The sequence below is a fragment of the Lathamus discolor genome, chromosome 6 (genome assembly GCF_037157495.1).
Source record: "Lathamus discolor isolate bLatDis1 chromosome 6, bLatDis1.hap1, whole genome shotgun sequence".
NCBI classification, from domain to species: domain Eukaryota; kingdom Metazoa; phylum Chordata; class Aves; order Psittaciformes; family Psittacidae; genus Lathamus; species Lathamus discolor.
The window spans coordinates 84,711,787-84,855,965 of record NC_088889.1 but is presented as its reverse complement, the minus strand read 5'-3'; the positions used below and the strand labels follow the sequence as shown (position 1 = coordinate 84,855,965).

At 40.1% G+C, this 144,179-nt stretch overlaps 5 protein-coding genes and 2 long non-coding RNA genes across 18 annotated transcripts in view; 2 read left to right on the top strand and 5 right to left on the bottom strand.

Moving 5' to 3' along the window:
* The window catches only part of BAIAP2L1 (BAR/IMD domain containing adaptor protein 2 like 1), a 39,271-nt gene extending 2,606 nt beyond the window's left edge, over positions 1-36,665 (top strand). Inside the window, exons 2-14 of the mRNA XM_065684391.1 lie at positions 6,768-6,843; positions 10,414-10,500; positions 26,638-26,699; positions 26,795-26,866; positions 27,199-27,336; positions 28,636-28,788; positions 29,238-29,405; positions 30,182-30,332; positions 31,436-31,643; positions 31,951-32,028; positions 32,316-32,481; positions 35,328-35,368; positions 35,881-36,665. Coding sequence (XP_065540463.1) covers positions 6,768-6,843; positions 10,414-10,500; positions 26,638-26,699; positions 26,795-26,866; positions 27,199-27,336; positions 28,636-28,788; positions 29,238-29,405; positions 30,182-30,332; positions 31,436-31,643; positions 31,951-32,028; positions 32,316-32,481; positions 35,328-35,368; positions 35,881-35,956 — 1,476 coding nt within the window. The 3' untranslated portion in view covers positions 35,957-36,665. The remainder of the gene's footprint in view (positions 1-6,767; positions 6,844-10,413; positions 10,501-26,637; positions 26,700-26,794; positions 26,867-27,198; positions 27,337-28,635; positions 28,789-29,237; positions 29,406-30,181; positions 30,333-31,435; positions 31,644-31,950; positions 32,029-32,315; positions 32,482-35,327; positions 35,369-35,880) is intronic.
* On the bottom strand, positions 1,660-6,060 carry LOC136016747 (uncharacterized). Its single transcript, XR_010613682.1, has 2 exons — positions 4,105-6,060; positions 1,660-3,068 (listed from the first exon to the last, which is right to left on the bottom strand). It is a non-coding gene; the product is annotated as an uncharacterized LOC136016747 (long non-coding RNA).
* Positions 17,742-27,293, bottom strand: LOC136016748 (uncharacterized). Of its 2 annotated transcripts, none has more exons than XR_010613683.1 (3): positions 27,149-27,293; positions 24,013-24,087; positions 17,742-18,104 (listed from the first exon to the last, which is right to left on the bottom strand). It is a non-coding gene; the product is annotated as an uncharacterized LOC136016748 (long non-coding RNA). The 2 variants fall into 2 exon arrangements; XR_010613684.1 differs by having other exon boundaries at positions 17,742-18,076.
* Positions 36,666-37,833: 1,168 nt separating the features above from the next.
* On the bottom strand, positions 37,834-51,445 carry BRI3 (brain protein I3). Its single transcript, XM_065684387.1, has 3 exons — positions 51,157-51,445; positions 49,384-49,498; positions 37,834-38,215 (listed from the first exon to the last, which is right to left on the bottom strand). Exons 1-3 carry the CDS (start codon positions 51,320-51,322, stop codon positions 38,083-38,085), a joined length of 414 nt encoding a protein of 137 aa, XP_065540459.1. The 5' UTR covers positions 51,323-51,445; the 3' UTR covers positions 37,834-38,082.
* Positions 51,446-55,654: 4,209 nt separating this feature from the next.
* Positions 55,655-80,666, top strand: TECPR1 (tectonin beta-propeller repeat containing 1). 6 transcript variants are annotated; one of them, XM_065684382.1, is made up of 25 exons: positions 55,655-55,773; positions 58,366-58,598; positions 60,199-60,381; positions 60,877-60,999; positions 61,612-61,737; positions 63,325-63,499; positions 63,596-63,696; positions 64,643-64,744; positions 65,132-65,277; positions 66,149-66,672; positions 67,506-67,651; positions 68,598-68,753; positions 69,274-69,423; positions 70,043-70,200; positions 71,514-71,641; positions 71,971-72,073; positions 72,752-72,848; positions 73,249-73,328; positions 73,655-73,711; positions 74,887-75,061; positions 76,215-76,350; positions 76,691-76,783; positions 77,521-77,627; positions 78,095-78,214; positions 78,894-80,666. In XM_065684382.1, the coding sequence occupies exons 2-25, from the start codon at positions 58,368-58,370 to the stop codon at positions 79,089-79,091; spliced, it is 3,615 nt and encodes a 1,204-aa protein (XP_065540454.1). In that variant the 5' UTR covers positions 55,655-55,773; positions 58,366-58,367; the 3' UTR covers positions 79,092-80,666. The 6 variants fall into 6 exon arrangements, with proteins under 6 accessions (XP_065540454.1, XP_065540457.1, XP_065540453.1 ...); XM_065684381.1 differs by lacking the exon at positions 55,655-55,773 and having other exon boundaries at positions 57,935-58,598; XM_065684383.1 differs by lacking the exons at positions 55,655-55,773; positions 68,598-68,753 and having other exon boundaries at positions 57,935-58,598.
* A 2,706-nt stretch (positions 80,667-83,372) lies between these two features.
* Positions 83,373-87,077, bottom strand: BHLHA15 (basic helix-loop-helix family member a15). Of its 6 annotated transcripts, none has more exons than XM_065686498.1 (4): positions 86,845-87,077; positions 85,326-86,268; positions 85,093-85,167; positions 83,373-84,734 (listed from the first exon to the last, which is right to left on the bottom strand). In XM_065686498.1, exon 4 carries the CDS (start codon positions 84,696-84,698, stop codon positions 84,210-84,212), a length of 489 nt encoding a protein of 162 aa, XP_065542570.1. In that variant the 5' UTR covers positions 84,699-84,734; positions 85,093-85,167; positions 85,326-86,268; positions 86,845-87,077; the 3' UTR covers positions 83,373-84,209. The 6 variants fall into 6 exon arrangements, with proteins under 6 accessions (XP_065542570.1, XP_065542573.1, XP_065542571.1 ...); XM_065686501.1 differs by having other exon boundaries at positions 85,099-85,167; XM_065686499.1 differs by lacking the exon at positions 85,326-86,268.
* Positions 87,078-88,605: 1,528 nt separating this feature from the next.
* On the bottom strand, positions 88,606-131,872 carry LMTK2 (lemur tyrosine kinase 2). The gene is made up of 14 exons (XM_065684373.1): positions 131,524-131,872; positions 116,575-116,699; positions 115,563-115,707; positions 113,720-113,793; positions 113,110-113,228; positions 111,661-111,748; positions 104,461-104,594; positions 101,166-101,250; positions 100,489-100,610; positions 99,227-99,376; positions 96,048-98,964; positions 94,493-94,628; positions 93,840-94,088; positions 88,606-92,752 (listed from the first exon to the last, which is right to left on the bottom strand). Exons 1-14 carry the CDS (start codon positions 131,672-131,674, stop codon positions 92,724-92,726), a joined length of 4,524 nt encoding a protein of 1,507 aa, XP_065540445.1. The 5' UTR covers positions 131,675-131,872; the 3' UTR covers positions 88,606-92,723.
* Positions 131,873-144,179: the final 12,307 nt, after the last annotated feature.

The following is a 144,179-nucleotide window of genomic DNA, read 5'->3' as shown; positions in this document are numbered from 1 at the left end:
TTTTTTACTTTCTTACAGTGTTAATCCATTGGATTTATTCAATACATAGTAACCCATGTTATGCAAAGCTTCAAAATGTACTTACAGAAGTCATCGGGCAGCTAAGTAATGACCTTGTGTTTTTACCTTGTTCATCCTTTTCATTGGCAACAACATCAGAAAGTGAATACCTCAACACTTTATTATTATTTTTTTATAGTTAACCTGACTAAATAAACAACATAATCCACAAATATATGTGTGTGCACACAAAAATCAAGGCTGAAATTTACTCTTTATGTAATATCTGAAGAATCACTTTAATGCATGATAGGAATGGCACGTGCAAAATGAAGCCGAAGGGTGTGGAGGCCTATGACTAAAGAGGGCCACAGCCTCCCTTTTACCAAGGAACTGCTGAGGGGTTCGCTGGTATGACACTGCCCTGCCCTTGAACTCACTGCAGCCATGTGGTGTGCCCTGGAGGGAGGTTGTATGACCCCCTCATACAATTGGTAACCCCAGGAAAGATGTTACATGTTGGTGTGTCATTGCAGCTCATACAGCTCTTTTTGTCTGCTGTATGTGGGGGAAAACTATTTGGCATCCAACTGTGATACACATAGTGCAGGGGAAAGGGGACAAAACAGGAAAGTACTGAGTTACAGACCTGTCATTCTGTCTCTGCGGTCAAAGGGCTGGGCAGGCAGCTCCCTTATTGCTCCGGTGGTTTGAGGTTTCCGGAGCACTTGATAATAGCGTGATAGCTGTAATTCACTGGTGTTGGTAATCTTGGATTTTAAAGATTTATTTAACTCAGGTAAATCTTACCCTTTTGACAATTTTGATTGTCAACCAAAGTGTAATTAGAAAAAAAACCGGGGTGCATCAAAACAACCTTTATTCGGTGGAATGCAGTGTTCTCCTGAGGGGTACGTGTGATTATTTTGGTAGGCTGTATTGTTTTATCATGAAAATATATCTGATAAATTCATTTTAAAGTCCCAAATTCCATGTCCCAAATCCATGTCCCTGTGTTTTTAAAAAGACTTGAAATGAGATTAAACTACCAGACTTATTTACCAAAATTAAAATTCACTTGTGGTCCTAGCACCTGCTGCAGTAAGACTGTTATTTTGCATCACTGAAATTTAAACCTGACCTTGGGGAAGTGGAGCCTTTGGGAGTTCATGTGTGTATAAAGTCCAGTTCTATCTTAGTGCAAATTATCTCTTGACCTTAGAGTTATTCCTATTTAGACTCTATCCTGGGCTGCGTGTTCATAACCTGAAAAAGTTTGTATTTGAAATGCACTGATGGATGATTAATTGCTGTATTAAGCAAGAAATGTTCTGTCAAGGTGACTAATAATTAGTCATAAGAATCAGTCTTTTTGAATAAACACTGGCATCCTGATCTTTTTTTTTTTTTTCATTCTGTTAAACCTGTTCTAAAACAATATTAAGCTAACTTACAGCTGATATAGCTTAACATGAGGTGTGTTGAGAGCTTAATCGCACCCTTCTGAAAACTGTATTGTGGATTTCAAAAGCTAAAGGAGGAAATGAAATGCAATGATGTATAAAACGCTCCAAGTACAGTACAGCGCAATATGATTTACCTTCTGTATGGCTCTTCAGATCTTCTCAAGTGGGTCTTCAGACATAGACACTGAAGACATTTTCCAAAAACTTAATTTTACTGTTTTCCAAGTTGAGGGATAACAAATTATTAGTAGCTATACAAAAGTTAGCTATAAATATATAAATTGATGATAATATGAGTAATGTTAGACATCAAGATCTACTTTTTCGGTGCCAGTTCTATAGTTTCAGATTTCCACCCAAATACATTGTTATCCACTCTTGCAAAAGTGCCTGCAGGATGTAAACTTGAAGCTACAGGGAGTCTATGCATTGTTTAGTTGTACTCATACCTGCTGAGCTATTGTTCTGTGAGGTGTGTCTTTAAGTAAAAAGCAAAGCTGAGCATTTACAGGAAGGGGCTTTTACAATGGATGTCATTTGTTTTGAAGATTAATGTTGTTTATATCACTATCAGGAACTGCTGAAGATATAATACCTACACACAAGTGGAAATACAAGGCTTCAGTCAGCTCCTTTCTACCATGCTGGTTAACTCACATTGGCTTCATGAGGTGAAAGGCATATAGCAACTGTTATACCGGAATATATTGGGATTTAATGACTCAAATGACCAGAGCAGGTTTATCTTATGAGTTTTCTTGGAAGGTCACTTTTGCCAACTCTGAAATTCTCTACATAAAAAGATGTTTCCTGTTGCCTGTTTTGAAAGTGTTTCCCTTTATTTCCATTCATCCTGAATAATAGAAAGCTGTAGGAGCTGATCATGTGCCTCCTCTTCTCTTCTGGTAAATTATTCTGTTCATGCGAGGTAGTGTGTCACTAGAATATAGGACACTTCATTGACAATTAGGAAGCCGAGTGTGTGTCCCTCACTGAACAGACAAATGATGTCTTGTGAACCATTGTCTCTCCTAGGTTTGTGTTTTTTTTTTGCTTTGTGATGTCTATTTGGATTAAGATAAAAGTTTTATTCCCATGTCCTTGTACAGCGTGGCACATAACAAGACGGTGATATTTTATGAGACTTTTGATAATTTTATATTAGTGGTTGTCTTGATCAGAAGTTCTTTGTTCCTCTGTCTCTGCTTTTTTTGAGATCTGGCTGGAGTGTCTGACTTGCAGTTTTGCACTGGTGTTCAGTCCCACTCATTTTCATTACCTTTTCCTTAGACTGCAAGTAAGAGAAGCTATACTGTAAGATATCATATGAAAAAATAGCTGTACAGATGGATTTGAGTGGCTCTTTTCCCCTATAACTTCTGAAGCTGAACAAATATCACAATCACTTTAATTGATTCGGAATGTCTTGGCAATTATAAAATTTATACCTAGTCCTGAAGAGAGTGTTGCCAGTGACAGTTTTCCTTTTGAAAATGTGCTCTAGATACATGTTCCTGGGCAGTACTTCAAAGGCAGCAGCAATGGTTAACTATATAAAAAGAGCACTAGAAGCACAGCCAGGTTTTTCTTTGCTTTGAGAATCTAGAAAGAAAAAACATATATTATGCTTCTCTATATTGCTGAAGAGAGGAAAATCATCTAAGAATTATTTCATTACACCATCTTGGAGACCCAGCAGGGGTGGGAGTGGGGCAGCTAAGTCTATCAACACAAACTCTTAGTAGGAAAGTAGATGAGCCTTGCACAGTGCTGCGAGGATGAGCTAACCATACACTGCATTAAACCAGGCAAATTCCAAAGGGGAATTTCCATTGCAAAGGTTTTTACTGCTTCTCGGGCGTTCACTGGTGCAGACGCTTCTGCTAACAATCAACCACTGTGGCAGTAATAAAGGCTGAAAACCTTCCAGAGGCTGCTTGGTCTGATGGAGAAAAGATCCGTTAGTTGTGTGCCTTTCAGCTACCAAAGGCAGTGGCCTATAAATTGTTTCTTCAACTTCTGCGCAGTTTTATGTATATGTTGAGCAGATGTGATGACTGGAGCTCTTCATCAGAGTTTGGTGTGTTTCAGTGGACCTGTTGTGTTTCCACAGTGTGATCTATAGCTGCTATACATGAATGCTCAGTAAGTATCAAATCAGCTAGTGAAAGTAAGGAGCTATGTGATCTGGCTTCAGAGAGGGAAGTTTTTTGAAGGCATTTTTGTTGGGTTTTGTTCACTTCCTCGTAAATTAAAACAACTAATGATGGAGATGCAATCCCTGCATTCTGTTTGAAATCTGAATTAGATGGCAAGTAAACTGGAATGTTAACCCCTGAATCCTTAAGACAGTCATTCCAAAATCAGTATTTTGAGACCAATAATTGCCATGTTACCATTAGAATTTTTGGGTAGGAAGCAGGTTTTTAGTCTAAGTCCTTGTTGTGAGGAGCAGGGTAAGTAGGGACAGGAGCTGTCTTTCAAGACAATTATTTTCAGTGTCACCAGGCAATTCAAGGTGACATTGGGATTCTTACCTGCCATGGATACACATGGCTTCTACATCATATACACATTTCTCCCCCTCCATATCCTTGGAACACAGGACTCTATATTCTAACACAATACCCTCATTCACCTTTTTTTCTTTTTTTCTTGATTCACTGGCTCCATGTATGCCAAGAGACATCATCTTTAGTACGCTGCTGGGAAGGAATGGCAAGAAGTTGGAGTAGGAAGAAACACCCCTTGGAACAAAAGCCTCACAGTCGCACTGTCTCAGCTGCAGGGAGAGCAAAAGAGGCACAGCAGCAACATTTACAGTAGTAAATTAAAGAGTTGTGGCAGGAGGAGGGATGTTCCCAGACACCAGAGCTTGAAATTCCATACTGTTGTTAGAATAGCCTTTGGCATTGTTGGCCCAACCTGAAACACACTTTCCCAAATGATTTCTGGATGTGGTTTGTGAGTTAACACAAATCAACGGCCTGGGGACACTAGGTAGTTTGTTTGCAGTGATCGTGTTTGGGTAGGTAAGAGTTTAATGGTAAGACCAGAAATAAATCCCAGTTGCATTTAATTTGTACAAATAAAGAGAGTGGGGCTAGGTATTCTCTTTCTGTGTCTGCTTTTGATGTCATATATATTACACCACCATCAGAACCTAACAGAGTTTTTTGGGGGGGTTTAATAGCTATATTATTTTTACTCAATATGACTGCTAAAGTAGAGTTGGTGAAATCTGGAGCTAATTCTTTTCTTTTTAAATTGACTGGAGTTCAGGTATAGCACTATATTTGAATAATAATAATAAAGTTCTGTCTGAATGACCTTGTCTGAAAATAAGACAAATGTGATGATGATATTTCTGTTCTTTCTGGATCCATGTACATACTAAATAGAAATATTTTCATTCTGTTAGTAGTATAACAGACAAAAACTGGAGACTATTTCACTTGTCTGTGCTTTGTATTTCTTGTAAACAGAAAGCATCTGTTTTGAATTCCTGGAACTTGAAAGTTCTGCTGTGTGAACAGTATCTAGAAACATGTGAGTTGTGTCATAAAAATACTGTCATAAAAATACTGTCATAAAATAGAGTAGCAGAATGGTGTCTTCAGGTATCTCATGACGATAAAATTTTACAGCGTAATGTCACAGGTATAGTTTTGTTAGGAAGATCCTGGAAAAGCAAGGTCTAGAAGCTGCAAAAACATTGAAGTTTTTCCTCTGTGGAAATATAGAGCTTCTGTGAAAAATAAATGTAATTAATACAGAATACTAGTTACCAAATTGTTCCTGAGACTCAGTAGTTGCTGTTAAGTGAAACTGTAGTTTGTATGGAAGAGAGAAAAGAAAGGTTTAGAACATTGCAGTTACTTGACTATTAAATGACCAGGCACACATGGCAAATTCTAGAATATTTGTTCAAGGTAGTTATTTACATACATGCAAAAGGAGGTTTTGTTAAACAAACGTGCTGCGTCTTCAGATAGCAATTCTACCTGAAGAAACCAAGAAACCACCAAGTAAGTGAAGCTCAGAGGGCTCTCCTTCAAACTTACTTAGCGTCGTTCAGAAGTTAATTGCAACATCCAGTACCTTGGAATACCGCTATTTATGCTACATGTGTTTGAAACATCTTGAACAGCGTGATTCCAAGGATTGAATAACTACTGCATTTATATCAGCATGTCAGCTTTTCTCTTTTTCAGTGCTAATAACAAGATAAAAGTAATTCTGGAATATTGATCTGGGGGAGAGTTTCTGTCTCTGACCAGAAGGAAGAAAACTGAACCTTTCCTATGAGTAGGGACAACTCAGACTTTGTGAGTGGTTTTCTTTTTTGAGTGAGCAAAAGCTGCTGCTTCTCTTCATCACCCCCCCCGACTCTGGGCAAGTTCAAATTTGAATTCATGTGTCGTGACTTAACTTATTTTCTACTTTTTGCAAAGATTTGAAATGTTTCTATTTAATGGTGTAGCTATTTTCTTGCACTGTGAAACTGCCAGTCACAATTGCTACCACTTCATCAGTTCACAGAATTTGCTAGGTATGAGGGTAGGCATGCTTGGAGCTGCTGGATTTCAGATTCTGGCTGTTTCAGCCAATAATTGTATTTAACAGCCAAAGCAGCTGCAGTGGACTTTTTTTCTCCTTCTATTTAAATAAGGTCATAATTTTCTTGCTAAAAGGACCACAGCTTTGCACAAGGAAATGCAGCATTTTCAAACAAACAAAAAACCCCAACTGATTTCCCTTAATGCTCTCTGTAACTTAGAAAACATAAATAAAGTACTTGTCTCCCCTCATCAGTTACCTGGTGAATTTCATTTCTTTTTTTTCCTTTTCCCAGCATTATAGGTTTTTTTCAGCTCAGAGCAGGGGCACAAAAAGAACTCAAATCAAGGTTCTTGTTACTGTCTGACTTCATAAAACAGTTAGTGGGTAGAAGTTTTTCTCTCACTGTTATTTCACCATCACCTACCACAAGAGAAGGATCTGTGCAAGCTTTGATCACATACTTGACATCTCTTTGTATTATAAACAGCCAGATTCTTTTTACCCTAGTGGAAAGTTTACCTTTTCTTTTTCCCCTGTTGATCTTAACTGCTCTTCTCCCTTCCATCCTTTGCTCTCCTCTTCTTCCCAAGTCTTCTATTTTTCACCCATCCACAGACCTTTCAGATGTATGCTGTACATACGAAACCTAAAACAGACCTAAGTGACACTGAGATAAATACTTCCATCCACTGTTGAACTGCCTTGGTTATAACACAAATCTTCTTTTCTATTCCCTAGAATGTTATGGAACAGTTCAATCCAGGACTGAGGAATTTAATAAATCTGGGAAAGAACTATGAAAAAGCTGTTAATGGTAAGTCTTCTAGGTGCTAACTTTAAAATTATATTTATTTCATTTAAATATGCATATTGGATATGAGGGTTGCGTATAAGCTTAATTTCTAAGTTGAACTTTGGATGTGTTTAATTAGGAAACCCCCCCAAAAAGCACAAATACACATGTACCCGCTCTACATAGGGCTTTTTAACCATCCTGCAGCAGTTGGATCCCAAACACTTAAGCACAGACCTACTGCAAAATAAACTGGACATCAAGTGTAAATAACACACATCAGAATAATAATATAAAAGGGGAAAAAAAACCCAAATTATGTAAATTAGTAGTTTTCTTTTTTTTCTCTGGAAATACCTTTCACAGCTATTTCACATTCTGAGAGCTCTTTCTGCTCTCCTATACACATCACTACCTAAGAAATCCTGTGAACAGAACAACTTGAATGAGTAAGAGTTGCAGGAGTGGGTTAATTTTTTTTTTTCCTTGTCCATACTAAATCTGATTGTATCTTTTTAATTGAGTCAAAATCAGAATGAATAAATTTGAATCCAAGGACCCAGACTCTCAAGCTTCTTGTAACATGGATGTTTACTTCTATTACTGACTTCACAGAAGTTGTTCCCTTAAGAATGGGTTTCAAGGACTGGGCCCTGGATTCCCAAAGCTCATATTGTAGGACCTGTTAGAGCTTGCTCCATTTCACCTCTGCAGACCTGTTGAACTGCTTGATACCATATTAAAGTGATGTAAAATCTTTCTAATTTTGCACCATTCAAGTCTGTGGCATACCTTTTCCCTATGTGTAATCTAGTACTCTGAGGAATGTGATACAGCAGAAGTAGTGCATAGCCAAATAGACATTGAAATCTCTCTTCATGCAAATTTTAGACCAGGCTTGAGAACAAGATGAAACTAAAACCTGATGAAGATGAAAATAGGGAAATGCTGACTTACATGCAGTAATGCCTAACCTGATGGATTAACATTGTGGTTACCTAATACCTAACCTTAGGGATTATACGTAGTACTAGAAGTTACAAGTATTTCCATGATTGACTGAAAAATGTTTATACCAGTTTCTGAGGGTTCTGCTTTTCACATACTTTACTGTTGATACGTTACATTGTGCTGCTTCTCTTTTAATTCAGCTTGTCATCCATAAGTCACAACATAACTGCACAGCAGCACTGGAGAAGCTGATGGAAATTGTGGTGTAGCAAGTTTGTCTTTTAAGACTGGCTGATAAAGCATATCTAGCATGAACGCTTATTCACTTATTTCAAGTGAATAAATGTTTACAATGTTGCAACAACTGTTGAGAAACAACATTAAAGTCATCTTTGGACTCATAAATTGTTAATCTTTTCTCCATCAGTTCTGAGTGGTATAAATAGGTCTATAACAAGGAGTAAATACTCTGTTGCTAAACAAATACTATGCGGATTTCCAAACAAGTCAGAGTAGGCTGACAACATTACAAGACCTTCTTATAGATTTATAATGTATTTTTATACATCTTGAACATAAACGGTCAAAACTTCTTTTCTGCCGAAATTGTTTGCTAGCCATAGAGCTGGTGAAGAAACTATCCAAGTGGAGTTCTTGATTTAGCTTGATTAGCACAGGAGAAATCATACATTCTTGTTCCTGGTTTAGTGCTGTATTGAGACAAAAGATTGACTTAGGGCTACCTTCAGAAAACGTTAGGTAGAAGAGCTGGAATGGCATAAAATCTTTGCATATGGGTGGCATACTGCTCATTCTGTCAGTGGCACCAGTACTATTTTTCTGTTGAGAAAGTTTGAATATAGAGCACCTGCGAGACACAGCTTAGAAATTACTCTTGACTAATTCAATAAAGCCTGAAAAACAATCATTGTTTCATCTGGAAGACTTTCATGTTTCTCAGTGAATATAGTCAGTAACCAAAGTTGTCACCTTTGCTAGTAAAAATCACAAAACACAAACCTAAAATACTCTAGTTGGCAATTGCCAAGTATGTGCCTCTCAGAAAAAAAGTATTCTAAAGTCAGCAGTGAGAGTCTCCTTGGCTTCTACTTTAGGTTGAAAAGGTACTTGCTAGTTTGTCTTTGCTACTTCTTTGTGCAGATCAGCTCTAAATACTGTGCAGATGCAAGGGGACAACTGTAGATCTACATATATAAAATGTTTCTCACTACTGGCCTCCTTGCAGTTTGAGTGCTGATGTTTCCCTGTTCATTCTAGCACAACTGGCTTTGCTGCTAAAATAGCTATAACCAGGAAATGATTAACTGAGAATAACTGAAACCTTAGTGATACATAAGAAGAGCTTATTAGTTCCTGTAAAACTGGAATTGTTAAACCCCAACTATAAAGCATAAAAGGGGGAACTGTCCTGGAGGGATAAAAAGAGGAGCATCCAACAGTTAACTAGGGTCTGTCCTTTTGGTTGGGAATGTTAAACTGTCAGATTTCTACTTAAACTATATATATACCTGTTGCCTGAGGTTGATATTGCATAAAGTACTTGGAATACTGATTTTCTCTGCCATCCAGAGTTCAGTAATGAAAACAAAAGTAGGCACTTTCCTGGACTGTCAAAATAACTCTGCAGAAACTGTATGTATCAGTGCTAGTTTTTCATGTCTGTCCAAGAAACCAGAGATCTTCCACCATTTTAGCTTATTACGTTACTGAACAATGTAATTTATAATGACTTTAGGTATTAATGGTACATTGAAAATTGAGAAAAGAATACCAAATGGATTATGTCCATAACCTGAACATCACCTTTCAGAGACTTAGTTTTTGAAGTTTTAACTTTTAAGACCTAAAATTTCTGGAAAGTGGAAAAGTTAGTGCCTATATATAGACTCCTCTTATTGCAATTTATTGTTCTGACAAGAACTTGTAATTGATGACAGATGATGACTGTATAGTGTTATCCAAAATGGTACTTTTTAGGAGTGACTTTATCCAGCCTTTCACATTTCACCATTATTTTAAATCTGTCACACCTAGCAACTGCATTCCGTCATAGCTTTTTTGAAGCAAGTTCCTCTTTCATCTAACTTAAACAGTAAATGATGGTTTGCTTTTGAAGGGCTCCCTGTCTCCTTCTGGCAACTGTAGGTCCCTTGTCTCATGGACACTAGCCATTTCTCAGATATGTGACTTGGCTGCTCAGTACAGGGCAGAGAACTTGGCATTTCTAGGATGTTTGGGACTGCATTTCTGGTTTTTCCAGCAGTTTTATCTGTACCAAGGAACTTTGTTATATCCTGACCAATGGCTTATGGCTAAACCTACCCACTGGGTGCTCAGTTCTTCTGGATATGAGTGAAAGTTGGAACTAAATAACAGGTGGAAACTTCATTCATGTAGTCTGGTCTTCTGTCTTTGTCACCTGGTTTCACAAATTAGCATGTAGCTCAGCCACTCATGGACCTTTTTGTGGTAGCAGAATTTCCTTATTGCTATATACCCCTCTCTTACTATGTGCCCTGGATTACAAGATTTTGTAGGAGCATAAAGTAAGGATTATGGAAAATATTTTGACTTTGACTTTTAACACTCTTTTGTGGTTTTTTTCCCTCCACCCCCAAGCTATGGTAGTGGCTGGAAGAGCGTATTATGATAGCCTTGCAAAGATTGGGGATATATCAGCTGATTCTCCAGTTTCTAAAGAATTAGGTAAGTGAAATTGCATTTTTTTAAAATCACTTTAAAGTGTTTAAAATATAACCATTACTTTTGTTTTCCTGTTGGTACTTCACAGCACTGATGTGAAGTAGAGAAGGGTCAGAAACAATGTCTCTCTCTTATGTGACACATAGATGGAAGGGATTAGGTTCCTCAGTTATATTATTTCTCAAGACACTTATGTTGTGACAAAAATGACTTTTTTTTTTTCTCTACATTTGTGCCTATGTATTTAAAAGCATCTATTTTTGAAGTTCACATAATTTTATAATAAATGAATACATATGGGAAAATGTGTAGTTTGATTTGTAGTATAAAGATGAATGTTAAAATACTTCAGCAACAGAATACTGGTATGAGGAGTCCTACTGTATGACAGCAGTTCCAAACTAAAACAATTTTCTGGATGAGTTTAGTTCTACTTCACTGGTTTTCATCAAATATATCACTGAAAGTTCTCAGATGCATTATATTTATTTTCTAGTTGAGCTGTTGAAAGAGAAACTGTAAAGTCAAAGATGTACATTTACAGTAATGTAAAATTAATCCAAGTTCTCTACTTTCCTGAAAACAACTTCTGGATTTTTGGAAGATGGTCATTAGCGCTTCATGTTGTACTCCTCTGGCTAGTGTTGATATGATACTGCTCAATCTAGGAAGGTGAAATTGTCATCAAAGTATAATGTTTCTGACAAAAGATTCTCTAACATCACTACAAAAAAAAGAAGCAAGAACTATGCTGTAATGAGGAAACATTTGTTTAAAGCCTTCGGTTGCTCTTTGACAAAAATACCTTGATAAAGTGTCTTGTGTCTGAGCTTTTGATTATGGGCGACACAGGAGTGCTAGTGATGTCAAACGCATCTGCTCCTGTAACTCACACAGGCAGGTTAATTCAGCTGATTAAAAAGGATGTTTTTACTAAATGTTTTCTTCCAATGACTCTGCTGAAGTGGAACTGAGGGATGACTCTTCTTGAGCAGTGGTTTCTCTGTGCCTGCACACATTTTTATCATCTGTGCTGAAACCACTTTTGTGTGAGTGTTAACATTGTGTGTTCAAAGTTGGGAGCGGCAGAACAGCAAACAGTACAAAGCAAACAGTCCTAACGCAGTCACTTGCTGTATTTGCTTTGCAGGCTGTTTACAGAAAGCAGAGCTGCTGGTTTCAAACTATAGAACAGCATAAGTATGAGCAAGTGAAAAGTAATAACAATGCAGAGTATTATAAAAATATAAACAAACGCATAATAACAATTTTTGCCATCAAGCAGTTGGTCAAATGAATCTATTTATGGAGCTTCATGTGACTATGGGATATTGCCTGCTTCTTTGCAAATATTATCATTGGGTTATTTTGAGCTGAATTCTGAAAATAACCAGGTTTCCTTATTAGTGGGGACCATAGAGAATTGTGATTGAAAAGATACCTCTTGTTTGCTTGTTTAGCTAGGAATTCTTCCCTGCAATTATAAAACCTTTTTTAGGTACACTGTATTGAGAAGTGCGGCCTTCTTCAGGGTCAGGCCTCTACCACTGCTTTCTGTCCATCTTAAACTGATACTGCAAAAAAATATTTTCTTCTTAAGGAAAACAGCAGCTCTGGATTTCTTCCAGCATATACTCTGACAGAATACTTAAATTAGAGATAAGGAAAGGCAATGAGCATTGGAAAAGGCAGGATAAGGTGGTTAGGAGTCTGTGAGAGATCATTTGCAGTTTCCTGAAAAAGTCTCCATAGTTCTGAAGCTGCACTACAATACTGAACTATTTAGCAAAGAAAAGTGATACACCCCAGATGGCTCTAAAATATCTCTGCTTAAAAGGAAAAGATAATTTACTGCACATTGTAGTATTTAAAAATACTTGGATCAATGCTAAGCAGTGTCACATGTGTAAAGACTAGATCAAACCTTACTGTGATTTTGCTTATTTGTGGACCCTGTTAACCCCAGTGGAGTTACTGTAGGTGCAGCCCTCTGTGGGGTGATCTCTTCTGTGAGTTTCTTTAGACTTGCCATAAGACATGTTATTGAGCACTAGCAGCTCCATCATGCATAATACTTACACTACCTTTGCCAAAAAAGAGATCAGTAGCCATTAGTTAAGCTTTGTGATATGCCTGTGAACTGCTTTTCTGTACTGTGTTCTCCCGAGCATCAAGTGAGCTGACACAGTAGCTTGTTCTAGAAGAGCTGCAGACTAAAGGTGACTGGCAAGGAAGCAGAGGAGGAATTTCAGTATCTTTATGTATGCATGTTATCTGGAACATTTCTGTAACTTTTTACTTTTCCCTTGCTTAAAATTATAAGGCCTTGTCCTGCATCCCATATTAACTGAAACCAATAGCAACATTCCTGCAGATGTCAGTAGGAGATCATTATAGGGTTTTTTGGTACTTAAGGCATTATCTGGGCTCTTCCCAATGAATTAGATAAACCCAACAGTGTCAAAGTTTAAGCCATTTGAGAACGCTTTAATATTTGAGGACAAATTGAGGTACTGTGATCCGATGTGGACTTCCAGCGTTTATGCCTTTGGATGACCTGAAAATGTAAATGTTTTCATTTGAGTAACAAAAAATTTCAACATTCAAACTAATGCTTAAAACAAATCTGTTTAAAAAGCAAGCCCCTCCCCTCCATGGCTTACCAATGTAACCGCCATCAAGACAATTTGGCTTATGGATGGTTAAAACTTCATGGTAGTCTGAAATCCACAGTGCTGTATTATCTACAGCAGAAATGGTGGCAAAGCATAGCTGCCAAGTAATTTTCTTTGACTTATTTTAAATGTACATGGCTCCTCTATTAGCTCTGTGGTTTGCCCATTAGGTACTTTTTGACTGGAAAAAGGTGTTAGAACAAGATTCCCCCCTTTCCCTTTTCTCTGATAGCTAGTGTATCAAGCTGTAACTTTGCTCATAGTAAAATTAGTGTTCTGAATAATGAACAGGGGAATTAGGCTGGAACAAGGTTTCAGATCTTTCCTGTAGCAACTTCGCCTTTAGCAATGACAAATGAAAAATAATATATTATTCTAAATTCAGTTGTGTTGAATTAAGGTCCTTACACTTCATTACAAAAAGACTACAAGGCTCAGATGGCTATACCCAACGTTCTTTAGAATTTATGGAGGATCTTTACAGGCACATTGCACTGTCACCTTACAGTTCAAACCCAAACCTGCTGGGTGACCTGGAGTGCATTTACTGCCAAGTGTGATGTAAAGATTTGTATCAAAAACACAGTCAATCCTTCCTTCTCATAAGGAAATGCATAACATGGTCTTCCGGTAATGAGACAGTAAAATGGATACCAACTCCCATAGCAGGACAGAAACAGAAATGGAAAAGAAATGGGAGAAAATAGAGGGTAAAATGCATAAAGGGAAAAGAAGTAGTGGGGCAAAAAATCAAACAGAAGTACCAGGAAGTGCTTTTCTTCTGTGGTATGAGATTGGAGCAGAAGAAGGAAATGAGAATTTAATGGAAATCTGGATATTCCAGCTGATTTGGAGCTCTTGTACTAAGTATCTGTACCTTTCAAGTCTCGTTGAAGCTCTCTGAATCATCTTAATACAGAATAACTTAGTGTAAGTTGAGGAAGTATATATATATATAAGAATATACTGCATTCATAATCTAATCCTTATGAATAAGGGATAAGTTGATTTAGGTCAACATTCCTTATAATTTTTTGTATTGCCTTAAATTTATGAGCTTGTAGTCCCTCAGACTTGGCTATGAGCATTGAAAAACATAACCTGAATTCATGTGGTTCAGGTCATTCTGCAATATGGAATTTGCATATCTTTCTTTCCTAGACACCTTTTGTAAATCCCACTAGGAAGAAAGGACAGGAAACAAGAAACTATGTATAAAAATGATAACACTTAATACTATTCAGATTTCAGCATACCACATCAGCATAGTAAAATTTGGGGGTTCAGTAATTTCATGTATACATGAACCACTGATACAGTGTTAAAATAGTAACTTCCATTTTGTGTTGCTAATCTATTTTTCTCTTGCCCAAACTATGGGTCTATGAGGCTTTGTTGTACTGATTTTTAGTAGTTACAATTGTAATAAAGTCTCTTCTAGTAACACTGGCTTTGCCACCTTCACTTAATCAAGGAATCAGGAAGTTATTTCTTGCTCACTCAATGAATACTACTTCTTGTATCCTCCCAACTATCCCCTTTAACACCTGCCAGTTATTGTAGTTACAGCTCATTATATTGTGGGTGTAAAGTCCCACTTTATTTTTTGGCAACTGTATCTATAGCAGTCACCACAGTTATATTGTAGGCCTGTACGTAGAGCTTATTGCCCAAGAACTACTCAGTGTATATTCATTGCTTGTCAAAATACAAAGTCAAATTGTAAGAAAAATATCACATTGGGTGGTCTTGCCAAATGGAACTGAAGTGCAAGTTCAGCATGTTCAAAGGAAAACCAGAGAAGACAGAATCTCTTCCCTAATCTAACCAAGACTGGTAATTTGTTTAAAGGTTACTCTGATCTAGGCTTAATGTTTTTTCATAGTCTCATTCTGTTCAAACTTACCTGGAAACAGGTATGCAAAAGCTTATGCTCATCTGCAGTCTGGAATTTAAGAATGTGGGAAAAATTTGTGTTCTTTTCTGGAGAAATTTTCCGTTTAAAAACCACTAGAAGTAACCTAAAGAAGTATATATCGGACTAAAAGATTACTCTCTCTTATGGTAGTCACAAGATAGGGAGAGGTGGGTAGAAAAAAACCCAGAAACTTCTAGCAGTGCACAGAGTAAGTGTAACTTGCTGCTGGGGATGAGCCCTGAACTGGATGTTCCTCTCCTGCGCAGAAGAAAGGACTGTTCTTCAGGTACAAAAGACATCTTTGACCAGGTTGTGAAATGCAGGTTTGCTAACAAAGTGGTGTAATTGTAAAGGTCGCCACAGTTTTGTCATGCTTTGTCAAATACACAAATCTCTACTGTGAAGTGACAACCCATAGTGATCCTGTAACTGTAGTAATACTAAAGTATGGATAACCAGGAGTAGAGGTTCTCTATATGCACATTCTTTTCAGAGATCCCTTATACTTCCCTGCAGTCAGCCAAATGTCTGTAGTTCCTGGGATAACTGCATAGTAGTTTGAGAATCCAGGCTGATAAACCATCAGTGAGGCAAGAGAATAAGCTAAGGATTAGTGACTAGGCCTGCAAAGTGAGCATTTCTTATGAATCCGTGTGACTAAGCTGGTAAGTTAGAACTTTTGCATAACTTCTAACAGGATCATGGAGACACTTTCTAACTGTTTTCTAGCTTTTTTTTTTTTTTTTTTTTTTAAGCAAACTAACAATCAGCAATTTGATAATAATGTAAATTTAATGCTAATGTAATCAGTTGGGTGAAGTTCAATCTATAGAGTTCTATCTGTTTGGGTTCTTTTTTCAAGCGATAACCAGTTCATTTTACATTTGCAGCTAAGAGAAGCCCTGTGGACTGTTCTCTCTCCTCATCTCTATTTGCAGAAATGAGAGGTTTTCTGTCAGAAACTGATCTTTTAAGTGGCCAACTCAGAAAAATTTTTGCAACTGAATTGGAAAATTCTTTTGCTACAAAGAACACATCTCCTGCAAGTATTTGTCATTCAAAACTATTTCCTTCCTGACTGATAAGGAAAATTGTTACCTGAGCAGGTGCTTTCCAAAGCTATAGCACTCTCTTGCTACTTCTGGTACAGTACTTGTCACTCTCACTATTGACAAAGCCAAGCAGAAAAAGAGAAAAGTCCATTGTTTAAGGTGAATGTAGCTAGTTGCACTTCAATTAAAAGATAAAGGGGAGGCAGGGGGGAGGTGGAGTTGTTGGCTTACTTTAGCATATAAATTGACCCTTTCAGGTGGAATCCTATCTCACTTGTGTTAGAAAGATGACACCTCGCACCCTTCCCTTCACAGGCTCATTTAAACTAAAGAAAAGAGAACTGACATCTTGTCTCCTGGTGCTTACTGCAGCACTGCCGTCTCTTCTACAGTATAAATGTTCTGCTTTTGGAATAGATTCCGTTGGCTAGAAGGAGAAGTGAAGTATGCCAGCAACTACAGAACCCCTTTAGCACTTCATCTGATGGAAATTTCTGGGAAACCAGCTTAGAGGCTGCAGTTTAAGTAGCTAGAATCAGGCCAGCTTTTCCTTGGAAGGAGATGAGCCAGCCTTCATAGATACATTTTTACTGGTGAAAACAGTAACTGGATTAGTGGAAACTTCCTGCTATTTATAGATCTACTTTTCAAGGTCATTTATAAGGTTAAAGCAAGCCAAAAAAACATACTGAATTTTTTTCTCTCTCGAGTCACAGTTGTGGGGTATGATGTTTGGTATTCTGCATGTAAACTTCTGATAAAAGTCTGCTGGCAGAAACTTCAGTCTTAGATTCTTAAATATGAACAACTTAACTCCACATCTAATAATTTTCCTGAGCATCTATTGCAGAGCTGTTGGAAGCTGTATATATTTGCTGATTTACAGATCAATTTAACTATGCAGATATTCATAAGCATGTGCCCTGCCAACGGCCTGGTGAAAGCTCCTGCAAGCCAGTGTTGTGAATGATGAGGAATACTTGGCACTGTGCTATTAACAGACCAAAAAGAAAGGCAAGAGAAACCCATTACCACATTGATATACAGAACTATAATTTAAAAAGAAACAGAAATCATGAAGCAATAAATTAGCGAGAAAGTTTGCTGCAAAACATGTCTGTGACAGTGAGTGTGGTCAGGCAGCATCACACAATGAAGCTGAACAAACAGTTGTTAGCTTAAGGGCTTCTGGTTGTTGTTAAGTTCTATAATCTTTCCCTGCTAAAATATAAAATGGGAATGATCCTACCAAAACATGGAGTAAACAAGAGGTGGGCTTGTTGCTAAACAGAAAGTATGTAAATGCTTAAAAATGGATATTGCAGCTTGTTCTGATAAGACTACCCCAAACAAAAGTTTGTTCTGGAAACAGTAATGTTGTTGTAACTCCTATTATGAAGACTTACAGATAAGCTGCAAATTTTCTGGTTCTAGAAATGGCCGAAGGGGGGAATAGAATATGCAAATAGGCAAGGCTCTTTTTTAGGAACATCAGTGCTGCAGTAGCACCAGGGAAAGAAAAGACAACAGATATTCATAGGACTTCAGTAATATTTTTCCAGTTATTTTTTCAGATCAAATTCTAGATAATTGGTCATATTTCAATCGCACGAGTCTCATACATCGTGAAGACATCTGTCATCTTGCAATGGAAACCCTGGAAAGGATGCCCTGACCTTCCCTGAGGTGTACATACAATGTCTTCTAGATTGTGGGTAGTGTATGTCTAGAAAAGAGTAATTTGGAAGTGTGAGCACTGGCATTCTGTGTGCACGGGGTGTGTGTGTTTGCCATAGCTCTTCAAACTCATCCAGAGGTAGCACAGGCCTAAGGTGGTGGGGGCACTACAGGAGGTAGTTCTGCAGGCAGGAGGCCCCTCTCTCCGCTCATGCTTAGCAATCATAGTTTTTCTCTACCTCCACTCCCAGGTATGTCTGTTGGGAAAGAAACAGGCCTGAGAGCCTGTGTGGAAAAAGTACACTGAGTTGTCTTTATCAGTGAGAGAAACAGATGGAAAATGGGAAGTAAATTATAACATTGCAAAGCAAATGACATCCTATCTGTAAGTAGCTTGTAGGTCCTTGAACTCAAGGTCTAACTATATTTTGTATACACAGTCAGCACTTCCTCAGGAGTTACTTCTCAACAACAAAAATCCAGTATCAGTTGTAGATGTCATGAATGCAAGGGGGGGAACCAAACCCACTTGTCTTGGACTGCTGAGACGGACTTTTATCAAAACTTCTGGCTTGATTTGAGTGTGGATATTTTTTTCCTTTTGGACACTGTTCAGACTATTCTACTCAGTGGCAGTTCCAAAATGCTGTAATAAAAGTTGCAGTGATTCCTTGCACTTTATTGAGTTTCATGTAGTACTTATAAAGGTAACTTAAATATTTCTCCTCTCCAATACTGGAAACCCATTGCCAACTTCAGGTTTTGCTGTTTAGTGTGATTTGTTTGTTCCAGTCCTGCTGAAAAACAGAGATTAGCTCTGTTGTATGATCTTCCTGAACTAATCTGCCTAAAGCCAGCAGGGCTTCATACAGGCAAGCTCAGGCTTGTGGTTGTATTGTAACTTACTTTCTTGCACCTGACTTGTCTAAGAATTACAAGTCACTTGTTTAACACTCTTGCAGCTGAAGTATGAAAAGCTATGGTATATAAGCCTTACAAGGCCCTATGAAAGATCAGTCGCAGACACACATACCTTAATATATTGTGTTTTTATATGTTTGGGTTAAAAAAAAAAAAAAATGCCTGCAGCAGTCTTTTTATGTATTAGTAGCAGAGTAACAGGTGGAAAAACAAGTTTGCCATTTTTCATGCATTATTTATGTGGCATATGCTTTTCCTTTCCTCTTTTTAACATTAAAATTTAGTTACTCTGCTTACCCATCATCTGAAACAAGCTGAATATTTCATGTTAATTAACATCTGTTCAGTGATATGGTAGATTTAAAAAAATCTAATCTGAATCTTTTTGACTAAGAGATCAAAACAGCTTGGGAAAGAGGGAATTAGGCTAAAACTGTCATGAAGTCACATTCCTCTTTAAAATATAATGTAAGGTAATGTTTCTGTTCTGTTTAAAATTGTGAAATAGGAGCATCACACCAAGAACAGACTCGGAGTAACTGGAAATTGTAATGGTCTTGATAGTCTCTTAAATATTCACTCTTGTAAAGTCTGATGTGGGAACAGCTAATTGATGAACAGTTCACTGCCCACTTAAGAGCATGTAGTGCGCAGTGTGAATTTTGTAATACCTTTTAAAATCACTTGTGTCAAACTGAAAGAATATGGCATTAATTTTAGGCTAAGTAAAGTATATTTAAAAAGCAAGTTGATCCTTGGGTTTAACTCAATATGGCTTTTTTTTTTTTTTATAAACAGTCCTAGACTTTCTGAGGAGCTCTTTGTATCTTTTAATACTTAAATATTCCAAAGCTTTAAAAAACAAACAGAATTTTAATTGTTTCATGTATTGGGCAAGTACTTTGTTTTACTGTCTTATACTATTTTCTTCCACATGATCATCAACAAAGACAAGGAAATAATTACTACAGAATTTTCATCCTGAACTACAAAAAAAATGCTATCATAAATAAGAGGTGCCGGGCTACTGCAGTGGAAGTGAACTGTGATGTGTCCCTTCACTGTTTGTCTGATAGTGAAATGGAGAAAGGATTTTAGAATAGCAGGATTCTTTGATTCTGTTCCTCGCAGTGAGAGCAACGTGTAACCTTAACAACAAGGGAAGTGTTAAAGAGAGTATTGCCAAGTATGTGTTCTAGCAAATTTCATTCCAAATAGCATACAGCTAAGCTCCTGAGAATTGGTAGTTAGGCCTTTTGGTTTACCCTTTAGAGATAGAAATTCATTTGGGGTAAAATCCTAGCCATCATCTTATAGCTGGTTCTAAATACATTTTTCAAGCTGGTTCCACAACGTGATAAGCCTGTGACTAGAAGACAGAGGTCCTTGAGGAGATGGAGGCCACGGCTGAGCTGTCACCAGCAGTGCAATTTACCCAGTTGGCTGTATGCTTCTGCCTGGGTGTGAGAAACTTGCTGGGAGGGAGAGGAACCAGGAGAAAATAGCAATAGTAGCAGCCTACTACTAGCCACCTTTATTTTCTGATTTTTCACTTGCTGCTGTTTGGCTCTGGTGCAGAGCAAACAGGCTGTCAGTGAGATACAGACAGGTGTCCGTATGCATATGCTATATAAGTACATGCAAATATATACATATCAAAATAAAGCAAATATTTTGGGAAGGACAGAATTTAATGTACAGCACTTGCTGTAAAATGGTAAAAGGTTGTTTTCTTCCAGTACAAGTATGTTGTACCTAGAAAGTAGTGTCTGCTGATTAAACCAGCTGTGGACTCAAAGTATGTTGGCTGTGGCTGGAAAGACATTATTTGGCTGGATAAAAACAGAAGCCATAGTACTTCTTCCCCACCCTTGATTTTCAGCTTCAAGCAGATGAAGTCTTGATTGTGGTCAAACATAGGTAAGAACACTGGGCTGGAATATGTTTTTTCACTAGGGAGCCGTATGAGGCACACAGGCAGTGAAGCCCTATGTGAAGGAGGGAATAGAGCACTGAGTTCATCACCACCTAACACCATAGGTGCCTAACTCACAAAATTAGCAACAATATCTTCTACAGTCCTATTTGTTACTTACTTGTTTTGTCTGGACACCAAGGCAGGATACATAGACTTGGGCATCTTCCAAGGTCTTAGAAACTTTGGAAGACTTGGTTATCTCTTTTATATCAATGAGACTGTGAAATATCTGAAAAGATTTTACGTATTTAGAAGTAAGGGAACTTGTGGAAAAAGTTGTGATAAAATTGAGCTCTGAAGAAATTGAAACTCCTGAACTCTGAAATAACTTTAAATGAGAAATGATGCTTTTTTACATGTCCAATAATGTCATGATGTTCAGTTTCATTTCTCGTGGCTCATAATCAGTATCACTTTGCGATTTTATTTTACTGGACTAGTACATTAATACATTGTGTCAGGTTTTATTTCCTTTAACCCATGTTTAATCTGTTTTAAGTTAACTTATTTGCTTGTTGTATTGCAGAACCATCTCTGTTCACAGCCTTAGTGAGAACTCTGCATATTTTAAAGTAAAAATTGATCTGAGAACGCCATTTAGAATGTGAAGTTCTATTTGCTTCTGATTTTTTTTGTTTACAGATTTGATTATTTATTTGCTGTTCTAGCAAAACTGTCTATGTGGAGCTGCTGCTTCAGGGCACTACATCTAGCATGTATAACAGACTTAAAATACATTGTTATACTCTGAAATCTCTTCCCCTTTTCTCTTTTGCTATTCTTCCCCTTCACCTTCTGCAGTCACCTTCAGAAAATGGCATTGAATGGTCATGTGTCAATGCCATTTTATAAAATGAACTATAGGGAGATTTACTCCTTGCTTCCTATTTCATGTTCATTCATGTGGTAAGGAAAGGGAGACTTGACCTCGTCCTGCTGATTTATGTGCACATCAGTATTAATTCTACAGATTGTGGGGGTTTTGGGTTAGGTTTTTTTAAGCTTTCTGGACAAATTGTATTAGAAGCAAAGTACAGACAGAGCTTGCAAAGTTTTACATTACTTTGTCCTTCTTTATGATTTTCTTTCCCATTAAATACTATTGAAGCTTTTCACTTTCTTTAAAACATCTGTTGCACAATTAAATCCTTCCTATGACAAAATGATAAATTTAACACACTTGAGGCTTAACAGATGTTTTGTTCAGTCATTTATTTGTTATACTGTATTCCTTTGCAACTTTCTATTTTACTGCCTTTCATGTACTCCTGGCTTCAAAGGACTTTGTTTCAAACATTCCCTTGCCATCAATGCCTTTCTTTTGGGCAAAGGGTAACTTGGAAAATAGCATCTTGACAGAAACAGCACCTAGTAATATACTTGAACTACATTGTCTATGTATGGAGCTTTGACTCAGCCTTTCATTCTCCTGTTTAATGTAAATAATTTTTGGTTTCTTCTCTAAGACGTGAAGTTACTCGACCTGCCCTGAATGCAAAACAGGACAACAGGAGATAAATGAGTGATATAATTAAGCACTCTGTCTGTTCCCATACATCTAAGAAAGTCTCTGTCAAGAGACTTGAAATCTTTCAAGCGCAACCCTCTCTAACTAAAACCAAACTGAAGTATATTTCAAGTAAGGTGATGCAGTTAATACTTGAATTGATTCTAATATAGCTATTCAGCAGTTTTCAAGTTTCAGTGATTTTGCTGGTAGCTGTTAGTATGTTTCTTGATTGAGTTCAGGTTTTTTTACTAACTTGAACTAATTCTTCTAGTCTTCTGTTTGTAAGAACAGTCAAAATAAGATAAAAGGGTAAATAAGCAGTACAATTACCCAGTGCAAACAGTGAGGCTAAAGTGCAACTACTGCAGGAGTTCTGCATTCTGGTCTTACAATGAGTATTTGTATTAGAAATTGCTTTCCCTGTTTTTCATCAACTGCAAAGATGGTCTTTTAAGGATGTCTACTTGCTCGTGGGATGCTGTGTATGGATAAATAACTGTTACACATTTGGGGTTAGTAATTTTTATTTTTTTGTAACAAACTCAACAGCATTCGTGGAATTCTAGTCTTGTCTTATTTTCTCAATAGAAAATATAGGCACAACCAGCAGTCTTGGTTAAGCCTAAAAATATTCCAGAGACTCCTGAAGTTTCAGCTTAAAAGATCTTTGTACCTGTGCACTGAACCTATTTGAAACCAAAATAGATTTACCATGGGACTTGGCATTACTGTTCATGGTCATAGTTCAGATTATAGCTGTGTTATGCAGCATGCTTTCAAGAACCATATAAAAGAAATGTTTGGGGTTTTTTTCAAGTTATTTAAGATACTTGAGATGTTCTCCCATAATCCCTGTCTGAAAGAGATTTTCTTCTCTTCCCTGTAGTGCACTTGAGGTAATAGCAAAATAACAAAGCAAGTATCTATAAACCTTACAACTGTTTTTGTTTTCCTAATCAAATGTGGGAATAGTTAATGTGCCTCTGCTCTTCTAGTCACAAAGACTTCATGATCAGGAATGGAGTGGGGGAATGGAAAGCAGAAAAAAACATCTTTGAAAGGCCGGTATTTTAATAGTTCTGTTTGTCATCAAGACCAGTGGTTTTGGATTATTAATTTGCTGCATAATATAATGCCAAAGATCTGGTTCAAGTTTACAGCATGTCTGCCACAAACTGGACTGAAGTGGCCATCATGCAGTCTGGTTGTGTTACTCTGTTAGATAGGTTTGGGGGTTGCCAGTTAACGATGACAAGGTTAATACCTAGTTATTGCATAGCATGAGCTCTCATGTATAAAACCTCATCATGAGCAGCTTGAATACAGAGCAAAGTGATTTTAGTTGATGTGAGAAATGGATATTTGTCTTTACCTGAAGTAGTTTCCTTCACCTTTTTACAAGATTAATAATTAGCGAACACTAGAGTCTGACCTTAGGTTATGCTGTTAATAATCCAGAGTAACCCACTGTCTTTATTAGAGCTATTCTGTTACATGTAGGCTAGGGGTTGTTTTGCCTTTCCTGAATTAGTCTTCTACAAAAACTTGTCTCCTTGTATAAATCTTACTTGGGAGGGTACAAAATGTGGCTAACGTGTTGTCTTAAACTAGCAATAAAAACCATACTTTATATTCACTGTAAAAAGGTGCTCTATTTATTCGAAGTGCAGGATCTGACCTGTAATTTAAATCTTAATAGGTCAAAGTGTGCTTACTATGGGTTCTTTTTAAAATGTTGATTTGAAACATGAAAGAGGAAATTAAATGGGTGAGCCAGTACATACAGTGCCTGTCGATTACCAGTGGCAATAGGAGATCCAGCATAAAAGGGCTTTTGCCTGATGCACAGCATACAGAGTCTTTGGTTGAAAGAAAAAGAAAATGCAATTAGAGATACAGTCACTAGTATATAAAAAATACTATTCAAAAGTGTTCTAGAACACTCTAAAATAAACTTGTAAAATAACCCAGCCCAAACCATTTAGAAGGAAGTGTAGTTTTTAAAGTTCTCTTCATTTCAGGACATGTTTTGGCAGCATTCTTTGTAATAAAGATGAAAAAACCCTCTTTCTAACCAAGCATTCAAAGCTGAAAGACTTGAAGGCTGCAGTCAGTTCAAGTGCTGTGTGAGACAGAAATAACAACCTCCCAGAGTCAGGTTTTCCATTCTTGCCGCACCAGGTGAATGGGTGTTTTATTGAGCGTCTGCTCTGTGGTGGCAGCGCAGGCCAGAGGAAGGGAGGGTGAGAGCTGAGTCAATACCCGACCTTGTTGGGTGTCTGTCAGTGCTCCGACGCTGGGGCTGGCTGCATTAGCAGTGCCAAGGGTTAGCCGAGAGTGCTGCTGTGGCAGCAGATGCTCAAGAGTGGGCTTTATACAAACAGGGAGAGTAAGCTTGCTTTTAAAAGGGCAAAAAGTCTGTCAAGGCAGTTATTTTGAAGGGCACTTCAACACACACCCTGAATTTCTAGAACTTCCCCAGTCACTTTCTAGTCTGCATATTTAAAACCAAGCAAACTTTGTAATTTTGTTTGTGCTTCTTGGCTATTTTATTCCTGGTTTCTTTTCATACTGTTTTCCTTTTAAAGTTGCAGATAAGCGTTTACAAAAGTCTTTTAAAAACCTGATAGAGTCTAAAATGCATCTTTCAGTTGAGTTCAGTGAAACAGAAATGCAGTGGACTGAAGTGCATTCACTACTACAGCCTTAAAATAACAAGGTGGCTTACTCATGTCTGTTACTTCAAGTGTTTATGTAACCACATTGTATTTACTTTTCTATTGCATATGAGCAACTAATTACTAGAGCACCTCTCTCTCTCATAGTATTTCTTTTTTAGTAGTCACCAGCAACTTTAAACACAAACAAAAAGAGGTACTCAGAAAAAACAAGATACCTATATAAAAATAATACAGGACCCTCTCTCTCTTTCACCTACCATCCTGAGTATGAATTCCCTTTTTCTTGCTAATCAAGAAGTTAACTGTTCTCACTGTATTCTGATTCCTCTTCCAAATTTCATGTAGTCTGTTGTGCAAAGAGACAGAGAAGTGGGGATTGGGGCATGAAATGGGAGATGCTGTAAGGAAAGGCACATTTTTCTTCCTGAAATGCCTCATGTTCTCTCATAAACAATAATGCAGACCCATGTTTTTTGCTATTTGGCTAGATCTGTCTGTACATTAGGAAAGTGCTATTGGAGGTTTAATACTGGCAGCACCCAGTATTTGCAGTGGGTAACTGTAAGGTTGACTATTAAGATTCCTGAGGGAGGCATGCCAGAGAACCAGCTGTGGAACAGAGCCTGCTGTTCTTGCCATGACAGTAAAACACACCTCTAGTCACGGCTCTCAGATGTGACATAGTCTGAGAATCTGCTCATGGCCCCAGCACTTCTAGTTTTTTGCAGCAGCTCCTGGCTGAGACCTGGTAACTGTGTGTGCACGTCTAACGTGGGTGAAGTCAGACTGGGTGCTTCAGGACACTTCCAGCTGCTCTTCCCAGCAGTGTGTTGCAATCCCCAGACAAGACTGGCACGCACTCAGCGTGTCAGTGCCAGGACAAAGAAGGGAGTGGGGATGATGTGGCCATCTGCTTCCAGACCTGGATGATGTGGCTGCCTGCACACAGGGCAGGACCACAGCAGGCAGAGTTTACCTTGGTTTGCACACAGAACCACACCCAAAGATTGAGGTATTTTCCCTCTTATATCCTCCTAAAGCAAAATTAAACAGTTCAGCTTTTAACTGCTCAGGGCTAAAAGCAAGCTGTGTAACTCTCTGCTGGAGGGCAGCAGAGCCTAAGAGGGATATTTAGGATCTGTTCAGAGGATGCTGAAAAATGTGCTGCTTCTTGGCTGTTAGTTAATGCTGCTCATCAGCCATAATCCCTGATAAAACAGCATAGGAAATTAATCAGCATATGAATTAGCAGGTGTGCTGTGAATGAATGTGAGAGGCTACTTTGTTAATTCTGAAGGTGCAGTTAGTTAATAAACATTAAAGTTTAATTTTCAGACTGAAAATGGATAGCACCTATTCGGATAGTAACAACTATCTCTAGTTCTGTGCTGTTCTCTGACTTGGCAAGAAAAGAGGCTGTTACTAAATCAGTGTGAGCGATTCTGGAGAGAAGGAAGTATTTATTTTGTCTGGCACTCCATGTCCCTTTTGCATAATAATGAGTGATTAATTATTTTTTCTATCCCTTATGTGCTTCTTGGTTTGTCTGTGGCCAGATCTGGTTACTTATTTAAACTACTGGGATGAGCAACAGCAAGAAATTTCCCATTCTCCTAAATATATTCCAGTTAATATTAATGTTAGTTAAATATATTTTATTACTGCTCTTTGTTAACTAACTTCAGAACTCTCTGAAAGAAACAAATATGGTTGTATGTTTATCAACAGGCCAAGTTCTGGTAGAAATTTCAAGAACACACAAGAAACTCAATGACAGCCTAGAGGAGAGTGTAAGTTAAACCATTTCTTTTTCTATATTCCATCTGAAATTAGAAATTACTTTTTTGCCAATTTGTAGTAACTCTTCATTCATTTGCTTTTAAAGTTCAAAAAATTTCATAAAGAAATTATATCTGAACTGGAGAAGAAAACAGACCTGGATGTGAAATACATGACTGTAAGTACATTCAATTATAAAAATCGTATTTTATCCATCTATGGCTAGTCAAAGAACTTTTCAGAAATAGGCTCCTAACAGTTAATCACTGTGTTAGAACTGAGCATTAGATGCCTAAACACTACAAAAATTGTCATACTTATTTTGTGTTAAAAAGGGAACCAGTGCAGGGCTTTAAAAACATTTTTAAACTAAAGTAGAGAGAGGCAATTGCTGAACTCGTTTGCTGTGTGATAGCAGCATCTCATAGATGATGGCAGTGCTTCTTAGTGACTTACTTACCCAGTTCCGGGGCTGAGTGCACTGAGATGTTTTGAATGCTTTGATTGCAGGCAACTTTAAAGAGGTACCAAACTGAACACAGAAGCAAATTAGATTCCTTAGAGAAGTCTCAGGCTGAGCTGAAAAAAATCAGGAGGAAAAGCCAAGGAGCACGAAATGTAATGAAATATGAGCACAAAGAAATGGAGGTGAGTATGTTGTCGCTGATCTGTTTCTTTCTTTGTATCAGAACTGGTCAACAGCAAATGTCAAGTTATTACTGGCCACATCCGAGTCTGCCTTCAAAACTTGGCTTCTGAAGCTCACCATGATTTTTGTGCATGCCGTGTCATTAGTTAATACACATAACTCCTCTGTAAGTTGTTCAGCAAACAGTTAAACTTTACAATTTCAAAGAACATGCATTTTTGGTTCTTCAGAGTTGGTTTGTGTTAAAGGCACTCCTAGAGTATGTATTCCAGTTGAAATTATGCCCTGGACTGCTCTCCTGTATGCATTCAGAGACTGTTTCAGTTTCTAGGTTTCACTCCTTGACCAGTACTTGATTATTTTTTTTATTACTATTATTTTTAAAGCACCTCTGTAACTACACCTTTATACAGAGGTTTACGCAGGAACTTAGCTACTCTGTGCAAATTCAGTAATTTGTTGTAACTTAATTTCCCAAAGCAGGCAAACGCCAACTTCTGTTACCACTATTACCTGTCCTACTAATCTTAGAGCAGCATTGCCATCTTGAGGCGAAGTAAGAAATGGCAAGGCAATGAAGAGAAACTGAATTAGGAAGTCATATCCTGGTTGTCACATCTCTCGCAAAAAATATTTGCTATTGATGTATTTTTTGCACAGTACTTTTACTTCGTGCTAGCTTATATATTTTTTTCTCCATATTTTTCTATTTCAATTTTCAACATGATTAGTACCAACTCGTATTTCTTACTACCTACATAACAGTCCAGGGTTTTTAAGGTATTGGACTAAGAATCAAGGATTAGCATTTAATCACAGTTTAGCCGTGAATCCTGATAACCTCAGAAAAATAGAGCTTAGTCTTTTTTAAACTCCTTTTCCCCTCCCTAAAACACAGTATCACAGCAGAGATGGAGCGTAACTTTGTGAGAGTAAATGTAACTGCCACGGAGTAGATAAAGGCAATTAGTGTGATTAGAACACCTGTGGCCTTAAAATTGCTCAGCACAGTTGCTGCTTTGATGTCATATTCTTATTTACTGAAGTGTTTTATTTAGAGGCCAAAAGAGTGCTGCTTGTTTTGCTTCACTTTCCCCACACCATAACTAGATGATCTGTGCCTGATGAGATGTGGGAAATTGGGTGTGTGCAGGAAAAGAGAAACTTGGCAGTAGAGCCACCCTATCCCACCTTTCCAAAAGCTTTTTTCTAAGGTTTTGGGACTTCGCTTCAGGAACTGGATCTAGTATCAAATAGAACTCAGAGTGTATGTGATTATTTTTTCTTTCTTTCCTTAGTATTTGGAAACAGTGAGCTCTCGACAGAGTGATATTCAGAGGTTTATTGCAGAAGGCTGCAGAGAAGCTCTCCTTGAAGAAAAAAGAAGATTCTGTTTTCTGGTTGACAAGCACTGCAGCTTTACCCAGCACATGCACTTCTACCACATTCAGGTGAGTGGCATGAGTGAAGCAGAAATGAAACTCCTGAAATCTAATCATCTCAGAGATTGTAATTATCGCCTGCAGTATGTAGACCTAACTGCCATAAATAACCAAGGAACTAGTGGTTCTAACTAGTGGTTCTAACTAGTGCTAGACAGATTTTCAATATTCTCTTAAATGTGCTGTAGCAACAGTGAAGGGTTCCATGAGTTTTTAAAAAATCATATATTAAGAAAAAAATGTATGGCTGGATCAGATATTTCCAGTATCTGGCCGTGAAAAAGGACAGTCTCCTTTCACAATGGCATTTGTTTCACACAGATACTACCTACAAAAATCTTTAAGGACTTCCATTTAACTGGTGTTTCCATTTTGGTATCATGAAAATTAACAAGTAGGTCTGTGCAGTTTATGAAAAAAGCTGTATTTGACGAGTACCTTTTTAAACTTGGATGCAGTGTGCGGACTTCCTGAAATCCAAGCTGCCTGGGTGGCAGGAGATCTGCAGCGATGCCACCAAAGTGCCTGAAAAAGTCAGAATGATGATAGATGAAATAAGGACACCTGGTTCCACCCCAGTATCAGGAACTCCACTGCCTTCCCCAATGATGGAGAGAAATACTCTGGTAAGATGTACTTTGATGGTTAAAGGTTCTCACCTCTGCTCCCCTGGGAGCAGAATGGCTTCACTACCTGCTTTGTACCTAAGCATTTGGGATCGAGTCTACAATGTACCTCCGCAGGAATAATGGGTTGGGTATGAAGCAAAATCATTCTGCTGAAGCTCTGCTACTGGAAGAACACAAGATAGAGTAGGCAGGAGCACAGCTCCAAACAAGTTGTGTTTCCAGTTGGGTGCCTAGAACTTCTGTAGAGCCCAGCCTCAGGACAACTTTTGTCCTAACCATTCATTTCCTACATTCTTATCTTGTTATATAAGTAATTACATACTCAGTAGTTCAGTATAAACTTAAACAAAATGTTATTTTCTATTTTCTTTCTTTTCTTCCCTTCTTGAGTCTTATAAAGTTATTAGAGCCAGGCTACATTCTAAATTCTACCTGTTTGTATGTTATGTTACCATCAGTTGTTGAATTTCTGAATTATGCTAGTAAATGTCTAACAAAATAAATCTGAAAAATCTGGATATTATCTGAGTGTAACTGTGCTATTTGTGGGGAAAAAAAGTCTATCATAGCATTCCCACTAACAAATGTTTATCAAGGAACAGAAGTCTCATACAAACTATTCTGTCAGCAATTTCATCGCAATGTGAGGCTTTTCTGAAGGTCCAAATAACAATTGTTTGCGAATATTTTAGCATTGTTTTCAAAATTTAATGTTGCAAAGAAGTTTTCACCATCTCCTCAGTATCACGACCCTGTTGTTTTTGTGACTCTAGATTGGACATGATTTTTATCCTCACAATGAGAATGCAGCGAAGGTGCCCCCTGCTCCGACGGGCAGGGCCTACACCAGCCCTCTAGTTGATATGTTCAACAACCCTGCAACAGTTCCCAAGGCATCTTCTGAAAAGCTAAATAATTCAGCAGGTGAGTGTCACTCCCTATGTGTGAATGACATCCTGTGGTGTTTAGTGTTCTCGGGACTATGTCATCATGTGAATTCCAGGACGTATAGAGGAGCCTTTACACACATAAATTACCTAACAGGAGAAATGTACGTTATAAGAATTGTTCACAGTAAATTCAGGTCAAGATAGGTAGATTCTGTAATCCCTTTGTGTGTCCCTGATGAATCCAGCTTAACTGCTCTTAGGACTTCAATCTTACCAGAACACGTTCTGTAATTCTGAACAAGGTACATCCGTTATTTCAGTGCACACAAAGAAACATCACAGTCTAGGTCTGGTTTCCTTGAAGAGCATTAGGGAGGAACACACATGGGACAAAATGAGCACAGTAATGTATTTATTTCCTGAAACATAAAATCCCATTCAGATTTGGTTTCTAAGTTTCTAATAAATTGGGCATTTTTAATTTGTTCTACTATTGGGCAGGAAGGGAAAGGACTAAATCCAGATCACAAAAGATATGTAGAACTCTGCAGTGGGATAACAGCAATTCCAGCATTTCCTCCCTTAAAGTGTTTTTACAATATATTGTACTGATCAAATAACATACAATTTGAGATGTCCTTTATGCTGTTTTCTGGTAAACATCTGGTGACTGCAGAATGCTGAGTATCTTGCATTCGCATGGATTTAGCTGAAGCTGATTGCTTGGCACATTTGGGAATGAAATCTTGGACTTCACACACAGTGACAATTCTTTAGAATGGAAATTTTCAAAGGTCTTTTCCAGCTGGGAATGTTCAGCAGCATTTCTCATGCCAAAAAAGGGAAGAAGTAGAAGTTAAAACTTACATTACTGTTCATGTCTTTTGGTTCAACTTTATTGTGATGGGTTGTGTGCGTATATAAATGCACATGCTATTACGAACTTTAAGGTGATAATAAAAACCTGGCAGGTAACTGGGAGGCATCTGAGTGGAAAGTACAAGGTCTCAGAACTTGGTCTGCACTCACGTATTCCATTATCTACTTTTTATTTTCCTGTCAGGCTATTGATTTATTTGATTTTATTGGTGTGGCTAATTTTGCTTTTTTTTGCTTTGGTGTTCTGTTTTTTGACAGAGAGTTCAGAGGATGCCAGTTTATCACGTTCGACTTCTGTTGCCACAGGGCTAAATATAATGAAAAGGCAAAAAGTAAAGACGATCTTCCCACATACTGCTGGAAGTAACAAGACATTGCTTAGCTTTGCACAGGGGGATATCATCACCCTTCTTGTAGCTGAGGAAAAGGACGGCTGGCTTTACGGGGAACATGAGACAACCAAAGTGTAAGATCATCTATTACCCAGGTTGAACATGAAAGAAAAACATGTCTCATCAGATTTTGTTTGGAGATGTTAGTAAACGCTTTTCACCTCTTTTGCTGCCTGTCACTGACTGGTGACTTGGGATCTTTCTGTAAGGTGAATCACTGCACTTACTTCAGGGAGATTTTGTACACTAATTTGGTATCACCAGAAACAGGGTCTTTAAAGGTTAAATCTCAGTTCATTGGGTCTGTTTTGTCCATTGCTATCTCTTGAAGTATCTTTCCAATTTTATATAATATGAATCTGAGAAACTTTCCCATTACAGAAAAGGATGGTTTCCATCATCATATACAAGACCACTGGAAGAACCAGCGGAAGAAAAAGCATTTGCCCCAGTGCCAAGGTAACGTTTTGTATAGGACTTGCAGAAATGCTCAAATTTTATTTTTCTACTCATGTTCTTTGTTGTTCAGTAACATACATAGTATATACTTCCTAACTGTGTGCAGTATGATGCCTTGATTACATTAACATGTTCTGATGGTTACACAAAGACCCAAGAACTAACTTCTCCCCAGGTAGCAGGGTTGTACGCCATTACTAACTTTCAGTTCGTGCACTTTTGTGGCTCTTGGGGCTGAAGATGAGAGAGATGACTGCAAATGTAATTTGTTGGGTTCTGTCTTGCAGCCCTGCACCAATCCGAAGTATTAGTTCTGTAAACCTTGTGGAAAAAGGTGATGTTGTCCTCCCGCCACCAGACTACCTGGGGTCTTTGCAAACAGAGAAGAGAATGGAGCCTTCCAAAGGTGCTGCTGTTAAAACACCGACTGACAGACCAGAAAATGCTGGCCCGGTAAGTCACTGATACATCACAAATCCAAACGTTTCCCCTGCTTACTTTTCTTGACCTACTTAGCTGAGCTCTTAAATGAGGCTCTGGAATGTTCTACTTTGGCTACTTGTGCTTGAGTTTGCTGCTACTGTCTTCAGGAATGTCATCAGGTTTTGGTATTTCAGACCACCAGTAGTAATAGGAAAGGAGAAGTGTTCAGGGATATAAGAGTACTAGGAGACTTATTCTGCATAGCAAATTTCTCAGGAATGGAATCTGAACATGAAAAATTCTCACAGAAAATAGTACAAATTAAAATAGTACAAAAGTGATTTTTTTGTTATGTCAGATTTTATACATTGGCTCCTACGGCTGGTCATTGAGACCTCGTGGGATCAACATGTCCTTCAAATGCAATTATGTCCCCAGCAGTTAAAAGATGTCAGCCCATGGAAGCTGCCAAGCAAGCAGCTGAATGAGTTCTCTGCCCTGTGACAAGCTGCCTTACTCTAGAGCTTAAACATTATTGCATCTCATGAACTGTCTGGGTGTCACGGTGCTGTGCTGCTTGTGTTGCTATGCATAACTGTTCTCAGTCTCAAAAGTGACCACTATAAGCATTGCTTTATTTGTTCTGTGGCATTAGTTCAGGGGTTTTGGGAATAAATTTAGGACTTGTGGACTAATGTTCTTGTTGAACTGGAAAACCAAGGGGAATGGCAAAGCATTTAGTTGACATACTAGGCCAGAATTCTAATTAGAAGAGTATATTCTCTTTGGAGGCCAGAATGGAAGCTTATAGCATTTCCAGAGTGGAAAACAAATGTACCTTTTTTGAGATTCTGAACTGCCACAGGGAAAGCAAAACTAAAAAAAAAACCAGAAAAAAAAGGCAATTCTGAACTGTAAAATAATACCTGATGTTGAGATACCCTTTTACTGTGCCCCCTCCCCAATTCTTCTTACCTGTTACCATACCAAAGAAAGAAGAAAACTGTAGAGAGCGGCTGCTCTTGCACCCAAGTGTTCTGCTGGAAAGTCACTATTTATTTTCCTTCTTCCTGAACTCCTCAGAGCTTCCTTGTTGTTCCTGCTTCCGTGCAAGGGACCAACCCCCACACTACTGCAAGGCTTTGGAAATAAGCTCATTAAACCAGGCTGGTCTTTAGGCTCATACAGAATTGACATATGTGTAAAGCAGTATGCTTACAGTGTCTGTTATGCAGAAGCAGGACTCCTTGAGGCATCTGATTTTCAGAATACACTATAAAAATAGCTCAGGATTTCAAGAAGGAAAGATGAGGAATGGCTCTTGCAAGTTATATTGTTCATGTAGGCCAGTACTGTGCAGAACAGTATCACCTAAGAAAGACTTAGTAGTTAACAGGGCTTTGATGAGAGCTGGACTTCAGTGAGAAGTAGCATTTGTTCATTCTAATTAATTTTAGGGCTAATTGGGCCTAATTCTAAGGTCTAAGTCTATTCCTGACTGATATACGTGAGCAATTTCATTGGAATCACAAGTCATGCACATGGGTAAGAACTCTGCTGAATTAGGTCCTGATTAAATAGGTTTCTTCATGTGCATCATGATATTGTGAATATGGTACAACAGGCTCACAGGCCTTTCTTTGCTCAGCAGTGGTATTTTAAGTCTTAAAACCAAAGTGGCCATAAAGACTGAATGATTAATACAACTCAAGCTGTTGCATAAAAGGTGGCTGCATATTCCTGCTTCTACATGCAAGAGCGTGTAATTCAAATTTTCATTTTGAACTCTGACACCTACTAGAAGCAACACAATTAGTCTGCAGTTTAAAGTACATCATTAAGACTATTGTTGAAAGTTGGGGGGAAGTAGAAATTAACTGCCCAAACTCCCATGTAAAATGGGCTTGCAAAGGGTAATACAACAGGTTTCCATTTTATCACACCTGGAACACCGGGTCCTGTAGCAGCACGGTGACAGTGACGCTGCATCTCTTGGGTTGTCCTGCCTTCACAAGAATGAAGCACACTTCATCCACAAGTACAGTGCAGGCTGTAGCTATAACAAGGCTTTTCAGATTGTACACTTGAACATGACAGCTTCATTAGACTGAAATATTAGCAACAGCTATGCAAAACCATTCCTCCTTTTGTATCACTCCCATACAAGCAATGTAAATTTTACATGTACGTCCAGTAGCTGTTTTCTTGCTTTCTATTACTCACCACTTCTGCTAGCAGAAGTCACAGGAGATAAACTGAAGTTGTGAATCTACAATAGCTAAATGCAGATCAGGTCTGCCCTCACTCCAGGCTTTTAGCATTTAAATATGTCATTATGCTGGCTGCTGCCTCTTTTAACTTCATGGCTTTAAATTTCTGTGAAGACTCACTGAAATGTATTTGCTCTGTGAAATCTGCACCAAACCTGGTGTGGTGTTTTACTGTGACAACTGCGTTTTATAAATGCTGCTATAGAAACAGAATGGTGGTTTTGTGCTGAATGTGTGAACAGAATGGTGTATTTGTGCTGCAAGGAGTTCTGGCCTTTTTCCTTTGGTTGATGGCTACTGCAGTGAGTTTTCACTTTTTCTTTTAACCCAGAAAATGCCCAGTGAACCTTTGGGCGATCACTGATCACAGACCTCGGTGGGAGGACACCACACACAATAAAAAGCCAGACAGTGCTGACACCATTATTTTACCTTTCTAATTTTGATGTTCTGAGAATTCTCTCCTTCCAAGTTCAGCTGAATTACTCAATAATTATTCTAAATGTTTTAGCTGCTTGAACAAGGTCTCTTCTTTAGCAGGATAGTGAGATCACCTCTAGCATGGTTTTTGTACATCTATGTAAATTTCTTCTTCTTCTTCTACAGAAACCTGACGCGAATGGCATTATAAAACCACCTTTTTTAAGGTATCTTTCTTAAAAAGCTTTTACACTAATTTAGTTGTGTTGCATTTTATATTGACTTATTGTATTGATTGTGAGGGAAAATTAAGGATGTTTTTGACAAATCACTGTGACCTTTCCTAGGCACTGGTAAAGCATTACAGCTGTAATTAAAATACCTCAAGTAAAATACAATGTATAGGCCCTTCTGGGAAAAAAAATAAGTGTTTCTGCAGTAGTCTGACAGGGAACAGAACTTAAACTGTCTTTGTGGGTTAAAAGTCTTTCAAAACTGAAAGCTGTTTAAGGAAAAAAATGTCTAAATCTAACTGGGCATTAACTTCCCACATTCTGGATCACTGCAAAGTGAGCCTTCATACATCAGCTTCTTTTTAAAATTCAAGTTAAAAAGAGTTACCTGGAATCCTTTAGTCTAAAACCGTAACTTCAAACAAGGTGGACGAAGGAACCGCATGGCTTTAGCATGGGGTTGTGTTGCAGCAAACCTTCTAGTAACTGTGTACATTTCTTTTCAGTGGAGAAAATCCCTTCGCAACTGTGAAACTCAGACCAACAGTAACAAATGACAGATCAGCACCGATTATCCGATGAGTGTACAGTCCATCATGTGTACTTCCTCCTTAGAAACACCATTTTCAGTAATTATTACTATCTAAACTTGTTCCAAGAATTTATTTAAATGTAATTACTGTACAATAGAAGCAACCTGGAATGGATTTCTGATTTATTTTTAAACCTGTCCTTTCTAATGAGGTAACTGCTTTGGGCTAATATTTGAGCACTCTGGCTTGATTTTACAGTATGCCTTTTTGTAGTAGGATTTGTGAAAATACTGGGGCTAGCTTGGATTCTCTAGTGAACCAGTATAACTAATAGCTCTCAGATCTGATTCCTTGGCATTTGTTATTTGGAAACTGCCATGATAAGTTCTAGAACACAAGCCTGCATATGCCACTTACTAAGTAAGAAAAAGATGATGCCCCTTCCCCCCCAACAGACCAATGTAACACCTGCCTTATTCTGGAATAGACAATTACCTGTATAAAGTGATAATTCATTATTTTGTTTAAGACAGACATGTTAGGTTATAAATAAATATTTATCCTGTAACAATAGACAGTTTGTAATGCTTTGCTTAATGTTCAGATACAAATTTTCAAGTGTTAACATCAACTCATTTTAAGTCTGATGTTGTACTGTCAACACATTATTCCATGGTAATTTTTTCTTTAAAATATGTTGTCAAACTTTAGTCTTATAAAAGGTCGTAATAAAACAGTGCCATGTTTTTTCTCTCAAATGCTAATATTAAAAGATGCCTTTGAAGTTACTCCATTACTGAACTTTTCACAAAAGAAAAACATATAAAATCTGAAAATTGCTGAAGCAGCCCAGCACAACTGCTGGCATAGTGCAGGGTCTGAGGTGAGTGAAACACAGCTTTTAACTTCCATCACAAGGAAAGTTGTGCAGTTTGTTACCTAGGACTCAGATTTCCTACATCCAGTGGAGCTAGCTTGTCTGAAAGACTCTTCCTACATTAATAATCATCTCAGAAATTAGCCTGGAATTTTAAACCCGACTACTCACTCTGCATCAGCAGCTGGGGCTTTACCTCTGTACAGGTCAGGTATTTCCCACCCTGAACTCTGTATTGTGACTGCTGCCAGTCATCAATCCTTACTCTCAATTATTACACACTTCCTACAGCATCCCATGGCTAATTCATGTGGTGGTGTCTGCTTCTACTATAAACTGTAAATTCAAGTCATGTGAAATGCCTTTCAGTTGCTTAATGTCAAAAAATAGTATATGAGCATGTGATGGCTGAAGAGGTAGAGTCCATTCATTCCACCTCCTCCTCTCACACAGCCTGTCAAGTTCAAGGCTGAGGACACTCCATTTGCTATGTGGAACCTTGCAAAAATATCCATTATCCCCTTTTGACACACCAACCTTTTACAAGTGTTAATTTGCACCAGAGCCCAATTTCTAAAGCATATCAGAGGCAAGTCAACCTAGACTGTATAAGCTTTCAGTAGTTCAGAATCAGAATTAAAGTATCTGGAATGCAAAAATCTTTACTGAGGGTAGCTCTTACCTGGCAGTGCTGCAGCCTCTCTACCGCTGTCTGTGAACTACCACCAGGTTCGGCAGGTATGATACTGCCACTGTGTGATGCAAGACCTTTACCAATGAAAACAGGACTTCCACTGTCACTGCTATGAAGAGGGTACATTAGCATAATGGTAGCATACACAAGCACTTGCAACGGTTTACTCAAAAACATCTGATTTGCTTAAACAAGTACAGCCTTAAACCATGGGGCTGGTTGGTTGGTTGGGGTTTTTTAAGATTCTGGCAACAATTTATCCTTCTTTGTAGCTAGGATTACTAAGTCCAGTTTCTGACTACATGTTATCTGACACATTAGTGACACACTTAATAACCCAGCCACAACTTGAGGATTGCAAAAGGAAAAGCAGTTTTATTTAGTTTTCAACAGGTGCCACTAAACATGGAAAACAAGTCGGGTTTTCATGTTTTGCAATGCACATGCTCATAAAAGATTAAGTTTAAATTACATGCAAGAGACTAAATTTCTTCACACTTTACAAAACAGGTCTGAAGCAAATAAAATGATTGTACATGACATTTACATTAGAAAGAGTATGCTAACAGTTGTAGCTTCCATAAGCACGTCCACGTTCATTCCATTAACCAAAAGCTGCCCCACAATTTGGGCATCTTCTCTGCCTCAGTGCAAGACAGAACAGAATCCCAATTGGAAAGAATACAATGGCACACAGAACACCAAGACAGGTGAAGGTGTCCTCCAACACGCCAACCCTGCAAAAAGGGAAAACAGACTCAGTCAAGGACACCCACCAAGTTTGCCCCAAAGTTACCACCTTGTGATTTGGTAGTCACTAAAAACCATGTAATTTTATAATGCAAGATAAGGTACAAAGTGGTTAGGGGGAGAGGGGAGAGGTTCTCCTTTAAAAGGCCTTTATTTTCACAGCTTGCAGCAGCAGGTTTTGCATTAGACCACATAGAGAAAAACAGGAAAGTTGCCAGTGATCAAACTGTAGATAACAAGCTGTTTAGTTCCAGACAACAACCATTTCTCTACCACTGCAACCAGGACTGGTACTTTTATCAGAACAGGCACTACACCTCGGACCGCTTGTATCAACTCCAAATACTGGTTAATGCAGCTACAGTGAAGAACACATCCAGACACAGCACTCACTGAACAGCAGGAACAAGTTACACTCCCACCTCAGAGGTGTAACAACAAAGCTGTGCATCTGTAGCCACCACTGGGCTCTTCTGCAGTCATGCAGCCTGGCTCAGCCAACCTGGCCCACTGACTACACAGGAATAAGAGATCACACGCTTGGGACAGTATCAAACTGTATTCCTTGCTTGCCCTTCCTGGGGTACAATCCTTATCCCTAAAATGAGGAAACAGTCTTCCAGAACTAACCCTTCGCATCACTGGAGTTTACTCTCAACCATGAAAAGCAGCCTGCTTTTAGAATAACGCACTGACTTCTGGAATGACAGTGCTGAAGATCTAACTGTACCAGTGTTGTTGCACACCAAAACAGCTCTGTTTCTCAGCTTTTTTAGCTATTTCCCCACAGGCAGCAGTCACACTGGTGTCATATGCTTTTGCCTGCCTAGTTTCCGCAATTATCCTGGGATGAACCCTCTCAGTTCACTTAACCTCGAGTCTCCCACAGTGTATGTGTGCTAGAGCTCCTTCAGAAAAAATTACCGTTTTCTGAATGCTTTGATCTGACAATTTGGTGCTTTTTTTCTCAGCTTCTTCCCAAGAGAAAGGTTTGAATGGGCAGTGTTGTGTAACATTGGTGAAACACCCAGCTCATGTTTTCACTAAGCAAGTTAAAACCACTGCAGACAGCGAGATGCAGACAGGTTTGCTTCAGTCTATTACTTCAAATTAATACACAACCTGGCAATGTCTGATTCCTTCAGTTGCCAGCACATTCTCTCAGATGTGCTGGTGTATCTTCCTTCAGAAAGCACAAGTCAATGTAACTAACATGCCAAGGTCTGGGTACACCAGGCATTTAGGGCTCTTACCGAGTTAGCAGGATAAGAATGACTTAAAAATCTTAACTATAAATCTACAGCAGAAGACAACTTTGAATGTCAGCACTGTTGTGGAAGGTGCCAATTAAATAAGCGTGTAGAGGACTATGCTAACTGCTCACATTCGGACTTCCTAAGTCACCACAACAGCTGAGAGCAGCACTACTGTTGTGAGCTGTTTAACAGGTTTATTTCTGGTAGGTAGGAAAGTCCAAAGGCCAAACACACATCACTGTTAAAATAACCCTCAGTAGGTGTTCCTGGTTTCTGCTTCCAAAACCTGATGTCCCTTTAGAACTGTAGGAGAACCTGCTACTGATATCAGCCAGCTCCAGCTGAGTCCTCATTGAGTGACCACCCCACAGAGAAATTCCTTTTCAGCACAGTTCTGTAACAGCAGATAATTATCCAAATTTCAGTACCTGAGTTCTTTCTGAAGTGCTGTATCTCAACATCCCCCAAAATGAAGACAAACAGTAAAGCCTGAGTATTCAGACCTCAGAAGTTTAAGCAGCTACACTAAACAGTCAGAATTTGGAGTTCAGCTGAACACTCGAATAAGATGCATCCCCTTATATTCCCTGGTACAGTGAAAGTCAACAGAAACAGAGCTAAGTGACCTTGAAATACAATCTATAAGCAAGGTGCCAAGGCCAATAAGGAGTTGTTTCCTACAGAGCAGTCACAAACAACCTACTGTACACAAAAACAGAGTAAACAAAGGAAGATGCAGACTCAGAGACCATTTCTTTACCACAGTTGGCTAAAACATTACAACTTGATTAAACTTTAGAACTATTCCCTTTCCCCTCAATCGCTATGAGAAGCCAGAGGCTTTTCAAAGTGTTCTTGATACTCTCCTGCTTATACCTCTATCACCACATCACAAATCCAGGTATCAACACTGGCCTAACATAAAACTTAAGTGTCCATGGTACTTCCCAAATTCATAAAACCACCCTTCTTTAGGATGGAATTGCCACATTCAGCACATGTTGTAAAGGACAATGGTTCTGGCCTGTCACCCACAGATATTAGTGATAATATGAGAAGTACTAAAACCCCCTAACATTTACTGAGCACTTTGTACAATAGCTTTGGTATCACTTTTACTCACCAACTAAAGCAAAAGCAACGCGTAAGGAGTCAAGCATAAGGTAACAGTGGAGGTTTTGTTTATAAACAGATTTCTTTTTATCTCCAAAAGGACATGAGAGTCTCCACCAATGAGATCTAAACAGACAGACTGCCAAACAACACCAGACAAACTGCAGTACCAGGCAGCTGGTCCAGCTTACCTGCCAGGGCTTTGTATTTGACTGATTCTTGCCACGAGTTGCTGACTTAAAGAATGTATGGACCTAACACACAATCCTATCTTCACTTCTGGTGTTTCTGCTACAAGTCTCTCCCGTAGGTGTGGCTGATACCACACAAGTTTCTTTCGGGAACTGTGTGCCATCAACTTGCCTTTACACTTCTGCTGGCTTGATGACAAGTATGTCCAGTGGGTTTGTGAGGGTCAGAGAGAAAGGAATCGTGTACCCCCACCTAGCATGCAACATATCCCTACCTCTAAAACAGAAGTGCTGACAAATTATGCTATATGCCAGCAGCCAAGAAGGAGCCAAGCCATTCCTGCTGCAAAGCAGAAACTCACAATTGTCCTGACGCATTAGTCACTGACTCACAGCACTTGCCCTGCAAGCAGCACTCAGAGAAACTACAGGCACAAGATTTGCTCAGCTTTGTTAATATTTCTTTTTTTTGTCTGTGTCTAGTGTTCTGCTACAAAGAATTTTAGCCCAGGACTCCCATCAGTGTGGTGCCTGCCTCCCTTTCCCTCGCACCACAGAGAATACCAATGGAGAAAACAGTCCAACAGGATAGTGCTGCCATGGAAAGAAATATGGAAGGAGTTACTGAAAAATTATAAGCCCAAGACCAGTTACTGTCACTACTAGAAAAAAGACAAATATATAGGATCATATAATGAAGTAAACTTCCTACATATTATGGATTATTAATGCTTCATCCAGACCACTGTATACAGCTTCAGCCCTCGAGAAAAGAGTCAGAAGGAAAGAAAAATAGTAGAGAAAATTAGTGCCCATTAACTTCCCCTCACTAACCAACTTTCAAGCCCAAATCAGTTGTTATACCATTAGTCTGTGCCACGAAAAAGATCAAAATCTGCTTGCTAGGTTGAGTTCAGAGCACACTAATGCAAACGGAGATTCTTTTATTAGGCTGACTTTTAAAGCAGAATTGAAGACCCTCATATTAATCCTTGCTTCTAGAGATTTCCAACTAGCTGTCCCACCTGAGTTTATTACTGTGTATGAGGAAGGGTTAAGTAGTACTGCTTAAGGCTAACTGGAAAGCTTTAGCATAATTTCTTTGCAGCACAGCCTCTTTGCCTAGGGCATATCTGGACACTAAAACTGAAAAATTACATTGTAAGTGACCCTCAAAATTAGACTGCAATTAAAGAATGGAGTCAGTAAACAAGGCTGTCATACTGTCAACTCCATTCACCAGGGGAAAGACATGCTACTAGAAGTGCCATCTCCTGGGAAGAAACTGCTAATAGGACTGAAATGCAAAGCAATTCAATATAGGATAGCCAGACTGGTTACAGGTACAGTGACAGAAAGGACACCAGCTTTCAACCAGAGCTGGCAAGCCTGGCTGCAGAAGCTGAATGTGGCAATTTGTACTTGTGGAAATGGTAGGAATGCTGAGCAACCTGGGAGCAAACAAATCAGCAGGGGACACTCGGGAAGGGAGGCCTCTCCTTTTCCCCCCTCTACAGGTTAACCCAGTAACATGTTGTGTGGGTATACAGAGAGGCTCAGACACAACCTAGATGTTTCTGAGTAATTAAAGATTTAGGCAGGTTTGAGTACTACAGATCCACCCCAGAAAGGAAAAGCTCCTTTTCCAGGCATTTCAGTGACACCGAAAATAACATTAAAAAACACTAACAAAGCAAATAATCTTCTACTTGTCTCTTAGTAATTCCATATTCAGCTCGTACCCTGAAGTCTACCTTTGCAAAAGTAAGCCAGTGTGTTTAGTGAACAGTATAACCAGCCTAATTTTGATCTGACTTTAAAGAATAAACACATTCATTAAACATTAGATAGGGTACTTCTGGTCAGCCCCAAGTAGCTGCAAACCCAGGTGTAGGTGACTGCTGTCTAGCCCATTACAATCAACCCTCTTAAGCAGCTTGCAAGGCCCAAGTCTCAGATGTCCCTGACACTTTAAATAGATTTATTTCAAACTCCCTTCCCCCCTAACCAGAGTTATTCAGGAAGTTTTGTGGTAATGCAAAATGCCAATTAAAAAAACAGGGAGGGAATAAATGACCATCCATACTGAACCCCAGACACAGGGAAAAGGCTCCACAAGGGACAAAGCCACCCCAGGAGCACAGCAATGGAGGAAGACCAGTGGCAGTGCAGCCAAGCAGTAGACCAAGGGAGCTCCAAGTGACACTCATTTGGAAAGCTCATTAGAATTGCAGCAGCATGACCTCCACCATAACATACCTGTTATTTCAGAGCCAGTTCCTGTCATGTCTAGAGCAGGGGGATTACTACTACAGCATTAGCTACACAAACACTTTTTGGCTTGTGCTGATTTGTGTCACCACCTAATTTTAGATGAATACTACTTAACCAATCACTGCTTAGCCAGTTACTAAATTTAGAAGGAGAAAAGAGTATTTTTTGTAAGGGAGACTGTGCTTATGTCAGTCAGTGTTCACTTGTGTATCTTACCTGAGCTGCAGAGTAATTAGAGGCTCCATATTCAAACTGTAGATTCACTAATGTAACCAAACAAATTTTGTTCTACAACATAAACCACATAAAAGCTGATTATAACTGCACCACTCCCAATCTAAAAATAAAATGGAAAGGGTTATTTATACTGCAAGCAGCATCTTGGATTTAAGCTGTAACTGCAGCTGCCAACTCCATAAAGTAAGGTCAATTATTCCCACTGACAAGCATTTAAAACCAAATTACTTTTCAGACAACCCCCTTAAAAGTAAGTCTTAAGACATTAATATCTTAAGTCAAATGCTCAGAATCAGAGGTCTGATAGTGGGACCTGTGAACACAGCATCAGCACAGTTCAGCATGCGCATTTGAGACCTCACACTCCATCGCAGTATTTAAATGGGTGCTTATCAGCATTTTTCATTCTTTGCAAATTAAGTCGAACGGTCATCCCAGGTAATCAGAGACAATCTGGTTGTAAAACAGGCTCTGCAAAGCCTAAAAAGAAACTGCACTAAAGGTGACTGCCGTCTTCCACGCAGACACTCACTCACTGATCAAGCAAGAGGAAGTTTCTAATCAGTGTCTCATCTCTCCTGCCACTGAGGTCAGCAAGTCTCTAACTTTAGATTTCAATGGAAACATCAGAGCAGTGACAAGCCTGGAGTCTGGAAGCTGCACACTTGTTCTTTAATTCTGAACATGAAAACACAGATAGCTCTTCTTTACATCTGTCCTAGCTAATGCATCACCAGCAGCTAGGTTAAGCATGTTCACATTTCACCCACAAGCAGCAGAAGAGAAAAAAATGACAATTATATATATAACTACTGCGTAAGCATGGGCTGTTGACAGTTTTAATCTCCATGGAGAGAGAGGTGCCAGCTCCTCTAGCCTCAGTTTGAAGGCACTGGATGGCTGTTGATCCATATCCACAGAAAGGACCACTAATCTATAGAAGCCTCTGGCACGCCCTTCTCAACACAAGCTACACATATATGTAAATGCAATTCTCCTTAAAAGTCACCTTCAAGTAAGAGACAGCACAGTATCTGCAGATTTATCTGAACTTCCTTATACTTCAGGCCCATTTCCTATCCAGAGGGTGGGCTGCAGAGACAGAGAAATTCTGGCAACAGGAACAGCTTATATCTAGCTGTTGTCTTTCTGGAAACGCCTACAAATCACCAGCCTTCCACTGCTTTACTTCCAGTTCTGAGAACACACTAATGAAGAGACAAGCTTCCTGGCTTCACATCGGCAGCCTGGCCTCATGGCTGAGGTGAAGCATGCCAGTTCAAATGCTCTGTGCATGGTGGACATCTATTCATGACAAACTAAACTGAGACCCAGTGTGGTTTTTCCAGACTCATCCGCATACACAGCCAAATCAGTATCACCTCTGGCTACGAAAAACAAAGCCAGTTTCCTCCTCTCACCCAGAACAATTCATTCCTGCATAGAAATTCTAATTATCAGAATACAGACACCAAGACAAATGGTGACAGTAATAAAAAGAAAATGCCACCAACACAGACCCAGTGACAGACTGTCCTCACTTGGAACCTATTACCAGGCTTACCACCTCCTCTCTTCTGAGCTTAGGTAACATTTCCTACTAAGCAGCTGCATGCCCCAGCTGCTAGGCAGGGAGGAAGAAAAAAGTTAACAGCTATCCTAGTCAGTAATTCTAAATGGCAGACTCATGGCATCTACTCAAGTCTGCTGTATCAAGGCTTTCTTCTTTGGACTCACGTGCACAAGTCACTGACGAATTTCATGCCCTAACTGCTCCAGCCACCAGATTACAGCACAGCAGGATGAACATCCCAGTCTGCCTGAGCAGCACACGCTCACAGAGAGCTGCACACTGGAATGAGAGCTGAGCATCTGTGTGACAAAAGCCAGTGCCAGGAGCTGCTGCATTATTATACCTGTTCCTCTTTATATCACTACTGCAAAGCTGGCTCCAGTCACAAGATTCAAAAAAGATCTCTGACATGTCAGCCCATTGCCAGAAACTGAAAATCCATGTTTTTTCCTCAGAGTATCAGACATAGATAGGTTTTGAATAGATATATCTGTATCTCTGAATAGATAGGTTTTGTATTTGGGTTTGCTTGGGGTTTTTTTAATTCTTTGCATATTTAACCAGTACATATTATGAAATTACATTAAAGAATATTTACATAAAGTTTAAACATAGTTGCTTTAACTATAAAAAAACCTATATCCTGAGCAGCCTTCTCTCAGACAACATCTAGATTTTGTGATTGAAATAACTGAAGTAAAACCAGAAGACTGACATTTTGAAGCATTTGATTACCTAAATGCAATTTTCCCAGTCTCTTTTATCAGGAGACAGGCACTTACTTAGAAAAAACTTCAACCAAAACCTGAGAACGTGTTACTTTGTCAAGTAAAAAAATCAAAACCCAAACCAACCAAAGCCACAAAAAAATAGTCACCCCCAAAAGAACAACTTCTGGCAGGAAGATGGCAGTAAGAGAGATGTGAATAAGTGCAGTTTTAATCAAACTTGCTCATCTTCCAGTCCTAGAAGCAGCAATGTTACAATTTGGGGCCCACTACAATACTTCCGAAGCAGCCGTTTTGTAACCATCAGAAGAGAAAGCACTACAATGCAGCAGCATTGTGTCCTTTCCCTCACCCTTTCTTCCAAGCAATTGAATTCTTGTTAAACAGGAAAATAAACACCCAACAGGGCCCATCACAGGCTCCTTCCCAGATTTTGAAAACAAGAGCTTCTGCAAACATCAGATCAAGAGAATGTTTTCACGATTTTTAAATGGACCTTTCTTCTGTTAAGCAATAGGAAAGCAAACATTCCTCTGCAGTCTGTTCTACCAAACAATGCAAGACAGAGAAATAGAAAGCGAAAGTGACCACAAGAGAAGCAGCCAGGCTGCATTCTGCCAGCTAAAAAGGTAATTACACAGCTGGATCACTAAAGTTAGTGGCTGTAATGATTTAATATGTATTTGGGAACACAGAATAGTTTAAGAGCAGGACTGGGCCATTTCTTAGATGTCAACTACAAGCAATAAAGCTGACAAGTAATTCTCTGTACATCAGGGCTGGGAGAGCAACTCACAGCAGGACAACAGCACTACAATCACCCAAGACATTTTAATAATGCAAGGAAGGATGAAACACACATTAATACTGAAGTCTGTAATTAGAAAGCAACACTGACCAATGATGAATGAAGATGAAATGACTAATGAATAATTCTGAGCAAGAGGTACAGCTTGCAAGACAGGAGAGTCATCCCTCATATGCAGCAATGTTTGAGAGACAGAAGGAAATAAAATGCAATTACATAGTGAGCATGGGCATTCCACCTACTGTAGAGAGGCTGCTTCTGGAGATACTTTATACTTTTCATACTTCATAACATAAAACAAGCCCAAAGATGAACTGTAGCTACCTTAATACTCCCAAGATCATTCACGACTGCAATAAAATGAGACTCCTACATAAATAACAGACCAATACTGCATATTTATCCTCAATACCATATATTTTAAGTTGGAAATGGCTTTGATTTCTATTAGCAACATTCATACATGCCAGAGTGCAAAAGACTGCTTTGTGTTTCTGATGGTAGAAAACTTTGTGATAGACTTTAGCCTACTCTATCAGTTACATTATTCCACACCCACAAAGCTTTTTCCTCGTGATCTAAAGCAGATGGACTTCTTTAACAACCATGCACAGCATCAAGTCAGAAAAGTAACATGATGACTGACTTCGCAGTTTAATAACAAAGTTTTTATGTACCATCAATAGCTTTTTATCAATGCCCTTTCAACAACTGTTCTGCTCAGTCTTGTATTCAGAGTGTAGCTGCACATTGCATTCTTTACAAAATAGGTTTCCAGGCCAAGGAAGTAAAACCAGAACTATGTTTAAGGTCTTGAGAAGTCAAAGAGGATTATGAGCTCTTTCTTTAAGAGAAGCAGCCAGTATAACCTTCCAGAACATGAACCCTGACCCTTCAGGTTCCCATGAGTATTTCTAGTATCATGCTTCCCACACAGCATCCCTGTCACTTCTCTGGAAGTAGCAGACTTGTTACTTGTCAGAAGGCAAGCAAGCTGAGATTTTTTCCTTCTGCCTTGACACTTGACTCTTCCTCTTAAGACAATTAAGAAAAAAAACACAGTGATACTGCAGAGAAGACTGACCCACCATTACTAGGTAGTTACTCATCCTTGGGATTCCCAACCAAGAATATTTCAGAAGTGCTGAGAAGAGTCCTACAGTCCCAGCAGTGCAGTATCACAGTAATCAACATGTCATAGTGCTCCTCACAACTTTTTTTTCACAGCCTAATCCAAAACCTAAGGATCCAAGAGTAAACAAGGTTTCTGTGGAGAGTATTTTGCTTTAAGAAAGAGTTCACAATTAATACCTTCACCAGAGCAAGCCTGATGACCTTTAGAAAACTATTCAAGTGAGGCCACTTAAAAACACCCTACAAAAGAGCGCTCATTTTCCCAAATTTGGCTCAAGGATACTTGCAAATGATTGTTTCAAAGGTGTCTCCTAGAGCATCCCAGGAAATATAATTCCCAGGAAAAAAAGAAATCCCAAGAATAGCAGCAAGAGTCTACCAAGTTACTGCAAAGACCACTTCCATAGTATAACGTTTTCAGATTCATTGAGCTTGGGGCCAGAAGTATAAATACACTGCTGCCTTTTACCAAGCAACACATATTTTCTGTCTTCTGGTTGAGCTAAAGCATAAACATTTTACTGCCACTCATGTGGCAGGATCCACCACATCCTCTGAATAGCCCAGTGGTTACTATCCCTCACTGTTTGAAACACACATCTTCTAGACCAATAATGCTAACTGGTACAGGTTTTTCAGCCTTAAGCAGTGGTATTTCAGCAGGCACCTGTTTTTACACAGCTCCACAAGCTACTTCTTATCTGAATCCACCTTTCAAAGGATGCAGTGACTCTCAAATACCATTTGTAACAAAACCAAAAGGCACCTGGGGGCAGCCTGTGCCACTACAACAATCGATCACATTCACCATTTCAGCTATTCTAGCAAGTGTGCTTCCTACGGTTTGAAACAGATAAGGGTTCAGACCTGCAGAATACGAAGTGCCTCCTGGCAAGATGCCACAAGGGTAATTCCCATATATTCTTACAGAAGGGGAATGATTCTGCACTTAAGCCAGAGCTGACCAAGCACACCAGTGTCTGAACTGCAGCAGCAGCAATCTGGCTGCCCTCAACCATTAGTTAATATCCTGGGATGAGCAAAACTGAGAAGCGAAAGGAACTACAGCTGACTTACAGCACTTGTGTGGAAACAGAATGCCTCCTTCCCGTTTTTTATGGCTGTTGATCTCTGAGGGGTAAGTTGTTCTTTTGTTGCAACTCCCACTAATAGCTGACCACATTTTCTGGTTTTTACTACTCCATCAAATTAACACTTTGAATCAAATCCAGTAATCTCCATGTACTTCTGCAGTAAAAGGATTTTAAAAGCAAGAGATCTTTTAAAGCCTTAAGATAATGATGTTTTCAACCAATACCGACCATCACCCTGCCTGGCTTTGCACAGTCTGGATGCTGGTACTGGGGACACACACCAGAGCAGCAGAAGCCCTTCAACAGGACAGCCAGATCACCAGAAGTGACTATGGTCAATAAAGTTTCACAATAAAGTCATGCTACCCATTATCACTTAGCATAACACACCAAAAAGGACTTCCTGTAATCCTCTCCTCCAAGAACTGACCTTTTACATCTGTTACTAAAGTACTTTTTAATTAAAAATACCACCTACAGATCTTCCTCCATCCTAAAGAGCAGATTCATGTTTATATATAAAGTCTGTTGTATCAATTATAGTAATTGTCACAAGCCCATTAGGACAAGCTCATGCTACAGAAATCAAAGCACTCCATTGCTAAATCTGTGCTTTGTCAATCAATTGCATTCTGATATATACACGCAAAGAGAAGCTACTGAAAAGCAAAGGACTGCATGAATGCCTGCATTTAGAAAAGAAAACCCAAGACTTGAGTTGATTTCCCAACTAGAGAGATGGTTTACCTGCAGGCAGGACAGCCACCAACTACTACGACAGAAGTGGTAGCAACAGGCTGCTGAATAATGGTGTACGTGCTCGAATAGTTTGGCTGTGATGGCGGTGGAGGAACAGCATACCCTAAAATAAGGAAAAAAACTCAATCACCACACGTAAGGCACAAAGAACAATGACCATGATTAAAAAGTATGCAAACAGAATGTGTAAAAATAAAGAGAAATGTAGTCTCAGATGAGGACCTGAAGAAGCTCTATCAAAATCAGAGTTGGAACACACTACTCAGCACATCTAATAGCAAAGCCACTTCATAAACCCAAGTATCTAACATAATTTAACCATCGAAAAAGGACACTGAGCTAATAATTAACTTTATGAATTTGTTTCAGTGCTCTTTAAGCACCAGGGAAAAAAAAGATTAAGCAGAGAAAGACCACAGCTTTCACTTCTGGATGTTATATATCGGGTATGTCCCACTCCAGAGGGCAAACTAGTTTAAACAGGACAAATTTTCCTCTGGTTTCCAGCTTAACTTCAACATATTAAGTTTATAACTGCACAGAGAGGTAAGAGTGATAGGATTCAAGTGGAAAAGAAGCAAGTTGCATACCGTAGAGAAAAAAAGAAAACAACTTTCAGAAACCCCATGTTGTCAGCCAGTGAAGGTGTCATTTTAACAGCTGTAGTTAGAAGACACAATCCTATATCTACTGCACTGACATTAAAATTTAAAAGGGAAAAAATAAAAAGCTTTTTAAAGGGACAGTTAGATGCATGCAGTGTAATCCCGCAGTCACGGTACACTCTGCCCACTTACAAGTCGTTTTGAGCTTCTCTCCCAGAGAACAGTTATCAGATTTTCTGGGGCCAAGTTATGCATCAGTAAAGTCTAGCATCCTCCCTACTTAAAATTAACCTGAAAATAATCAGGAATACTTGTATTGTAGAAAAGTAAATTCGAAGTTATTAACTGGAAGTTAACCTATAGCCTCAAGATTCAAGCCAACGCTTGCTAACTGCAAGATGTGCTATGTCTGCTGTGTATCTTTTGTAACTTCTGAAGCATTCCCTTAACTTTAGAACCTTTCGCAAGAGGCTACTTCTTTCTCTGATGAGGTCAGCATTAATTCGGTTAAGAGACGTACCCTAACTACTCACCTTCTTAAGCCTCTCCAAGACCGCTGAAGTGTATCAGGAAAAAACAAACATTAACCCGAGTACAGTGAAGTGCGGGCAAAGAAAAGTGCAGGTTTGGGGTCTGTTTCACTGCTTGCGCAGCTGTGCCTCTGCTAATGTTTTGAGGCAGAAACCCCCACACCGGAGAGACACATACAAAGTCGGTCGCATTTTCAGGAGGGCAGCACACAAACACATTTCACCTCAGAAGCACCTACGGAAGGAGGGGAGCGGGAGATGGCGCTTTTAAACACCTGGATCCCCTCCGCACCTCCTCCCTGCGATGGTTTTAAGCGTGAAAGCCGAGAGGCTCCAACCGCCTCGCTGCTGACAGGGAAGACCCACGCAGGAGGCTCAAGAGTTCCCCCGCTCTCCCCGCTTCTGCTGGGCAGTCCCTCAGCGGCGCAGGCCACGGCCCTACCCCACAGCCCCCGGGCACCCCACCGCCAACCCCGTCCCGTCCTCGGGCTGAGGGGGCTTCTCCACAGCCGCTCGCCATCCCGGAGAAGGGGGCAGCGCGGCGCAGGCTCTCTGCCGCACGCCGGGGGCCCCGCACCCCGCCGCGCTGGCGGCCGGCCCTTCCGCCGCCGCCGCCTCAGACCCACCTGCGGCTGCCGCGGCGCCCGGGTAGGGGTACGGCGGGGGCGGCTGGAAGCCGGGCTGCGGGGCGGGGATGGCGCCGTAGTTGCTCTGGCCGTAGTCGTAGCCCGCGCCCTGCGCGGCGGGGCTGTAGGCGGGGGGCCGCTCCTGCAGCAGGGGCTTGCTGTCCATGCTGGGGGCGGCGGCGCTGCCGGCCCGCGGAGCCGCGCGAAGCGCCGGGAGGGCGAGGAGGAAGCGGCGCCCTCGCCTCGGCGCCCAGCGGGACGGGCGCCGCCCCGCCCCGCCCCTCCCCTCCGCCCCGCCCGGGGGCGCCGCAGCTCAGCGGCGGCGCGAGCGCCCCGCCGGCAGCGCCCCGCGCATTCGGGGCCGGGCGCGAGGCACCGGCGGGGGGGGGGAGGTGCGCGAGCGGCCCCTGGCGCGCGGGCGGCCCCTCCCCGAGCGCCCCGCGCCGCTGCGCTCGCGGCCGGTCACAAGACTGCACCCCACGTGACGCCGCTCCCCAGCGGCGCGGGGTGACTGTGCGAGAGGCGCAGGAAACCCCAGGCCTTAAAGGGGCCGCGCTCCGGGCGCCCGCCGCACTGGGACCCGCACGCCGGCAGCCGGCAGCCTGCACCCACCGCCTGCTCTGGCTGCGAGGGTGCTGTGCCCCTCCTGCTGCCCTGTGTTGGGGCGAGAGCAGCCGCCCTTGGACCTCGGGTCACCGGGTGATGGTGGATTCTACACACGCTCCCTGAGAACCTATCAGCGTTTTCCTTCAAATGCGCCTCTCCCAAAACGAAGTGCCTGCTGGAAACTGGCGGCCTGAACAGCAGGAGGACGGGGCTCGTTAAATCCCAGCTAATGGTGGGGTCGGCCGCGGCTGGAGGGTCTGCTCAGCCCGGGAAGGCCCCGGGAACAGTGCCAGAAAGGGGGATGCAGGAGGTTGTCAGTTCTGCACCTCTAGGAACACCCAGAGCCACTCTGAATCATGCAGTAGGCAAATGAATTCAGCTGAGCTTTGGGAAGATGGAGACGTTGAGAGATGGTGTCGCCATATATGTAAATATATACATACATATATATTCTGTGTGCATATGTGTTTGCTTTTACACAGCACCCACAGTATGAGGAAAAAGCAGAAATCATCAGCAAATGGTGGTGTATCCTGCAGTGACTCCTGCAAACTCTTGCGTCCCCACTGGGAAGAGCTGCACCTAAACTAAGGGGAAGAGAGAACACTGGGAGTGGCAGCACACAATGGGAATGTTGTAAAATGGGGAAAGCTTTTGAAATGAGATTAAGGAAAAGCAGACGAAAGCTCACATGGCTCAAAGAGATACTAAATTTGTTAGAACACTGCAGAAAGGAAGAGGAAAGCAAGGGGGGGGTGCTGCTTTCTCCCAAAGAGCAAACTGAAGGAACACCTTCAACAGCACTTCCTCCAGGCTCGGCTGCTTCTGAAACCTGAGTTCTCAATGGCAGGACAGCTCAGGCCAGATGCTGAAATGTCTTTTATCACAGTTAAAACTCTGGCCTCTTCCCTCACCTTCATCCTTTGAGCTGTCTGATTCACCAAATCTCTTATTTTTAAACACACACAGGTTTTTCCTTCACCACAGGCACCAGCACAGCCCCATCAACCACTGAGTCCCATGGCACTGCTCCTGTGTGGTTTGGAAAGCTCAGTCCTGCTCCATCAGAAGGGGAGAGAAAACATAAAGAAGGAAAATGATTAAAGAGTCTGCCCCAAAATCAAACAAATTCTTGGAAACAGGCAGAGATGCAGATGACATGACCCAAAATCCAAGGCAGTGCCAGCATCACATGATGGTGAGAGGCTCCCTGCCCTCCTGCTTCCCATCTCCTCCCTCCGGTTTGCAGTGCCTGACTCATCTGGAAGGGGCACCGCTCACAGTTTGCAGTGACATTTAGAGACTGCTCCCACTCTGAGGAAAGCTTTTGCTTACTGTAACTGTAGTGGTATAAATATTACATGAGGTTTTTGCAAGAAAAAGCTTAAAGCACAAATGCAATGCAGTACTTCCTCATTAGGGGAAAGATACTTCCCTAAAATCAAAGCCAAGTGATGAGGAAAATCTCCCTTTCCCCACCTTTTAGGGAAGTGAGATTTGGGAAAGCGTGGAAGAGCCGACAGTAGGGAAGCCACCAGTATGAACCGTCCCTGCAAAACAGTGGAACAGGATCTAAAATATCTTGACTATGCTTTGGACAGAGGAAAGTCTTTTGTAATAACAAGAGATTCAAAAGTTCAGAGTTGATTTCAGAGTGCTCCAGCCATGCACAGGCCAGGGATGTGCCCCAGTCCCAGGGACAGACCTCCCTGAACTGCATTTTCCATATGAACTGTGGCTGTGCTGTTGTACGCTGCAGATTGTATTTAGATGCTACAATCATGGGCAAAACTGAGGGAAATCTCTGCAGTTGACAAGGGGCAGCGACCTTCACCAAGTGATACCTCCTTCCCTGGAGATAATCCTTCCTCCTGGGTCACACAGTAACCACAGGACTGAAGGACAGATATCTGGATGTTTTCTCTCTCTAGATGAGAAAGTTGGGGCTCAGGCTGAGAAAGCTGGGGCTCAGGCTGAGGAAGTTGGGGCTGTTCAGCCTGGAGAAGAGAAGGCTGCGTGGAGACCTCGTAGCAGCCTTCCAGTATCTGAAGGGGGCCTATAGGGATGCTGGGGATGGGCTCTTCATCAGGGACTGTAGTGACGGGACAAGGGGTAATGGGTTAAAACTTAAACAGGGGAAGTTTAGATTGGATATAAGGAGGAAGATCTTTACCATAAGGGTGGTGAGGTACTAGAATGGGTTGCCCAGGGAGGTTGTGAATGCTCCATCCCTGGCAGTGTCCAAGGCCAGGTTGGATAAAGCCCTGGGTGGTAGCCCCACACCCCCCATGGCAGGGGGGCTGGAACTAGATGATCTTAAGATCCTTTCCAACCCTAACTGTCCTATGATTCTTTTGCAAGGCCTCATAGCGCCATTGAGGGAAAACCCAGGTGAACCCTTCACAGGGCACAGACTAGAAGTGACATTCACATTAACCCAGTGCCCCAGGGTTACACAGCACATCCACTGTTCACACTCATGGCAAAATGAACATTGTTTTGTATTTAGCTGTTTGGTTTTGCAAAACCTTTCTCTTGTTACCTCCTTGCCAAATGGAAGTCTCTACTGCAGCAACAGCAAGTGAAGAAAGCAGGGCTCAGAACCAGACACCCAAAGCAAGCAAGGATGGGTGCATCTTCCTAAGGCATCCATTCATTCCTAACTTTTACATCAAATTACAGATAGAGCAGACCCACCGACCACAAAAACATCACATGTCACCAGTGTCATGGAAAGTGTTGTGTTTCACATGTAAGGTCCTTAAAATAAGCATGAGAAAACTGTACTGGTTGTTCATGACTTATCATGCAGATGCCTTGCATAACCAGTCATTCCTCCTGACATCCTGTAAGACTACAGGACTATGGTTCAAAATCCAAACTGTGAGAAAATCCCAGAAAATGCTCCTTAAATTCTTCTGCAATACAGTTCCCGTGCAATACCACCAGTCTTGTTTCCGCATGCTTAAAACAGCAACTGGACAGAATACATGTCATATATATGTTCAATATTAGAAATCTTGTAAAATTAATTTCCTATGATCTAAACAGCACATGGTCTTTACATATATGCTTTGCTACAATGATCAAATCATCAAAACACAACTAGGGAGCAAAAAATTCTGCTTTGAGGTGGCATCAAGCTGTGCAAGAGACCAAACCACAGCAATGTGAGTTGAGTGTCCCTGGGGCTCAGAAGGAAACAGCCCAGACGGGACGGTTTTGCCTCATACAGGCTTCATTCTAGAGTTTCATGTGTACATCAGCCCTCTGACCCACAGCCCTCTGCATATCAAAACCATCTGAACCTACAAACCACAGAAGAGCAAGGTAAAGGTGTTCTCTTTAACCAGCAACCAGCAGCTCCTCTGGCTGGATTCACAATGGATCCACCAGTTCCCTTTGGGAAAGGCCTGAAATGAAAGCTAACTGCTTTTCACCGTTCTTTACTGCACCTTTGAGGGACACAAAGATCTGAGATACCTTTTGTTTGCAGATCTGTGTTGTGTTTGGTTATTTGAGTACACAGGCATGGAAGTTCTTGCCCATCATGTTAGGTTTTCTGACTCACTTTAGAACGAATTGGAACGGGATAGCTAAACCTGAGATTTATAAGCAAGCTCTTCCTAAGGGAGATTACAATTTTGCAGCAGGGCAAGTCCTGCAATAAACGTTAGGCAGCACTTTGGGCAGGACTGCTGCTACGCTACACTGCTACAAGCTACGAGACGCCTCCTTCCTTGTACCTCAGGCAGGACGTTTACCGATGCAGCAAGGGTAAACCTGAGTGCGGGCTGCGGCCCTTGCGCTCCCGGGCCGAGCAGCCGACCGCTCCTCTGCGCCCCGCCGCGCGATGACGCGCCGCAACGCAGCCAATGAGCGCCCGGTGCTGTCGGGCGGACGCTGCCGCCGCGCCGGTGCGGGGCTGCCCTGGGCGAGCGCCGAGCGGTGGCTCCTTCCGCCGGTGAACGGCGCCGGGCGGCGGGGAGAGGCGCGGCCGGCGGGAGGCAGGTGAGGGGCGAGCCCCGGGGGCCGGGCTGGGGCAGAGCCGCTCGCTGTCAGCCATCCCGCCGCCGGGAACGGAACGGAACGGAACGGAACGGGGCGGGCGGCGCGGCGCGGCTGGAGATGGGGCCGCCGCAGGGCCAGGCGCAACCCCCGCCGTATTCTTGCCCGCCCCCGTCGCCCTTCCCGGCGGCTCCGGTGCAGGCGGGAGCGGCGAGTGGGGCCGTGTGGAGATGCCGGCGTCCCTGTGCAGTCCCCCAGGGGACGGCGTGCGGGGCGTTTTCGTCACCAGTGGAGACCCTCTCCTGTCTCCTGCGTTTGGCTGCCCGGCTGCCTTCTGCGGGGGAGTGGGCTGCAGGGGGATCGGGAGCCCTGACCCGCCGCCATGTCGGGCCCGGGACGCCCGAGGGTCGGCCCCGGCGGCAGCAGCCCGGATCTGGCCTTGCGGGCGGCACCGCTGCCCGCGCCGGCGGCAGTTCCCGGCGTGGTTTGCGCGTTGTTGAGCTCGTACGACGCTTGCAGACCCCCACGCACGGCCCGCCCAGGGTGGTGTGGGAGAGCGGAGGCGAGGCAGGTGCGTGCGGATCTTGCCGTGGTTTGCCCCGCGGGCACCGGAGCCGGGTCCTGTTCTCGCCCTGACCGAGGAACCGGGGGGACACGGTCCCCTCTCCGGAGGAACCTCGTTAACATGAGATGATCAGGGACGTTTTCCTTGAATTCTGTAGCAGTCAGTGTCATGTCAGGCAGACGGAAATTATGATTAACAGTATCTCCATCTCAGCAGTTGTAGTTCAGAACGACCTGGCTGGGCTGAGGGATGAGGAAGCATTTATCAGATGTGGATCTGAATATTCGCAGTCCCCTGAGGATACTGGGCAACTTCTGCATTTACTGAAATGCACACGAGCCACAAGTGCTGAGCATCCTTCACGATCAAGGAAGACATGTCTTCATCTTCTGCAGCACAGTCTGTGCAGAGGGGCCAACAATGAAGTCTTAAAAGTAGTTTATAATCCCAGATTCATTTAGGATTTTCCTGTGATTCTCCAAACGCTCGGTCCTCAGGAGTTCAGAAGAAGGAATGTACTCGGCAGTGTTTTAGCTGTCTTGAATATTTTAATCCAGTTACATCTGCCTGGATTATTTTAATTTATTTTTGCAAACCTCGTAATCTTTGGAACTTTTCCTGAACTCTTCCAGGTACTTCCTGACTTCCCAGCCTGTCCTCCCAGATGCAGGCCCTTGCTTGCATAGCTGCCCACTTTTAACACACTCAAGCATCACTTCTCTTCATTACCTGCTAGGCAGGTACCTTCACTGCAGTATCTGCAGTGCTGCCTTTGCTCCAGAATCATGTTCTGGATGCTTAAGATGGAATGCATCGTGTTTTCCTCTGTTAAAAAATCTTTTCTGCAGAATTTCAAGTGCTAATACTCAAAGGCTTATTTTCATGGTCTTTCTTTTCCCAGTGGTACACCCATTATAATTTTGCCCTCACCTTCACTTTGCTCCATTCAGTATTTTTTTCCCATATATTATGTCCTTTTGTACTATCCTACTTCTACTAACAGAAAGGCAGTATATAAAGAAGATAAATGGCTGGTCCAAGAGCAAACAAAGGCAGTAAATACATGCCTGTGTATTCCCAGCCACAAGGAGAGAAGAAAAAAATAAGTCAAAATTAGAAGATTCATCATAGTTGTGCTGCCACAACTAAAAGGAGAATTTTGCTTGTTCTCTGTTGCTATAAATGTTCTTCTCACTGTTACCTGTTACTCACCTGGTGGATCCAGGTTTTTAGGTACTTAGCAGCAGTAGTTCTAAGAATCAGAATTCTGAAACATCCCTCTGGAATCCCATATAAATGCACTGTGTTGTTCATTCCCACTGGCCTAGTTGTTTCCAGGTCTGCCTCCACCATTCAAACACAAGGTACCAGTTGGTCCCTGTGTACCACTGCTTGCTACCAGTCAGAAGCTGTCAGGGATTCCTCTTTTCTTTCATTTTGCGGGATCAAAGTCGTCTTTTCTGCGTTTCCCTCCTGGTCCTGCACTGCGAAGTTAATAGAACTGGAGACAAAGTTCAAAATACCCATCAGTAGTTGGGACTGTCAGACATACAGAACAACCAAAATCTGTACAGTTTAATGGCACCCAGAAGGCCAAGTGACAGAAACAGTGGCCTTTCTTGACTTTTAAGAGGACTGGTGTACACACGCATCACATGAAGGGTAGAGCTGCAGTACCTAGGAAGTGTCAGGTTTCTGAGTGATGCAACAGGAATAGAACTCACCCAGGCCTAAGTACCCACCCACACTCTAAGTACACTTAAATAAATACCTACCTAGGTATATTAAATGAAGATCAGATCCCAAAGTGGTTACCAGAATGCTTTGGAAAGAGGTTTCCTGACAACAACAGGTGATATGCCCATGGATTAAAACCAGATGTGTGCTCATGGAGAAGCTTTCTTCCCCTTTGTACCTATGTTGCATGCACCAAGAGGAGACAGGAGGAGAGAAGTTATGGGTTTGTGTAACTGAGATGAGCAAGGTGTGTAGCATCACCAGTGTTATCAGATCTCCTTTTTGCCTTTCAGCCATGGCCATGCCCAGTTCCCTTCTGTGGGCTGTTGACATTTTTGGGAGGGTTTACACCCTGTCTACTGTTGGCCAGTACTGGGAGCTCTGCAAGGATGCACAGCTGGAATTCAAGCGGGTCTCTGCAGTCAAGCAGTGCTGCTGGGGAATAGCCTGTGACCATCAAGTCTACACCTACGTGTTCTCGGGTGATGTTCCTATTAGATACCAGGAAGAAACTTACGAGAACCAGGTACGACATATAGTGGGTACCTGTCACGCTGCCACGTGCTCATCAGAACGGAGCGACAGCAAACCCCTACGTCAGCTGTCCCTGCATGTTTTTCTGACAGGAAGATTGTTTGACTTTATTCTCATGTTTTGATGATGTTTCTGAACCCTGATGAAGAGCACATATGTGCCAAATAGCAGGTTGTTCTTTTAATATTTTTATTCTCAAAGCAAGGTTATACTTCACTGCTCTTGCCAAAAACAACACAAGTGTGCACCACAGGCTGCTTCATGCAAGCCACTGCAGGCTGGAACATTCAGCCTTTTCACCTGATATTTTCCCTTCCTTAGTAACACGTAATCCCCTTTAGTGACACACAATCCCCTTATGTCCAATGTAACTTCCATGCAGCAAACATATCAGAAATATATTATTCTTAAGAAAATGCTATTTTTTAGTGTTTCAACTCTAATAAAGGCATAACTCTCCATTGAAATACGTTTCCAGCTTTTTTTAAGATGATCCTTCCTATGTGACATACTTCAACAAAAGAATGTATTCAAAATAGTAATTTAAAGGAAACTGATCTATTATGGTTTAAAATTAACCAAAAGTTGTTTGAGAAAACGGAAGGATTTTCTTGAGCACATTTCTCTGATTTCTAACAGGCAATGGGATAAATATAAGTTGAGAAAAGACATTAATTTATCTACATGGGTAAAAATACAACAAATTAATTTTATACATTACTTAACATTATCACAACTTTCCAGCCATTTAAAAGTGTTCCTTTTGTTATGCAAACATGATCTTTTAAAATGCAAAACTTTACATTTTATTTTGTTGTTTGAAAACTTGTTTTGTTCTAGGCCATGAAAAAATGGAAACCAAAATACTAGAGTGAAACTCAAATAGATAATGTGCATAGCATTGTAACCGATTCCTAGTAAAAGTAAACAAACCACTCATTTTCCACATGCCCTAAAATATAAGGGAGTATGACATGATAAATTTTGCCAGTACTTATATAGTAGGTAAGGGGTGGGGGAAAGAAAAATCACAGCTGCATTGACAAAACCCTAGCAAGTTATTTGTCCCATAACTGATTAAAGCCAGATTTGGAAAAACATCCAAAACCTTTGGTATAACGTAAGACACAGGGAAGAGTTACTGATACCGTTATCTTGACACAGTTCCTCGTGCAGAGGCCATGCTGTTTTTCTAGTGCAGGAGTGACACTAATCGTCTTTCTCATGGTGAGTAGATTAGAGATCCCAAGGCCATCTATACAGCATTATCCTAATGCTGCAGTGTGATGGTGCCATGCATCTCCCAAGAAAAGCACTATCAGTATTAAGATATATCATCAGATGTTCCTATTTGTGTGGCTGAAAAATGACTTGTTTGGGACTAACTGCAGTCAGCCCTGCTTTGATACTTAGAAGACCTTCTCCAAAAGACTTTGTTAGATAGGGGCTTATAGCATGAGCACTGTCTCATTCACCCCAGGATTTTATTCCTCTCTTACTGCAGACAATTAGCAATGTATCACTTATGACTCCCTATAGACATCCATTGGAATGCTGTGATTTCAAATAAAATCATGTATTATTTCTGACAGCGCTGGAATCCAGTTGGTGGCTTTTGTGAGAAATTACTGCCCAGTGACCGCTGGCAGTGGAGTGATGTGAGCGGGCTAAAACATCAGCAGCTCGATAGTTTCACACTGCCTTCACCCCACTGGGAGTGGGAGTCTGACTGGTATGTGGATGAAAATATTGGAGGGGAACCAACAGAGAAAGGGGTAGGTGAACAATACCAAAAAAAGATCTATTCTGGGAATTCTTAGGCTGCGAAATAAAAGGCACTTTTATAAAGTGTAAAAGGTCTATAAAAATAAAAGGCACTTAACTTCACATAGCTGCTTTCTAGGAAATAGCTCAACTATAATACAACACAAGGAAGGTTCTTGTTTGAAGTCTGTAGCAGCTTCTACAGAAGCTTTTTCCTTTGAACAGGCCACAAAATGCCGGCTACCGGATGCCACTGTTATTAATGACTTTTACTATGAAAAAAAGTGAAATGCTTTACTGTGTCTTGCTTGTTCTGTGTATATCATGCAGAGGAATTTGAACAGGATTCATATGGAATTAGCTGATGTGCTAATCGGGGCTGTTGAGACATGCACAGTAATTTGTACTGCAGCTGTAGGAGCGATTCTTGCACAGAATTGCTCCGAGTTATGATTTCAAGCTTTCCCTTGGTCCTGATTTTCATACAAGAAAACTTCTGTTTGCAGGGCTGGACTTACGCCATAGACTTTCCCAGCACCTACACAAAGGATAAGAAATGGAATTCTTGTGTCAGACGCAGGAGGTGGATCAGATACAGGAGATACAAATCACGGGATGTTTGGGCAAAGGTTCTTGATATCTTTTCAATATTAAATAAACTGATTTTCTGAAATAATCAATTTTAAATGCAGGGGAATTAATTTTTTTATCAGTGCTCTGTAGGCTGCACCTAAATCCCTGGAAGGCTGTGATTTTTCATAGTAACTTATGGTAATAAGGTGCCAAATCTCATGGTAATGCAGTTGGAGATAGATGCTCGGCTCCCTTGCACATTTCAAACCAACTTTTTAACTTTCTTTGGTTGTTTGACAAAGCACCCTCGTTTGAGGTGCAACAGTCTAGCATCAGTCACCAGCTGTGTCTTTTATCTGTATCAAAAACTGTTCTTTAATAATTGTTTCAATTTAAGAATGTACAGAAGTTACAATTTGTGGTGTTCCAGCTTTCCAGTTTAAAAAATGTCTGTAGGTACTGTTCTGGGTGTAAAAATTCCCTTCAGTTAGGGGATGAAACAGATGTTTTCATCCTGCTTCAACAGCATTTCCTCTCTTTCTGCATATAGCAGCCTTGAATGAGAGGAATCTCCATAGATTAACCAGTCTGAAAGAGAAAATTAGGCCACCAGGCAAATCACCTGTCTGTTTGCAGTGTCTTCTCAATCTTTCTTCTCTTTGCTTCAGATCGTATCCCAAGATGATCCAGATAAATTGCCAGACCCTTTCAATGACATCTCCATTGGAGGATGGGAAATCACCGATGAGCCTCTGGGGCGTTTATCAGTGTGGGCTGTTTCTTTACAAGGAAGGGTATGTGCATGTTCTCCAAGTTTTCTAATATGAATTACTACTGAAAAGGAGTTAAATACTTTTAAGGCATGGCAGGTTTGTTATTCATAGAATCAGAGAATGGTTTGGGTTGAAAGGGACAGTAAAGGTCATCTAGTCCAACTCCCTGCCATGGGCAGGGACATCCTCAACTAGATTGTCTGATGTTGGTAAGGAAATAGCTGTATTTGCATTTGGCAGAGGATGTAAAAGCTGTGTTGAGACAACATTATGTAACAACTTGAGCTGTAAATGGAAAGGCTTAGTGTCTCAGGGGGTTGCTGGAAGCCTTAAACCTCTATAAACATGTGAATCTTAAAAACTTGGGAGGAGGAATGTCTTGTATTCTGAAAAATGCCCAGAATGCAGACAGTGGCACTGGTAACAGAGAGAAGGAGCCTTAAAACCTGATAAAGATTCTTGCAAAGCGTTATGCCATGTCTCTGTGGTGGAGAGTCCGGAATGATTCAAGAAAGGGTTTCCAAAATGTTTTTGTAAGACTTCCTGTTCAGAAGACAGGAACCTTCTGATTTGGCAATGTGAAATCTAGCTCTGGAATGTTTTGGATTTATTTTCTATTGAAAACTATCAAATTTTCTTTTGTTTGTTTTTAGGCCTACCGTAAGGTCTCTCCTGTTTTGCTCAGTGCTGTCAAGATTTGACTGTTGCTTTCCTTCCTTCATCCTTACAGCATGTGTCTGACATTACTTTGTCTCTAGACAATTTCTAGCTTGTGATCAGTCTCACGGGGAAAAATGTAATACTTTTAACAGATAGCCTGAGATTTCAGTCACCCTTGGCACTGCCTGGAGAGGCAAGGAATCTTGGTTAAATCAAAGTTCCCTGTGCCTCATGCTCCCCAGTAATAAGTGACAGGCATCCCACTCTACAAGCTTACTAGACTGACATTGTAAAACGCTTTCATTTCCCAAGTGAAAGTCCCCAGAGAAAAAAAGTATTTCTAAAAATGAGCATTTAGCCCTCAGCAGTCATTCTCTGGAGCTCTGGTATGACTGCTGGAGGATGCTTTCTATGTGTGACCTTCCTATTTTGACTGCGCTCTACAGAAAAGTGCACAGACAGTAGTACCCTGTGGACTGAGTGTCACTGAAGGCTGTACAGAGTGGCATTTTTTACCCGTGTTGTAGCAAGCTCAGTTCTGTGAAAGTGAAGTCAGGCTATTATCAAACAAGTAACATTTTATGTATTTGTTCATTCTTGGCTTATATAACATGCCCTGAAATACACTAAAGTGCAGTTCAGATGTTGAAATACACACAGAACATGTAGCAATAAGTTACTGTACCCAGTCCAGGTACACTTCCACGATAAAAGCCAGTCTCTAAAAAGCCTCCTCCCTTCGTACATAAGGAAATAGATTCAACTGCATAATCACCATCAAAAGAATATCTTTAAAGGTCATAGTGCATACACTGCATACAAGCGTCCTTTTGTTAGAGGAGGACTGTGCCTTCCAGTTTGTCTTCATGCTTGTCTCAGAGGTTGTGTTGTTGTAGTGATACTTTTCTAAGTTTTATTTGATTATGTTTCTTTTTTGAACTTGTCTAGGTATGGTACAGAGAAAATGTCTGCCAGCACAATCCAGAGGGTTCCATGTGGTCCTTAATCACCACTCCTGGTGAAGTTGTACAGATCAGTTGTGGACCATATGACCTCCTTTGGGCAACTCTTTGGGAAGGCCAAGCTATTGTGAGAGAAGGAATTGATAGGAATAACCCTCAAGGTAATATTTGGGGAATTTAGCTGGAAACCCCTTTGATTTATGTAGTGATGCATAAGAAACTAATCTACAGTGCCTTCTGGGGTTTGTTTCTTGCAGGAATTTCCTGGAGTATTGTGGAGTCTCCAAGCTCTGAAAATGGGATTATGCACGTGTCTGTGGGTGTTGATGTAGTGTGGTGTGTTACAAAGGATAGAAAAGTAAGAGGTGTCAGTGTCTGGTTCTGCTTGTTTGTTTGTTTTTAGAATCATAGCATATCTCAAGTTGGATATGCTCCATGATCCAGTGGGATCATGGAGTCCAACTCCCTGCTCCTTGCAGGCAGCCTTGAAAGTCTTGAGAATGTGCTAGAGTGCTCTTGTGCTGGTTGCCATCAAATCCCTTCATGCTGAATTCAAAACCATAGATGAATTCTATGAATGTATAGTAGTTTGAAGTCATTGAGTAAGTCTGGTTTAATGAATTAGTACTTGTCAGCTGACTGTGTTCAACCTGCTCCATCTGCCAAACAAAACCACTGCAATAAATGTAGGTAAGCTAGTACGGTTTTCTTTAGATGTGCAAGATAGTCAAGCACACTGTTATGTGACTGAACCAACAACTTCTAAAGTAGCTGTTTGCTGCTATATAACAATATGCTAAATACAGCTGGAAACTTTTTCCAGGTACCCAGCCCACAGACAATTTTGGATTGGTAAAAACTAAGCTAAGGGGAGACAGTTTAAAGAGCTGTATCACTAAAAAGATCCCTTTGACATTCTCTCCACCAGCCCTGCTTCTGGGGTTTGGACGCAAGAACACAATGTAGAACCCCATTCAGAGTAACCAGAAATAGCCTACAGCTGACATGTAATACAAAGTGTTTACCCAGTGACAGAGAAACTAACTCTGTTACAGAAAGTCATAACAACAAGTCTCCTTGTGGGCTATTCTAGCTGTAGTTGGTCACAAGGACACACAGTCTGGTTCCTATTAAGAAAATTGTCTTTACCTGATAAAGAACCAAAGAGGTAAGTGACTTCTTAAGGTGGTACGGCAAGTTCGTATTAGAGATTAAGACTAATCCACTAAACAAACTAAATCACAGGTGTCTGCCTGCTAATGCAGAAGGAGCAAAATTTGGATTTTCTGCTGTTGTTGTTGTAGGTGTGGTTTAGAAGAGGAGTGAACTCACATAATCCTTGTGGGACAAGCTGGATTGAAATGGTTGGAGAAATGATGATGGTAACTGTAGGCTTAAATAACCAGGTAAGACAGCTGTATACCTGTTGTGAGGGTATTTATGTGCCCCTTTGTACAGGCAGTATTCACATGTGGTGAGGACTGTCAGTAATGCCAATGTGGACAGCTGGACAAGAGATCCATGTGCTTGAACTGCTAGGAGGGAATGCATGGCTAAATGTTTCACCAGAAGGTAACAGCGTGTCTCATGTGTGGCACATTCAGGTGCAAACAGTTTTGATGGTAAAGAATTTTAAGCTGCATCTACAGTATCTGCATTAAGGAAGAACACAAAAGGAAAATGCTGTGTCCGGCAGATTTTTGTGCTGAATTTTCCATTACTGAACCTTTTCTGTTGCTGTCATCTACCTGCATTCCATGGCATTTCCTTCACCAAGCCCTGTCCTTCTCTAGGTATGGGGAATTGGCTGCGATGACAGAGCAATTTATTTCCGTCAAGGTGTCACACCGAGTGAGCTCAGTGGGAAGACATGGAAGGCAATTGTGTCTGGCCGAGAGAGTGACAGATCTCAGACCGGGAGCTCAACAAGCCTGCTCAGGTAGGTACTGAAAGACCTGCTCAAGACTTTGTATGCCAAGAATTTCAATGCTGGGAGATAACTCTTTACATTCAAATGGTACGGACAGGGAGGAGCAGGCAGGGCATCTCTAATCATTATGTATGCCAAAAGGCATTTTGGGGGTTTTGCTATTAAAATTAACAATAAGCAGCATTTGTTGCACACAGAGTAGAAACTGAAGCTCTCTCTTTGCAATTCAGTGCATGCCTGCAGTAACGTAATTTTCTCTGGGCTTTACTGTCACTATCTGGAACTAGTCTCTAGTAAGAGAAAACACTACCTGTGAAATATCAGGAAGGAGTGTCAGCTCTCTTTAGGAATTATTCCTGTCCCAAGTGTCACTGTGTTGCCTGTCCTAGAGAGGTTAAATCAGTAACTCTCAGCTGACTGCTGGCCTCTTGGCTGTGCAAGACATGCCAATGGAGCCAGGATTGCTGCAGAAACTACTTGCTTGAGTCAGTGTGCTCTGAGTAAAAGCCCTATAGCTAAGACAAAAATCAGAGAGTTAATAATGGGCTTTAAAAAATCGCGTTTATTTCATATCCATAAAATTTGATGTTGCTTCAGTGTTCCTGCAAGTTGTAGGCAGCAAACACCACCTGCTGTTTGAAAAGAGCAATGAAATATCTATGGAATATCTTCCTATGCCTCAGATTTACTAGACTGCTCTGCCAGATTTGTGTTAGACTCTTTCCCCTGGTAATAGAGTTTGACCTTTAAAACAAGAAATCTTCTGTTTCTCTCCTGAAGCTGAAATGCTGGATTGATTTCTGTGTGTCTGTGGTCTAAGGCCTGTGCTAATTTATAGTGCTGTGAGTGATAGTTTATTAATTATCTATTTGTCCTCCAGTGCTGGCTGTTTCTTTACTGATGATATTCAGAACCAAACAAACGCGATCATTCAGGGTCATGCAGATACTTCCTCTGATACAGAGCTTCTGAGTGTATCCATGAACCTTGCCAACACCCCCCCGGCAGGAGCTGCAGCCAGCAGCAGTGGTAACAGCCCAGGCAACCAGACAGCAGAAACTCAGGAAAATGTGACTGTGAATCCTCTGGACTCTGGTCAAGGAGAAGTCACTGCTGATTCGACTAGTAATGAGAATGCTAATCTTGAAATGCATAAAGCTACAAACCCAAATCCTTCTGCAGAACTGCAGTGGACAAACATTGACTTGAAGGAAGCCCAAAAGCATCCAGTCCTCTCTGTCAGCAGCTTTGCAGAAACATCCAGCCTGTCTTCCCTTGGCATGTTCTCAGCGGGAGGCGAAGAGCAGTATGGAGCCGATGATCACCCATTGTGGGCCTGGGTGTCTGGGGGAGGCTGTCTTGTAGATTTGCACAGCCCATTGAAATGGTTCACTGTTCCATCAGGTACTCTCCAGTTGCTACAACAGACCCTAATTCCCAATCACAGTTCAATATGCTCTTTAAGAAAAACATTAGTTTGGGTCTTTTTGAACAAAACCATGGCACAAAACTTCTGATAATTCATTTACTGCAGTTTGTTAATACACTTCATGTCTGAGGATACTGCTGCTTGTATTTAGCTGGAAAGCACTTTGGGATTGTGATACAGAAACCTAAAGGTGGTGTTTTCTCCTGAGTTTCAGTAAGAATTTTGTAAAGTAGTCTGTTCTGGATCTGCATCTCATTCTTCATTGCACAAAAAACTGCAGCTTCAGGCAAAACCCCTCATACCAGTGAGTGGTAGCTGAAGCAGAGAAAAGGGCTCTGTTGAGAGATGCAGATGCCACAAATAGCTGCCTCTCTCCTACCATTCCTAGTGAGACAAGGGTAAGATACAGAAATTACTCAGAGTCAGTGTGTGAGCCCAGCTCATAACTGGATGGTGTTAGGTTTTAGACTATTGAGAGGCAGTGGAATATAACCGTATTTCCAAAATAAACCATGAACTAATAGATATAATAGCAGTGTAACTCTTAATGCGAGTTACATTAATTAATCTACCTAGATGATGGCCTTGAAAGATTTTGTATTCCCATCTAGTGATCCCATTTCTATGCATTGTTTACAAAGTTTGGCTGTCAATTCTGAAGTATTCAGTAATTCTTAAGTATAATAGCTAGAAAAATTAGGTTAGACTGGGTTGATTCAGTCTAGTGTTCAAAGCAGCATCGTGTTTTACCTTTCACAGAACTGTATTTAAAGCTCACTGAAGTTTATTGGTTTGGGTTCTGTTGTAGGTTTGTCATCCTCTGTGCAATCCCTGTCACTGTCTATCACTCCAGCACAGACAGCAGCATGGCGAAAGCAGATCTTTCAGCAGCTTAGTGAAAGGACAAAGCGGGAGCTGGAGAATTTCAGGCACTATGAACAGGCTATTGAGCAGGTAAGCAGTGAGGATGCTTATCTGTTTATTAAACACATCTATCAATACTGGGCATCAGTAACATATTTCTGATGTACTGATTAGAAGTTATTGTTAGCTTTATATTCTTATTTCTGCCTATGACAACTTTCCTGGATTATCACTGTCTGAGCTCCCTATGGGAAATTTAACAGCTTATCAAAGATGGAGCAGCAATCTTTATCTAAAAACATTAGCTGATAGTTTTGTATAGGATCAAAACCAGATTGGTCAGCATTATTTTAGTACACTGAAACCTCAAATCCACAGAGAAATATTTGCAGCAGTGGAACATTGTATGAATTATTCCACCACATGATGAGGCTTCTTAACTGAACCAGTGACTCAAGTAGGTGAACTTTCCCTCTCTGCAGCATTTAAGGAATTAATGTAAGTTCCGTAAATAAAACAATGATGCAGATGTCAACAGCAGCGCCTAAACAGCAGCACTTTTGTTTGATGTTCTCTGTTATGACTCCTTGGCTCTTTCCAGATTCATTCACATTTTTGGTCTCTTCATTGCTAATTGCCAAATGACATCTGGAATTCATTTGCTTAAAACCACTTGGAGTGCAGGGGTTTAATCAAGTTTAAAAAGATGATGTCAAAACCCTTTAGAGTCCAAGCAGAAGTTGTGTTGTAACAGGAGCACACTGGAGTCAGTTAGTATCTGTGTGCTATTGCATTCTTGCAGAGGTAAAATGTTAATACCATTGCACACATGCTACTTCAGTGCCTTTTTGTCCAGTTTTGTCAGTTTTCATTTTGTCTTCAGCTTCTTGAACACTCTGGTACACTCTGTGTCAGAATGAGCTGATCTGATCAGACTGACCTGCAGCAGAAATTTTTTGTGGTCACAAAAGTAGTATTTAGGAGAAAGTGAGACACACAGATTGCCTACTCCTGCAAATTTGTGTTTGCATTGCAGTCAGTTTGGGTTAAAACTGGAACCTTGCAATGGTGGAGGAATTGGAAGCCTCATAAATGGATGGATGTTCGAGTCGCACTTGAGCAGTTCACTGGGAGCGATGGAATTCGTGACAGCATCCTGTTCATCTATTACATGTATTATGAGGAGAAAAAGGTGTGTTCAGCTTGAGACCCTTGAGAGAGTTGTATTTGGCAAAGGAAAACCTTTGAAGGGAAAACAGTTTTCTTAAGGAAGACAAATTAGGGTATGCTGCTGTTCTAAGGAACAAATGCAAACATAGCCTAGAGTACTAGCAAACTGCAAGCTTTCCTAAGTTGTAGCTATGTTAATGCTGTGTCAGAAATACCCAGTCAGCAACAATCCACATTGTTTGAACCATCAGCTTTGTACTAATGAGGAATTCTTCTGGAAGTTCAAAATGTTCTTTATTGTGAAGAAAGAGCCAAGCTTGCCCAGCCAGGATCTTCATCAGTAGGGTTAATGCATATTGGCAGTAGGAATGAGAGGTAGTGCAGGACTAGAAATAGATCCCTGTTCCTTCTTAACCAAGAACTGATTCTTTGCTGTCCTTGGCAGGCATACCTCATTCACAGTTCTGAAGTGCAAAAATTCTGGCACTGAGGAAGGTATATCTAACTTAGTTTTACTTGCAATTTTTTTTGCCTTGTCGTAGTATATCCACGTGTTCCTGAATGAAGTCACTATTTTAGTTGAAGTTCTGAATGAAGCCAAACATTCCTTTGCACTTTATACACCTGAAAGGACGAAGCAGCGATGGCCAATCCGCCTGGCAGCCACAACAGAGCAAGAAATGCATGACTGGGTAATTCTGTGTATTTTTTATTCCAAGATGGCAATATCTGCAAAAAAACATAAAGCTAGTCTCTGAATCTCGTCATCGCATTTAGAGTATCTAGGCTACTTATCCGTTTTCACAATTTAGGTATTTAAAAAGTCTGTTCACACTTAGAGGCACCTGAGGCTTCTTTTGTCCACTGGAGTTTGCATGCTTTCTGATGCTGCTGCTGCTATATATAGTAAAACATTTTTTTCCTTCCCTTCTATCTCCAGATATAGATTAGGCTATGAATGAGTTAGGAGTTTAATTCAGTTAGTCTATTCTGCACTGGTAGAAAAACTGTTATCTGTTGTCACTGTTGTAGAGTCTTATATATAGGCAGGCACATACACACTGCAGCAAAGGAAGCCCTGAATGATAACTTCAGAATGAACAGTTACTGCAAACACAATAGTTCCAATGATTGTTAATAATTTCCAAAACACTGAATTCTGGTGCTTTTGAGAAAAAGCTGCAAATTCACTTCACTGATTTGCAAAAACATGCAAAGGTAATTTTGTTTTATAAAACCAAAGCATCCATGCAGAAGTTTTTGTTACCACTGTAAATGGAAGCTTTTAGTTCTGTGCTTCCTGTTTTGTAGCTGTCTTTGCTGAACATGTCCTGTTGTGAAAGCAGACGGATTCAAGGCCCTCCTTCTCACCATGCCATTTGGTCAGTTACTTGTAAAGGAGACATCTTTGTTAGTGAGCCAAGTCCTGAACTGGAGGATGGACCACAAGTGATGCCATGTGATCAAATGTAAGAGGTTTCAGAAGCTGTTCTTTCTGCATGGGATGCCATCCAGCAAAGACTGTCTTTCATGTCAATTTGGTAACTTTGATGGGCTGTCAGAGTATATGTAGTACATTGCAGATGTCTGTCAATGACAAGGTTAATGGCTGCCTTCATATTCATGATTGCATGTGAAGAAATTCACCAAATCTTATTTGAATTTTTAGATGCTGGAGCTACTTACGTGATTTCACAAGACTTTCTCATTGAGATGCCATTTTTTGGTGATTGCATCTTTCATGCCATAATTACTTGAATTAAGAGATGACCTAGTCTAAAAGTAAACGTCATCACTTTAATTGTAGTGGAATTTGAGTTTTCAGTTTTATCAGAGTCAGGACTGAAATTCTCAGTCCTTCATAGTCACTGTAGTCTGGGAGCAGCTTCTTTATAGTTTTGATTACAACTATGCCAATATAGTACTGCCAACTCTTCTAGCAGAAACATAGCAGCCTCAGAACTGGAGGCTTAAAGGCCAGTCTTCAATTTAAAAAATATATGCAGTTTCACGTTACTCACATAAACCATCTTTTAATAATACTAAGAAATCCTTTAGTCCTTTTTCTTCAGGGTAGAGCACCCTAAACATTTGGCAAATCACAAAGCTGATGTGCTCTTGCATCTTAGTTTGAGGGATCCATGACCTAGATGATCTCGTGCCATTCTGGTAACTAAAATACTCCTCTGCAATCTCTTTACTTTTCCCATTCTTCCCCAGAAGGGTACCATGGCTAACTGGCTGTGTAAAGCCCCAGAAAAGGATTAACCTGAAAGATCAGGAGAACAGGAAGAATCAAAGCACTTGTTTTTACCAAGCTCCATAGCAAATACATAAGTAATTTGCTATCTTGTTAGATAAAGGCAATTCCTAGATTTAAAAAATAAAAAGAGGATGAAATTAAAGCTGAGGCAGTTGATGGCCACTAAGACTTAAGGATTCCAGCAAGATTGTCCTAACTAATGTAAAAAAAATGAAAAAAAAAACCCTAAAATATATATATATACATATATATATATATATATAAAAGAAACACAAGCCGCAAAGTAAAAGTCAAATACTTCCAAGCCCAAAAATTCCAAGTGAAGGCAGATGGGTTCCTTACATCTACTTTTCAGTGGTTGTCCAGAGGGAAATGCTTTCAACTGGCAACTGCCTGCACTTACAGATTGCATGGAGGTTGAACAAGCGAGTATGTGAAGCTGAGTTGCAGGAGGGGAAAGCATACATTCCTGATGGACGTGGTGCAGAGTAAATGCAAATGTTGTCTTTTTTTTGGTAGGTTTTGGCGTCAAGTTGGAGGTCATCTTCGACTGGTAGAGTGCAATAACCGAGGCATAGTGTGGGGCATAGGATATGATCACACAGCTTGGGTTTACACTGGTGGATATGGAGGTGGCTTCATTCAAGGTACGGACATTGGTCTGCTGTGGTGTGCACATTTCTTATCTTCCTGACTGGGTCAGCTATTCACGCTATTTCATCTGTCTGTCCTTTAGCCTAACAGGTAGGGTTATACAGTGAAGAGGCCAAACATTAGGAAGGAATTGGTATTGCAGTTTTATATTTGTATTAGGAAGGAATTGGTATTGCAGTTTTATGTTTTTATTATGTTGGTATTTTCAGCTTAAGAGCGAGAAACAGGATAATCAGCAATATTACTGCACCTATTGGAATTTAACATGTACTTTCTTTAAGGTTTAGCTTTAATATAATCCAGATGATTTATTTCTTAACAGGGCTGGCCAGTAGTGCTGATAACATTTATACACAATCAGATGTGAAATGTGTTTACATCTATGAGAACCAGCGGTGGAATCCAGTCACTGGATATAGCAGCAGGTCGTTTATTGTATTTATTTGCCATTGGTTTTTACCACTGTCAAATGAAACAAGGGGTTCGTTTTAGCTTTTTAGAGTAGTTATTACAGTTACTCTGTCTTCAGTCTCCTCCAGCCTTTATTGTTAACCTGAGATGGAAGGAACATTGTTTCTCAATTTTCTAGATTTGTAATTATCCATTCAAAATGCATTTGTAGCAGAACCTTACAAATTTGTGCTTTGTGAGTGCACAGTGTGCCTACTTGAAACATTTTTCATTATTAGGGTCATACAGCAAAGTTTTGACTAGGATATATACATTCATATATATTGTGCTAAATACATTGGGTCCTTGAATAGTATATTTAAACAAAAGTATTGAAAAAGCATTCACACACATGAGTGTTTATGCCAGAAAAAACTCAGGATTCACCTTCCAGTTTTAAAGAGTAGTGAGGAACATCACTCTACAGAGAAAAGTTTACACGGTCCTTAAGTTTGGTGTAACTGAAAGCAATTGTGCAAGTTCTTTCCCACTATCCTCATCACTCACGTGGTATTTCTAAATACAGAAATTAATGATGGAAGACTGTTTCATGTATGAAAGTAGGAAGTGCTATAAGTAGGCTTTTCTTCCTTCACCTTTCAAATTCCCTGTTGTAAATGACCTTGCATTCCTTGTATGCTGTTTCACCACAGAGGTCTGCCCACAGACAGATACATGTGGAGTGATGCATCTGGCCTGCAGGAATGCACAAAACTCAACACCAAACCTCCTTCTCCACAGTGGACTTGGGTAAGTTTTGTCTTAGACGTCTTTTCTCAAAGGCAAAGCTTAGCAAGTAGGATACAAGACTGGAGCTTAAATGACCCAGATTTTCTTTCTGGATTTGTCATAATACTTAACCTTGGTTTCCCCATTTACACAATAGCAGTAATCTTTCATAATCAAAAGAATGTATTGCATTGAGTGGGACTCTCTTGTTTAGGAGGCCTTAAACTGCTGCTCTGATCCTTTTTGACTGAATTAAAGAGACTTGGGAATTTAAATTTAAATGAATTCATACTGCAAGTATTAGGTTTCCAGCAAGGCACTGCACTCCAAAAGGTGGAGGGAACGGGTGAAAGAGGTTATTTTCATTATATAGTAGGTGTAGATTGTGCTTATTATTCTCATTGTCTCCTTTTGACAATAGGTATCCGATTGGTACATCGATTTTAATACTTCAGGCGGAACCGATCGGGAGGGCTGGCAGTATGCAGCAGACTTCCCAGCGTAAGCAATAACTTTTTCTACCTAAAACACTTGCAGGCAAATGCCATACTTAAGTCCTTGTTTCTTTTTGTTTGCTCTTTTGCATATTAACTGTGCTTTAACAGGGACAAGTGTGCCTTGATTTCTCCCTATTCATGGAGACACTAACACTGACATTCAGTGGGGAGGCAGGGCAGCAAGCTGAGGCTAGCAAATACAGTCTCAAGCGTTTTAGAGTCAACAGGGATGTCTGGTGGACAGATACATAGGCAGTGCTCTCAGGCTGGCACTTACAGTGGAGGTGCTCTGACACTCTCATGAACACCTATTTAAATCTCTTTTGGTAGGTCTTACCATGGTCACAAGACAATGAAAGACTTTGTCCGACGGAGGCGCTGGGCAAGGTGAGGTATTTATAAATAAGTTTGGAACTTGAATGCTAACTGTTGCCTGGAAGTGTCCTTTAGTTATGAGGGGGAGAGTCTTGTCACCCAGTCAACAAAAGCAATAGTAAAGAAACCTGCAATAAGTAACCCATCTCCAGTAGAGAATCTGATGATCTTTAGCACTATGGCTTTAATTTTAAGCCTTTACAGGTAGATAGCCTATTTGATTTTGTGGGATCTGTAGTTAGTGTGTATTCATTGTTTTTCCAGCTTTTCTATGCTTTCTGTACTAGAGCATCTGCTAGTTATGATAATAAATTGCTGTGGACTTCTGCATTGTTCTGTTTGCTGTTGATGCTACATAGCTTTTTTTGTCCCTTGTACAATGATCTTTGAAGGAAGGTCCTGAAGCATCAAGCTGTTGTTCCAGAATAGGCAATAAAAGAAATGACATCCAATCAATCACAGGGGTGACCTGAAATAAAACAAGCAACTTGAGAAATACCCGCAAGTCTAAACACTTCCTCTTGTTTTAATTATCATTAGAAAATTGAAAATTAATAGGGAACAACTTAAGGCTGGATCCAGTTTTTCAGAACTGGAGAACAGAGGAATGTCCAGTGGTTTTTAGGACATTCTTCATACAAAGAAATCACTGTTGTGATGGTATTTGTGAAATAGCACTACTTTGTTGCAGTTTCCATAGAAAAAATACACCAATTCCCAGGAAGACCTACCTCTAACTCTTCTCTCTGCCTGCCTTAAGATGCTATGTAACTTTTTAACAGGCCCCACCAAAAAAATAATTGTAATTCCCTTAACCAAGACAGGAAGGAATGAACCAAGTGTGGAGTTCTGTCTGCAGTGGGATTCTCAGTTGGGGTCGAATATTCACTATCCAGCTGTTGCCCAGTGAGTTAGAGAGAGCCAGGAAGCAGTGTAGCACAAACTTCAGCCTTGGGTTTACAAAGTTTTTAAAACCAGAAGCTTTGAGAAATCAGTAATATGTCAAAATTCAAAACCTGATGCAAAACATGATTGATTGTTATAAACCTCTTTGAAATTAAAAATACTAATGTCTACTTAATGAAAAGACTTCAGGATTGTTTGAACTGAAGTCAACAATGGACCAGGAAACAAATTCAGTTCTAGAAAGTATGTTGTTGTGACGGGTTTGGTTTTTTCTGCTTCAGAAAATGTAAGATAGTCACCAATGGGCCATGGCTGGAAGTGCCTCCTGTTACCCTGTGGGACATCTCTATAATTCCCAGTACAGATGCAGATGGTGAAGAAGCAGTAGCACTGTGGGCAATCAGTGACAAAGGAGACGTGCTCTGCAGGCTTGGAGTGACACAGCAAAATCCAGCTGTAAGGCTCCCTGTTTGTTTTTACTGCCTTATTGATGTATTTGATATCATTATGCAAGTACATACACACAAATCATGCAGTGCCTTCTCTCAAAGCACCTTGTTATTTTTTTCCCTTTTATCTCCCAGATTTGAAAGTCTTTGTCTATCATCTGTAACAGTTTGCTGCCCGCATTTCTTATAATAGCTCTTCTCTTGCATAATCTACCTTAGTTTATGCCACATCACCTGCAGGAGCCTCTCTCAGCTCCTGTACATCTTGTGAAGCATTTCACTTTCACTTTCTGCACTGACAGCTTTGTCCCTTTCTTAATTCTTGCTAATGTGCGCATCCTATTTAAATGAACTGTTGAGGAACAGAATTTCTCTGAAGTATGGACCCATATTTCTAATGCCTGTTGATATCACACGGAGTTTATCCTTTGACTTTTCTGGCCTGGAACTGACTTTGCTTATTGAAGACAGATGGGATTGGACTGGGACAAAAACAATGAGCACATGTCCAGTAAAGTATACGGAAAGGAACAAATAGTCCCAGTAACTTCAACAGGAATACTTATTTCCTACTAATAGATACATACTGAATCATCAGGTTAGGGTTGGTATGTGCTGATTTTAAGCCATATTTACAACAGGACAAAATTTCACAATATACTTCAGTGGAATTTGGGGGAAAACTACAAAAAGTTGAAAACTTACAGGATTTTTTTATTTTTCTCCCTGTTCGATCAGTTGCAGTCGAACAGATCTGTAAAGCAGTGCAACAGCAAGAACTGGAACACTGTGTCTGGAATCTGAAGCCCTGTATCAGTTGATTTTTGTAAGACCCATTCTGCATAATCAAAACCAAGGGATTATTTAAAAAAAAAACCAACAGACTAGCCCAGCTATTCAGAGACATGCAGGTGCCTAAATTCTAGTGATCTCAACAGAAAAGGCCCCGTTAGAGTCCAACACAGCTATTCTCATATAGTTATATATCCAAATATCTTCGAGGACCAGGAACCTCGTTTCTGTTCAGTTGTACAGGTAGGTAAGGATTATTCCTCACAACATTTTTCACTATGTAGGGTTTGTCTCATCTGGTAATAATCCATGATACTTTGTCATGGAGTTCTGAACAACTGCTTCACAATTCACCTGTGGTTTGTTAGGGAACATCCTGGCTGCACGTGGGAACAGATCAGCCCTTCATTTCCATCTCAGTTGGAGCATTTTACCAAGTGTGGGCTATTGCTAGAGATGGTTCTGCCTTCTATCGGGGTTCAGTATCTCAAAAAAAACCTGCAGGTAAGTGCTTGCACTTTTTTAGTATGGTCTTCATCTTACACATTGTGTAAGCTCTACTACACTGCCATTTCTGAAAAAGACAAATCTGGTTAGCAGAGGTCTTTCCAATAGCTGTGCAGAACAGTGCATATGAACACTCATGATAATTTTAGCAGTTAATTTGGTCTTCACTTCTGTGATTTAAAGTGTTTGTTTCTAAAAACAAGCTAGTAAAAATATATTAAGTATAATGTTTAGAGCTTTCTTGCACCGCTCTGTACTTCAGCTGCAGACATTTCCAAAACTTACCATATATAATTCTGTTTTCTCAATGTTTGACTCAAGTATCCCTAACCTTTAGGTGACTGTTGGTACCATATTCCTTCACCTCAAAAACAGAAGTTAAAACAAGTCTCAGTAGGACGAACATCTGTGTTTGTGTTGGATAAAAATGGTAAGGACTTTTTAAAGTTATCTGTCAATGTTACAGAAAATAGATCAGTATACATCAGATTGAATTAAAAAGGAGATGCTAAGTTAGAGCACTTCTGCTTGGACAGATGGTTACTGTTGCTTCAAGATGATTAATATATTCTGTGTTGCAAGAGGTGGAGTAGGCAGCCCACTGAAGTACTGCTTTTAAAGACTTGGGTTTTGTTGTATCTGATAGTGCCCTACCTAGCAACAGTCCAGCATCTGTGCTGTTCTTGGGGGAAGAGATAGGTGAATGTCAAAGAGGAGAACTGCTTGGCAGGATTTTATCTGGGGTTTTACCTAGAACATACATAACTGAAGAAGAACACTTGCCCATTGCAAAACCTAGGAACAGCACCATCATTGCAAGATAAATGATGAAGCATGCTTTTACAAAAGAAACAAGCCTTTAACACCGCTGTCCTTCAAATCTCATTTGCTTTACATCTCTAATGCATGGTTCCTTACGTGAACATTTTTCCCCAAGAAAATAAAACAGAGTATTTACTGTTTTCCAGAAAAGTCACAAAGAGTAATTATAGAAATACAAATTTGAAAGTAGGAACCTCCTTATTCTTCACTGTAAGATATTAGTCAAAACCATAATGCATTTCCACAGAACACAAGAAGTATTAAGCATTGCCTTGTTATGTTGTTTACTAGCACTTTACACCAAGCAGACATCCTGAGCTGTAACCAGGACTCCGTATTTTATAGGCAACCTTTGGTACCGGCAGGGTATCACACCAAGCTACCCTCAAGGATCTACTTGGGATCACGTTTCAAATAACATCCGTAAAATGTCTATAGGGCCCCTGGACCAGGTGTGTATCAAGCTTCCACATATCTCAGCAGTTTATTAGCAGTTATGCATAACATTCTTTTGTAATTAAATTAAATATTCTTCAGACTTGTTTTTATATGATTAAGATGATTGTCTAAATACTGCAATCCTGACAGCAAGACAAAAATCATGCCAATGAAATAGTCATACAACCAGCCCTTTTGCTAGGAAAAGCCTCACTTTTTTTCCTCTTTCTTTTAACTAATAAGGCTATTTTATATATTTAATCTCTTTCCTGTCAAAGCTTACTATCTGGCAATATTTTAATTATGACACTGGTATCTAGTTGTTTGTTTGAGGGTGTCTCTGACTACATTAGAGCAGTTTCATCATTAACACTATTCAAGATCAAGACTGGTTTCTGAAAGTGAGGACACACTGAAAATTTAAACATCTAAAAGAGCAGTGTGGAGAGCACATTTTATTGCCTCTCTTTGCTTTCTTGAGGTCTGGGTGATAGCTGACAAAGTACAAGGAAGTCATAGTTTGAGCTGTGGGACAGTCTGCCATCGGACTGGTGTTCAGCCAATGGAGCCTAAGGGCCTCTCCTGGGACTATGGTATTGGGGTAAGTGCTGGGGACATAACACTGCATAAAAGTTGTGTATCCAAATATCCATGGGAGTGTTGGAACAGGAAGGTGCCATCCTGCTTAGCTGGCCAGCTTTCTAAAGCTGGCATATATCTGCAGGAAACTGACCTTTGTTTTTCAGCTTTAGGTTCATTTTATAGGTTAATATAGTAGGTGATGCAGTTACAGCTAGGAAGTAATTTATTTGCATTTGATAAGTATTCATTTTAAATAGGTAATTCCAAAGTTGTAATGAGAAAAGCAGTAAAGTAAGTGCCATTTAAAAAAAAAAACCAAACCAAAAAGCATTTTCCTTCCTAGTCTGCATGTGATTATTCCTCATTGTTGCTTCCATGTATTACACTCAATCTTTTGAGAAAAGCTGTTTCAAGGTTTTGGCCTCTTATAAGTTGGTGGAAAACCTGCAATGACTCTATTAGGAGCACCTGAGCCTACTAATCTCAATTCCTGTAGTAAAAATAATCCTTAAGGGATATGTTGTATTTTGTTTTGGTTTGTTTTACAAGGAACCTTTTTCCTGATTCAGCCCAGAGCCAGATTACTTCCCTCTTGAATAAATAGTATAAAACTAGTGGCACATGTAAAGCATCACATCAGATATTGTACTTGCAGGGTGATGTTTCTCCTTTTGTATTTCTTTATCAATCTTTTACAGGGTGGATGGGAGCACATTAGTGTCAGAGGAAATGCAACTGAAGCATCTAGGCTCACTGTGCATGACATTTCTGAGGAAAACCTTGCAGTATCAAAGGATTTAGAAGATGAGGAGGGTAAAGGAAAAACAGAACACTCTAAGTCCCTGCTGATGTTCAGTGAAAGTCAGGAATTGGACAGAAGTGGTGTTAATTGTTAAGTTGTTGCCATCTACACCTTCCAAGCAGGAGTCAGTATCATTTTAAAAGAAACTAAAGATCTATTGCCTGGAGAGAAAAACATGACCTTTTTGTGCTACTAAAATATTTTACTGAACTGAAATTTGCAATGGGGTATTTTAAATACTGACTTCTACTACATCACGTGCAAAATGTGGCTTGATAGAGCTAATAGTTTTGTCAAAGCAGGCAACCTTTTTAGCCACGATGTATTTCTGACCCTTTACCATAGCTGCTAAAACCATACAACTGTGAATATTTTTGCAGACAATCATTACATTTACTACATTTTTTTGAATGTTACAGTTCCCTTAATTTCTTTCAGATTTACACACCTTGCACACTGTTCTTCAGATTCACATTTGAGCAGAGATGAAGATGTCACATCAGTGTAAATGAATAGCAGGCAAACCTAACAGGTCCTAATTGCACAGACATGCATGTAACTCTGCTCTTGTGAGTCCTGCTTTTACAGGCATGTAGCTTGTGTTGTGCTATTCTTGCTCCCACCAGTAAAATTAAATTCTACACAAAACTGAGCTTAGGGTGCAGTTACCAGTAAGGGACAAATTTTGCTATCATTGCTCACAATGAGCAGTATCACAATCAAGAAATGGAGGCACTAGTTTTCTGAGACTGTGGAGAGCACACACCTATTCAGTCTAAGTGACAATGTCTCAATTGTAAATTGTTGGTCCAAATAGTGATAAATTATGTTTTGTCTAAATCTTAACTGGAACTGTGGTAACTGAGGTATGCAGATGCCTACTTCATGAGGGTGAAAGGCACCAGACGCTTGAGCTGGGCTGCATTCCATATCATTGCAAATCATGTTTTCAATAGTGTAAAAGACAAGAGGAGGTCTTCAGTAATATTGTGAAGTCACAGTGGTAGAAGTGCAAAACAACTTCCCTGGTATCAGTGGAGTTTGCCAATATATACTAATGTGGGTTCAGAATGAAGCTCCACTCTTTGTTTTTAGTGATTGATTCATCCCTTCTTCCAACAAGAAGCCACTTCTTATTCTCAAAAAAAAAAAAAAAAAAGCTTTTTTTTCCTGTCTTGCTTGTCATAATTGAACTGTGATGTGAAATTATTAATTGAAATCCAGTCCTTGGGAAGTACTGAAAAAGCCTTTCCCATAGCTCCAGGAAGGTACCACATTTTTCCCCTGGCAGCAGTTTACATCCAGTTTTTCCTCTCTGTGTGTGACTGTGTATGGCATTATTTCTGTATGATGAGCAGTGGTGTGGTCTCAGTACTGTATTTGTAGAAGTAAAACTTATGTTTGCACGTATTTAAAGAATATATTTGGTAACTTAATGCCAAGGAAAGCACTGTTTCCAAGTCCAAATGTGAATGAAGATTGAAGATGCTTTACTGTTTAAAAAAAAAACTTGATCTTTCCAGTATGTGATTAGAGATTTCTGGTTGATACATACATTGTGGGAGTACCATTAATAACGTTTGCTTTAATTACCAGTATAGGTTTTGCGTAACTTGCACAGTATCTCGTCCAAATAAATTACTTTATGACATGTATTTTTAGAGAATAACTAGGATTGTATTTTCTCTGCATCATATAAAAAAGATATTTTCTTTTAATAGTGTTTACATATCCAACAATCAGACTGATTTCATACGATAAGCTTTATAATATCCCTTTGCATTTTTCCCTACATTGCCAAGTTTCACTTACTTTACTGAAAAAAAGATAGGTTTAAGTGAACAAAAGATAATTTATGTTGTTTATGTTTTAGTACTAAGTATTTGCCTTCTGAAACTACTATTTAGAAAAGTATTTAATTTAAAAATATGTCATTGTTGTGGCTAGTAAGGAAAAGTGACTTTAAAATGAGGGAATTTTGAAAAATAATAAAGTAATTTATCACAAAAAAAAAATGCTTCTGATGAAATCCTTTTTGCAATGTCCATGACTTTGTAGCACAGCACCACTGTGGAACTATCAGCTATATCCAGTGTTATTCCACTGGATTGTGTATGATCTCTGCCTGGCTGTTCATTGGGATGGCTGTGCTCAAGTGAAGGGGCAACCTTCACCTGCCTCCTCTGCTACTGTATTTATAGCTCAATATTACACACCATTTGGGGCTTAATGTTAGAAACACCTCTGTTTGCAGTAAGTCCTGACAGTCACTGCTACAAGCATTTAAACTCCATGTTAGTAACAGTAGTATCAGTAAAATTGTTTTTTTAAGTGATGTGCAATTCTTCAGCACCGGTACTGTCAAAATACTCTTTTTTCTAACTCACTGGTTTTCTTCCTCTGCCAACGTAACCAAATAGCAATTCAAACGAGGCTTTCCCACAGAAACATTTCAGGGATGACAGTATCTGGAAACTCTCATCTCTCCTTGTATCTCACAGATCTAGCAGATTAATGACTTTAAAAGTATCCAACAAAAAAAAATTACCATGATCTACAAGTGATAAGTCATCATTTACTGATTACAGAACATGACAGAACCACAGAACATAGGCTGGAAGGGACTTAAGGAAACCAGCTAGCCCAGCCCCTTGTAGGACTAACGCCATCAAGTTGCTCCAAGCTGTGTGTCCAACCAGAATCTCAGCTTCTCCGTGGATCGAGATTCCACAACAACCAGCGCACTATCTGAGGCCACCACCGCGGCAGCCCGGGGCGGAGGATCCAAACCCGCTCTGCACCCACACCTGGGCAGCAGCGTCCTTCTCCTCTGGGGAAAGACGGGCACAGGCCCCCAGAGCTGTAATGCCGGCCGTTAAGGCGCTTCTCCCTCAGGCTTCCCTCAGGAGCGGCACCGCCCTCCGCTCCTCTCGCGAGAGGACAAGCCCGCCAAAACACCTTAACGCTGCGGGGCGCAACACGCCGCCCGTTCCCTCCCAGCGAAGCGGCGTGGCGGCAGCGCCCGCCGCGCTCCGGGGGCCGGTCCCCGCCGCCGCCGCGCCCGTTCCGCCCCGTCCCCCGCACCGCATCGCCCCCGCGGCCCGCTCCGGCCGGTGGACGCCGCCTGCACAGCCAGCGGCACGGGAGCCGCGCCTCGCGCACCGCCCCTCTCGGCGGGACTCTGGGGTCGCGAGCTGCCGCCGAGGGCTTTATGAGCGCGGGGGGTTCCCTGTTCAGTCAGGTAACACAGCGCCCACGGCAGGTCGAGCCTGTGAGACCGGGCAGTGCTGTCATTAGCACTTCAGTGGCAGGGCTGGATAATCACAACTATTTTAGTGTCAAAACAGCTTGGAAACGAAGAAAACCCCAAACCGACGCAAGAGTGACATAATTTCTGTCTCCAGTAACACAACTGCACGCATAAAAGACTACGTTGTTGATGTTCTGCATCATAGGGGTGGGTTGCTATGGTGGAGGAAAATCAAAACCATAGGCTGGTTTTGGTTGGAAGGGACCTTGAGTTCATCCAGTTCCAACCCCCATCACACACAGGGACACTTTCCACTAGAGCAGGCTGCTCAAAGACCCATCCAGCCTGGCCTTGAACACTGCCAGGGATGGGGCAGCCACAGCTTCCCTGGGCACCCTGTGCCAGCGCCTCAGCACCCTCATAATGAAAACTCTCCTAATATCTAACCTAAATCTACTGTGTCTCAGCTTGGAGCCTTTGCTTCTTGTCCTAGCACTACAGGCCCTTGTAAAAAGCCCCTCTCAAGGTTTCTTGTAGCCCCTTTACGCATTGGGAGCTGCTCTAAGGTCTCTCTGGAACCTTCTCCAGGCTGAAAAATAATTCACATTCCTTACCAACCTGTCTGAAAAACCTTATCTTTTAGTCCAAGTGAAAATTATCACACTATGAGCCCTGCTGAGGCTAAACAAATAGCATGTTACAAACTATTCTGTGCACCATAACCCTTCTGTGATGGACCTGATAACTCCTGCCTCAGCCACTGTTCCTCCTCCCATAGCCCTACTTTGCAAGGAGAAGGGTCACACCCCATAGTAGTATCAATCCTACCAGTGTAGGAGATGTCGGATTCCTACTTTGCTGTCCACACAATAGAGCAATAGCCAGCCAGCACAGGACTTGGGCACTTGGTGCTCCACGGGCAGCACAGTTCCAACTGAGGGCACCTCTCACTGGTCTTCAGGTGAGAATGTAAGAGGAAATGAGAGTTCCTCAGTGACATAAAACTTTCTACAATTAGAATGGGGGGGGGGGGGAGGAAACAAAACATTTTCCTTTTTGAAGAGTTCCTGCTTCATTTATTGTATCTAGCACTAGCCCAGAAAGAATCCTGATCACATTACAGGCTTCATTAGCAAGTAATTTTAATTGGATAGATCACTGTCTAACTTGTGACTACACTAAAGCATTTTTATCATAGTTTTGGAAAAAAAAATTGTCCCTTACTTATTATTTGTATTACAATGGCACCCAGAGATGCACTAAAGAAAGACTCCATGAGGCTGGATGCTCTGGAAACCAGAAAACGTCCTGACTCTGGAGAGCTTACAATCTAAGAAAGCTTTGTAGATATTAACAGTAACAAGTACTTTAGAAGTTTTATGCTTTGTAAGGTTCAAAATTATCAGAGCAGATCTGAAACACTCAAATATTCAGATTTGGTGGCCAATTCCTCATACGTGCTGCTTCAGTCATCAAGTCAGTCAAATGTTGGCATCAATTTCCTCCATAGCAGAACAGGAGGAAACCAATTCTGGCAGGTCATTGACAGGCTGGTAAACAGCACTGCTTGACAAGATTCTCTACAAGCTCTAGGGATCTTGGGTGACAATGGGCCTTAAATGCTAAACTGACAACCGTTCCAAAGAGAATTTTCAGTAGTTGCTACATCTTTAGTTTCAAGGCAACTACAGTGTTACAGGACAGGTTTCCAGACCCTGACACACCAAATCTATCCATTAAGCTCTGAAAAATTCTCACAATTTAAGGCAATTTTATTTAATGTGCCATGTAACCTATAGCCACAAGTGTCATTACCTGTTTATCTTTTTAAGACAAAAAGTAGGGGGTATATGGAATCAAAACCAAACTCTTAAAACCTTTATGTACTGACATGTATCATGGCAGAAGGAGAAAGAATGGTGGTATTAGCTAACTGTAGGTGTTTTGGCTGAAGCTATGAATCTATGTGGAGTATTTTTGTATCTGTTCCTCATTATCATCATTGCTATGTTGCTGGTACAGTTTGGACCCCCGGCCTCCCCCTATCCCTTCAGCTGCTGGCAAGTGTCCATTGGACATATTTAGTATAATGGAGGTCAAAGATTTAATGTAGTTTTTGGCCAGTGTGAGAGTCTCTATTTTGGACAGTTTGTTCTCAGCCCTCACATGAGGGATCACCTCCCGCAAAGCCTGGAACGCATTGTTGAGCTTGTGCATTCTCTGCCTCTCCCGCTCGTTGCTTTCCAGTCTCCTCAAATTCCTGTCCTTACAGCTCCAAGGATGCTTGGCTCTGGCTGGAGCCATCTTGCTGCTCTCCTTGTTTCCCCCATTCCTCCTTTCTTTGTGCCGCAAACATTTCACCAGTTCTTTTTTCCTCATTGATGACTCCTCGGAAAATGCTTCTTTGTCAGCAGTGTGCCTCTGCTGCTTTGCTTTGGTTTTAGTCTTCATGTTTTGGTAGATGTACTGGTATTAGGCATCAGTGTGCTGTAAAAACATGAACATCATTAACTGCTGCACATCTCCATGCTGAGCAAATGATGTGATACAGGTTTGAAATGTTTGTTTACTGGTTGACTACTGGAAAACCATCCCTGGCTCCCAATTTAGTGATGTTCATTTTAGAAGTTGTGAACGTTATCAATCAAGATGACACATGCAGATGAACAGAGGCAGATGAACAGAAGAGAAAATCCTTTTTTAGAGAACAACAGATCCTCCTCCAGCTGGAAGGAAAAGGTTACAGAGGGAGCAGAAACCAAGTGAACAGAACCATTGAAACAAACATGCAGCGAATCACCTATTCGTGTCCTCACGTATGGAAAGCCAAGTAAAAACTACACACCTTTACCTTCCTGTAAGTAGTTTTCAAGCTCCTTTCACTGCACATAACAGAAAATAGTCTCCAAGCTGATCCAGTCTTCCCACAGGAAAAGTGAATCACAATTAAAAAAAAAAAAATAACAGGAGTGCAACATTCCATTAGGTTTGATAACACATTGCCTACATTTTCATCTCATATGCTTCTGTCTTCTCCCAGCTCCAGTTACCACAAGTTACAATAAAAGCATATACCACCTCGTTGTACGTGTGCAGGCTCACGTGTGGGATACTAGAACCCTCAGGTTTTTACTCAAAGTAATTTCTCCTTGAACTCCTGGCAATTGCTTTTTGTAGGAATAGGTTTCCACTGTGTTCATGAGCAGTCCACTAGAGGGAAACATGACACACAAACTCCTACAGAAGCTCAGAAACTCACAGCTGGCAACACATTTTCACATGCAGTGTTTCTGCACCCTGCGCTAGTCCCCACCACACACAAAAATAATTACTCCCTCTTCCTACAGCAACCAAATAATGGTGGGGCTTAATTGCAGTTTCTGCCCCAGTTCAGCAGCAGTATTTATTCTTCAGGTTATCCAAAAAGGACCCAGCAATGCTCCTTCCTCACATGTTACCAAGGGCAGATGACAGCACTGAGATCTTGCCCTCCCTCAGCCCAGATTCTGTGCCAACACTACACCAGAAGGCAGCAGCCCCACAGGAACCCTGCCTTCAACACCAGCCATCAAGGTTACCAATACCGTTTTCATAACGTTTCTTTCTACTTCCAGTTCACATTGAAAGGTTCAGACTTTAAAAGAAATGTTTTTATGCTGATGCTGTGATGTAGGAGCAGTTACAGTTGGTGAGCCAATTAAAACCAGCCCCAAAGAAACCCACAGGTGCGTGACTGTCCCTGTATAGGACATCAACCTTAGCTGGAGCAGGTGGTGAGCAGTTCCCAGGTTTGCTGCAGTAAATATCACTTCCTCTCTTGTTTCTTTAGAGAGGTCTTCAGCTGGTCAGCATTCACAGCAACGTGGCTCTCTGCCTGCGAGAGCATCCTGGCTGTCCCAGGTTCCTTACCACCAGGGAGGCAACTGACAGGAACTCACAAAACTGCTCAGTTATGGTAGCATCCAGGTGACAAATGCTGAAAGCACTGAATAGCTTGTGTTGTGGGAGCCTAGAAGAAATGCTAGAGACATACAGGTATCTTAAGAAAGAAAGACTAAAGCCAAGCTCTGTGACCCTTCCTGTCCCTTAATCTAACTCACTTGGCAGAAAAGGTGTAACTGCAGGACAGAGAAATAGAGGCAGGCACAAAGAAGACCAGTCAACTTACCCCTCCAGCACAAAAAGCACTGCTAGTGCAAGCAAAGAAATGAGCAGCTGCTGTTGGGAAGGAGAACAGCCTGCAGAGCTTGGTGAAGAGGAGGTTTGTGGAGGCAGCCAGCAGAGAATGCTGGAAGAAAATGCAAAAGAGAGGAAGCTTCAGCAAATTGTGGGAAAAAAGTAGCCTTTAAAACTGCAGGCTAGGGCAAAGCAGATGGGATGACATGGTAAAAGAGGGTGCAAACCAGAGAAACACCCTCATGGCAGCAAAGTGCCAGGACCCCCAGGGAGAGAGCATGGGTGTGCGAGGAAGAAATGGACACAGAGAGGGGATCAGGGGCAACAGACTGGAGTGGTCAAGGGAAACTAAGGAGAGCAACCAAATACCAACAAGCTTTCCACCCTCTGCAACAGTCTGGCATCCCTCCTCCTGACTTACCACTGCCACCCGCTGTGGAGAAGGTGCCTAGGGCTCGACGGGTGCATTGGCAGAGACCCATGTGAAGCCAGGAACAGCAGCAGGGGCTGAGCCAGGGTCCGCTACCAGGGGCCAGCGAGGGCCCCGGGCCCTGCCTCACGCCGAGGCCCCGTGAGGCCGGAGCTGGGCCCGAGCGCTGCCCCGGCCCCGCAGGCACTCGGCAGGTGGCTGCGACACGTCGCTTTAGCGGCGGGGGCGGGCCCGGCGCGGGCGGGCCCGGCGCGGGCGGGACCTCGGCACCTCCGCGGCCGTCGAGTAACGGACCCGCCGAGGAAGGGGCGGCCTCAGGCGCGGCCCTCGGGTACCGGGGGGAAAGCAGCAGGCCCAGGCAAAGGAGTCCTGCAGCGGCACATGAGCCCGGGTGTTGGTGGTGCCCGTTTTACCCGGCGAAGGGGGTGAGAGCCCAGAGCCAGCATCCAGCACAAGGCTCCTGGGATTTGGATGGGCAGGGAGCTCTCGGGGACCACAAAACGTTAGGGAGTAGGCAGCACTGGGCTAGCGCTGCGCGGTTGTGTGTGTGCATCCAGACACTGACACCAGACCGGTGGATGCTAAGCCAGGCAAATCAGTGTCACTGTAGGAGGGGTCAAGTCAGTACTTCAGCAGATGGAGGAGGGAAATGTCTGAGTGCACTCTGTTCTGCCAAGGGCTGTGCAAGTTACCATAGCACCTTGTGTGACAAAGGGCCTCAGCACTTCCCTCCCTTGCAAGCTGCTGCTGATAAGGAGCTCAAATTCTTTGATAATAGGTTCTATTTAAGATGACCAATTTAGTGCTATGGGATCTTTTACATCTGTTCTCAATCATGAGCACTGTCTCGGTCAAATTTCAGCCCAGTAGTTATATTTTACCTAATGAAGTTAAGTCATCTTGATATCAGTTTCTCATTCCCAGGTCTCAACAGTTGCCAGGACTCAGAACAGCTGCGATGCTGAGTGGGAGCTTCCACAACAGCCTCCATAACCACTGACACTGCTGTGATCTGTCATCACAACCTTTAACAGTTAACAGGTTAAAAGAGATATTCACTGCCCCTCAGAGTGAACATCTCAATCTCAAGTCACAGAAGCTACCAATACACAAGTACTACATTTACCTGATATTCACAGAACATAATCATTAGGGTTGGAAGGGACCTCTGGAGATCATTTCAGTCCAGCCACCCTGCCAAAGCAGGGCCACCTACAGCAGGTTACACAGGAATGCATCCAGGCAGGTACTGACTGTCTCCAGAGAAGGGAGACTCCACAAACCTCCCTGGGCAGCCTGTTCAGTGCTCTACCTGATGACCTTGGGTCCATTCAGCACATGCATTTACATTAAAAAGGAAATCTTCCAGAAATAAGCTAAATTAATATGGAAGAAACATACCATTAATCTGTTTGCTGAAGGGTACTTAAATTTTGATATCTTCATTCTTCCTACACATGCTTAATTCTAGGATTAAAAGCAATATTCCCCTTTTAGAATTACACTGTTTGTATTTCAAGTACTGCTTCTTTGTGTATACACCTTACCTGAAGCTCACACAAGGTGCTATTATTAAAAGAAATTAAAGGCAACTACAATATTTCATGTAGACTCATCTGCTGGACTGCAGCTTTGAGGTTTTGGTAATTTCCTAACTTCTGGACACTAACAAATATATCTCACAGCAGAACTACACTGTGGACCTGATCCATTGCTGGCATCTGCTTAAGAATGAACAAACAGACAAAGAGATTATAAATATATAACTGTATTTTATTTTTAATATTAAATATTTTTAAATTACAAGCAGTTTCTTGAATCACACTATGCATGATAATCAATATACAGTAGAAATTACAATTTAAAAATGTACACAATTTAAAGACATTTTGACCTGAAATTTCATTAACTATGATATATTGCCATAAACCTCATACCTGTATTAAATTACAATAGGAAAACCTCATACCTATGATTTTGTTACAGTTTCTCATTTACAAATAGAATTAAACATTATATATACACACACATCAGTACCATTTTATCATTTAAGTTACACCTACATCTGTGCAAGTTCAAACAATTTCATAAACAAAACTAAGTCATATTCAAGTTTCTGAAAAACAGGCTGCTGGTATTACAAATACTTATTTTCAGTAAGTTTATATGATGTTTGACTCTCCTCTAGATATTTTTTTTTCCAGTCTTGTACCAAAACCATTAACATACAATGATATTTCTGTATGACTTAAAGCTGAAGTAATTTTGTACACTCTGTTCTTATTTAAGGCTATTTCTTATAAGGCTAATATACTTGGATTCCACCTTTCACCAACTCCAACAAAAATAGCCATGTCACTAACACCCGACAATGCTGACACTTTAGCATAGTGCTTAATCATAAAAGTCTTTCTACCAACCAGCCTCCTCTTGAAAAAGATTGAGTACTACATAAAAATCTGCTATAAATACTGATAAAAAGAATGAGGCTTAAATGGCTTTCATTAGTGCATCAACAAGGAGATGAAAAAATGTTTAATCTGCTCATTTCCATGAAAATGGCTGTTTCCATAAATGCAGTTGGACAGACAACAGATCTGTGACTTGGGGATTTAGGAGAGTACAGGTGTTCCATGAAAACCGGACATTCTTCTCGCTTTGTTGGCTTCTCATAACAGATACTAATTTTTAAGCAAACTTCCTTAGGTGGGAAAAAAAATCAGCTTTCTAAAATTACTTTAGTAGCCAAATGGAGACAATGCCTTCACTGTTCACATAAGCACGGTATTCTACTAGAGAGGGAATTAAAATATAAGCAGTCCTTATAGTAAACCATTGAAAATAGATACATGTACTCCTAAACTGGAAACCATGCCTAAATAGCTAGTGCAAGAAATTACATATAGCTTAATGAATGATTTGTAATAAATCCCCTTATTATAAGGTTGCATGTTTGGAATTATCGATTCCTCTTCACTGTGCCACTGACAGCCAGGCAGATATTTAAATATTGCTAGTAGTTGATCAGAGTTTTAACTATAGATTTTTTTCCAAAAAAAGACCTTTTATATCATTGTAAATCCAGCCTACTGGATTAACAAAAATCAAAATTCATGTTTAAAGTGAGGTGAGTCAGCTTAAATATTTCTTTCTCTTCATTTCTTTTCTCTTCTGGGAACAGGTTGCTCAGAGAAGCTGTGGTTACCCTACCACAGGCAGTGCTCAAAGCCAGGCTGGACGGGGCTTGGAGCAACCCCGTCTAGTGAAAGGTGTCCCTGCCTGTGGCAGGGGAATGGACCTGGATGAGCTTAAAGGTCCTTTCCAAACCAGACCATTGCATGGCTAAAAAGGACATTACCTTGCTTATCATCATATCCCAGCTCATTTTGAGAAAAATGCTCCTTTATCAACTCATTAGAAAATTTGGACAAAAGAGTAAACTTTTAACTTCCTACATAAGATTTTCTATAGATTTCTATCAAGTAAAGGAAATTCTTGATGTGCAAGATAAATACCTGATTTTCCAGAATGACAGGAAAACAAAATGCACAACCAGCTTGTAACATTCTGGAATAGAAGCTTTTATTTAACCCTGGGATGTATTTTAAACCAAATGATTCAAAATTAAGGCTGAAGTCCGGTTCTGATAGATTTTCACCATGCAAGGCAAATAAGCCCTAACATGCTTTGCAGACCATTATAGAGTTTCATTCTTACTGTGGTGAGGATTACAGAAGACAGATAAGATACCATAAATCTAACTGTATCAAGGAGTTTGATGTTGGAATTATGGAATTGCTAAACAATAGTTTGTGCACAAAGTCTATTACCTATATTTTAAATATTGAGAGGAGTGCACAGCTTCCTTAAACCCTCTATAGTATACACTGTAAGCCTGTATACAGAACTATGTCCCTTTGACTCTTAAATAATATTCTGGGAAGAAGTCCATGAAAAAATTCCATTCCCTACTTCATACTGAAGAACAGTTCTGACTAACTCTGAACCAGAGTGCCTCACCAGAAAAAGTAATCTGAACAATACATTGGCAACTTTAAACAACATTATCACTAAGTCATTCCCTTTTGATCGGTATGGAAGCCATTCTTCTTAAGGGCTAAATAATGCTGGGAAAAAAAGCAATTAACATTCCTGTCATTTAAAAAAATACTTAAAAAAAAACCCAAAACAAAAATGTATATAGAAGTACACAAAACCAAACTTTACACATCTGAAAACATCTAGTCCTCCCATACTTCATGTGATGAAAAGCCTCTGGTGACTGGATCTGGACACAAAGCACTTGGACCACCCTTATACAAATCCCTGCCAAAATAGCCACTAAAATACAAAGTGTTCACTATGTTAGTACTTTTGTATTTTAGGACACTTAAGCCAGGTAAACTCTCCTATCAGTGTTTCCTACTGATCTGCAGCTGCATAAGGCATTCCAAGAGGTCAGGGATTTGTTTCTCATCTGAACTCACTTCGGGGTAGTAATTAAGGATTTCTCCTCCCCATCCAGCAGTTTAAAGGATTAAACTAGCTAAATGCATGACAGAGTATGAAGGTTAAACATGCCCACACTGCACTCCCTTCCCTACATACAGCTTCAGAGCAAACTTTACTATACTGTACCTTTTGGTCAGTATGTATTTCAAGATATACCATGGGGTCTTGCAGACAACTTAAAATAGGTTTGGCCTTAGAAAGGGTGCAAAACTGGGTATTAATCATTAATTCTTAACTGTCATAACATCACTGAGAGGTAGATTTACCACAGTCCTCTGAATGGCAGCCTCGATCTACAGTCAACAGAAGAGTGAGCTTTGAAATTCACAAAATGGACAGCTGAAGAGCCACATGTGCCCAAATCCATTCCATTGAAATTACTCTTTTTATAAGATTCATAAATTCCATAGTTTTGTACAGCCGATTTTTCCTCTTCTCTCTCCAAGGCAGAAACTGTAGTAAAAACTGGAAGGCTCTTTAATTATGATATAGTCAGATGCTATTACAGTTTAAGCAGTCAGTAGGATTATGTTCAGGAATTAAGAGACATTATCTCTTACATCTAAAAACTCCAAAGTGTATCATATATTCTTTTCCAGTTTCCTATAGAACATGAACACTAACAATCAATCTATAATCATTATCATTTAAGAAATGGTACTGAACATAAGATTTCAGCAAGTCTAACGTAACACTCAGAAGTTATGTACGCTTTACATGTACCGTGCATAGCAAAGGCTACAAAAAGGACAAATTAAACTGGGTAAGTGGGCCAATTCAACTTGTCTTATTCTCCTTGAAAGATTTAAGATTTTGATTCTGTACATCAGGAAATAAAGGAAGAATAATCCATAGTGCAATTGTAATAAGCAAAGTAATATGTAGTGATATCCTCTTGAATAAATATGGCTCACTACTGATCAACTATCATCCATACAGTTTCAGCAACACAGCCACCTGTTGCACAGGACAGTTATACACAGTTCTACAACAGGTATATGTTCAAATAGATAATGAACTACATGGAAAAATATAAAAAGAATATTATACAATCTCAGACATAAACCAGACTGTAGTGTAATTGCTTTACTTGTTTAAGTTGTCTGAAAAATACTTCAAGTACTTGAAAACAGCGGCAGAATCATCTTTCAATGAAAAGCAAAATTGCACTGATTTAAAAATACATTACAAAGTTAAATACACATTCAAATTAATGTCCTGATTTAACATTGCTTTCAGTGTTTACTTTCATTTCTTAGTACTTCTTGATTACCTGCGTTGCTTCAGGAGGATCCAGAGATGAAGAAGTTTTAGACAGAAAGTCTGTGTGTTTCATGTATGCAGTCCGAAGTTTTAAATTAATCTTTTTCTCCATCTTCACTGCTTCCTATTAGTAGAGGAAAGGTCATAAGGTACAATGAGATCCTCCTGCACAACCCTCCCTTCTTTGCAAGGCTCTTACTACAGCTTGGCATTCTGCCCTTTCACACTTCCAAGTTTTGGTTAATCTTTCCCTACAGCTTTCAACTACTGTAAACATTTGGTACATTTCTACATAGACATCTGCTTAAAGCACACGGTTCAATGTCACTTCTTAGGACTCATGAGGCAATGTAGGATCTCCATAAAAATCTCTTATCTGCAAGTTACTAGGCAGCAAGCATTATCTTATCAGTAAGCACAATACAAGAACAATACAACTCCATATAACCCTGATTACATATTTACCATTAGCAAGGCTCAGCAACCAGCAATATTTAATAATGCAGCATTTTATCAAGATTAATATGCTGAACTGATTCAAGTCTGCTTGGGTTTGCCTCTCTTTACCCTCAAAAAATGTTCCGAAGTTGAAAAAAAGCTTTTGGTTACAGACAAGAAAGCTACTATTAATAAATACTGCTGGTACTCAATATAGCTATGACTACTGACTCTCCTTAAATGGTCTTATTCACAGCTCTAGAAAACATGCTGCAATTCCTGTATGTCAAGAATGCACTTTCTAAAAAGCAGTATGAAAAGAAACTGAATTGTAAAATAAGCTTAGACAGCAACGGCAGAAACATTATGTTTTAGCATCCTCATCCTGTGAAATGAAAATAAAACTGTGACTAATGAGAGTGTGATAATGACATTTATTCAACTGCCATGATGTCCAGCTATAAACAAGTGCTTAAGGAATGCACAAATTTCATAACTATTAAACTATTTCTTTTTTAACAGAAAAATTGTGAACTTGTCCTGTAATATTCAACAGAACCAGAAGTTTGTGGCAACTTGGATGCAAATGATCTCAAAGGAAAGCTATGTCTTAACTGAAATACAAGACCACACATAACATTTATAGCATTAACAGCGCATTTTTAAATTAAGTATTTAAAATAGAACAAGGTTTGTCATATCTCTGACTCTTATCTTTGAATAGAGTTTTGAATTTGTGGTTCTAAAATAATTAGTATGACAACATCACTTACCTCCTTGCTCTATATCTGAATCTGTAAGATGCGTAAGAGAAAAGCTTGCCATGTTTGCAGGAGAGATAGAGAATCTGGAATAAGGGGATGCATGTGACCAGTTCTGATCGAGAGTCCGGGAAGGTGGAGGTGGAGAGAAATACTTTGATGACTGAAGAGGTGATTTAGAACTAATAAGACTATTAGCTGCCTTTGACATAAAGGATGGCTCTGGAGAAGAGAAATCGTCATCCCATTCAAAACCCCCACCTTGAGGAAAAAGAAAAAAAAAAAAAACCAAAAGAGAATTGACAATAATGTAAAGCCATAACCAGTTTTAAAAGCAAACTCCTGGAAGACTGCACTAACCCAAAGCAGAACTTGTAGCGCTTCTGTCCTAGCCCTCAGGGGTCACAACATTTGTCTCCCCTACTTTGGCTGCCTTTCAAAATACACCTGACACATCAGTGTATAACCAACCAATATCACATTACCAACTTTGATGATCAGTAACACCACTACCTGAGCCTAGCTGTAGTCTGTGCTCAGGATGCAAAACTGAAGCCAATACAGTACAGCAAATTTACAAGTCACGTATCATTTAAATGACATTTCATTAATAGCTATGCATAAAACAGCCTCAGCCCCTGCTGTGTATAAATACAGTCCGGTACCTTCTTCATCTGTTGAGCTTTCCGAACTTGCAAATCTGTTTAAGTAACTAAAACTTGAAGGTGGAGCAGGAGTGCTGCAAGAGTCTTCCCCATTCAAGTCTACTGCATGGTTTCCCAGCTCCTTAGTTGGCATTTCCTAAGGCAAATACAGTAAGTTACTTAACACTCTTGTACACACAATGTGTCCATGCCCACAGATGCAAGCTTTCCAGAAATACACTCCCCACTGTCACCATCAAATCTACTGCAGAATTAAATGGCCTGTAAACTCTCAAGTTAATACCACATAGCGAAACTTTGAGTTACAGATTAAGCATATGCAGGTAATTCTAGTTCCAAAGAAAATTGTATTAAATCTACACTAAAATGCACTCAGTGAGTGACTTTAAATCTTATTTATGATATTTAAAAGTTTTTTATTCCTAGGAGCAAAGCTAAACATCTTCCAAGTAAAAACAGTTCCCTTGTCAGCCTGATCCAGGCAAGTGTTTAATTCCTTAACAAAGCCTTAAGGCAACTCACAACATTTTAAGTTTTTATTTTACTTTTTTTTTTTTTTTTAAACTCTTTATCATTGCACCAGGATAAAGAGACAAACTTTGTACAACTGGTATTTGAAGCAGCCAACATCTTACCAGTTACTGTAAAAAGAAGTAAAGAGTTCAACAACTACGAGAAGGTTAAACACAGCTGATTTTCTCTTCCCTTCTGACAAAAGGATTACTATTCTACGTAGACTGCCTAAACACAAATCACCTACGTTTTCTATTCCAAAACACAATTAACCAATATTTATGTGCGTCATCATAACTAACATTTCCGAAGCTTGACAATGTGAGTGTTCTTTCAAACTCGCTGTACGAGTTTAGTTGCCACAATGGTAAAACACAATCGCCTCTGTATAAAGTTACAGAAGGTAAAAATTGATAAAGCAGATAGGGAAACAAAGGTAACCTTGAATTTTATAAGCAGATCAGTATTTCACTCAACTTGAATAACACTGGACTTAAAAATTAGCATTACCATCTAAATACTGGTCTCATCTTTGATTATGGTTTAAGGTAAATGTACCTTAATGCTAACTAACACAAGAGCCAAAGTTCGGCTGCTGTTTGGGGGGTTTGGGGTGTTTTATTTGGTTGGTTAGCTGTTATTTTTATCCCTTTCTTCCTTCCTTCCTTTTATAAAGGCATTTAAACTTACATTCAAAGTCCTCAAACTCATTAAACTGACAAATTGATTCCAAAAAAGTTACAACATTCTGGTAAAAATCAAATCAAATACGGTCCATAACAATGCTGCTTTGCATGTTCAAATTAAACATAGCTTATAAACATCAGAAGGACATCACATTTCACTCAGCACATACAGTTAGGGATTCAAAAGCAATGGAGGTTCAGGATTTGACAACCAACCCTGCCAAAACAAAACCCTCCTTCACTTCCAAACAGCCCTGCTATTCTACACCTAGCAAAAAAAATAAATACACAATTCTACCAAACGTTGTTTAAAAAACTCAAACCAACAGAAACTTTACTTAGTAAAAAAAGCGTACCTGATCAAACAAATAGACTGTCACATCATCAAAGAATGTTACAGCCTTTTTCTCGTTTTTCCAAGGCTCATGCTGCCTCTCATCGAGAGGTGCTGGAAGTTTCAACAAGCTTCTCAGATGTTTTCCATCATCCTTCTCAGTAATTATCTCAGGTACCTGATGAACAGTTTCATCTTCACTGTCAGAACTCAGACTATGCATATGAAAAGTCCTCATGTCATCCTCAGAATCACTGTTCTCATCTTCTTCATCTGCATCATCGCCATCTTCTAAATCAAGCATTCCAGAAACATCGAGTTTTCCAAGGTATTTTCCCTCAATATCTGGCTCTTTCAGTTTTTGTCCTTCAATGTGATAGAAGGACTTCTCACTGTTACTCAGATCTAAAGGACTGTGTATGTTATGCACAGGCTTTAAGTCTCTGTGTGAAAGAAGTTCGGAAGTATTAGTGCCAACACAAGACACAGTTTTACGGGAAGTCTCAGATGGTTTTATTTCATCCCTTAGGTTTCTGTCCATCGATATCTCTATGGAATTCAGAGTTGTCTCAGTCCACTCATCAGGACACCCCTGCATCTTTACATCCATCTCTTGGATCTCTAAGTCATGATTTAGTTCTAGTTTTGTGTTTTGATTATTAGTATCCTGGTAATTGCTTACATCACACTTTTGCTGTCTCTCCTCAAAACTGTAATCCTCTTCAGTATTCTCTCCTCTACTGGGAGAAACACCACCCATTGTCTCTCCTGACAGACTGACAGTCTCTTCTGTTTTTTTATCTGGTTCAGAATCATTATCAGAGAAATAGGCAGAGTCTCTGTAAGAGTTCTGACTTCCCCCCAGAAAAACCTTTTGGGTTGTTTCAAGATTGCTGTTCACCGCATCTAAACCAGTTGCTGCTTCTGAAACAATTATGACTGGATTAGAAGGTAAAGCACTGACATTGCTCTCGCTAACACCACAGAGAACAGTATCTACACTAGAAGCATCCTCAACAGTGATATGGGAAGTCCATTCCGGAGATTCCAGGTTCTCTGTTTCATAGCCACTGTCAGCAGGTTTATCAGGTGGCAAAAGTTTCTGAGGGCTTTGAGCCTGTAAAGATTCTAAAACCTCATTTACATCTAAAGAATCCAAAGAATCGGGTGTCTCTAAGGCTTGTTCTCCAGTTTGTATAGGAGATGGGTTGTCTTCCAGAAGACTATCCTGACTTGTACAGTCTGAAGTAGCAGCAGAAACTGAGATGACCTCTTCTGGAATCTCCTTACAGTTCTCAAAATGATTTGATGCTTCTTGTCTTTCCTCCAATAAACATTCATCTCTTTTTATTGTGGGAGATGTATCTTGCAAGTTTCTTCTCACATCTTCCTGATCGCTACATTTTTCTCTATTAAAAGCTATTTCATCATAGTTGGGAAGCATTCCCTGTCTTATTTGTGCATCACACTCAGCAGTTTCAACAGCAACACCAGAATATGGATTGTTTCCAACATTATTATTTTTGGCATTACTAGATAGCTCTTCTTGACAGAGATTATCAGTGTTACAGGACATGACTTCACTAACTTCCACATTCAAAAGTTTTCCCTCCTCCTTCAAATAAGGAGGATTTGCACATTTATCACATGACTTACATGCTGCAGATGGACTAGAGGATGCCTGCACTTCTACAGTGGTCTGACACTGAGAATTCAGATCTTTATTCATTGTCACCGGGTTACAATTTTCATCTTTCACTGTTCTAAGACTTTCATGTATTAAAGAAAGTATCTGTGCATTTTCAGCCAGCACAGGTTCAGGCTCTACAGAGACTCTATTTGAGGTTTCTAATACACTCTTTAGAACATTATCTGTTTTTTGTCCAAAATCACTGCTGGTTTTCTTAGACAATAACCCTGATAATAAGTTTTTCTCTTGAAGAAATAAGAAGTTATCAGAAAGTTCTTCTAAAGTTGCCAAGTCAGGCTGGATAGAGATATTTTCACATAAGGAAACTATTTCATTTCCAGAAGCATGACTAGAATGCTCCTTCTCAGAAAGGCCTACTGCCTTCCTGGCATCTGTGTTTGAGTTTAAAATAGGTGGTTTAAAGTCTTTAGAAATATCATTTGTTTCAGCAAAACCAAGTATTTTTCTGTTTGCAAATTCTTCTGATCTGTCAATATCATTAAATATATTCTGGAAAGGACTTTCTGGACTACTAGTAACAGGCAAAAATTCCTCTTTAGGATCTGTATTGTAGTGGAAGAAGTCCCCATCCGTACTAGATTCTTCGACATCAAGATCCCTGAGAACTGTGAAATGAGAACTTTTTTCTTGTACAGCTTCTTGATGATCAACTTCTGTAGTTAGTACAAGTGACTGGTTATCAAAATTCATGCTGCAGCCACTTCCTTTCTCCTCCAATTGGATATAGTAGTCATTTCCAACAGAAAGCTTGTGTGCATCAAACACAGGTAACACCCCAGGTACAGCAAGTGATGCTTCCTGACCACTCGCATTCTGTGCTCCTGACCCTTGCTCTGAAAGTGACCTCTCAAAAACCTCCACTGGAAAGAAAACACCTGCATATGTCATTGCTTCATCAGGATTCACATGACCACATTCGTCAAAATGATCATGTTTAGCTGCCTCCCAGATATATTCAAAGCTGAGACCCTGGCTTGTTTCAGTTACAGTAAGAACTTCCTCCATCTCATGGCCAAGTCTATCTCCTGCAAAGTGATCCAAGATTGGAAATGCAGAATTATTTGTTTCTCTGTTTGAGGTGTTCGGTTTAAGAGCATTCCACTGCTGCTCAAAATCAATCTCCGAGTCCCTTTGGCTTTGCATGCGAAGGTAAGTTAAAAGTCTGTGCACTTCTTCCGCTGTTGGTCTCTTTTCTGGAGGTAGCCAACAGAACTGCAGAACTTCATACCTATACAAATAAGAAACATGTCTCAATAGGCTTCACAATGAAAAAGAATATATAAAATTCAGGTATGTAACAAGCTAAAAAGTAAAATTAATATCACTGGCAGGAAAATCCATCTATAGATACTCCTTTTACTCCCTTTATTTAGAGTTTTTTCACCAGGAAGATTATTCCATGAAGCAATTTCAGCATATTAAAGATAACTGAGTAATGCCAGAACCTTCTTCAGCAGCTTTAAGAATAAATAAAAACACTTGAAGTTTACCATCTGTCAGAGTACGGCTGCTCTAGGCGTGGCTTGAAGAGTTTAACCTGCTTCTCCCTTATGACATGGGTTAGGACTTCCCTGTCAGAAAAGTCTGAATAAGGCTGAGCAGCATTCTCAAACAGCTCCCATAACGTTACCCCCAGGGACCTGAAAGAGAGCAGCAAATTACTGTGCATTCCAAGAACTGTTTTGAAGTTGCTTTCCTAAGAAAATAAGGATTATTATGCAAAGCATAGCTGGCAAGAAGAAACAAATACCACTCTCTCATTGACTCTGTAACAACTTCAGAAGCTGCTAACTCATTTGACAGAATGCCAGAAGCTTAAGAATGAAGTTGCTTGAAGGCTATGACAACACAGGCAACATCAGTGAAGACAGAGGCCTCAAATCGTTCAACTATGGAAGAAACCCCCACATGTTAAATAAAAAGAAAATGTCCACTTAGAGAAGCAAGATGAAAAACACCTTACGGTTGGTCCAACAGTAAGAAAAGCTTTCATCAGAAAATGCAGTAGTTATGAGTCAAACTGCTAGAAAACTAACCTTTGTTTCTGTTTTCATCAAATTACTTATTTTTAAGCTGCAGTCATCAGAAGCCACCTCTTTTCTCATTGCTGTATACATACTGTATGCAACACCAACCACTTTTCAGTGATTACAGTTGATGCTGATCTTTGGGCAACCCTTCCTTGCTCAAACTGCAAAGCAACTGACTCTGCAGGTATTACTACCTGCAATTTAAATTGGAAGGGCTCTTTCAAAGTCACCTAGTCCAAACCTGTTCAAAGCAGCTCTGTGTAAGAGGCACCAAAATTCAAGTTGGAAACCTTAACAACCTGGCTGCTTGTAGTTTTTATGAACAGTATGATCTTTGGAAGCCTGCCTGAAGGGTTCAACTTTTTATGTCATCCACAACTATTATATTACTAGAAAAATCATTTATCATTTCCTTCCTTTATAAACATTTAAAGGCATTTGGCAAATGTACAGTAATTATATTTATTAATACAAATGCTTGTTCTTCTGCTAAACAGTTTTTTCTTAACCTATCTGTTCTTTCAACAGATTTCTAAGCATCTTTCCAAAGCAAGATATAGTTTCAGGTTTGTAGAGATTAACCTACTGTATGTCTGAGGAAATAAAGCAATGCATCAAGCCAATAATGAATTTAACTATAAATATTGTTTACTCTTTTGTGTAACACGTGAGGATATGTTCACAAATCTCTCATTGAAATCGTTTTAAAGCCTACTACATACCATATGTTACTGTATTTATTTTGCTCTGCTGATAACAGTCTGTCTTGAAAACTTGTTACCAACTCAGGTGCAGTCCATCGGAGAGGAATTAGTTTCTTCTCATCTGTCTCAATATAATCTTCCTAAATCATAGGGAAAACAAAAAAAAAAAACACAACAAAAAATGAACAAACATTGGATCAAATCCCAGAAGTTAACATTCCTTTCCTTAATATGGTTTTACGTGATCCCTATGCCAAATAATAAAACCCATTTTCCCCAAGTAGCAGAGAATAATGCTGTAGAGAAAAGGCGCTCATCGCCCACTGCACAGCAGAAAAACTGAATGCCAACTTCCTTGAAGTAGATACTTTGAATATTTTCATTACAAAATTTTATTATTTCTTAAACATTAGAAGGAATTTGTGCATATTTTAGGACTACTGTGTCTATATATATGTGTATATATATATATATATTTAACCCAAAGCTTCCTTCTATAAGCACGAACTCCACCCACCTCTACAAAGATCAGCTATTCTGTTACATAACCTTGCTACAATTATTTGACAGTTTTACTTTGAAAGTTCATTATTCAAAGGACAATCTAGTATCAGTTTGTAACTTTCAAGCATGCTTGTTACAACCTCAGGCCCCAAATCCTGTTAAAAAAGTGGTACATGACTAGATTAACTTACCTTATACCTACTGAATCCTATACCATAATCTCCTACTTTGACATTTAAATCAGATGTAAGAAAGCAATTCCGTAAGGCCAAGTCACTAAAAAAGCAAACAGATAAATAATTAAACCAAACCAAGTAGTCTTCAAGGCAAATCAAGACAAGTGGGTTAACAGAAGTGACACTTCCTAAAACTGTCAGGCCACAGCTCAAAGAATCAAGTGAAAAGGCCACAAAATTACATTAAAAAATCATTGAGGAGTTGCACATATGCACACTTATAGATTACAGTAGCAAGGAGCAGGCCATGCAGGAGCAGATCAGTAATACGAAACAACAGTCCTAAGGATTCAACATCGACACTACATATACTTTAAAATTTCATTCATCTGACATGTACTCTGATCCCAGACCTAAATCCTGCTAAAGGCTGAAGCAAGACAGGTGCAAGAAAGGTGTGCTCCTGCAGCCACCTTTCTGATTCCCTTTGGATGGAACTAAACCAGTTCACATACTCCAAAAGACCAACTCGTAACACAAACCCAGTCACAGTAACTGGGGAGAGTAACTTCAAACGTACAATTTTGATCCAAACTGAGATAATTCTCTTGCTACTTATATTTTCATTAAGTTTTACAACCTATACAAGCCAGCAGCTGATCCCATATCTCACTGGATTACTGCAGACACCACAGTTGTATATAAACATTACTTACTTTCAGAAAAAACAAACACTGATAGGGTCTCTCCTTATCCTAAACTTAATGGGCAAGATTTGTTTTTTGGCCACAAGAATATGACTGCCCTTAGGCCCTCCCACATTTTCAAAACAGAACCAATTTAGATCTATACAACTGAGCAGAATCTGTGTTCTGGAATGCAAAGGAAATTAAATACAGTGACAAGGCAATCACATTTGAAGATTTTATACAGAAAACCCTAGACTGTTATGCTGTCCTTTATAAAGAAGTTCAAAATGTAGTCACTTCTCTAGAGCAGACAAGTATACTTTTAAGCATTCAAACTACACACAGAATTTAGAGGCAATGATTTAATTCTACTAATAATCCTCTGATGTAGATTACTAAAGCTGTTTATGTGCCGAAGTGATGTAGGTCCCTCTTTCTCTAAGACACGTCACTGCACATCTTGCACATTTTAATCGCCATAAGCAAAATGTATTAACAATTCAGATCAGGCATAAATACTTAACAATTTGCAATATGATACTAAGCAACTAGTAATACATTACACCTACAGTTAAGCTCCTCTAAGTAACAAAACCATGCATTACACAAACTAGAACTACTGATAGTCTCTGGAAAAAGAGTACCAGAAGATGAATTTCACAAAAGTCCTTTATTAACCAAATCAAAAGCTCTTGAATACACACAGAACCTGTTTCAGTTCCCCCCCCCCCCCCCCCCATACACCTGACCACAAGTACTTAGAGCCAGCAGTGCTGCTGTATTAACACCAAGAAGCTGTATCAGAAAACCCATTGTGCAAACTTGGAAATTTATGCCAGTTTAATGAAGTCATGTGTTTACTGTGGAACTGTAGCAGTGACAGCAGAGAGCTCAGCACACTAATTGCTCAAATATTTTGCTCCTCTGCTTTACCAAAGGGTACCAAGCAGTTAAGTGCACTGGAAGAACTCTACCATTGCTTCTGTGTGGCTTTGAAAAAAAAAAAAAAAAAACAAAACAGTCTCTGAAGTACAATGGTCTAAAAGCCACAGCTTCCTTTCTTCAGAGAAAGAAGAAAATGTTTTCCTTTCCAGAGTCACTGAACTACTGAACTACATAGGTCAGAAACACATTTGTAACCCTAAAGTATGCCTCAAAGCTTCCAAACTTGTTTTACACTATTGAAATAAACATCCTGGAAGAGAGAATAGAATTTTGGCTGCTTGCATTTACCACTAACAACAAAATCACTGATGCTGGAGCCTTACCACTTACTCTGACAGCATCAGGATAGTGTTGCTAGAAGTAAACATTTACAGTGGGAATCTTGCAGATTCACAGAATAATTATTTATCAAGTTTAATGGCATTTCTCTGAAAGCATACTGTTAAATTTAACACCTACAGAGCCATGCTCCTGCAATGCAAGAGACAGGGACCACTCAGTTTGACAGGTACAACTGGTACTACCTTCAAGTCATGTGAAACTGTTAAACAAGTTAAAAGTTCTGCCCCCAGCAGAGTCCAGGCTTTGGGGTTTTCCTCAGGTTTTTGCTGTTTTACATCTGAACCTTTTAAGACTTCAGACTGACAGTTCTCCCTGAACACAAGGCCTCTGCTTTCTCTAAGCAGCAAGAAGTGCATTCACAAGCTCTAGCACAAGTGCCTAATTTGCTGAAAGAGGGGATTCAAGTGCTGCTTCTAGAGCAAAGAACAGACTGACCTAACATAAAACCAGAGTAAACCACTTTGTGATACCTAAGGGTTCATCAGGTAAGCTGTGTCTGGGGAGCAAGTACTCTGAAATATTTTAGTCATTACAAGTCTAAGCCTGACGTCTTCCAATTCCTTAGCACATTTTTATTTATAGCACACACACCCCCCATAGAAAAAAAAAGACATTTCTGAGCAGTTCCATGAATACATTTTTTCCTGCCCTTTACAACTCCTGCCATCCTTCCAGTAGTGACTGCATTAACTTTCATATAGCATTTTTCTCCCCGATTAAAACAAAATCGTTCTCATATGATTTCTTCTAAACATGACTACCACCATTACTGAAGACTTAAAAGTTTACATGAACAGTAATTCAGATGAGAGAGCACCCGCTTCAGTCAGATTTTCCATCTAAATTCAACTTCTTCCTTACTGCATTAGAAAAGGCAGCATTTGGTTGTGTTTCTTTTTTCTCTTTAGTAACAAAAGTAACAGCTTACCAAACAGAAGTTTTCAACTGCTATAATCTATTAAAAATACACAGCAGGTAAAATTCATTCTAACAAAATTATAACACCCTTTTTCCCCACAATAAACCAAAGAAGTTGGCCAAGAATTAAACAACTAGGTCTTCCGCATGAGCTTAGCAGCAGGCTGTGTTCCACACGCTGCAAACCTAGAAAGGAGGTGAGGTGATCAGCTTTCAGCCAGGTGGAAGCTGTAACACACCACTGCAGTAGAATTAGAATCTTCATAAACATCACACCTTCATGACTTAAGATATGTCAGGTAGGTGGAAGTTTGTTAAAACAATCTTCAATACACATGGAGTTTAATGAAAATATCTACATGAATTTTAGAGTAAACTAAAAGAGTAACTAAAAGCAATGCATCTGGAAAACATACCTATGCACAAAGTTATGCTTATGCATTACAGCAAGTCCAGCAGCAATCTCACATGCCATTCTCTGCAGCAGCATTATTTGTGACTCTCCTTTAATGCGTTCCTCCTCATTGCAGATGTAAGTTTTTAGGTCACCCTGTAAAAGAAATTGAAAATACTGATCAGCCTTGTATGCTAGTTCAATCCGGAAAATATTTAATAAAGAACCAACTAACCACATTATTAACCACATTTTTGCTTACTAACAAAATCTCAAGTTTCCAGTCTCCATAAAGACTCTTACAGAAGTCATCTAAAGCATGTGGTATTGTCCTTTTAAGGGTTTTTAATCTAATCATTTAGTCATTAAGATCATAGATCAGACTGCCACATAAAACCTGTCATACAATAACATTTTCCATTAAAAACAGTTTAATGAGCTTCTGCTTTTAAATGAGTTTTCAGCAAAGCTGATCAGGGGTGGAAGTGAAAGACCAGAGTAAAGGGTTTCAGACATTGCCAGCTTTAGATATACACCAGAGCTTTAGATATAAAAAGCATGGCAGTACACGCCACTCCAGTCAAAGCATTCAGAGGATGGCAGCAGTTTTACTGAACCTAGGCAAAGGTGAGCAAAAGACACAATTCATGAGGCCACAGAAAACAAACAGCTATGAATATAAGGATATTGGATATAAGGAAGAAATTCTTTACTGTGAGGGTGGTGAGGCACTGGAATGGGTTGCCCAGGGAAGTTGTCAATGCTCCATCCCTGGCGGCATTGGACAGAGCCTTGGGTGACATGGTCTAGTGTGAGGTGTCCCTGCCCATGGCAGGGGGGTTGGAACTAGATGACTTTAAGGTCCTTTCCAGCCCTAACTATTCTATGATTCTATGAAAGAAAATAACTGAGAATTGTCTACTATTCAGAAAAAGGAAGACTAACTACAGTAAGTGAATCCAAGTAAGGGAAGAGAACAAGTTTCTAATGCTATTATTGCTCCTACTTTCGCAGTTGGACTTCTAACCTAGCACTCCTATATCTTTTGTTATTTAAAATAGAGACTTCCTTTAAGTTTCGCAAATTATTTCAGAGGACATTTTCATATTCAGACTGCACAATGCATTACATCACTACTTGCTACGCCAGTTCATGTCCACTGTCTGCCTCGGTCTTGGGCCAGGAAAGAGACTGAAGGGGAACCTCTGATGTTCAGAAAAGACTGAAGAACATTTAACTTCCTGCTTCTCTGGTGCTCGTGTACATTATGGAGCTAGAACCAAAGCATTTCATGCTTCCTTAACATGGTTAATTGGGAAGGACAATTTACAATTCTAGTAGTTCAAGCAGTAGACGTCTGTGTAGTGCATTAAAATCTAAAAGGGCAGTGACAGCTGAGGTGACTGGCTGGACAGTCACAAACCTGGGTTGTACTGAATAACATAAGTAAAGGACAGACATTCTACTTCAAAGATGCCACTACTCCTATGTAAAACAACTTCATTTTTTTTAAAGCATTAACAGATTCTACAGTATACTCAAGCAGCTATTCTACCTTTTACACATACCCCACTTATGCTGCAAGAAGCTATACCACATTTGAGAAAGCATGCATAACTCCTAATACTTTAATTTCATAGAAGCCTTCATTACACTCTTTATCCTGTTTTTAGCTACTAATTAGGTAACATTTATGTATTTGCATCTTACAGAATTACACTTTTAAAAATGTTTCCTGAAAGATTCTTCTGACCTACAATTACAGCTTGAATGTGTTACCCGCTCATGTATATATGTATAAACATTATATATAAACACACACACAGCCCTTCCTACCTTGCCAGAGCAGATTTACTAGAGCAGAGTTCCAAAGAACTACAAAACTGTGTCCATAACACAGATTCCCAACTGCAAAGCCAGAGGAATCCAAGCAAGTACAAAACATGCAGCTTCACTGACTGTAGGTGGCAGCAAGTGCCTGAAGAAAACCAAACTCACCAAAATTGTCATTCATTAATACAGCAACTGGTTACTTGGGGTTTGTCCCAGTTGGATTAAGTTCCTATGATGCCTGAAATGCACCAAGGAATTACTTTCTAATTTTTAACCACGTTAGTAACAGCAGTGCTGTGTGGCATCCCTTATTTACTCAATAATTCATGTAGGCACACATTTTCATAGGAAATACAACTTTTATTAAATCCAGCACCTTGAAACATACTGGTTTTATTTTTCCAGTCTATTCTAATTAAGGCTGCAATCAAGGTTAAGGATACAAAACCAGGCTTTTTTGTGGTATTGCTTTAAAAGGACATTGCTTATACCAAACTAAGGGGGAATCCATCCCTCAAGTGCTGGACTGCCATCCAGAGGCACCTGGACAGGCTGGAAGAAGGGTCCAAAAGGAACCTTAAGAAACTCTGGAAAGAAAAAATGCAAAGTCTTGCACCTGGGAAGGAAAAACCCCTTGCAACAGGACTGACCAGCTGGGCAGCAGCTCTGCAGAAAGGGGCATGGGGATCTTGGTAGACAGTAAGCCAATTTGGTAGCATGCCAACACCTACACATCAAAATTTCAATAACCATGCCTGAGGCAGTCTCCTCTCTCCCTCCAGCTTTCTCTGTCACTCGCCTCTTCCCTCCTCTCCCAGGACTCCACAAAGCACTAAAATCTGCCTTTCCTCCCATCCTTCCCTGTTCTCTTTGAGATCAGTTCAGCCATCTTTACAAGTCTTAACATGCTTTTTCTCAGTAACAGCCGCTAGCCAGAGGCATATTTACATACAGCACTCCCCTGCAGTTTTGTTTGTGCAAATTCCTCATTTGGTTCATATGAGCACCCAAACAAATAGTTGACATGACTTTGTAAACCAGTAGGTATTGATGATAGGGTTTTAGAAGTGTAAAGAGGCTACCACATCCTATCAACTGAATACCTGCTACCAAGCTGGAAAGCTACCTGCCAAGTCACACCTAACACACCACATAAACCTTTCTGAAGTTGAACAACTAGAACACCAATCTGCCTCCCCCCTCCAACACTGCTTCACTGACTACCCACAGTCACCGCCATTAAACTGCCTAAAACTGGTGCATGGTATAGAGCATCTGGATCAGACAGCTGTTTAAGCATATCTGCATTTAAGAAATATTAAACCATTCTAAGAGCACAGAGATTATTTCTGAAATTGTCACGAATTGTCAAGCACCCCCCTCCCCTTATTTTCCAAGCCACGCACAACTGATACATCTAGTGTTTGCTCATATCAATACTGACTGAATATTAAACAGAGTTGCTGAATTCTCTGGTTATGACGTTTTCATCGCAAAGATTCTTTTTTTGATTTGAAGATTGTGTTTTCAAGTGGTGGTAACTTGAAAAAGGCCACACAAAAGAAATAACCAGCCACTTCAAGAGGGTACCTTCCACTAGCATCCCTAAAGTAAGCTACAGGGCATTGCAAGCAAATACTGCATCCCGCTCTTCTCATCTGCTCAGGGAATTGCAAGACTTGAAGAATTCCTGTAAGAATTTGATAGGCAAATTAGCCTCACAATATACATGCTACTTCCACATCTGAATAGCTTTACTTTCCTCATAAATTATGTCAATCTACTAGAGGATTTGCGGTGCTGACAAAACACTGGCCGCATAAGGCCGAGTAATATATTAAAGTTAATAAGCCAGCTACCACTATTTTTAACGTGGCATCATTCTGCAGTGTTTAACACTGAATAGTTAACTATTCATAGAAGCCTGCACCAACATACTGAGCAAACTACCATGGGGAAGGGGGATGTGTAAGAACTTACTGAGCATTTCTTTCTATATTTACGATTTTTTAAATGATTTTAACACCAGCAAAGGAAAATTAGCTTAAATCACTTCTCTGCAACCTACCTCTCTTGCTTCTTGCCAAGCTCTGCCAAGCAAAGAACATAGATCAACTCAGATTACATTACAAAATCAGCTAAATGTTAGGAAATACAGTTGCTGTATATGCAACCAATCTCAAGTAACAGAAATGCCTAAGTAGTTTATAGGGCCATGACAACAAGTTAAGTTGGCCTGCATGACATTCAGTGTTGCTACCGTCGCAATTAGCTCTAGTATCTCTGCACTACAGTTTCCAGTGCCTCTGATGAAGATCTTTCAGTGCCAAGGAAACTGGGAACTGATAATCCAACAGAATTGCCTGAACAGCCAAGAGAAGGTCAAGTGGCCCTAAAAGGGCTAAGAATCCTCGTAAGAGAAGTTGCAAAAGGGGTACATGTAATGATAGGCTATGAATTTGAAGGAGTGTAAAAAAAATGAACACTGTGCCCCCTAGACTGTGTTGGTCAGTAAAACAGCCACATTTTTCATTACTTAATATGCCAAACTTGCAAAACGAGGTCCACATTGCCAAAAGAGCCTCAAAAGAACTTGCCGTCTGAAGACACTTAAATTTCCTATCAAATACAGTTAAGATTTGCCAGCCTTTTTCTTAATCATCAAATTCTTAATCACATAAATACAAGGGATTAAAATAAATTTATTCTTCATTGCATATACATATACAACACAATTAACACAAGGTAAAGAGCTTTAGCATAGCATTATCCTACTGCTAACAAAACAGGACCGTGTTTCTTAGACTCTTGTGTATTCTGGAAGCACCTGCGTACCCTCCGATTTGCCCCATTTCAGAAAAAAATGAAAGTACAAAAGCAGCACCCAGCTTTCAAGATCACTTACTCACAGCCTAAACACCCAAGTAACCACCATCCCAGCCACAGTGATAAAAAACAGCGTCTAGAATATCAGGGCACTGACACTCCACTAAAAACCTGTCTACTAAAAAAAACACAAACAAATGGTGCTGTCTGGCTTCCCTCACATTTTTTCCCTTCTTCAAGCCTCTTTTCCCCCCTCACTCCAACAGCGCCACCTCCCATACTAGGCCCTGGGACTACAACAAGGATTTAGTGACATAGAGCAATACTGAGCTAACTTACTGTAGTGTCTCAATCTCTACATAAAACTCTTCAAATGAGAACTGTTTTGTCTGCCTAGCCCCTGTACATTTGTGTGCACAGTGAGTAAAATCCTATGATGTCTAGGAGATAGTCAGTTCCACCAAGTAAGAACTCTTAAGTGAGCCAGACTTTCAGAATGAAAGTCATGTTTAACTCACTGTAATACATAATTTCCTAAAAACAAGTTTTAGCTCACTTGGAATAGAAATCAGCACAGACATTTATTTTCCATTCCAAAGAAATTACCTAACTACATTCAAATTTATAAAGCTACCACTTTGGCTGTCAAGCTTACCGCCTGCAGCTAAAGTGAAAATCTATTTTATCCCCTTAAGTAAAATCCTTTCCAGATTACTCTGCGGGATCATGACAATTTCTGGCATTAATCATCAGGCATCAAACAAGGATATTATTTTTTTCTGTATACTTTAAGTAGGGCAATCTTTAAAAGTTACTCTGTCTTCAAATCCAAAGTTGGATTAAGTGGCATAACTATTCAAAAGCATGGCTGCATTTAAATCTAATTTAGATGTGGATGTGTTAGACTATAAAATGCAATTCATTTTCAAGAGTCCTTTTAAAGAATCTCCAATTTGAGTAGGAGGCTTAAACAAATGGTAAGTAATACTCTATTTCTACATACTGAAAAACTAAAAAACATTATCTGGTTAACCTTAGGCACCCACTTTTTAACTCTTAGCAAAACTGGAACATTTTACTACGATCAGTCACTGAAGTTCAAGCATTTCTTCCATTTAGAAAAGAATGGTTTTTATCAGCACTTCTGCCTCATTAATTCAGCACAGCTAATAAATTTGAGCAAAAGAGCAGTAATGAAAAACAGTTATTTAAGGTCACAGATTAACTGATGTTTGTCAAGAAAACTCAAACATTCATGTTGACTCACTTACACTGCTTGAGGCAACTGATGCAATAAGAACTTTGGTGCCATATTTGTTCACCTGAGTTTAAAAGAGAATTCTATAGTAGAGAAGCTGGTAAAAAAGGGTGCCTGCTGAATTTTATGAATGTAAACTCTCTTACTTCTCAAAGACTTATTTCTTAGCAACATAAATGTACTTCTAAGTTCATTTCTGTCTCAGCACTTTCCAAGGAATTCTGCTTTAAATGATACCTAGATCACAAACTTTAAAAGCAGCTACTGAGCCAAGGTTTAGACAGCCACCTTGAGTTTGTTTGGGTTTTAACAATGTGTCATGCTAAAATAAAGCAATTTATACCTTTCCAGATCATGGATCCAGCACCATATCCAAATTTTAGTCTCTGAAGACTGTGTATACTGGGCACAGTTCAAAGTTTTTCTAGATGCATACCACCCCCTTTCTTACAACATCCATGTAAATCCCACCACATGCTCAGGAATGCAGTGACTGAGCAAGTTTTTATGTTCAGCTATCCTGCCCATCTTCAGTGGCCTTCGTGGTGCTAACAGCAGAGCAGAAAGCAGTGAGAACACCCTTCACCATACTTTTTGGTGTTCAGGAAGCATAAAGCAGTGCTTGGAAAGGTAAAGGAAAAAGAAGGATAAATAAGTAGGGGAAAAAAGAATGCAGTAACAGAAAGGCTCAGGAAGAGACTAGGATGATACTGAAAATTCTACCTATTAGAATACACATTACTGATTCTGAAGTAAGCCTAGTATTGCATTTTAGCCCAAAACTGCACAGCATGGGTAACACTTGAGCGCTCTGGAGGGAGGCAGAAGAGAGGAAATTCTTGTGTCAATTTTCCTCAATTAGCATTTTCACAGAAACGGTAATAAAAGCACATTAAGGTTGCACAGACAGCAAACAGAACTTAGGATGTAATGCAGGCATGTGCACGTCATACTGAACTGCAATGAAAAGCTTGCTTCCATGACCTCTTTTCCCCTCCAAGCTCCCTGTTACATGATGTAGGCAGACTGAAAGAGACTAGTAAAACCATTACCAAAGACAGAACAGCTATTTCCTTCTTCACAACATTCCACAGCACCTAGAATTTACATGATCATCTGCAAAGAATAAACAAAGAACTACAATTGCGGTCTATCTCTAAACCAGAAAAAGTCTTCTGAAACTCTGCCTATTCAAAAAAAAAAAAAACTTCCCAGAAAGAAAAAGATAATTTCATGAGCAAAGGGCAGTAACTAAACTACATACAATTCACATCAATGGAAAGCCTTTTGTATAAGTGCACTTACCAAGTCACAGAACTCAAAAACTAGGAGATAAGGAATGGCTTCCACACATTGCCCAATACACTGGAGAACATTTGGATGCTGAAGAATGCTGGAATGAAAAAAATGCAGTTAAAGCCAAAAAGATCAAGTATGTGTTATTTGCGACACAATACACTGAAATCCCGAACAGAACTTTCAACACACAACATTGGGTGGGGGCAGCACAAACAGAATGAGCAAATATCCAAAGCCACAGATTCCATTTCACACCTTTGTATCTCCTTTGTACTACTGCAGCATATCACTGAGCAGCTGAAACTCTGAGGATCTCAAAACCACAATAGCCACCATTGCCACAAGAAAGTCACACCCATCCACCCTTATACCAAAAATAAGCATATGCAACTGGTTTGTGAACTACAGCAAGGAACCAATCTGGCTAAAAGCTAAACCATTTTTTTAGTCAGGTTAATTCCCAGCCAGATCAGTTACTACTTCAAAATTGCTTAAAAAACACTTATGCCAATACAGCAGAAGGAATGAGATCTTTTTTCTTCTGACAGCTGCCAACAATTTAAGCCTAAACGCAAATATAACTAGGACATTAAAATGTATTAAGAATAGAAAGCTCTCTGTGACCATTCACTTGTAGCATACTCAGGCAAGGTAAACCACGTTGTGAGGTATGTCTAGTGAACTCCAACAGGCCTCTCTTTTCCGGTCATCTACAAAAGCCATTAACTTGTGGCAGTTAGCTCTTCAGAGAATTCTCGCTATCAAGAGAAATTACATTCCCTCTCATACACAAAATTCCTTTCTAGCATACAAAAATTCAACCTCTAGGAATGAGCATCCTCCAAGTATAATACAAGAGAAAGAACACCAAACAATTCTCTTTATTGGCACTTCCAGTCAGATCAATGATTTCTCAATTGTAGGCTTCTCCTGGATTGTAATTCAGGCAGGGGTTTTGGTGCACAAGCCTCCTGGCAAACTGCCTGAGCCAAAGTAGTTTTTTATCAATTAATTTTTTCAAAAAGGGAACTGTGAAGAAAATAATGTGTATCTGACAACAGACAAAGCCTTGCCAGTTCCCCTGCTTCTAACAGGAAAGCCAAGTACAGATGTTAAACCTCAGTTCCCAGAGGCAAGGAACCGGGCATAAGGCTAGTTTGCAGCATTGGGAGTTTGTTCCAAACAGCTGTAGAAGAAAATCTGATAAGCTAAACCAAGTGTGTTTTTCAGTCATGAGCAATGACTACCAAACACATGTAAGCAAAGACCTTATTTTTATTTCTAAGCAAACTCAACTTTTGCTCACTTTGGATAGACTATTTTCCACTTTTTAAACACAAGCATTTCTGTTATAAGGGAGGGCAGCAGAGACAATATCACTGAAAAGAAACATCCCTAAGCCACATGCAGCAGTATGAAGTGTGTAAGTTAACCAAGCTGCGAATCATTACTTACTAGTATGGTTCTCCATTTCTTATAAACTGTTCTTGTTCTTTGGGACCTGCACTTGCCTTCAACTCCTTCACTATTACCCTTGCTACACTAGTACCTGTGTAGATCTCTCCAAGCAGAACCTGAAAAAAAAAAAAAATAAAAAATGGAGTTTCCCTGCAAGAAAAACAAGAGCTAAAAACATGCTGCAGGAAACATCTTTTGTTGTCAATACCTGCAGAGCTTTGCCAACTAACATCCATACTCAAAAAATCTTAACAACTGATCTACACAAACTTCCAGAAAACATGTTTTCTAGTGAAGACCACTTATTTACTTAGGATTTTTTTCCTTGAAAGAATTGGTAATAACAGGAACGTATTAATTCAAACACACAGAAGGGAAGTGTCTACCTAGGAAGTAACTGTAGTCAGAAACTACATGTAAATTAAAGCACTGATTAGTGCTGTGATTAAAGCTAAAAAGTTCACGCAAGGAAATACCTGGTTTCAGTTTTTCTTATGTTATTACCTTTTTTTTTCCTTTAGAGTACCATTATAAAGGAAATACAGTCACCTTACCCATTAGGAATAAGATTCAAATTGCAGTACAATATTAAAAGAGAACTTCTCACCTTTCCAAACCAGCCATTTCCAATTTCCTGGATGTAGTTTAGACTCTGGCGTGCAACCTGGGGCTTTGATCCATCTGTCACACACAATGAAACAAATGCAACATATATCAAACCACTCATATGGCCAAAGTTACCAACTGTTGAGGAAATAGTGCAAGCTCCTACAATATTTTTTCCTAATTACAGGACTACATTCAGACCAAACAAAACCTAGTTAGACATACATGAAGTACAAAGGCAAGGTGACTACAGCATTCGAGTGAAACTTCTATCAACTGCAGCTTCTAAACCATACTAGAGTATACGCCCTACAAAAACAGTGATTCTCCTTACAAAATGTAAACTTCTAGTTTTTTAACATATTCAGTAAGACAGCAAAAAAGGCTGAGTTCCAATTCCAATACAAAAGTGTATCATACCCTGTAGATAAGGCAAATAACCTAAAGTTTTCTAAGCAAATAAAAGCACAAAAATCAAGACAACACTCACTTCTTGTACATCTTCACATTTATACTTGTATAGAGTTACCATTTTAAGAGAAGGGGTTTGACTGCTTTATTTTTCAGCCCAACTGTCCTACTTATAGTTAGTATCTGGAAGGAGGACATTTTCCGACTAAAAATACTTCACATAAAGAGTCCAGAGAGGGAAAGGACAGAAAACAAGACCCAGATCTTGACAGAGGATGAACAGTAACACTAGCAAACTCTATGTAATAGAGGAGATTCAGCACTGTTTATCCCTCTCCGCCTAATTGGTTAGGAACTTTAATAAATAGATGAACACAACAACTTTTTATCACTACTACTTGTCTAACTGAGAATTCTAGCCCACATTTTTATGTCCACGAACTACATTTACACCAGCATCATTTTGCTGGAACAGCTATAGCTGTATAATATATAAGGAGCATTGTCAACGTGCTCCTAAGCACGGAGTAGGCTTAGGAGCTGTATCAGTACAGCTATATTTTTACCAGAGTACCTCACTCAAGTACACTGCCTTATTTATGGGAAAATAACTTTGATGATGGAAAGTATAGCTTTAACAACTATGGCAATGTAGAAGAGCTGACATTAATTTCTTCACAGAGAATTTTCCCCTCACTCATGAAAACACTGAGGAGTAAAGGTTCTTTTTGTATTAAAGGCACACTGGCAGTTTCCTGGAATCTGTAGGTACAGAAATTTTAATAGAAGCTTCCCCTGGACATCTTATAATTAAGCAACACAAGCAATGTATGTAAAAATCTGAAGTAGTATAATATGAGAATGGCTACTTTATGCTAAATTGTATTTGTAATACTTAAGATGCTTGTTTTCTCTTACAAAACCTGTATTTTAAAAAATACAGTCCAAGAAACATTTCACATAGGGAAAAGAAATCTAGTGCTCTGTCTTAACAACAGCACATTTACAGCATGAAAAGTCTACAGTGGCATTAAGAAAGCAATGCAGTAAAGTAGGAGATTCACTCTTGCTTCCACTTGAGGCTAATTACTAAAATCCATGACAACTTAGCCATGAAGAAAACCACTGAAGAGCAGAAGTCGCCAACATCCTAAACTACTTCAAATCCTTTATGTACACAGAGGCATATTGAAAGTACTCCAGAGCAGTTTATTTAAGCTAGTTTCATTCTCTTAAACTAACTTACATGGCAGCCTGCTGTAAGTTAAGATTTTTGAACTAATACTTCATATTTTATCCTGTACCCTACAAAATATAACTACCTATATGTATGTAATAATTTGTTACAGTAAAGTCAAACAATCATCCACTCTCTATTTTTGACAATGAAATTGTCTACTTTTGTTTTTTTCCATTAAAAAACAGTGTTTTACCTGAGCGAGATGGAAACTGGGAGGGAGTTGGTAAAGCAATATTAGGAACTGAAAGAGTAAACACTTCTGCTGGAGACTGAACTGATGGAGTATCTTCTGCTGGAGGTGTAAAATCTATTTCATCATCAAAGTTATCTTCAAATTCCTGAAAAAAGAAATCTTAGTAAACAAGCTGATCTTTGTCTTAAAATTAGTACTAATACATTTCTTTCAGTTTGAATGAGCAATGTGAAGGAGGCTTAGCTATTTTTCAAGAACAGTAACAAATTTTGTTTTCTAATCCTTAGTTTCAACTCATTATTGATTAGAAGAGCTTAAAATATCAAGTACTGCTTTCAATAAAAACAGGTGGCTTGCTGTTTTGTTAGGGTTTGTTGGGGGGAGAGGGTTTGGCTGGTTGGTGCCTTTGGGGTTTTTTTGTGTGTTTTGTTTTGGGTGTTGTTTATTTTTCACTTTACATACTATCACTGGCTTTGAAGGAATTAACATCCACTGCCCAGGCCAAATCTTCTCCATTTAGAAATGAGAGTGAAACTCAGTTTTAGGAACACCAACAACTGATGTTCCAAAAGTAACTGCTTCTCTGATGATAGTATTTTCTCAAGGGTTTTGCTACAGAGGATATGTATCTTCACTATTCTTATTCAAAAGGAGTGTCTTAAGCCCTGTCAGCAGACTAAAACAGACAAAAGAATACAAAGAACAACAACAAAAAGGTTCTTCAAAGCTGAATTGTCACAAGGGTATACTTTCACTGCTGATCCCGAGGGCCTGTAATGACTTTGAACAGACATTAAAGTTCCTTACTGCAGCATGGTCCAAGTACTGAAAATAAATGGTTGCAGCAAGACTCTGCAGCATGTAGAAATACAGTTACTGGCTATTTCAGAACAGAGAATGTACAGAGACACTGAAGTGTCGCTAACTGCAGTGCATTATCACAAATCATCAAGGAAGTATTCTGGGTATCAGAATGTCACTTGTATATATATTTGTAACTTCAGACGCTTACCTTGAAATCGATCTCAGGGTCTTTACAGCAGGAAGCACAGTTTGCAAGCAATATTACCAGTACTACTAGAGCACATATAGACAGAATCACAAAAGATGAGGAAACTTCAGCTGTAGCTCCTTCTCCTAGAAATAAGCATGTATGTAGTGTTAAATAAATATGTTTAGCACTTTAAGAAGTTCCTTCAAAGCATATTGTCCATCTGCATTTATTTAAAAGACAGAGTCTGAATATTTAACTCTGTGGATATGATCAAAATAAGAGGAAACAGAACAGAAAGGACAGACTGGCAAAATACATCTATGTCCTACCACCTGCCTGCACCATTCTGGACTTACTTGATTCAAGCTAAGAGGCCACAGCCAACATGACAAACCAGAGTAGGTTATGAGCAGGGATAGTCCCAAGCCTCGGGATTCTGTTTAACTCGACAAATTTATACAGATATCTAAACACAAATACTAGAAATCTGGCCTTTTTGAAGACATTTCCGATGAGCTAACACATCTGTCCTGAGAGAAAAGGCAGCTAGAAGAAATCTTCACTTAAACTGTGTACAAGTTGAAAATACGTTACTATAAAGCAATACTGTCTCTTTCAATAAATGCATTCATGACAGTCTGCCAAATATACAAGTTGCTTTCACAGATGGAATGGATCTAATCAGCTCCAGCCCGATTTCTGCTTGTGATTCATTAGGTGATTTGTCTCCATTTCAACAATTTTAGACATGATCCCTAACCATACTGCAAACACACTTCCAATTAACTAAATATATAAACAATCTACAACACATTTGTGATTAAGCCAGGTTATTATTACTCACAGAGGATCAAAATCAAGTGGCATTTTATAAAAAACTTAACTCTTTGCTAAGGGAATTGAACCTATTTTTATCCCTATTTTCATCTTAAATAGATAACAAAGATATATAGCTCTCTGGGAGACCACAGCACACATCTTGGGGGTTTGTTTTTTAATGATACTGCCACAGGGACTGGAAGAGTAGTTGGACCATATCTGACTAAAATATATTTAGATATGACATCAGTATCAAAGTTTAACACTGTCAGGTGACTTGGAACAATTGGATTTTATGGGAACATCTGAGTATCAATGGGAATCTTTGGCAGCAAACTACAGTGTAAATGTAGCCTCAGAAATAAAGAAAATGAGAAGCTGATCACTAGTTAAGGGACACACAAACATGGCCATGTAACTCTTAAACCTTCCAAAAGCTACAAAATTTAAAAGATTTCCAGAAAAAGCTACAGCTTTTCATCATGTTTCACAGTACAATTACAGAACATTTAATTACATGTAAAGAGTAAATTGCCATAATCAAAATACTGCTTTAAAGAGTGTTAACATACTTCTGGAAGATTGCATATTTTCTCTACAACTAGGAATATTATCCATACAACTATAAAAATTAGCCAAAAAGAAAGTTTCTCAAAACAACTGGTGCTGTTTCTAGTTTCCACAATAGCTTTGGCATTCCAGCCTCATTAGAGAACATGAACACTGTCTGCAGACACTATGTATTGTTCAAACACAGATCAACCACAATATGGGGCCACTTGCCTCCTTTTAGTCAAAATTATGGTAAGAAGGAAAAAGATCTCTGAAGACAGGTCTCAACAGAACAATTTATGTTCGTTTAACTCAAGTCTTCTACATAACACCCATGTGTTTTTCCATTTGTAAGCATCAACAAGAAAAAGGGGAAAGGTAACAGCTGATTCACAGAATCACAGAATCACAGAATCCCAAGGGTTGGAAGGGACCTAAAAAGATCATCTAGTCCAACCCCCCTGCAAGAGCAGGGTAACCTACAGTACATCACACAGGAACTTGTCCAGGCGGGCCCTGAATATCTCCAGTGTAGGAGACTCCACAACCCCCCTGGGCAACCTGTTCCAGTGCTCTGTCACTCTTACAGTAAAGAAGTTCTTCCTGATTCATGATTACTTCTTTCAGATGTTCAGTAGCAAAATAGACTGAAGATTACCTAAACCACAAATAGAAGCATTGGGTGAAGTCATTAGCTAAATTACTGTAACAAACACAGAGGTAACATGGCTTTGGATAAAATTTAAGGGATTCCCTTTGAACTTCTAAACCACGTCACGGAAGGTAGCTTTACTGCAAAAAAGTAAACAGATTTATGTTACCAGGTATCACTGATTAGAAGTATTATTTTAAAGACATTTCTCTAAAACCATTCCACCTAATTTCTAAACAATTTCCTCACTCTCACCACCAACTCTACTGAAATGAGCACAGACTATCTACTGAACAGACACAGACTTTCCCCCACTATCACCACCTGGGAACACATCACCACAGTTACAATATATATTCCTCCCAGTAGAAGATCAAGACTTCTGAACCCTCCAGAATGCTTCATCCAGTGTACCAGATGCCTCTGGGACAGGTAGGCAAAAGTAAATCTCTATATGAACTCTGACACCAAGGGCACATTTTCTTATTCAGAGAACACATTACTAGTATGTCTTAAGACACTACTATTCAAAGACTAACTTCAGAGCAGATCCTTAAGAGGGAATTATTAAGCATCTCAGCTGTCATGTGTATACAACACTAAAAAAGCTATCAAACTTTTATTTTGGGTTTATGGTACACTATAACATCTCCTTTTGGAAGCCCACATGGCTAACATGCATTTTACAGTGTCTTCTGTTCCCCACAGGAGATTAGCATTATCACTTCTCATTAGCATCCTCCCCTGCTCCAAATACCATATCTTCTTCCAGATGGTCTTTTTGATCAGCCTCTACTGAAACTTAGGAGCAATTATTCAAATCTGCTCTACCACTTTCAATTTTACTGCTTCTTTTACAGACCTCACAAAGGGCTTACGCACTCTGAAGCACATCTATAGTAATTGTATTAGCTGTACCAGTACAGTATGCTACCTCTACCTACAGACTTCTCACTCATGCCCTTAAGACTATCACAGCTACAACAGCGCGACCATGATATGTGTTCACATAAATATTATCATAGTTACTCCAACTCAGGATACCACTTTTGACCTCCCTGTAGTTACAAGTTATCACAGCAAATCCAACTAGGAGGATTCAGGCTGCTGGTGGTCCTATACCAGCCTTCTAGTTAATTTAACTCAAAATTAAACATAATGAACACTAACAATCATAAGCTATATTCACTGTACATGTTAGATACACTGCACATGTATTGAGTTACTTCATATGAAAGAGACAACATCTTTTGGTTGGCATTCCTTCTGTAAAGAAAACCTGCACATTTATCAAGCCTAAAATCTAAGTGTTTTAGGCAAACTGGTGTTTGACAAATCCCTTTATTTAACCATCCCCTTTAGGTGTCCTGGAACGAATACAGAAACAAAAAAAAATACTGCTGCTCTTCACTATATTACTTCCTAATCTCATGGACCTTTTATAATTCCCAACAAAAAAAACTGTGTGAACTAACAGCGATTAATTGGAGAAAGTAATGAAGTAAAAACAGGGGGTGGGAATAAAGATCCCCTTTGAAAAGACAACTAACCATTTACAGTTCATTAAGAAGATGGAAGTCATCTGAACTTCCAGAAACACAAGGCAAATTTCACATACAAAGTTATAAAAAGATGCTTTAATACAAGAAAAACACCAATTATCATGGGCAAGTTCCTGCAACACTTACAGAAGAGCATTTCAGATGACTCACACAAGAGCTACTTAATAAGAATTACAGAATCCAGCTCCACTTGGATAAAATTTCCAGTCTCTCACATAGTCATTAATAACTGATATTTATTTTAATCTGCACTTTATTTAAAGAAAAATGCAAAGTATAAAATGATGGCAACCTGTAACTGGGCTAAGATTTATTATAACTGAAGTTATTTTAATAGCCTGAATAAATATTCAGTGATGGAAGTCCCTGATTAAGTAATGGAACTGGTGTTTGACAAAGTGCTGAAAAATCTGCCGCAGTACAACAACCTCTTTTACATTTTTCAACTATTTCTATCCAATGATTAATTCACTGGAGCTTAGTAAAATGACTTGGAACTGAAAAAGTAGAAGATGGTTAATACTCCCTTCTGTTTGTAAATTGTCAAAGTATGAAGGAACAATAGCTATTTATTGTAAGATTCTGACCAAAGGAGCAATCAGAAATAAATCCATTCAGTTAAATACAGAGGACCATTTTATATAGTCAGTACAGAAACGTTTCCTTTAACTAAAAGAATTGTTAAAATACATTGTAAATTTAATTCATTTTAATATAAACCTGGATAAAATCCAATAAATACCACTCACAATTTCATAATGAACACAGAAGAATCTTAACAGAATAGATTATAAAAGAGGAGAACTTACTAAATTTACCCAACATATCATCTCAGTTTAAAAACCTACCATATTTAATGTAACCCTACGCAGTAACAACCTACTATGTCTTAATATCTATCCAGAACTCAGAATCTGTTCTTTAGGAAAAGAACTGCATAACAGATCCAAGAAAATACTAAATATAAAATGCCAACAAAATAAGGTTTCCTGTAGTTAAAATCAGTCTAGACTACTTTGGTCTGGTATATCCAGAACTACTGAAGCAGGAGGAAGAGGCCTGGATTATATCACTACTATATTAATCCAAAACAGGAGATGCAGTTTGTCTGTGTTACTATATGTGTTACTGCGAGGTTAACACAACAGAATGCTTTACAAAGATCTGTGCTAGTAAATGTTCCATCTCAAAATGGCATTTAGATAGTCCTAAATTATCAACACAGAAAATAAGGTCTATTTTCAAAGCCTCACAGTATTAAACATTGATTCTATGCTGTTATTTACCTACTTTTTAAGTAGTACATGGCATCACAAATAATTCAAAGCCCTGGCTGAGGTAGGTATTTAACAGCTATTGAAGCAGATTCTTCAACATCTCTGAACATGGCCATTTCATAAGCAAGTTTTACACTAAAGTCTAAATTTGAGCACAGCACATCTGATGTCAAACCCTGTACACATGCAAGTACATGAACATGCTCACTGAAAATGATGATAAATTATGCTGGCATTCTCAGGATCAAGTATAGGCATGAGAACATACACTTCAGTATGTATTAGAATGTTTTAAGGGGTGGAAAAATGTTGTTTCCATACAAAGCATATTCCAAAGCAACTTATATAGGTCAGGACTCTCTATATCTTCCTAAATTTCCTTCAGGTCTTTCTTCATAAGACAGATCAACTACCAAATGCAGTAACAAAGCAAATAAAACTTTGTTTCTCACTAGAACTGGTTTCCTTCTCTATCTATTTCCCAGTCTGCCCATAGTACTCTCAAATACCCACATCATCCACCTGTAGCATCCATTGCTACCACTAGATAGGATCAACAGACATGCCAGCTAGCCAAACGTTCATCCCCATTCACTTGCCAACCAACAGCCACCACTCAGCACAATAGAGGCCTTCCTGTCCATAGGAGGGATGACAGACTTCCTTTCCTTCTTCCAGACCATGATGCTTTAACTCTGACTCTGTCAAATTTGGTTCAATATGATTAATAATTCTTTAAGGTCTCAGCCTTCAAGAAACAGGGCTAAAAACCTCATACCACGCAGTCCTAAGCTTGGGGGAAAAAAGTGTACATGACAGACATTATCGAGTACACTAATGAAAGACATCCACTACTGTGATAAAGGCAGTGCCAGGCCCAGATAAATTAAGCATTATCAGGGCACAGTGAACTGCAAGGGAGCATCTGATTTTAAGCTTTCAGCACAGTAGTTGCTATGCAACAACAGTCCCACTGCATAAGCAAGAGCTTCTTTTCTTTCAAGAGCAGCTATTTAAATGGCAGTTCTGCACTAATAGCTATAACGATTTCCAGCGCAAACCTAACATGACAGCAGTCATTTAAACTGTCTCTTGGACAGCCTGAAATTACATGATCATGAACTGAGATGCTACTTTCTGACACTAAGTCAGAACAGGGCAGCCTTTAAAATACCAATGAATGACCAAATCTAACTTCGCTCCATAGTTACTTTCATGGCATGTTTCGTAAACTTGATCAATTTACTTATCTGTGTTTAAAGGATATTAATGTAACCGGGTTAAAAAAGTGTAATATCACCCTAATTTACAGTGGTTTTAATAAACAAGACTCCTAAAAGGTATCCTGACGTTCCTAAGTAATGCTGTCATTCTCCTTATGCTAGCAACTGCTGAGTGTTCTCGACTCCTACCCAGTTCTTCACAATTCAGGTTCAGATCATCACCTCTTTCTCACAAAGGGCTTCTCCTGCATTTATTTACTCCCTGAAATCTTCAGAGGTTTGCTATTAGCATGCACAAAACCAGTACAGATACAACAAGGCCTATAAATTCTAAATGCCTACAAGTAACAGGTGGAATACTAAAACAAACGCCTATCCAAAACAATTTTAGACACATCTAAATGTGTTATGTCCAATTTGTATGAGAAGGTGAAGCACTACATGCATTGCAGCTCCTGTATTTAAAAAAACAAAACAAACATCAAATCACATTCCATTAGTTCCTGCATTCCTGTAATCTCAATTTTTTCCTGCTATGTTCCATTTAACAACTGAGCCAAAACCCCAGCAGTTTTGAGACTAAGTTTCAGCAGAAATGTATGCAGTACCATCATTTAGTTGTGCAATGCTGTATTACAGTAGGCTTTAAAATACTGTACTGGAGCCACATCCAAATCACCATCAACCTTCAAGTAAGATACAACACAAGCAATCAAAAACTCAACACAAGTTTTGAAGGCATGTTATTTGCACTTCAGAGATTCCTCTGGGAGGAAAAAAGAGCAGAAGAGAGACTTTTAGGATGAGAGGCATTCCAAATTCCAATCATCCCTTTGATTTGAATGACCATTACCAGCACAACAGGAAGAAACACTCCCAAGATCTCAGATGACTTCCTTTGACTTTGTGTCCTCAGTGCAATGCCAGCACCTTAATGAAATCTAAAACTGTTTCCATACATACAAAGTAGTTCAAGCAAAGACTGGAAATGTTCTTACACTGGGCAAATCCCTAAGAACAGACATACATAATACTCCTTAACAAACTTCAATGAAGTTCTCTGTTTATACCCCAACTTTCCAGGTTTCAGATCTGTAGTATTTATTGCTGTTCAAAGAAAAATTAAATGTTTAAAAACTTAAAGCAATAAAAATAATCTGGAACTATTGAAAATTTTATTAAAGAGAGTTAGTCCAAAAGCCTGTCCTCTCATGACATTATTGCTACCCTTACATTGGATAATGCAAAGTTTACACAAATAGCAAAAGCAACCTTCAGTACAGACATTACAAATATATCTTTATGCAAAAGCACTTTATCACCTGACTTTGTTTCCCCTTCTTCCTTACAAGTGTGGAAAATCTTAATTCCTACCTTGGGTTTAAAAAAAAAAAAAAGCAACCTCTTAAGTACTTAAAATTACAGCTGCCCAAGTTACTTGTAGATAATAACATTTCACCCCTATACTCAACTTGCCCATCACAATCCCCATCACACCCCAGAACTCTATTATTTAAGTCCATCATGGGGAGGTGGGTGGGATGGAAGGCCAATACATGTGCACAGGACAATTCTTCTGAAAACCCACCAGCTTTTCTTCCCTACAAGAGTTAATCCTCAGCAGTAAGGGTAACTAAGACAGCAAGTGACAATTTCCTACAGAGATTTTCCCCCATGAAGCAATAAAAAAATCCCTTGACACGTTCCTCCAACCCACCTCATGTTCTGGATATAGCTCTACAGTGACAATAGCCAATTCCATAGTTAAACATTTTTTGTGGACATGCGACCCCAAAACCATTCCTGCCCTATGCAATTTCCAAGAAGTAACCTTAGCTAATTCCTATCACAACTGGATGTGTAACTCTACGTCAAGAATTTTTAGTAAATTATCTCAATCCACCCATTTGTCCTTAAAGAGTAAAGTCTGTTAAAGAAGCCTGTCCTGCAACCTAGCCAACACTTTTCCAAACTATTTTATCCCATGCTCCCCCTCATTACTTTACAGGGTGCTTCAAATGAGCTTCTACAGCCACTTAAGTCCACTTTGTACATAAAGGTGGCACAGGTTACATATCCTGAGGCAAGAATATCTGGGGCAATGCTGGATTCTCATGTAGTACAGCACCCTCAGAACACCACAGCTCGAATCCTCACTTTTAATGAAAGCTTGTCCTGGCCTGAGCATTGGCTGAATAGCAAGTAACTAGTAAAAGTGTGAGCTGGGGTTAGCTTCACATTTCTGTCCCTATTCTATTACACTACAAGTCTTCCCAGTAATGTCAAAGAATTACTCACACAACAGCATACTTCTCAATTTTAATAAGGACTAAATATAGGCTAGTACTTCGAGTGTTTATAGAGTGAGATCTGTTTGAAGTTTCAGTGTTAGAATCTGATGTTTGCACAAAGACATCTTAAGACAAGGTAAAAAATATACATGTTAAATAATTATGTACCCTAGGCCTTCATGGCAGTGTTTCTGGAAAATCTAGGTGGCACTATCATCTTGCAAAGGTACTATCTGATTGTTAAGACTCTGTGTGTGTATACATACATAGATACATATAAAAAAATCCTACTGAGCATACTTTATACTATATTGCTAGATGTTGGTTTTGACAACTAATCCCTGCCCAAGTACAGTATTTTTCATCTGCTATACCATTTCTCCAACAGTGAGGCACTGGAGTTGTAGATGTTTCTAAAACAGGGTAGACAGACCACAGTCATTTAAAGCAGCACAAAGAGATTACACACAACCTTCATATGATGGGATTTTCTAGAATCTTGATTTTACAGTAGATGCATTTCCAACTACGATCAACTAAGTTAAGAAATGTGGGAAAGAAAGAAGCAGCATTTTGCCAAAAGAGCTTATGCAGCTCTATGTCTCATCCCTATTCACAGCTGAAGGATCCCTAGGAAGGACAGACCATAGAACGAATGACTGATTTTGGAAAACTGGATCTGTTCTACAGGCTGATAGCTTAAAAGCAAGCACTCAGAAGTCTACTATTAAGCTCCTTCTATACTTCTTTGCCAACAAAGAAGTGTCAGAGTGCAATGATAGTCTCTAAAAATGTCGTTACTCAGGTCACTGCAGTGATGCTTCCTTACCACTAAGAAAGCTTCTGTAACTCTAGTAGTGTTGGACACAGTGTTACTTTGTACCAGCTTTTCATACTTAAAATCCATCAGAAGACAATTCACTGACATACCTTATTTCACACCATCATCTTGCCTAAGCTACATGCGGCACAACACCTTGCTACAGGCTGTGCTTCAACTACACATCTAGGCTGAAACAGCTATACTGATACATTCTGTAAATTTCTGATTATAAAAGCATCTACAAAATATTTCTATCACTGATGCTGCTCAAGACCTTTTAATCACAGCAGTACAATGAAAACAGAGAGCTTATTGAGCACGAACTTATTTATTGCTCTGAATATACAGCTTATTCAGAGCAATAAATGCACTGAAGCTATCGCAAACTGTATCCAGACCTATATCAAGTTCCAGATAGATGCACACACCAAATAGAAAGGCAGATCCAAAATGAAATCTAAGCAAGACTTCAGTGCTCCATGTGCTGTCCTGCTACTGCAGGTGTTAGGACCTAAGCAGAGAACTATGCTTTCTGCAGCCTCTGGCATTACTGTGACCGAGGGTCCCTTTATCCTGTGCAGGTAAATGACACGTGGATGGTGACTGAAACCAGACTACAGCACACGTCAGAAAAATCACTTCTGTTCAAATTTGCCTGGCAGTTGTTTAGTAGCCCTCAAAAATTTAACTTTATCTTCTGTGATTTTCAAACAGAATGCTGGATCTCACTACGTAACTAACTGCTTTTTTTCATACAGTGGGGCAAAACCAGCTCTAACTAGCCCTTTGAAACCAGTGACCTGTGCCTGACAGCATACCTTTGGCAGTCTCTGATCAGTGCTATCCTACCACGTTGCAATGATATCTGAGGAATTATTAAATACACCCAAGCATTCAAGATGTGAGAAATAACCTCAGGAAGTGACCTCCTCCTGTAAGGACTGCTTTAGTTGTAGCGAAATCCAGACACTTTACAGCCAAAGGCAGAGAGAGAAAGTAGATCAAACCTGTGAACAAAGCCTTGCGTGGAACATCCCTGCAGGCCAAGGAGTCAGGGTTGGCTTCTTACCTCAGTCACAAACTCTCAGATAGAAACTAAAGATAAAAGACAACTTAGCAGCTCAAGCTCTACAATTATTAAGCATCTGGGACAGAAGCTAGAAAAAGAAATACAGTGAGAAGTAAACAAGTTTAGTGCTTGAAAGGGGGAGGAAAGACAGACCACTCCCAATAAAAGTATATAACACAAATTAAAGTCCCCATTTTACAAGCAAGATTTTTCATAATTTCAAGTGATCTGAGTCACTAACTTGCATATCCTTAGAAAATCGCTTTCCTTAGTTTGTGCAAGTGTCACAGACATTTTGCATTGTACCAAACCACAAGCCACAACCACAATTGGGCTCCAGTCTGACACAATTTCAAGGGAAACACCAAGCCAAAGCAACCCAAAAGCAACAATTTTCCCAAGAGTATATATATGCTGCAGAACTCCTCTTAACATTTAAGTGATTTAATCTCAAAGTTTTAACTTGTCACCTATGGCCAGTTGATTTCACTAGATACAAATGTGTGAACATGTATATATTCCAGATGTATGCCTCTGGATGCTACACACCAATCTCTAAGCATCTTTTCTAAGCTCATCAGCAAGGACTCACTGCTATGACATTCAGCCCCAAGACTGAGTTTCTCTGCACAAACCAGGGAAGCACCAGCCCAGGCGCCTCAATTCAACTGAAAAGACTACATAATTCATCACAAACATGAAATTGAACACACCTACCAAAAATGCTGCTACCTATTCAAGTTTTACAGGAAAATAAGATCATTTTTGATTCCCTGTTACTTTGTATTTGCACGGACTTCACAGAGCACAGAGATGATATAAATACTTTGTCATCATATACATACCCTTGATTCAGATTCTTAGTTTTCTTGGAGAAGCAGATGAATTAAGGTCACGTATGGAAATCCATATCAGAAGAACAGAAAGAGAGACTGAATGTAAATGTAAAGCTTTAGCACAGTAAAGTAGACCTGTCAGATTATAATGCACTAAGTTTGGCTACTAAATACTGCTGTTAAAGAGTAGCTGCCAAACGCCCTTACTTCGACCACACTGTACTAGAAATGGAAGTCATCTTTGTATGATACATTCAGGTGAAATCACCAAAACACTACAGACCCAAAACAACTACAGACCATCATTATACGAACTCCTTTACAGCACACTTGTCTGCAGCCCTCACCTCCAGTATAAAGTGAAACCTTCAAATTTAGCATTATCACAGTTAATATCAGTATCTTCCTTTTCCACTCACAGAATAAACTAAATCCAAGCTGGCCAAAGTATTTTTAGCTAGTAGCATCTTCAGCATTTTGTTTTTCCCATTTCCTACAATAATTGCCATGAACCCTACCAGGGGAACAGTTACAGCCCTATTTCCTTTACCTCCTTTCCTTAGTGTTGAAAAGAAAAAAATTAAATGAGTTTAGAAATATAACCTCAAATCCAGAAGATTACTATAGACCACATCATCAATGCACAGCTTCATATGCTAACACTATGAAGCCATACTTAAAAGAGCAGCATCATTCTTCCTGATCAAGGCCCTGGGAACTCAACAGCTCCCCAGCCATAGTGTGGCACACCTCCGAGCAAGTCGACAAAATTGGGCATTTTTGAACAATGAATCTAATCTAGTCTTGCTAGAACCTGTCCATTACCACTTCCTGCTTTCCAGCTTCCTCCCCCAAAAAAAGGATAATTTATTATGGGTATATTCCACAAACTATTCTGTAAAGTTCACTACAACTATGGACACCTTCCTCTTTTTCTGTGGATTCCCACTTTTCCTGTAACAAGCTCAGGGCAACATAAATCAAAATGCGGTTGTCAAACAAACTTTTTGACAAAAAACAAAGGGTGTTAAAGCAGCAACCTTTTTTGTTAGTTACAGAACTGTGCGATCTGAAACAATTCTGAAACAAGTTGCTAATTATTTAATGAAAAGTTCATTAAATTCTTCACAAGTTCACAACTTGTATGTATCAGAATGAGTATTATGGTGAACTATAATGACTGCTACAGCCCAGAATGTAGACCATCAGTGACTGCCAGTCCCAGGACAGGAAATAAAAACAACCTGCCTTGGGATACATGGGAGAGGAATTCACAATATGGCTGAAGTTGTTTTTAAACACAACTCAGGATTCCTAACCCAACAAAACAAAGTCACAGGTTTGTCTTCTCATTATAAAACACACATAGTGTGAGCAAGAAGGTTCAAGAAAACAGTCTCACTGCCATCCACTGGTGAGCTATTCAAAGGAAAGGAAAGAAAAACAAAGTCCTTGTACCTTTCTAACTGGTTCCTGTTGTTGTGACAATACAGGACATACTACAGGACCAAGAATCTTGCACACAACCCCATGTGCACACATTATTTCATTCAGTAGGAAGTCTTCCCAGCAAAAGTAATGCCAGTGAAACTGGAAAAGGTTCCTCTTGAGGCCTTGAAGATTTATAGAATCATAGAATAGTTAGAGTTAGAAAGGACCTCAAGATCATCCAGTTCCAACCCCCATGCCATGGACAGGGACACCTCACACTAAACCATCCCACACAAGGCTTCATCCAACCTGGCCTTGAACACTGCCAGGGATGGAGCACTCACAACCTCCCTGGGCAACCGATTCCTGTGCCTCACCACCCTAACAGGAAAGAACTTCCTCCTTATCTCCAATCTAAACCTCCCCTGTTTAAGTTTTACCCCTTGTCCTGTCACTACAGTCCCTGATGAAGAGTCCCCCCCCCCGCATCCCTATAGGCCCCCTTCAGGTACTGAAAGGCTGCTATTAGGTCTCTACACAGCCTTCTCTTCTCCAGGCTGAACAGCCCCAACTTCCTCAGCCTGTCTTCATACGGGAGGTGCTCCAGTCCCCTGATCATCCTCATGGCCCTCCTCTGGACTTGTTCCAACAGTTCCATGTCCTTTTTATGTTGAGGACATCAGAACTGCACACAATACTCCAAGTCAATATCTGTCAATAAAATACTCCAAGGACACTGTTTCTTACCATATCGGCAAAGATACAGTAGAAAGCAGCAGTTTCATTTCCTGGAGTTAATTGGGTTTCTTTGGGTTATTTCAGGTAAAATCCCATGTATACATGCTTTGGCCTAGATTACAATCAAAACCAACATACAGAATTATGCTGTCTCATTAATGTCGTATGAGCCCAATATCAGAACATGATAAATACTTCTCTTAGCAGCACTGCACTGAGCATCCTTAATTCAGCCTTTAAAACAATCATTTAACCAGAGTCACGGAAGTTGTTTTGATCTCTCAGCTTTGCAAGGCCACACACCATAGTCCTGAGAGCAAACACTTGACAACTACCCTTAAACCTTTACACAGAAAAACTAACTGCATTTCCGAGAAATAGAGACCTCAAAAAGGCAGAAAAGACCTCCACACAGAACTGACTCTGCTGCCTTATCTCATGGCTTGAGAACAAGTTAATATAATTTGGATAAACTTCAAGTATTTCCTAAATGAACAAACTATCTTCTAGTCTCAAAGGAAACACAGACTTGATTGACAGGTTTCTTTCTTCAGAAAGTACTTTCTACAAAAGTAAGAAAGACTTCAAAGAAGGCTGATGGAGGGAGTAACTTATGAACAAATCAGAAATGTTCTTGGGAGTAAAAAAAAACAAGAAACAACTGAGAAAGAGGCACAGGTCCAAAAACAAAGGAAGCATGGGTTCCACTCCCAGTTTTGATACTTTGTGTGGAGCAGCAGCCAAATTACCTAATCTCTGTGCTTCAGATCTCTCCCTACCCTCTGCTCCTCCTCTTCCTTTGTGATCATACTGTCTATTTCAGCTGTTCAACTCTTCATGGCTAGAAATGGATCTAAGAACACATTTAAAACACACCCAACAAAACTGAGTCTCCATACAACATTATGTGAAATATCAAAAAATAAAAACACCTCAGAGATGGTTGTTACCTACCAGCACTAATAAACCTCTGACCAGTGACACATATGACTAACAGGATGTCTTTTTATTTTGTGCTTTCAAGACAAACAGGAAAATAAGCAAGAAAATAGAAGGAAGTTAGGGTTACCTACATAAGAGACAAATAAATGTGAACTACATTACTATTTAGAGAGACTGGGCCGGGGGGAAATCCGACTAATCTGACCGGAAAGGAGGGAAGCGCCGTCTGCCCTTAAGAGCCTCCTCCCAGGAACGGGAATCCCGGTGATTCACAGGGAAAAATAGGAAAAAGAAAAATCACGCCGAAGGTCTGTAAAGGCTAAAACGGTAGGCACTACAGAAGGAACGTATGCAGGTAAACACACAGAGAACAAGAACCTAGCTCAACCTAAAGAGACCGAGATACCTACAGCGGCATACCGCCCAATGCCACAAGCACCGGCCGTGACCTGCAGGCCGGCAGCCGCAGGCCGGTAGCCGCAGCCCGCTGCGCCGGGATCCCATCCACCCGCCGTGCCCTTCCCGAAGCCTCGGCTCGGGGTGAGCGCGGCGCGGGGCCCTGCCCGCAGCCCGGGGGAGGGACGGGGCTCTGAAGCCCGTAGTGCCCCCGCAGAAACCCCGCTCCGCCGCCGAGCCCCCAGAGCCTGCCCCAGCCAAAGGCACCCCGCGCCGAGGCCCCCGCCGCCCCCTCGCAGGCCCCACCGCGGAGCCCCCGCCCAGCCCCGCTCCCCCCACCGCCTCCCGCGCCTCACCTGCACCTGCTCGCGGAAGCGGAGCCGCCCCGCTGCTCCCTAAGAGAAGCGACAGCAGAAGGACGAGCCCGAGCGGGCGCCGGGGTCCGAGCGACAGCGGGCAGCGCCCCCGCCGCCCGGCACCCCCGCCGAGACCCCCGCGCTGCTGCATGCCCTCCGCTCCCGCCCCAAGGCGCGGCGCCGGATGAGGGGCTCGAGTGTCTCAGCGTCTCCGGCGAGCGCCCGCGGCAGCCGCTGCCCCCCGCCTTCGCGGTGCGGCCGCCCACGGCATCGGACCCGCCGCCCGCTCCCCTCACAGAGCACGACCAGCCCCTGCAGACGCTCCTGCCGCCGCCATCTTCCGGGCTACCTGACCGGGAGGGGCGGGACACGTTGCTGATTGACAGCCCAATGCGCCAATTAACCCGCGCCTGACGCTCCGGAGGCGGCATCGCTGGCTGGGACGGGGCTAATCGGTGACTGACAGACAGGTCAGCCAGTCGCTGCGCACAGGCAAGCGAGGGCTGCGGCGCGAGAACGGCGGGGCGCGTTTGCCAGCCAAGCCGCGCTCTGGGCGATGGCAGGGGGGCGGGGCTCCCCTCGGAGTGAAGGCGCGCTCCGCCAACCAGGTGACGGCGCGGTGCCGAGGGCGGGAGGAGGCGGAGTTTGGCCCCTCCATGCGCAAGATCGGCGGGGGTGTCGTGAACAGCGCCGCTTGGGGGGTGTGCTTGTCCGGAGCTCCGGCGTGACCGGGTCATGGGGGACCCTGCGGTAGACACAGGCCCTTCTGAAGCTAGAGGCCGGACGAGGAACCTCGAGAGAAGCAGTAGAAGGCAGAGCCTGGTTCCCTCAGAAGCCCCGGAGCGGGGCAGGCACATGGACACCTCTCCGCCGTGCTGTTTCTCAGACCAACTCAGCCGGTGTGCATGCGTTGTTCCTGCTCCTCTGCAAGAAGAGGGAGGTGATGAACCTCAAGTTAGACATAGAGATGGGCATAAACCACCCTCTGCAGCCTGTGCATTTCCAAGGCTGGAAATGACCTTATTAAATTAATGATACAAGCAGGATTCTGAAATAAAAGAGTATTCTGGTTGAGGTTTGTAATTCTACTGAATTCAGAGTACATGAAAATGAGGTGACAGTTTAAAACAGCATAAATGGAAGTGTTAATCCTAAGGAAGCATGGGGGGTTATATAATGAGGAAACAGGGAAATACCTTACACTTAATAAAGTAGATTTCCATTTTCCAAATAATTTAGCAAAAAAGGCTAATTATGTCACAATTATATAATGATTTTGGGAGCACAGATTGCCAAAGAACTGTACGAGTACACCCCTGGGACTTAATGAAAGGAAAGTTCTTGCTCAAAGTACTACTCGCAACATGATGTCCAGGAAGACACAACATACACCTAAATCCCTCTCTGTCGTTAAGAGTGTTTTCAAGGGTAATTTTTCTCCTATCATAGGGATGTACTTAAAACCAAACCACTTGCCTCTTACCAAGTCTGTGTGTACCCAGAGATATCCTCTCTCTGGTTTGAAGACACTTAATTGTATCACCAAATGACCCGTATTTTTTGAAGTGCTCTAATTAGGTTTTGATCCAAGAGAAATACTTCACTTGAATAATGACATGGAATTCTTTTGTTGTTTTAGTAAACTATTATTAACGCATTATGCTGGTTATTACAAATTATGTTTTATAAGCAATAAAAAACAATGTCCCAAAGTATTCCTTGTCAGACTGTCTGTAGATTTTATGGACTGGGAAGGACAAAATGTTGTCCCTTCCCTTTAAAATCAGTGCTATGAAGGATACAATATGTAACACAAGATTGTTTTTTTCATGTACAAACAGCCACTGTCTCAATTCGAATAGTTCTGTACTGATGGAAAACTGATGCTGGTGACAAGCATGCAGCCAGGTCTTTATGTATACTATAAATATCCCATGGAAACTTCCAGGTTAGTCCTTTATTCTTTTCACTCTGTCAAATCTCCCTTCACTGAGTACAGACATCAGCGCTGGGGCCTCTGGATGTGCATGTGTCTCCTCCCAGTTGACATTGTAGCCACAATTTTTAATGATGGTTATTCAAAGTACACTGTACCTAGGGTACCTGTCACCACAGTGTCTGGGGTCTAAGGTACTCCTGAGATCTGTCATGGACTTCATGCAAATTCCGTACATAAATAATTTGGAGGTTTACAGCAGCTGCAGACATAAAGTTTAAAACTGTAGCCTGTCAGCAGGTTTACAACACAAGGGTCTCCTCATTTTAACAGTGAAAACAACTCATTGCATTTTAAATGCAGCAGACTACTTTATTTCCCAGCCCAACCTAGCGTAATTGAATGTGATTTGCTGATAAAACACCATGTTGTAATGTCATCTGGGAAGTTATGACAGCATATGATTAAAAGGACTTGTCTGGGCACTATTCTATAATGATGGCACACTTCAGGTTTAGCTGTGAATTAGTCACCGGTAGAAGCTAAATAACCAAACCATCCAATCCTTTGTTCTACATGTTAGTCATAGTTGCTCCCTATCTTCAAACACACCTTGAACATGACAAAAAAAACAACAAAGACACAAAGCCTAATCTGCCATCTGCCATGATCAGGAATGTTACAATTCACACATTTATGATTTCTGCAGTTAAATATTTGTAGTAGTAACTGTATGGGACTAATGGGATGAGCAACCTATTAACAAGTAATCCAAAAGGTACTTAAAAGAAAATATATTTACTTAAACAAAACTCTCCCTGTATACAAAATGGGATATATTACCACATATCACTGCCTCTTGTTTCTTGATTATGCGCTGTTATCATTGCCAAATTACTCAAGCTGCTGTTCTGTGTGGGAAGTGTTAAACCTTTTTTTAGAGACAGATAATTGGATCAACTAAAGGATGTTGATGGCTTTATTTTCAGTTGGTTTTTTTCAATATTTTTGATAACATTATTGGTGCAGAAGGAATATTGTCTAGCAGACTGAGCAAGTTGCCAGAGAGGTGTTAAAGGTCTTCAATGTAACTGTGACTAAAGCCCCAGAAGATTCACAATTTGCTTACTACAAAACAGCATTATCACTGAGCATCAGGAACAGAGCTGATGGCAGAACCAAAGTCTTTGTTCCAGGTCACTCTTTTAAGCATAAAGATTAGTTTCCATATAATAAGAACGTTGAGACACACTCCCTCCCCCCAAAAGAAAAATGTCTCATCCATTCATATATAACCTTTTCTTTCCCTATCAGTGTTATCTTTTTATATTTACAAACTGATTTACTTCTCCACCTGGCAGAGACAAAATAAATATCACTGATTTTAACTGCCACTTTCAGCCATAAGTGACCTAATAGTGGTTTTATATAACTGCAGGCATCTTTCTCAGTTCCAATACTATAGCATCCAAAATGATTTTATGTAGCTCCCAAGGAAAACTGGCTGAAGAAAACTGGGTTTAAAACAATACATAAAAGAAATTCACTTATTTGAGTCAAATGTTTTCCCTTTAGTATTTATATATCACTCTAAAAGGGGCTTAGAACAGAACTCTCTGATTTCTTCCAAATGCTTAAGCTTGGAAATGGAGAAATGAATCTCTGGAAAATATGGCAGGGCATAATTTGAATCACTGCTAGAAAATTCCATTTGTATTCATTTTAAGATGTGCTAAATAAAGATTCAGCAGCTCTTGTTAATCCATTCCTTGTAAATGCATGAAGGAATTGCATTCTTTTGGGGAAATCTTTCGTATTTGGATTTGCATTTCCCATGAATGTTCTGGAAAATTTAGTTAAAATTTCATTTCTGTTGGCTGAGGAATACCTACTGTATTGTGATGGGCCTGATCTGGAAGGGCACTGTCTGCTTTGGCTTCCAACAGGTATACTCTGAAGAGGTTTTAAGATATGAAGATGGATCATAATTGTAAATATATCGTATTCAAATAACTTAAATTTACTTTATTTACTTTTTAAAATCAGATTCATTTGACTTTGGTCCCCTGAACCATCCTATGGAATCAATGGAGTTAATCAAAAGAATAAATTTTTGTGAAAGAGCATTTCAGCACTTCCTCAAAAAGGTGTAAGAAATGCCAACATGAGGATGAATTCCCTCTCAAAAGGACTGCATCCTGGCTTACAGAAAATGCAGTGATGAGTGGGCAAACTTCCTTCCTTACATATTATTCTCTGATGATGTTGCCAGCCAAAATGCCAGTTCATACCCATTTTGAAACTGATTTTTATGCCACTGGCAGCTGTCTAATGGTGGACTAGAAGATACGTCTGTGGTGATAGATCTGTATGTTGAAGCTTCCTACAGAACCTTTCAGCAAAATTTTAAGAGAGAAATTATGTGTGTTTATTCTCTCCAAAGATATCAGAGATTTAACTAATTCCCATTAACACAAAAGGAAATGCAAAATAATGACTTCTGCCTAAATAAGCTGTTGTAAAACTTTCACAGCCACATTAGAAATTCCTTGCCAGCCTCTTCTATTTCTTTTTAGCAAACACTTAACTGTGTGCTCTATTAAATTTTGCTCCAGATGCAGCAAAGCAGTACTGAATATAGTGAGAAACCAAATTAATGTCTAATGCAGTACTGGTCTAAAAACACATTCTATGTATGTCAAGGATAAAACAAAAGCAAATCAGAAAGAATATTCTCAAACAGACCAAGTAAGATGCAACAGATCAAACAAGGAGGTTGCAGTTCAGCCTTTCCTCATGCAGTACTTTCATTAAGACAATAGTTGTGGAAGCTGCTCAGCATCTCTCACAAACCTACCCTATCTGTGACTACTCAAATAAGCAAGTGTTACTGCTTAAGGCTGTATGTGTTCTTACACCATAGGTGTAATATGACAAGAACAGCACTCCTGCAAAAGAATAGTTGAGCAACATTTCAGCCTAAGTGCAAGGGTTTAGTAAAGCTACCTACAAGTTACAGAACCAGGGCTTCTTTGCAGTGATTGGTCTTGTAATTAGCCATGTTTAAATAAGTATCTTGATGGTGTAAACTCTGTTCACACAAGCTTGCAAAAAAGGTACTATCTGTTTCCTGACCTCTAGCTCAGCAGGAATCTCTTCATCCTTTCAATAAAGGAAGGCAAACATCAGAGTAGAGGATCAAATACGATTTGCATGTCTCTCTAAGAAGTAAATCTAATAAAATTTTGATAATTTGTTTATGTCACCACTTGAATGCGTCACCTGTTGAAAGAGAAAACAGCCTGTCTTCATATGGAGCACCTCCCGTATGAAGACAGGCTGAGGAAGTTGGGGCTGTTCAGCCTGGAGAAGAGAAGGCTGCGTGGGGACCTCATAGCAGCCTTCCAGTACCTGAAGGGGGCCTATAGGGATGCTGGGGAGGGACACTTCGTCAGGGACTGTAGTGACAGGACAAGGGGTAACGGGTTAAAACTTAAACAGGGGAAGTTTAGATTGGATATAAGGAAGAAGTTCTTTCCTGTTAGGGTGGTGAGGCACTGGAATGGGTTGCCCAGGGAGGTTGTGAGTGCTCCATCCCTGGAGGTGTTCAAGGCCAGGTTGGATGAAGCCTTGTGTGGGATGGTTTAGTGTGAGGTGTCCCTGCCCATGGCAGGGGGGTTGGAACTAGATGATCTTGAGGTCCTTTCCAACCCTAACTATTCTATGATTCTATTTTGACTCATATAAAACTGTGTTCTTGATCAACCTGTTAATGTAATACTTCCCATTAAGCAATTAAGAAAAACCCTCATACAAGTACTAGTTCTCATTAACATTGAACAAGCTGAAGCTCAGAGATTAAACATTTGGTTTTTTACATATGTAGGCACTCACCTCTCATTTTAAATATGCTTAATAATCCAATCCTAACTGCTACAAAGTTAAACTAGAAATCTTAGCCCACTTGCATTCCCCTTCAACGTGCTCTTATTGGCTTCCACACTTAAGTTTCTGTGAAAGCATAAGCAAAACCTTCAGGCTAAGGACCACTCTATGTAAGGGGTGGGAAGTTCATCCCAATTTGGAAATAATTTGAGATACTTACAAAAGGAATTTTTAAAAGAAGCACTTGGATCTAGAGGCCAGATCCAGAAAGGGATAAATAAACCAGAGTGAGTAAGCTGCTAACATAGACAACTGGTGTTCTTGATGGTTTCAGCTAAGGTGCACACTTGGAATTCAAACACAATGATTCAAGATTTAGAGGGAGGCACAGTTCACTGAAGCACTGTGAGGGAAGGAAGTATCTACCTTGTACAGAAATGTGGATGCTTTCCAAGCCTACTTACTCTTGTTGTATTAGCGAATGTTGCCTTCCAGAGCACTGGAATTTCGACATGACCAATTAGGCAGAGAAGAATTAAGGTGAATTGAGACAAATTAAGCAGGAAGAATCCTGCCAATTGAGCAAGGACCACAGACCAATATATCCAGCACATGTACACTGGAAAAAATATTTTTTTATAGTTTCATTGGGTTCAAAAGACCAAATTCAGAACAAGAATCACTTATCAAACGTAGTGCTGGACATACATTTCTGTACTATTTGGCAATCAGAACAGAAAAAGGTATAAAATACCTCAGTGTTGCAGAGAAAGCAATGAAAACCTCTGAGCACAGCTTATGCCACAGACAGGGAACAACTCACCAGAAACAAGTTGCAGATGCCTTTAAAAAACACCCTTGGCACTCTTAAGGAATTTTATTTTAAAAGATTACTTATTAATTTCAACTGGTTACTTACAAAATCAAACAGACCTGAAATATGGAGCTTATTTTCCTTATCCTTGCACTCTTGAGAGTCCAAAGATCATACAAGAATGAAAGACCTCCTGTTTTCCACAGTCACTCATCTTTAATTCCACTTTATTGTTTTGGCCATACCCACAAGGGAATAGGACTGCTATGTGATTGATACTATTCATGTGTGCAAGTATATGCAGAAATATGTCTCATATTTTTACTGATGAACTCCAGGAAAATGCATCCCATCTTGTAGGAGCAGTAGCTACCTGAGCACAAAAGACATTCTTCAATATGCTCACCTCTTTGCTACATTTCAAAGCTTTCACTAAACTGAAAAGGTCTAACCTCGTTCAATAAATGTCAGTAGTTACAATTTTTTTCTCCAATCCAGGAAAGAAAAATGCATCCTAATAAAAAAATGCATTCATCTTTATGGAGAAGTTGTGTTTTCTTTTGCTATCAAAATAATGTAAAAACCAATAAATGCACCTTAGTTGGATGTTTATGGTATATCAGACAACAGTGACTGTATTCTGAACAGTAGAAAAGGGTTGGATGATAAATTGCTGACTATGAATCTCGTGAATCAACTTCTACATAGACTGAGTAATTAGGAAGTGGTCCTGACAAGATGCATTTTTTAGTTCATATTTTCCAAATGTAAATTATTTGAACATGAAGGAAATTCAGTGTAAAGATCCAAAGCTAATCAAAATCCAGTGTTCAGCAAGAGGATCTCTTACTAGATCTGTACCCAATTCCAAAAGGATGTGTTGTTTCAGTGCTGTAAACTCCATGGGGTAGAGCACTACTAGCGCTGATTGAGGAAAAAAAAAAAAGTCTAAGAGAATAAAATAGATGGGAAAGCAGTTAAAAGCATCTTTGACAAAGCTTCAATTCCTCTGCAAGTGCACGCTACCAGTGCTAAGCATTTTTGACCATCCAAATGTTTTTAGAACATGGCTGGTGACTCCAAGATATGAGAAAATGTTAAAATCACAGCTACTTGAAACTTCCTTTTAATGCAGAAGCAGACAAGGAATTTTAAAGATAAGGAAAAAATAATGTCATAATTTACCATATAACCATAAGGCATGATTTCCTCTTGTGTTATGAGCATGTGCCCTCAGCACATGGCTGGAAATCTGCCTAAAAAGCTGACAACTGCTGAGTTCACCTTGTGTGAAATCAGCTCAGGTTACCCATTTCTAAAGTCATACCACAGGTGTTGTCTACGGTGGGATATTACAATAAACAGCAGTTAACAGAGTCATTCTCGTTTTGATGCAACCCAGGTGCTCAGTTGTGCCTTATCAATCTTTCTATCTAGTGCTCTCAATTAGAAACTCAGAGATCCTGGCACCTGGCATAGGAAGACAAAGGAAATTAACATACCATTTCCCAGATGGATTAAACATGGCTTGCACCTGCTCTGTTTACTGCTGAACTGGTAAAAGCAAGATTATTACTTCTACTCTTTCACTGGTTAAATTTTACAGCTTAACCATCCAACACAGTAAGGACCACTTTTTAATTTGACCCAAATATAATCCTCCTCCTACACAAACCTCTAGACACATGTATTTTCATCAAAGATGTGCCTCAAAAATGCTGAATCACTGAATGTAGGTAATAGGAAATGTTACTGTTATCAAGCAAATTAATACTACTGTGTTACATTCCTACACATGTTAAATACCCCAACAATGTTCCACCACTCTTTGTGCACAAGTAGAAACATCAGTGTATCATATCTGGTTTTTTCTCTGCCTTGTATTTGATTACAGTTATTAGAGATCAGGACAGTTACAAGAGCTTTCTTCGTCACTGGCAGGGTTGAACAATCAGCTGGTCCCATCACTTGCAACAGGCTTGTACACATGTCCTTAACTGCCATGTGCTTTGCTTCAGCTGGCAAACAGAAGCCTGGCAACAATATATTAGCGTTCTCCATGCTGGTCTAGATTCCCTGCCTGGGCAGACCCTTTGGAGAGGAAATATCCACAATGAAGATTCCTGCTGTAATCCACTGGGAGCCTCATCCTATAAAGGAGGTGCTAATAGGAGAGAAAGTGGAGAAGTGTGCTGGTTTTTGCTGGGATTGTTAATTTTCTTCACAGTAGCTGGTACGGGGCTGTGTTTTGGACTTGTGCTTTTGAAAACAGTGTTGATACCCCAGGGCTGATTTCCTTATTCCTGAGCAGTGCTTACACAAAGTCAAAGCCTTTTCTGTGTCTTGCCCTGCCAGTGAGAAGGCTGGGGGTGCACAAGGAGTTGGGAGGGGACACAGCCAGAGAGCTGATCCCAGCTGACCCCAGGGATATCCCATGCCCTGTGATGTCATGCTCAGCATATAGAGCTGGGGGAAGACGAAGGAAGGGAAGGCTGTTCGGAGTGATGGAGCTTGTCTTCCCAAGTCACTGTTAAGTGTAATGGAGCCCTGCTTTCCTGAAGATGTCTGAACACCTCCTTACCAATGGGAAGTGTTGAATGGATTCCTTGTTTTGCTCTGCTTGTGTGCACTGCTTCTGCTTTACCTGTTAAATTGTCCTTATCTTTGCTCCTGAGTCTTCTCAGTTTTACCTTTCCAATTCTCTCCCCCATCCTACCAGGGTGAGCGAGTGAGTGGCTGTGTGAGGCTGAGCTGTTGGCTGGGGTTAAACCATGACAAGAAGAAAAGTCTCTAGAACGTCAAGATGATCACTGAAAGGCAGGAGATCCTGTCTGTGCTGCACCATCACCTGCCAATGACTCACACAGAGATCTGAATGGCATCAGCTAAAGCCTGAACCCAGGCTGACCTTCTCTATAGGCTCTGGTGCTGTGGCACTTACACAGGTGTCTCAATTAATGTACACAGTTCTTAGAGTAAATTCTTGAGTGAGAAACACACATGAGCTTTGCCATGGATTGGTTTAGTGTCCAAAAAGCTCATCAGAGGATATTGCTTCCTCTATATGCTCTAACTGCTTTTCTGTTCTGTCGTCCTTGTAATTGTCTGACATAGTTTTGCCCACCACTGAGAAATTGAGTACATCTCCAGATTGCTCTGGATATTTGCTTCCTTTAGGCAGAGTTTTGTACTGCTGTATATAATTTCAAGATATTACAAAATATCAGAGAAAGTGTGCTTAGTGCTATGCAGTGAAAAGACAATGCTCAGCCCATCGTTAAGGAGGAAAAAAACTAAAGACATAGCTATGAAGGTCACCACTTGGAACACAGCAGGTACATAACAACATGGACCGGCTGACCCTGTGTTGAAGGACTCTTGCAATTAATGATTTATAGATATATAAAGATCATTCACAAAGAGAAAGAATATTCATTATGTTCAGAGGATCATTCACATAGAGAAATAATATTCGTTATGTTCAGAGGACCAATAAATTAGCTGTTGTACACTGAAAATGTAACAACAACAAAACCTGAAAGTTTGTTTTATTTTACTGCTGCAGCATAACCAGCAATTAGCATATGCACTTGGGATAATTGCAAACCAAAATATACAATCGGTCATGCATTTTGTGTATGTAATTTGGAGTCCAATTCGTCATCTGGCACAGGAAACACTGGGAACAGCTATAATGTATAGTCATGTTTATTTACACCACTCTGGAAAAGAAGGGTCTGATTGTTTTCTGCATGATCAGTGTGCAGCAATCATAGCATAAATGAGACATAGTCAAATGAATCTGAAGTAAAACAAGCATTCGTGCATTCTCTGCCTGCTGCATTATTACTGATATGCTTTTGCTTTTTGCTTCATGGAATCATAGAACCATAGGCTGGTTTGGGGCGGAAGGGACTTAAAGTTCATCTAGTTCCAACCCCCCACCATGGGCAGGGACACCTTCCACTAGACCAGGTTGCTCCAAGCCCTGTCCAACCTGGTCCTGAACACTGCCAGGGACGGGGCAGCCACATGTTACTACATTTGGCAAAAGAACTCAGCTCCTGCCCAATCTTAAGAAAAAAACCAACAAAGAATTACTGAGGAAGGAAGGAAAAGGAATTCCACACATAGATTTGCACATGATAGACGTACGTAAGAATGCATATAAAATCCCAAAGAAACAATGTCTACATTAGTGCTACAAATTCTGTAAGCCTTTAAGCTGCAAGCAGAATACCTCTTTGATCCTGCACTTTTTTTAACTGTTACAGATTTCAATAGCAGTTCACAGACTGAAGCATCAGCCCCTAAGAGACTGGTGAGATATCGTAGGGATTGCTAAAAGGAAGAAATGCAGCCACTTAGGGCTTACTCCCCTAGAAAAGGCCATGCTAGGAAGAAAAGAGTGTCTTTCAAAAGGGAAGTACAAGAAGCAGAAATTAAGCATCTGCCTTGTGTTGTGTCTACATTTAGAATCACAATATGACCCTATGTACACAACGGCCTCAACCTAAATTAGCTGAGGAAAACCCCAGTCCCAAAACTAGGAAAAGAAGGTTCACTTGCATTCACTTAAGGCTTCTTTCAGACTTGCATTATACAGTTTTGTAGACGCTGAAATACGAGTTCCTAACTGAGAAATTAAAGAGAGAAATAAACACAGTATGGGAATGAGATGAAAACCTAAGGAAAATTTCATATCACATTTCCTGCAAGTGAGCCTCTGTCACAGAGATGATCCCGGCTGCATTAACAAGCCCCCTAGTTATTCCCAGCAGCATGACTTCCAACAGCCTTTGATACACGTAATGACAACTTTGCAGTATTAAAGCTTAATTTGTTGTGAGTAGAATTCTTCCTTGATTTTCCTCTCCACTGACTCTGATGCAATTAATTCCTCTGACAGTGCTGCTTATAAAACCAGATAAGTCAAGTTAAAGCAGTTAATAACAAACATATAGACACCACACATTTTTTTCTGTGCCTGCAATATGTTCTGCATATCTTTTATGTAGAAACCATGAGTCTTCTTAAAAATATATAGTTTACGTGATAAGAATTCTTAATTTTACATACATATATACTAATGACATTAAGAAGAGAATTGCTGCAAGTCAGAACTTTATGTAGTTTTCAGAAATGAGAATTGGATTTAGGTCAAACTGAAGTTCTAAATAAATACCACAGACTTTGGGGAAATCAAGGTCTTAACTGTGCAGCTTTGGTTCTGTAAACAGGAAAGATTAATCTGTATTTTCACTGGCATCTAATTCACATTACAATACAAATATGTTTTGAACAAACAAATATATGATCTCTTACGAAACATTTTTCCTGACTGCTAATGAATCTAAAGTGAAACACAGTAATAGCTAGGATGTTGGGATCTTCCCGTCTGTTCAACCCTCAAGCAAACATCTCCTGAAAATTCACATTATGTATCTTCAGACTATAGAACAAGATATGAGATACTGAATAAGGCTTCTCTGTCCCACAAGTCAATTGAATCTTTGCACTTTGACTCTGCAGTCAGAAGAACTTCAAATAAATGTGTTCCAGTGTTTACTTATATACGTCTTACAGGGTATCAATCCTGATGTGGTAATACTGCCTGAAGGAGTTAAAATCAGAATGACAGTTCCCACTGAAAGGTTTTTTGGTAAAAATATAATGTGAGTGCAATGCTTTGGAAAGACTTGGATTGATGCTGTAGACTATAAATAGCTGAACTGGTAGCTGCCTTGACTGTGGAGGCACCAAAACTACTTGTTTTTCCAAACCATTCAGTCATTCCATGTATTGGGAGTTATGCACTATTAAAATACAAATAATATTGATAGTACCATTACTACTATCATGTACTTGCACTGGTATCTCTAAGAAACATTTATTACCAGCAGTAAAGCAGAAGGCCAAAAGTTCTTTGCAAACCTTTTTATCATTTTAGAAACAGTATTGCACTGGTGGTACATCTTTAAACCATGTTGTCCTTTTGCAGCAGTCAGTCCCCAAATGCCT

Bases quoted from the DNA above. Each gene is read 5' to 3' on its own strand.
- BRI3 (XM_065684387.1), bottom strand. From the start codon at position 51,322: ATGGACAGCAAGCCCCTGCTGCAGGAGCGGCCCCCCGCCTACAGCCCC. The intron at 49,499-51,156 runs GTGGGTCTGAGG...TCCTTATTTTAG, and splicing joins GGGCGCCGCGGCAGCCGCAG to GGTATGCTGTTCCTCCACCG. The intron at 38,216-49,383 runs GTAAACCATCTC...CCCTTTTTGCAG, and splicing joins GGTGGCTGTCCTGCCTGCAG to GGTTGGCGTGTTGGAGGACA.
- TECPR1 (XM_065684381.1), top strand. From the start codon at position 58,224: ATGGAGAAGCTTTCTTCCCCTTTGTACCTATGTTGCATGCACCAAGAG. The intron at 61,738-63,324 runs GTATGTGCATGT...GAACTTGTCTAG, and splicing joins CTGTTTCTTTACAAGGAAGG to GTATGGTACAGAGAAAATGT. The intron at 65,278-66,148 runs GTAGGTACTGAA...TTTGTCCTCCAG, and splicing joins AGCTCAACAAGCCTGCTCAG to TGCTGGCTGTTTCTTTACTG.
- BHLHA15 (XM_065686498.1), bottom strand. From the start codon at position 84,698: ATGAAGACTAAAACCAAAGCAAAGCAGCAGAGGCACACTGCTGACAAA.
- LMTK2 (XM_065684373.1), bottom strand. From the start codon at position 131,674: ATGCAGCAGCGCGGGGGTCTCGGCGGGGGTGCCGGGCGGCGGGGGCGC. The intron at 111,749-113,109 runs GTAAGTAATGAT...TTTTCATTCCAG, and splicing joins AGAAATGGAGAACCATACTA to CATTCTTCAGCATCCAAATG. The intron at 94,089-94,492 runs GTACCGGACTGT...TTTTTCCTCAAG, and splicing joins AAGCTCAACAGATGAAGAAG to GTGGGGGTTTTGAATGGGAT.